General features: G+C 41.5%; 1 protein-coding gene, 1 long non-coding RNA gene and 2 other non-coding genes across 5 annotated transcripts; 3 read left to right on the top strand and 1 right to left on the bottom strand.

Annotated features, from left to right (window-relative positions):
• Positions 1 to 35,325: 35,325 nt before the first annotated feature.
• Positions 35,326 to 106,892, top strand: TENT4B (terminal nucleotidyltransferase 4B). 2 transcript variants are annotated; one of them, XM_086350589.1, is made up of 13 exons: positions 35,326 to 35,440; positions 36,213 to 36,725; positions 90,544 to 90,667; positions 93,028 to 93,074; positions 94,503 to 94,623; positions 95,706 to 95,813; positions 97,889 to 98,017; positions 98,816 to 99,029; positions 100,631 to 100,757; positions 100,865 to 100,968; positions 101,068 to 101,255; positions 102,980 to 103,144; positions 104,254 to 106,892. In XM_086350589.1, exons 2-13 carry the CDS (start codon positions 36,328 to 36,330, stop codon positions 104,428 to 104,430), a joined length of 1,902 nt encoding a protein of 633 aa, XP_086206715.1. In that variant the 5' UTR covers positions 35,326 to 35,440; positions 36,213 to 36,327; the 3' UTR covers positions 104,431 to 106,892. The 2 variants fall into 2 exon arrangements, with proteins under 2 accessions (XP_086206715.1, XP_086206714.1); XM_086350588.1 differs by having other exon boundaries at positions 35,333 to 35,440; positions 36,216 to 36,725.
• Positions 72,694 to 74,855, bottom strand: LOC147353189 (uncharacterized). The gene is made up of 3 exons (XR_015145449.1): positions 74,513 to 74,855; positions 73,837 to 73,901; positions 72,694 to 72,995 (listed from the first exon to the last, which is right to left on the bottom strand). It is a non-coding gene; the product is annotated as an uncharacterized LOC147353189 (long non-coding RNA).
• LOC147353190 (small nucleolar RNA U2-19) lies at positions 87,724 to 87,805 on the top strand. Its single transcript, XR_015146732.1, has one exon. It is a non-coding gene; the product is annotated as a small nucleolar RNA U2-19 (small nucleolar RNA).
• LOC147353191 (small nucleolar RNA U2-30) lies at positions 87,949 to 88,018 on the top strand. The gene has a single exon (XR_015146739.1). It is a non-coding gene; the product is annotated as a small nucleolar RNA U2-30 (small nucleolar RNA).
• Positions 106,893 to 117,151: the final 10,259 nt, after the last annotated feature.

Genomic DNA, 117,151 nt, shown 5'->3' on the forward strand with positions numbered 1-117,151 from the left:
AGCATACTCAAAAGCAGAGACATTACTTTGCCAAGAAAGGTCCGTCTAGTCAAGGCTATGGTTTTTCCAGTAGTCATGTATGGATATGAGAGTTGGACTGTGAATAAGGCTGAGCGCCGAAGAATTGATGCTTTTGAACTGTGATGTTGGAGAAGACTCTTGAGAGTCCTTGGACTGCAAGGAGATCCAACCAGTCCATTCTGAAGGAGATCAGCCCTGAGATTTCTTTGGAAAGAATGATGCTAAAGCTGAAACTCTAGTACTTTGGCCACCTCATGTGAAGAGTTGACTGATTGGAAAAGACTCTGATGCTGGGAGGGATTGGGGGCAGGAGGAGAAGGGGACGACAGAGGATGAGATGGCTTGATGGCATCACCGACTCGATGGACGTGAGTCTGAGTGAACTCCGGGAGTTGGTGATGGACAGGGAGGCCTGGTGTGCTGCAATTCATGGGGTCGCAAAGAGTTGGACACGACTGAGCGACTGAACTGAACTGTGTCCCAGGCACTCTGCTCCGAGGACACCAAGGTCAGGAAAATGTCTTTACAGGGCTTATGGATTCATAGGAGGCAGACATAGTCAGTGTAAAATTACAAAAGTGAAAAGTGCTGTAGAGAGTACACGCTGCTCTGAGGCTGTAAGAGAGACTTGCTGTAGATAGTGAGGTCAAGGGTAGTCTTACCAGGATGCACAGGAGTAACCTGAGAGCGAGGAGAAAAACCAGATGAACGTGAAAACGGGGGCACTAGGAAATGCTTTCGGGAGGAAGGGGCTAAGATTGTGGAATGTGATTAAGGTCCAGAAAGAGGAGAGATGAAAAGCAGCCACTGGTTTAGTGACTCAGATATCATCAGTGTCAGTAGCAAGAGCTATTTCTGTGGAGTGGTCAGGTCAGAGGTCAGCCTGGGCAGAGTTAGGGGAATGTGAGGAAATGAGTCTGGGGCAGAGACCAGTGTTTAGAGAGATTCGTGAAGGGAGGAAGAAAATAAGGCAGCAATTGAAGGAAGGAGCCATTCTTGTTCACTTATGATAAATCAATGAATGAATGAATTGCTGATGCACTGGTGTGTGAGCGTGCTCAGTTGCCAGGTCTGGTCTGACTCTTTTGTGACCCCATGGATTGTAGCCATCAGGCTCCTCTGACCATGATTTCCCAGGCAAGAATACGGGAATGGGTTGCCATTTCCTTCTCCACGGTATCTTCCTGACCCAGGGATCGAACTCGCGTCTCCTGCCTTGGCAGGTGGATTCTTTTCCACTGAGCCACCTGGGAAGTCCATTGGATATGGACGATAGAGCAAAAGAAAATCCAAGAATGACCCTGGTTTCCAGCTTATAGAACTAATTGAATAGTGGTCTGTTTTTCAAGATTAGAAGCAGACCTAAGTTAGGTAGAACATACCTGTAGCTTAGATCAAGGAAGCTTTTATCTAGAAAACTTTTCAGAGAAGTTTTTTCTCTCCAAACCTCAAAACCTGCTTACTGCTTCTGTTGGTAACAAACATGGAGAATTTCAAAGTCTTAGTAAAAGCTTTTTTAATCTTATCCCTTCTTAGTTTTAGCATCTACCCAGGATAATGTCATATCTTCATATAATGGAAGATTCTCAAATTTTGCCCTATTAAAGACATTTATCTCTTTCATTGAAACTATTTTGGTCCCCTCAATTGAGCAGTTTCTTATTTTAATAAACAGAACTAACTTGAGTCATTTTTTTCTAGGCAGAGTGAGAAATTACAAGCAAGTGGTTTCCAGTATTTGCTTAAATATATTTTTATCCTCCCTAATCTCCTATAGGAATCCTAATTATGAGAACACAGTTGCCCTAAAATTTTAACATTTTCAGCAATGTATGCCTGTCCATGAAAAGAACAAATTCTTTTTGAATAAAGGAGATACAGTCTTCGATTACTTTCATTTACTGTTAATGAAACCAGGAAAAAATGCTTTCTTACTCTCATTTGTAGGAACCAATTTCCTGATTTTATTTAACATAAAGATAATTAAAGTTATTCAAGTAAAATAGAAAGAAATGAAGATTTTTTGGGAAACTGAGTGCTATTGAATTAAAAGAATAGTGGATTCATTTTTAGGGCCATGAGATTTTAAATTACAGATAATGGAATAGGTGCCGAACATGGAGCCAAAATTATTTCACAAAGGTGTTGGAAATAGTTGCCTTTCTTTTTCTTTTTTATTTCAAAGGTTAGTGTACAAAGTCAGAAAAGAAGCTTGAGATCATGGCCACTTTAAAAACATTATACACTCTAAGGAAGTAACTCCATATTGTGCAATTATTTTCATTAAAATTTACTCGTGAATTTAATGCGTTTCACAATTTGATAAAAGTAAGCTGATAAGTCACCCAAAATTTTTTAAGCCATATGAAAGTTAACGAAGTTTTCACCTTGGGTCTTTTACTTTGACCTTGAAGTATAAAGTAAGTTCTGAAAAATTTCAGAAGATGAGGGCTTCCCTGGTGGTCCAGTGGTTAAGAATCCACCTGCCAGTGTAGGGGACATGGATTTGATTCCTGTTCCCTCGGAGAAGGCAATGGCACCCCACTCCAGTACTCTTGCCTGGAAAATCCCATGAACGGAGGAGCCTGGTGGGCTGCAGTCCATGGGGTCGCTAAGAGTCGGACACGACTGAAGCAACTTAGCAGCAGCAGCAGTAGCTAGGAAGATCCCATATGCCTCAAGGCAACTAAGCCGACACAGCACAATTGTGGGCCCCTGCATTGCAGCTGCTGAAACTCAGGTGCTTAGAGCCCATGCTCCACGACAAGCAGCTGCAATGAGAAGCCTGCACAGTGCAGCAAAGAGTTGCCCCCACTCCCTGCAACCTGAGAAAGCCCGTGAGAGGTAGCAAAGATCCAGCACAGCCAAAAGTAAAATAAACAAATACATAAATCTTAAAAAAAACTCAGATGACATTTTCCATTGCTCTATTGGCAGAAGTTTTATTTCCTTTCAATTTTTATTACATTTATTTTAAAATATTTTTAATTTAAAAGATTTTAATTTTTGACCATACTGTGCAGCTGGCAGGATCTTAGTTCTCTGACCAGGGATTGAACCTAGGTCCCAGCAGTGAAAACGCTCAGTCTTAACCACTGGACTGCCAGGGAATTTCCTCAATTTTTTAAAGTTATAGTCAATAAAATAGGTATTACATGTGCATGATAAGCAATTAAACAATACCAGAAAAGTCTTAAAAAATTTTTCTATCTCCCAGTTCCTCTGCCCCCCAAAAGTATACCCCTTTATACCTCTTCTGTTTTTACATGCATCCTTATAGAACCACTGTCTAACTGATACAGCACATACACGTGTTCTTCCCCTCTTTTGTAAAAATGTTAGTGTAGTTTTCACACGTTCAGTATCTTCATGCTGTTAGTTAATATCTTCAAGAGATTTCCATATCAACTGTTATAAAACTGCCCTCATTTTTTTTCTTTTTTTTTTTGGGGTCTGCACTTCGCGGCATGTGGGATCTTAGTTCCCTGACCAGGGATTGAACCCATGCTCCCTGCATTGGGTGTCTTAACCACTGGACCACCAGTGAGGTCCCCCCATTTTTTTAAAAAAAGCAATGCCTTAGAATTCCATTGAAGTGTTGGAACCTTGATTTAATTAATCTCCCCTCAGAGGAGAAGACAGCATCCAAGTCAAGTGTTCAAACTCTGAAGCTGTATAGGCTGAGCTTGAATCTCAATTCTGCCACTTCATCACTGTGCTAAGTTGGACAAATGACCTGATTTCTGTGCCTCAGTCTTCTCATCTGAAAAAGGGAATAATGACTTTATGCCCTTAATAGGTTTCTTATTGATCATTAAGTGAGTTTATATCTGTAAAACACAGAACAGTGCCTGACACATATTAAAAGCTATACAAATGTTTCTTACCTAGATAGATGGCTAGACTGTTTCTAGTCTTGGCTGCTACAGACACTGCTGAAGTGAATATTCTAGTACTTACACAAATATCTATGCACAAGATCCTAGAACTTGAATTACTAAAGGGTAAGAACTGTATAAGAAAGCCTTCTTCAGCGATCAATGCAAAGAAATAGAGGAAAACAACAGAATGGGAAAGACTAGAGATTTCTTCAAGAAAATCAGAAATACCAAAGGAACATTTCATGCAAAGATGGGCTCAATAAAGGACAGAAATGGTATGGTCCTAACAGAAGCAGAAGATATTAAGAAGACATGGCAAGAATACACAGAAGAACTATACAAAAAAGATCTTCACGACCAAGATAATCACGATGGTGTGATCACTGACCTAGAGCCAGACATCCTGGAATGTGAAGTCAAGTGGGCCTTGGAAAGCATCACTACGAACAAAGCTAGTGGAGGTGATAGAATTCCAGTTGAGCTATTCCAAATCCTGAAAGATGATGCAGTGAAAGTGCTGCACTCAATATGCCAGCAAATTTGGAAAATTCAGCAGTGGCCACAGGACTGGAAAAGGTCAGTTTTCATTCCAATCCCAAAGAAAGGCAATGCCAAAGAATGCTCAAACTACTACACAACTGCACTCATCTCACACGCTAGTAAAGTAATGCTCAAAATTCTCCAAGCCAGGCTTCAGCAATATGAACTTCCATGAGCCATGAACTTCCTGATGTTCAAGCTGGTTTTAGAAAAGGCAGAGGAACCAGAGATCAAATGGCCAACATCTGCTGGATCATGGAAAAAGCAAGAGAATTCCAGAAAAACATCTATTTCTGCTTTATTGACTATGCCAAAGCCTTTGACTATGTGGATCACAATAAACTGTGGAAAATTCAGAAAGAGATGGGAATACCAGACCATCTGATCTGCCTCTTGAGAAATTTGTATGCAGGTCAGGAAGCAACAGTTAGGACTGGACATGGAACAACAGACTAGTTCCAAATAGGAAAAGGAGTACGTCAAGGCTGTATATTGTCACCCTGCTTATTTAACTTATGTGCCGAATACATTATGAGAAACGCTGAACTGGAAGAAGCACAAGCTGGAATCAAGATTGCCGGGAGAAATATCAATAACCTCAGACATGCAGATGACACCACCCTTATGGCAGAAAGTGAAGAGGAACTCAAAAGCCTCTTGATGAAAGTGAAAGTGGAGAGTGAAAAAGTTGGCTTAAAGCTCAACATTCAGAAAACAAAGATCATGGCATCCGGTCCCATCATTTCATGGGAAATAGATGGGGAAACAGTGGAAACAGTGTCAGACTTTATTTTTCTGGGCTCCAAAATCACTGAAGATGGTGATTGCAGCCATGAAATTAAAAGACGCTTACCCTTGGAAGGAAAGTTATGACCAACCTAGATAGCATATTCAAAAGCAGAGACGTTACTTTGCCCACAAAGATTTGTCTAGTCAAGGCTATGGTTTTTCCTGTGGTCATGTATGGAGAGAGAGTTGGACTGTGAAGAAGGCTGAGCACCAAAGAATTGATGCTTTTGAATTGTGGTGTTGGAGAAGACTCTTGAGAGTCCCTTGGACTGCAAAGAGATCCAAGCAGTCCATTCTGAAGGAGATCAGCCCTGGGATTTCTTTGGAAGGACTGATGCTAAAGCTGAAACTCCAGTACTTTGGCCACCTCATGCGAGGAGTTGACTGATTGGAAAAGACTCTAATGCTGTGAGGGACTGGGGGCAGGAGGAAAAGGGGACGACAGAGGATGAGATGGCTGGATGGCATCACTGACTCGGAGGTGAGTCTGAGTGAACTCCGGGAGTTGGTGATGGACAGGGAGGCCTGGCGTGCTGCGATTCATGGGGTCGCAAAGAGTCAGACACGACTGAGCGACTGATCTGATCTGATCTGTAGAAGTGTATATATATACCCACACATGTGTATATATATACACACACACTTGTACATATATGGTACATTATATATAATTATAATACATAGTAATAATACATCATATGTGTATGTGTATATATATGTATATATATATATTTCTTATCTTTTAGTAGTTGTGACTAATATATAATATATATAGCATATATAATGATGTCCGTTCCCACCCCCCTCATCTAAAATAGCATACCCTTGGGAATTCCCTGGCAATCCAATAGTTTTGTTGTTGCTTGGTCACTCAGTTGTGTCCGACTCTTTGCAACCTCATGGACTTTAGCCCACCAGGCTCCTCTGTCTGTGGCATTTTCCAGGCAAGAATACTGGAGTGGGTTGCCATTTCCTACTCCAGGGGATCTTCCGGATCTAGGGATTCAACCCATGTTTCATGTGTCTCCTGCATTGTAGGCAGATTCTTTACCTTTAGGACTAGGTGTTTTTACTGCTGGGGCTATCTTCAATTCCTGGTTGGGGAATTAAGATCCTGCAAGCCGTTTGGCTCAGCCAAAAGAAATAAATAAAATAGCATACCTGATGCACACTATACCGCCTTCCTCTGCTGTATATTTCTTTTTTGGTACTTATTGCCATATGATGTATACTTTTATTTGGAGCATTGTATTTTTAATTCCATAAATCAGCCCAGATTTCTTCTCTTTATATTTGGAAAGAAGAATAGCAACCAGGAACCAGAGAGACTTCCTGCATTCTAGGGTTTTTCATTGCTTTAAAGAGGGCTTTAGGAAGAACAAGGCATCTGGAAGCCTCATGTTTTGTAGTGCTCACCTGTGCCCTTTCCTGCTTGTGTAGGAAGTCACTGTTCCTGCCTTTGGGGGCTGCAGGGTCCCTGTAGAAAATGAGAGGTGTGTGAGGTTCTGTGATGTGTAATGACATTGGGCAGCTGAATAAATTCTGGAAGAAACAGGAGAAAAGAGGCAACTAATCCTGCTTAGAAGTTTTAGGAAGACAGATATGGTGATGTTGTCAAGCAGATCAGCGCTCATCCTTGCCCCTTTGGTGCACACCCGCCTCATTTCCAGCTGCCAGCCCCCTCCTTTCCTTGCCTGAGGACTTTGCTTGGCCCCCAGGTCTTCCTTTGCCCCAGCATGACAGGCATGGAGGAAACTTCCCCCTCCCCAACGCCTCCATCGGTGACTGACAGGAGGAGGTGTAATAACTGCCCAGCACACTTGCCCTGGATAGGGTGGCACCGAGGTCCTCGCGTGCTGCTGCAGGGTTAAGTCTTAGTTACTCACGCTGGCACCCTGCTTGAAAACAAACGCTTCACTTGCTGCCTGTCTTCCCCATCTGGCTTTCCTGCTCCCCACTGGTGTCTCCTGGGATCACCTCCCACAGAAACCGTCTTCAGTTGAAACCTTGGCCCAGTGCCTGCTTCTGGGAGAACCCAAAGCAACACAAGACATATTTAAGTTGTGTTTCAAGGGGAAAAACTGTGTGTGTAAAATCCATAAGTTTATAAATTTATATCCTGGGTGTGCAAGAGCTTTGTGCATTAGCCGCAGCCATGGAGTGGTGCTGAGCAGTGCGCAGGATGATGATCATAGATTCCCTGCCTTAGGAGGGAAGAGAATTCTCATTGCTATTTATCAAACTAATTTCCTTCTGCAGATATCAAAAATTAAGTCTCTTAGTTGTGTCTGACTCTTTGTGACCCCATGGACTGTAGCCCACCAGGCTCCTCCATCCATGGGATTTTCCAGGCAAGAATACTGGAGTGGGTTGCCATTTCCTACACCAGGGAATCTTCCTGACCCAGGGATCAAACTCTGGTCTCCTGCATAAAAATTGCTTATGCCAGCCCACATCTCTATTTAACAGAAATTAATTTGATGATTGATTAAATTACATTTCCATCGACTTAGGATCAGAATAATATAGCTATCTGAAGAAAAATGGGTTATAAAATACTTAGTGGGAAAGTATGATGGCACATCCCACCACTTGTCATGCCATTGGCAATTACAGGGGAAGCAAATTCAAAAGGGAAATCTTTCATCCTAAAGCTCAAAATGGCTTGTGGATTCTGAGGTTCAAACAACTAACTTCAAAGCTGATTTTTGAGACCTAATCTTTGAGTGTGTGGATGGAAATACTTGCTGAACTACATGTGAAATTGCTCTAGAAAAGCTAATTGATAAGTTCTTGTCTAACAGGAATGAAAGGAAATGACATAGCAGAAAATCAGAGCTACATACCTAGTTTGAAAAGTAATGTTTTAATCCAAGAGAGATAACAGGAATAAAACGTATAAGAACTTGCTTATCTAAATTGTGCCTGGGACTCCCCTGGTGGTCCAGTGGTTGGAGATCTGCCTGCCAATGGAGACGCAGGGGACGCAGGTTGGGTCTCTGGTCTGGGAACATTCCACATGCCTTGGACAACTCCTTGTGCCACTACTACTGAGCCCGGGCACCTTAGAGCCCATGCTTCGCGACAAGAGAAGCCACGAGAATGTGAAGCCTGCCCACCGCAACTAGAGAGTAGCCGCTGCTCACCCAAACTAGAGAAAGCCCTCGAGCAGCAACAGAGACCGAACGCAGCCAAAAATAAGTGAATAAATAATTGTGCCTCCATTTCTGTATCTGTTAAGAGGGATCACCTTGATGATTACTTGCATAGGTCTAGGGATTTAGAAAACTAAAAATAAAGTCGTTATTAAAAGACCTGCTTTGGGGGCTTCACTGGTGGCTCAGTGGAAGAATCTGCCTGCCAATACAGGGGACACGGGTTTGATCCCTGATCCGGGAAGATCCCACATGCCTCGGGGAAACTGGGCCCCTGCACCTGAAGAGCTGAGCCTGTGCTCTGGAGTTGGTGATCTGCAACAAAAGAAGCCACCGCGATGAGAAGCCCGTGCACTGCAACTAGAGAGAAGCCTGAGCAGCAACGAAGACCCAGCACAACCAAAAATAAATAATTAAATAAAATTAAAAAAAATAAAATAAAAGACCTGCTTTTAAGAGGCAGAGTGGCAAAGGCTCCTATGAAGATCTTCTTTACAGCAGTGCTTATGATAGCAAAAGACTAAGATGGGTATGTGTCTGAGGGAACGTGTGTGTATGTTTTATTTTCACATTTTTTATTGTTTTTCTCCCCTACTAGATAGTAAGTCCTATCAAATCAAGGACTATGTTTTATATGTAATGTTCACTGCTCTATGTACCTTCAGTGTGCTTACCAGGAGATCAGTAGTTATTTTTATTTATGTGTGTGTGTGTGTGTGTATGTTCCTCTTCTTTTTTTGTGGTAAAATATACATAAATATATTGTTTAAGTATAATGTGAACTTATAATTTTAACTCTTTTCAAGTGTACAGTTCAGCGACATAAAGACATTCACATGCTGTAGAACCATCACCACCATCCAACTCAGATTTTTTTCACTTTCCTCAACCAGAACTCTGTACCGTTACACATTAACTCCCTTCACCCCACAGCCCCTGACAAGCATTGTTCTACTTTCTGAATCTATGAATTTGACATACTCTAGGTACCTCCATGTAAGTGGAATCATAATATTTGTTGTTTTGTGACCGATTTATTTCACTTAACATTATGTATTGAAGGTTTATCTATGTCTGAGGATGTATCATTTTTTTTTAACATTTGTCTGTTCACAGACACTTGGGTTGCTTCCAATTCTTGGCTATTGTGAATAATGCTGCTATAAACATGCGTGTATATGTATACCTGCTCAAGTGTCTGATTTCAACTCTTTTGAGTATATATCCAGAAGTGGAATTGCTGTACAGTGCGGTAGTTCTATTTTTAGTTTTTTGATGAACCACCATAATGTTTTCCACAACAGTTTCCACAACATCCCTACCAAGAGTGAAAGGTTGCAATTTCTCCACATCCTTGATAACACTTGCTATTTTTGATGCTTTGATAATAGCCATCCTAATGGGAGTGAAGTAGTCACTAGTTATTTTTTAAATAAACAATATTTCTAAAATTCAAGTATTATTTTTGGATGGCATCTTGTCTAAGGATATTAATGTTACAAAAGAATAACTATTAGTCACTCAGTCATGTCTGACTCTTTGTGATCCCATGGACTGTAGCCCACCAGGCTCCTCTGTCCATGGGATTCTCCGGGTAATAATACTGGAATGGGTTGCCATTTCCTTCTCCAGTTACAAAAGAATACTTGTATCCTTTTGAGATGCACTCTTTCAGTCAACTGTATCCAGATGTTCAAGCTGGTTTTAGAAAAGGCAGAGGAACCAGAGATCAAATTGCAAACATCTGCTGGATCATGGAAAAAGCAAGAGAGTTCCAGAAAAACATCTATTTCTGCTTTGTTGACTATGCTAAAGCCTTTGACAATGGGGATCCCAATAAACTGTGGAAAATTCTGAAAGAGATGGGAATACCAGACCACCTGACCTGCCTCTTGAGAAACCTATATGCAGGTCAGGAAGCAACAGTTAAAACTGGACATGGAACAACAGACTGGTTCCAAATAGGAAAAGGAGTATGTCAAGGCTGTATATTGTCACCCTGCTTGTTTAACTTATATGCAGAGTACATCATGAGAAACGCTGGGCTGGAAGAAGCGCAAGCTGGAATCAAGATTGCCAGAGAAATATCAATAACCTCAGATATGCAGATGACACCACCCTAATGGCAGAAAGTGAAGAGGAACTAAAAAGCCTCTTGATGAAAGTGAAAGAGGAGAGTGAAAAAGTTGGCTTAAAGCTCAACATTCAGAAAACGAAGATCATGGCATCCAGTCCCATCACTTCATGGGAAATAGACAGGTAAATAGTGGAAACAGTGTCAGACTTTATTTTCTGGGGCTCCAAAATCACTGCAGATGGTGATTGCAGCCATGAAATTAAAAGACGCTTACTCCTTGGAAGGAAAGTTATGACCAACCTAGCATGTTAAAAAGCAGAGACATTACTTTGCCAACAAAGGTCCGTCTAGTCAAGGCTATGGTTTTTCCAGTAGTCACGTATGGATGTGAGAGTTGGACTGTGAAGAAAGCTGAGCGCTGAAGAATTGATGCTTTTGAACTGTGGTGTTGGAGAAAACTCTTGAGAGTCCCTTGGACTGCAAGGAGATCCAACCAGTCCATTCTAAAGGAGATCAGTCCTGGGTGTTCTTTGGAAGGACTGATGCTAAAGCTGAAACTCCAATACTTTGGCCACCTCATGCGAAGAGTTGACTCATTGGAAAAGACTCTGATGCTGGGAGGGATTGGGGGCAGGAGGAGAAGGGGACGACAGAGGATGAGATGGGTGGATGGCATCACCGACTCGATGGACGTGAGTCTGAGTGAACTCCGGGAGTCGGTGTTGGACAGGGAGGCCTGGTGTGCTGCGATTCATGGGGTCACAAAGAGTTGGACATGACTGAGTGAACTGAACTGAACTGAACTGAACTGATGAGCACTGGGCTTTCCATTTTATACATTATATCTAATAGACCCTAAGACAAAATATAATGCTAAACCCAAATTACTGCTTTAACTATGATAAATATTGTCCATTGTCAGAGAGACCAGACTAAAAGATCTTTCAAGATCCTGTCATATACTGGTCTCATTTATGGCAGGTAGCTGAATATTTAAATACAATAAAAAGTAACATTGCACCTCAAAAAGTTGAAACATAGAATTACCATATGATCCCACAATTCCACTCCAGGTAGGTACCCAAAAGAACTAAAAAGAGTAATTCAAATAAAAACATGTAAACAAACGTCCTTAGCAGCACTGTTTGTGATAACCAAAAATTGGAAACAAACCAAATGCCCATTGTGGATGAACAGATAAGCTAAATATAGGATATTCATACAATAAAATATTGTTCAGCCATAAAAAGGAATGATACATGCTACAGTATGGACGCACCTTGAAAATCTTATCCTAAGTGAAAGAAGCCAGGCAGAAAGGCCACACTTTTATGATTCCATTTATAAGAAATATCCAAAGAAGATGACTCTATAGAGATGCAAAGCAGGTTAATGATTTCTAGGCTCTGGGTGGGGTGGGAGACTTATTACTCGTTTTGGGGGTGATGAAGATGTTTCAAACTAGAAAGAAGTGATGGGCATAACACTGTGAATGCCCCTTAGGCATTTATCCCCTTGAATAGTACACTTTTAGATGGTTAAAATGGTGAATGTTTTTCTACGTGAATTTTTACCTTAAAATAAGAAGTAATACACCTTCACCTAGCAGTGAGGGTAGTCAAAGTACTAACCATATGAAAAGGTATAAGGAACAAATTCTTCTTCCTCATGCCCCCAGTCTACTCCTTAGAGATAATGATGCCAATGGTTGCTTGTAAATCTTCCAGAAAATATTGGTGCTTAAACATATTTTTTCTTTACAGAAATTGGATCATGTTCTACAAACTGCTCTGCACTGTGCCTTTTCTACTTAATGGTATAGTTTAGTGAGTTCTCCATGTCAGTGTGTTTAGTGCTGGCTCATTCATTTTAATAGTTGGATAGCAGTATTTTACTGACTGAGTGTACCTTAGTTTGACTAGCCCCCTCCTGATGGATGCTTGGGTTATTTATAATTCTTGGCTACTGTAGATAATAGAACTTTAATCATTCTTATTTTTTAAGGTTTTTTTTTTTTAATGTGGGCCATTTTTAAAGTCTTTATTGAATTTGTTACAATACTGTTTCTGTTTTGCGTTGTTTTTTTTTTGGCCATGAGGCATGTGGGATCTTAGTTCCCCAACTAGGAATTGAACCTATATCCCCCTTCATTGAGGTCTTAACTACTGAACCACCAGGGAAGTCTCTAAACATTCTTATTTAAAGATCCCTGGACACAATGCAAACACAAATGCAGGATAAATCTCCAAAACTGGATTTGCTGGGTGTTATGAACTATACTCGGAGAAGGCGATGGCACCCCACTCCAGTACTCTTGCCTGGAAAATCCCATGGACGGAGGAGCCTGGTAGGCTGCAGTCCATGGAGTCGCTCAGAGTTGGACAGGACTGAGTGACTTCACTTTCACTTTTCACCTTCATGCAGTGGAGAAGGAAATGGCAACCCACTCCAGTATTCTTGCCTGGAGAATCCCAGGGACAGGGGAGCCTGGTTGGCTGCCATCTATGGGGTCACACAGAGTCGGACACGACTGAAGTGACAGCAGCAGCAGCATGAACTATACTATGCCCCTAACTCCTTCCCCCTGCCAAATTTACATCTTAAAATCCTAACCCTCATTGTGTATTTGGAGATAGGATCTTTAGCGAGGTTAAGGATCCTAATTAAGGTTAAAAGAAGTCATAAGAGTGGGGCCCTAATCCAACAGAACTGGTGTCCTTTTAAGGAGAGGAAGGGACTCCAGAGATGTCTCTCTTCCTGTGTGTGCACTTTTAGGACACAGGGGGAAAAATGTTATCTATGAGTTAAAAAGAGAGTTCTCACCAGAATCCAACCCCATTGGCACCTTGATCTCAGACTTCCAGCCTGCAGAACTTTCAGCCCCCTGGTTTGTGATATTCTGTTCAGTTCAGTTCAGTTCAGTCGCTCAGTCGTCTCCGACTTTTTGCAACCCCATGAATCGCAGCATGCCGGGCCTCCCTGTCCATCACCAACTCCCGGAGTTCACTCAGACTCACGTCCATTGAGTCAGTGATGCCATCCAGCCATCTCATCCTCTGTCGCCCCCTTCTCCTCCTGCCCCCAATCCCTTCCAGCATCAGAGTCTTTTCCAATGAGTCAACTCTTCTCATGAGATGCCCAAAGTACTGGAGTTTCAGCTTCAGCATCATTCCCTCCAAAGAAATCCCAGGGTTCATCTCCTTCAGAATGGACTGGTTGGATCTCCTTGCAGTCCAAGGGACTCTCAAGAGTCTTTTCCAACACCACAGTTCAAAAGCATCAATTCTTCGGCACTCAGCCTTCTTCACAGTCCAACTCTCACATCCATACATGACCACAGGAAAAACCATAGCCTTGACTAGACGGACTTTTGTTGGCAAAGTGATGTCTCTGCTTTTGAATATGCTATCTAGGTTGGTCATAACTTTCCTTCCAAGGAGTAAGCGTCTTTTAATTTCATGGCTGCAGTCACCATCTGCAGTGATTTTGGAGCCCAAAAAAATAAAGTCTGACACTGTTTCCCCTGTTTCCCCATCTATTTCCCATGACGTGATGGGACCGGATGCCATGATCTTTGTTTTCTGAATGTTGAGCTTTAAGCCAACTTTTTCACTCTCCTCTTTCATTTTCATCAAGAGGCTTTTGAGTTCCTCCTCACTTTCTGCCATAAGGGTGGCATCATCTGCATATCTGAGGTTATTGATATTTCTCCCAGCAATCTTGATTCCAGCTTGTGTTTCTTCCAGTCCAGAGTTTCTCATGATGTACTCTGCGTATAAGTTAAATAAACAGGGTGATAATATGCAGCCTTGACATACTCCTTTTCCTATTTGGAACCAGTCTGTTGTTCCATGTCCAGTTCTAACTGTTGCTTCCTGACCTGCATACAGATTTCTCAAGAGGCAGGTCAGGTGGTCTGGTATTCCCATCTCTTTCACAATTTTCCACAGTTTATTGTGATCCACACAGTCAAAGGCTTTGGCATAGTCAATAAAGCAGAAATAGATGTTTTTCTGGAACTCTCTTGCTTTTTCCATGATCCAGTGGATGTTGGCAATTTGATCTCTGGTTCCTCTGCCTTCTCTAAAACCAGCTTGAACATCAGGAAGTTCACGGCTCACATATTGCTGAAGCCTGGCTTGGAAAATTTTGAGCATTACTTTACTAGCATGTGAGATGAGTGCAGTTGTGTGCTGGTTTGATATTCTGTTATGGAAGCCCAAATAGACTGAAACACTGGGACAAAGAACGTACTCACTTTTAATTTGATAGATATGACCAAAATAATCCTCAGAAGTTCTACCCTACTTCACCCTTCTAAAGGGCTTCCCGGTGGCTCAGTTTGTAAAGAATTTGCCTGCAATGCAGTACATCTGAATTCGATCCCTGGGTCAGGAAGATCCCTTGGAGAAGAAAATGGCAACCCATTCCAGTATGCTTGTCTGGGAAATCCTATGGACAGAGGAGCCTGGTGGGGTCCATGCAGTCCTAAAGAACCAGACACAACTTAGCAACTATACCACCACCACCACACTTCCACACACACTGCACACATGCGTAGTTACTTTAGTCGTGTCCAACCCCATGGACCATAGCCTGCCAGGCTCTTCGTCCATGGGATTTCCCAGGCACGAATACTGGAGTGGTTTGCCATGCCCTCCTCCAGGGGATCTTCCAGACTCATTGCAGGTGGATTCTTTACTGCTGAGCCACAGGGGAAGCCCTCTACACACAGTAAACAAGGACTTTTTGTCCGGTATCCTCACCAGCACTTGGTATAACCATGCTCTTTCATCTTTGTCAATCTGAGAGACACAAAAATTGTACCTAATTTTAATTTATGCATGAAATTGAGATTTTTTTTTTCCTCCCAAAAGTGTGTGTGATTTTTAGAGTGAATCCTTTATCTTTCCTCTCAATGCCTGGAAGCCCATTATGTGGTATTACATGAAAGTTCATCCAACTCCCCAGGGACATTTCAAATAACTTTCTTATTCACTTTCCATTTCCTCTTGCTTCTTTAATAATTTATGAGTTTAAGTGGCTATAAAAAATAAAGGTAAGAGAACATTAAGGAGGGGGTCTCTCATATTTGGTAGTAAGATATTTAATTCACTATGATTTGGAAAAATGAGCTATAGATCATATAATGTAATTGATGAACAGAGTTTCCATAGAGTCCAATTTTGTCAATTGCCTGATTGCCTTGTGAAATGTATTTGAACAGTTTTAGAACAGAAGTTGTAGTAACAACTGACAGAAGTAGGAATGAGGGAGATGTGCAGTTTTGTTCTTTGAGATATGTTGAGCTAGGTTAGGGCATGTGCCACCAGGACACTCTGCTCCAGGGGCTCCCAGCTGTTCCATTTAAGTTATACATACCTTATGCCTGTCCTCCAGGTTCTTGCATTCCAGCCAAATGAAAAACTTTGGGCTGAAAAGACATATGGGTTTCCCTCATGGCTCAGACAGTAAAGAGTAAAGAATCTGCAGTGCAGGAGACCTGGGTTCAATCCCTGGGTTGGGACGATCCCTTGGAGAAGGGAACGGCAATCCACTCAATTTTTCTTGCCTGGAGAATTCCACAGACAGAGGAGCCCGGCGGGCTGCAGTCTTTGGGATCCCAAAGAGTTGGACACGACTGAGCAACTAACACATACACACACTAAATGATGTATATTGATGAGAAAACATGCCAACACACCCATGGACCGCTGGACTATGAGCAATGCCCCTGATGTATGCCTCTTTGTACATGAGTGTTAAATGTTGGCAGAATGAGTAAATATATATATGTATGAATGAATGGCAAAGATACCAATTAGGTAAGTTAAATGTTTCTTGGGAAGGATGTTACTTTGGCCAAGAGGCTGCACACAGCTTTTGACCTTCATAGGACTTAGTCATGAACTTGTAGCCATATTGGTGAATTTCTTGGCTTGAACTGATTGCACAATCAAACTGATCTATGAAAAACTGAAATGTTTACATACACATATACACATTCACATGAAGTGAACTATGCTTTGAGAAGCTGGACAGCAATGATATAACTGTTCTTAGCCATTAATTCACAGATGTTGATTAATCATTGAACACTCATTATGATTGTGTGTTTCAGATTTAGAACTTTGAACAAGGTCAGTAATCTTATGTTGCTGTGGTCATAGTCCCTCACTAATTGCTGAGAGTGAATAATTATGTCAAAACATTTTCTAGAGCACTAGGAGAAAGGCTTTCAGCAACTCTTAAATTTGTTACATAAGCTAGTTTCAAAACAGATCGGGGCTACACACTTGAAACTATCTCACTAACCTGATGTCTGTAGTTTGTTTTTTTTTAATTTATTCATTTATTTATTTTTGGCTATGCTGGGTCTTTGTTGCTGCTTTGGCTATGCTGGGCTTTTCTCTAATTGGGGTGAACAGAGTCTACTCTTTGTTGTGCTGTGTGGGCTTCTCATTGCAGTGGCTTCTCTTATTGTGGAGCATGGGCTCTAGGGTGCAAGGGCTTCAGTATTTGCTGCAAATGGGCTCAATAGTTGTAGCTCCCAGGCTCTAGAGCACAGGCTCAGTAGTTGTGGCACATAGGCTTAGTTGCTCTGCAGCAAGTGGGATCTTCCCAGACCAGGGATCAAACCTGTGTCTCCTGCACTGGCAGGCAGATTCTTTACCACTGAGCCATCAGGCAAGCCCTATAGGGTTTTTTTATTTTCTTTTTGTAAATGGTAAACTTGGCAGTTTCTATCTGAGACACACAGTGTATGGCCTCCTAGAGCTCCATGCTGTACTCTCTGACTCAGTTTTCCTTGTTGTGTAATGGGTCCATTTGTCCTCGGCCTGCAAATTTTAGTTGGTTTTTGTTTACCTCTTCCAAGCCAGTATGGAAATTGACCTGCTACCCCATTATTTTGGTCACACTTTTTAAAGCTTATCAGGCCATCCACCTGCCAAGCAGGAGACATGGGTTCAATCCCTGCATCACGAAGATCCCCTGGGAAGGAAATGGCAACCCACTCCAGTATTCTTGCCTGGGAGATCCCATGGATAGAAGAGACTGGTGGGCTGCAGTCCATGGGGTCACAAAGAGTCGGACACGACTGAGCGACTAAACTACAACAACAAAAACTCCAGGGTAACTTCATAAGTTAAATTATTCACATTTTTCTTGAATGAGATGCTTTTTAGACTGGATACATGATAACAATAAAGGAAAAACTTGGCACCTCTTGTCTTGAATGGTACTGTAGAAAAGGCCCTTGTGGCTTGGCTTACACATGTCTGGAAACAGAATTTGCCTTTCTGCTCCTTTGTGAGGCAGTCAAAGCATGATGTGCAAGTGCAAAATATATTTAGTCCTGTCTGTATCAATTCTTTTGTTGAAGACGGTTGCCACGAAACATCTTGGAGGGAGATTGGGTGGAAATGAATAATAGACCAGGGCGTTGCTTGGATGGGTCAGGCAGAGCACTGCCTAAAGGAGTAAATGCTGGAGAAATGCTTTTACTTTAGAAATCATTAAAATTTGAAGTCACGGGAGCGATTTTGTTCAGTTGTGTATGTGTTTAAGTAATACCTTTATAGCATAAAAATATTTTTCAAATAGTTCAAAAGGGTTTAAAATAAAAGTCTCCTCCCTTCATGGATTTCTAGTATTTTCATTTTCCTCCCTAGACTTTTGTCAGTTTCTCGTAGACCCTTCTAGAGAAATTCTACGTTTATGCGGTTAGCTACACACATATTCACACATGAGTGGTAGCATATTATAGCCATATTGTCCACTTTGTTTTCTTTCTCTGTTTTGCTTTTTCATAACAATATACTCATTCAACAGACATTTATTGAGCACCTACCTAATACTGTATCCTGTTCTAAGGACTCAGGAGAGAACAATGAACAAAACAAATTATATTGGTTTTCTATTGCTGAGTAACAAAGTGCTACAAATTTAGTAGCCAAGAACAACAGACATTTACTATCTCTCAGTTTCAGTGGACCAAGAGTCTGGGCACTACTTAACTGAGTGTTCTGCTTCAGGATCTGGCCAGGCTGCAGTCAACATGTTGGCAGGGCCGCATTCTCATCCGAAGGCTCAGGTGGATTCTTCATCTGCTCCCAAGCACACTCCAGTTGTTGGTAGAATACATTTCCTTGCGGTGACTGGACTGAGTGCTTTAGGTTTTCAATTGGCTGTCAGCCGGAGGTCCTCAGTTCCCAGACGCCACCCTCAGACAATTCACAGACATCAGCTTGCTTCTTCAAGACCAGCAGGAGAGTGAGAGTGGATCTGTGAGCACAGAGGCCCCCAACCCCTGGGACACAGACGACTACCAGTCTCTAGCCTGTTAGGATCTGGGCTGTACAGCAAGGGGTGAGCAAAGGGTGAGGGAGCAAGTGAAGCTTCCTCTGTATTTACAGCTCATTCACATTCCCCCCTGAGCTCTGCCTCCTGCCGGATCAGTGGTGGCATTAGAGTCTCATAGGAGCACAAACCCTACTGCACTTGAATCATCCCCAAAACATCCCTGCCCTCCCACCCCTGACCCCTGGAAAAACTGTCTTCCGTGAAACCACTTCCTGGTACTAAAAAGGTGGGGGAACCACTGAGCTAGAAAGACAAAGTCTTATATTATGTAACATAGTCATGGGAATGACAGCCCATCACTTTGCACATTCTGGTGGTTGGAAACAAGTCACAGGTCCCACCCACATGGAAGAGGAAGGAATGAAACAAAGACGTGAACACCAGGAGGAAGTGCGGATCATGGGTGGGGGTGCATCTTAGAGTCCATCTGCCTCACAAACCAATCCCCCTCGGGAACTCTACTCATTGCTCTGTGGCAACCTAGATGAGAAGGAAATCCAAAAAGAGGGGACACGTGTACATATAGCCAATTCACTGTGTTGTACAGTAGAAACTAGTACAACTTTGCAAAGCAACTATACTCCAATAAAAATTAATCTAAGAAAAGAAGTAAAACTAGCAGACATTCTAATTAAACACACACACACACACACACACAAAAGCAAGCCCTTGCAGTCATGAAGCTGACACTGTAGGAGGGGAAGACAGACAACAAAGGAATAGACAGATAAATGTTGGGTGCTACAAATAAGTGCTAAATGCATGTGTGCATGCTAAGTCCCTCAGTCATGTCTGACTCTTTGCAACCCCATGGTCTGTAGGCTGCCAGGCTCCTCTGTCCGTGGGAATTCTTCATGGAGTGGGTTACCATGACCTCCTCCAAGGATCTTCTTGACCCGGGGATTGAACCTGCATCTCGTACATCTCCTGCATTGGCAGGTGGGTTCTTTTCCACTAGGGCCACCTGGAACGATAAAGCTGGCTAAATGGAGCAGACGTGCAGGGTACAGTCAGGGCAGGCCTCTCGAGGGGCAGCAATGTGGGAGCAGAGCCCTGATGGAAGTGAGAGGGCCACACAGAGAGCTGAGGGAAGTGGGCTCCAGCCTAAGACAGCAAGTGCATGGGCCCTACCTTGTGAGCTTGCTGAGGCTCCTGCAGCCAGGACTCAGGTGGTAGGACACGAGGCCAGAAAGGAGACGGGGAGAGATGAGGTAGGGCCTTGTGGGTGGAAGGATCTCTGAACGAAATACAAAACTGTTAGAAAACTGGGGGCAGAGGAGAAGCACTGTTTGGCTTACCTTTGCAAAAGATTACGTGGTTCCTGGGGTGAGAACAGCCTGAAAGGAGGCATCTGTGGAAGCAGGGAGACCAGTTTGTAGGCTGTTTTAATCATCTTGGCAGAAAACAATGGTGGTTTGGATCGAAGTAGCGCTGGTGTGTTTCCTGGAAAGTAGGTGGCTCTAGTTGGAGGTGGAGCCTGTCGCCCTAAGGGTGGAGTGGATGTGCTTGCAGTGGGAAGAAAAGAGAGTGGTTACAGGTGATGGCAAGGATTTGGGCCTGAGCCCCTTGAAGAATGGCATCACCATTTACTGAGATGCAGAAGACAGTGGGAGGAAGAGGTTTTGGAAGAAAAAAAATCTAGAACTGATTTTATTATGTACTTGAAGGAGAAGAATATAGTCAACCTCTGTGCCATGCTGGATTGTGAAGTTAAAGTGTGGATGCTTTGAGATGACAATTGGAAAGGTATTGTGGTGGCCTAGGCAAGGAGTGTTGGTGGCCCAGGGTCAGCAGAATAGGACGGGAGGAGGGACTTCCTGGTGGCCCAGTGGCTAAGACTCTGTGCTTCCAACGCAGGGGTCCCAGCTTCGATCCCTGGTCAGGGGACTAGATCCCACATACCACACCTGAAGATCCAACAAGCCTCAACTAAGGCCCAGTGCAGCCAAATGAATCAATGAATATATAAATAAATGAATGAAAAAAATAAAGAATAGAGTGGAAGGACAGGGAAGTGAATGGTCTTGCAATGTGTTCATTGTGCTTGCAATATGACCTCCAATGTGTGGAAGTAAAATAGGGCAGATCAGGAGGTTATCTGAAGGTAGTAGGAACATTTTTGTTGCAGGTAAGACCATACTTGTCTGACAGGCATAAAGCAGAAGGTGAGTCTCAAAGTCAGAACAAGAGCAATTGTAAAACTGGATTCTCGCCAGGGGCTTTGGGAACTTTTTTCATGAAGAAGTGTCTTAGTCAGTCCAGGCTGCTATAGCAGAATACCACAGAAAATCTTAAGGTGGGTTATAAACAACAGGAATGTATCTTCTGCAGTTCGGGAGCCCGGGAGCCTGGGGTTAGGGTTCCAGCATGGTCAGGTTCTGGTGAGGATCCTATTCCAGGTTGCAGACTGCCAGTTTCTTGATGTGTTCTCCTCTGCTGGAGAGCAGAGAGGAAGCTAGTTCTCTCCTGATGCTTATAAGGGCATCAGTTCCATTCGTGAGGACTCCATCCTTATGATGTCATCTAATCTTATATCATCTAATCTTATAATCTTAGAGATACCAAGGGAACATTTCATGCAATGATGGGCTCGATAAAGGACAGAAATGGTATGGACCTAACAGAAGCAGAAGATATTAAGAAGAGGTGGCAAGAATACACAGAAGAACTGTACAAAAAAGATCTTCATGACCCAGATAATCACGATGGTGTGATCACTCACCTAGAGCCAGTCATCCTGGAATGTGAAGTCAAGTGGGCCTTAGAAAGCATCACTACGAACAAAGCTAGTGGAGGTGATGGAATTCCAGTTGAGCTATTTCAAATCCTGAAAGATGATGCAGTGAAAGTGCTGCACTCAATATGCCAGCAAATTTGGAAAACTCAGCAGTGGCCACAGGACTGGAAAAGGTCAGTTTTCATTCCAATCCCAAAGAAAGGCAATGCCAAAGAATGCTCAAACTATCACACAACTGCACTCATCTCACATGCTAGCAAAGTAATGCTCAAAATTTTCTAAGCCAGGCTTCAGCAATATGTGAACTTCCTGATGTTCAAGCTGGTTTTAGAAAAGGCAGAGGAACCAGAGATCAAATTGCCAATATCTGCTGGATTATCAAAAAAGCAAGAGAGTTCCAGAAAAACATCTATTTCTGATTTCTTGACTATGCCAAAGCCTTTGACTGTGTGCATCACAATAAACTGTGGAAAATTCTGCAAAAGATGGGAATACCAGACCACCTGACCTGCCTCTTGAGAAATCTGTATGCAGGTCAGGAAGCAACAGTTAGAACTGGACATGGAACAACAGACTGGTTCCAAACTGGGAAAGGAGTACGTCAAATCTGTATATTGTCACCCTGTTTATTTAACTTATATGCAAAGTACATCATGAGAAACGCTGGACTGGAAGAAGCACAAGCTGGAATCAAGATTGCTGGGAGAAATATCAATAACCTCAGATATGCAGATGACACCTCCCTTATGTCAGAAAGTGAAGAGGAACTCAAAAGCCTCTTGATGAAAGTGAAAGTGGAGAGTTAAAAAGTTGGCTTAAAGCTCAACATTCAGAAAACAAAGATCATGGCATCCGGTCCCATCACTTCATGGGAAATAGATGGGGAAACAGTGGAAACAGTGTCAGACTTTATTTTTTTGGGCTCCAAAATCACTGCAGATGGTGACTGCAGCCATGAAATTAAAAGACGCTTACTCCTTGGAAGGAAAGTTATGATCAACCTAGATAGCATATTCAAAAGCAGAGACATTACTTTGCCAACAAAGGTCCGTCTAGTCAAGGCTATGGTTTTTCCTGTGGTCATGTATGGATGTGAGATTTGGACTGTGAAGAAGGCTGAGTGCTGAAGAATTAATGCTTTTGAGCTGTGGTGTTGGAGAAGACTCTTGAGAGTCCCTTGGACTGCAAGGAGATCCAAGCAGTCCATTCTGAAGGAGATCAGCCCTGGGATTTCTTTGGAGGGAATGATGCTAAAGCTAAAACTCCAGTACTTTGGCCACCTCATGAGAAGAGTTGACTCATTGGAAAAGACTCTGATGCTGGAAGGGATTGGGGGCAGGAGGAGACGGGGGCAACAGAGGATGAGATGGCTGGATGGCATCACTGACTCGATGGACATGAGTCTGAGTGAACTCCGGGAGTTTGTCACGGACAGGGAGGCCTGGCATGCTGCGATTCATGGGGTTGCAAAGAGTCGGACATGACTGAGCGACTGAATTGAACTGAACTGAATCTTATATCCAACACCTTGGCCATCTGATGTGAAGAGCCAACTCGTTAGAATAGACCCTGATGCTGGGAAAGATTGAAGGCAGGAGGAGAAGGGAACGACAGAGGACTAGATGGTTGAATGACATCACTGACTCAATGGACATGGGTTTGAGCAAGCTCCGGGAGATGCTGAAGGACAGGGAAGCCTGGCATGCTGAAGGACAGGGAAGCTTTGGCATGCATGGGGTCACAAAGAATTGGACATGACTGAGCAACTGAACAACAACAGTCTTATACCCATCCCATCCCCCTACTCCTATACCATTACATCAAGTAGTTGGGTTTCAACATGTACATTTGGGGAGGACATAAACTTTCACCCCATAATATTCTGCTTCTGGGTCCCCCACATTCATGTCCTTCTAACAAATAAAATACATTTGTTCCATCCCCCAAGTCTCAAAAGGTATTAAACTCATTCAACATCAACTCTAAAGTCTGAAGTCCAAAGTCTCTTCTGAATAGCATCCAAATCAGGTATGGGTGGAACTTGAGATATGATTCGTCCTGAGGTTAATTCCTTTCCAGCAGTGAAATCTATGAAACCAAACAAATTATGTACTTCTAACACATAAAGATGTCACAAGCATAGGAACAGACATTCCCATTCTAAAAGGGAGAAATCAGGAAGAAGGCAGCAAGTCCAGAGTCCAGCAAGGAAAACTTCATAAGATCTCAAGGCTCCGGAATAACACTCTTCAGTTGCGTGCTCTCCCCTTCAGGCCCACTGGGGCAGAAATCCCACGTTTCTGACCCACTGGGGCAGTGGTTCCACCTCCACCGCCTCCAGAGCCCTAGGAAACCCCATCCCTACAGCTCTGGGGGGCCCTTCCCCTCTGGCTGTGGGCAGAGGCTGTCTGACCTGTTGGAAGCAAGGCAATGGTTATCTTTCCGGAAACCAAGGAGGCAGCCCTGATGATCTCTGAATTGCCTTTGGGGTCACTTGTCTTTAAAAAATTTTTTTTTTAATTAATTAATTTATGTATTTGGCTGTGCTGGGTCTTAGTTGCAGCATTCAGGATCTTCCACCTTCATTGTAGGATGGAGGATCTTGAGATGCAGCATGTGAACTCTTAGTTGTGACATGTGGGATCTGGTTCCCTGATCAGAGGTTGAACCTGGGACCCCTGCATTGGGATCACGGAGTCTTAACCCCTGGACCACCAGGGAGGTCCCACTCTTCCCTTGCCTTAAAGAATAGCACACGATCTCACCAACTAGGCCTATGGTCTCGTCCTGTAAAATTCATGAAGTCTGACAGCCTTCCTTCATTCCTTCCTATTTCCTTCTTCTTCAGTTCAAACTGGTAGTTTTCCTCCTGGGATGGCTGACTCCTCCTGTGGTTCACACCCCTACTCATTTCCCAGTGCCCCATATGGTCACTTGGCCATATCCTTAGTGTTCTCATTTGTTTTTTTTTGCAATATGGATAGGCTGAGAATTTTCCACATCATTAAGTTCGACTTCCTTTTTGCTTAACAAGCTGTCTTTAAGTCATTTCTCTCTGCTTGAATTTTACTACAAGCCGCCAGGAGGAGCCAAGCCATACCTTCGACACTTTTTTTAAAAATCACTTCAGTTAAATATAAAATTTCATTGGTTGCAAGTTCTATCTTCCACAAAACACTGGAACACAAATCACAGCTCAGCCAAGTTCTTTGCCACTTCTTACAAGGATTGCCTTTCCTCTGGTTTCCAGTAACATGCTCTTCATTTCTATCTGAGACATCACCAGAATGGTCATTACCACCCATATTTCTACCAACATTCTGCTTCAGTTCAGTTCAGTTCAGTCGCTCAGTCGTGTCCGACTCTTTGTGACCCCATGAATCACAGCATGCCAGGCCTCCCTGTCCATCACCAACTCCTGGAGTTCACTCAGACTCACGTCTATTGAGTCAGTGATGCCATCTAGCCATCTCATCCTCTGTCGTCCCCTTCTCCTCCTGCCCCTAATCCCTCCCAGCATCAGAGTCTTTTCCAATGAGTCAACTCTTCACATGAGGTGGCCCAAGTACTGGAGTTTTAGCTTCAGCATCATTCCTTCCAAAGAAATCCCAGGGCTGATCTCCTTCAGAATGGACTGGTTGGATCTCCTTGCAGTCCAAGGGACTCTTCAAGAGTCTTCTCCAACACCACAGTTCAAAAGCATCAATTCTTCAGCACTCAGCCTTCTTCACAGCCCAACTCTCACATCCATACATGACCACAGGAAAAACCATAGCCTTGACTAGATGGACCTTTGTTGGCAAAGTAATGTCTCTGCTTTTGAATATGCTATCTAGGTTGGTCATAACTTTCCTTCTAAGGAGTAAACGTCTTTTAATTTCATGGCTGCAGTCACCATCTGCAGTGATTTTGGAGCCCAAAAAAATAAAGTCTGACACTGTTTCCCCTTCTATTTCCCATGAAGTGATGGGACCGGATGCCATGATATTTGTTTTCTGAATGTTGAGCTTTAAGCCAACTTTTTCACTTTCCACTTTCACTTTCATCAAGAGGCTTTTGAGTTCCTCTTCACTTCTGCCATAAGGGTGGTGTCATCTGCATATCTGAGATTATGGATGCTTCTCCCGGCAATCTTGATTCCAACTTGTGTTTCTTCCAGTCCAGCGTTTCTCATGATGTGCTCTTTATATAAGTTAAATAAGCAGGGTGACAATATACAGCCTTGACGTACTCCTTTTCCTATTTGGAACCAGTCTGTTGTTCCATGTCCAGTTTTTTTTTTTTTTTTAATTCTATTTTATTTTTAAACTTTACAATATTGTATTGGTTCTGCCATATATCGAAATGAATCCGTCCATGTCCAGTTCTAACTGTTGCTTCCTGACCTGCATACAGATTTCTCAAGAGGCAGGTCAGGTGGTCTGGTATTCCCATCTCTTTCAGAATTTTCCACAGTTTATTGTGATGCACACAGTCAAAGGCTTTGGCATAGTCAATAAAGCAGAAATGGATGTTTTTCTGGAACTCTCCTGCTTTTTCCATGATCCAGTGGATGTTGGCAATTTGATCTCTGGTTCCTCTGCCTTTTCTAAAACCAGCTTGAACATCAGAAAGTTCATGGTTCACGTACTCCTGAAGCTTGGCTTAGGAATCCCCAAAGAAGACTGAGACTTTCTCTACAGACTTCTTTTCTTTGACCTGTCTTCAGAACTACCTTTAAAAAAGGGAATTCCCAGACCTCCCTTGAGGTCCAGTGGTTAAGAATGCACCTGCCAATGCAGGGTAAATAGGTTCCATCCCTGGTCTGGGAAGATTCCAGAGCCTGTGCTCTGCAACAAGAGAAGCCACAGCTCAAGAGTACCCCAACCGGCTGCAACTAGAGAAAGCCTGTTTCGAAGACCCAGTGCAGCCAAACATAGATACACAAACTAGTAATTTAAAGAGATCAAATTGCCAACATCCATTGGATCATAGAAAAAGCAAGAGAATTTCAGAAAAACATCTACTTCTGCTTGATTGATTACGCCAAAGCCTTTGACTGTGTGGATCACAACAAACTGTAGAAAACTCTTAAAGAGGTGGGACTATCAGACCACCTTACCTGCCTCCTGAGAAATCTGTATGCAGGTCAAGAAGCAACAGTTAGAACCAGACATGGAACAATGGACTAGTTCCACATTGGGAAAGGAGTATGTCAAGGCTGTATATTGTCGCCTTGCTTATTTAACTTTCATGCAGAGTACATCATGCAAAATGCCAGACTGGATGAAGCACAAGCTGGAATTAAGATTGCAGGGAGAAATATTAATGACCTCAGATATGCAGATGACACCACCTTTATGGCAGAAAGTGAAGAGGAACTAAAGAGCCTCTTGATGGAAGTGAAAGAGGAGAGTGAAAAAGCTGGCTTAAAACTCAGCATTCAAAAAACTAAGATCATGCCATCCAGTCCCATCACTTCATGGCAAATAGATGGGGAAACAATGGAAACAGTGGCAGACTTCTTGGGCTCCAAAATCACTGCAGATGGTGACTGCATCCGTGAAACTAAAGATGCTTGCTCCTTGGAAGAAAAGCTGTGACCAACCTAGACAGCATATTAAAAAGCAGAGACATTACTTTGCTGACAAAGGTCTGTCTAGTCAAAGCTATCGTTTTTTTCAGTAGTCATGTATAGATGTGAGAGTTAGACCATAAGGAAACCTGAGCACTGAAGAATTGATGCTTTTGAACTGTGATGTTGGAGAAGACTCTTGAGAGTCCCTTGGACAGCAAGGATATCAGACCAGTCAGTCCGAAAGGAAATCAGTCCTGAATATTCATTGGAAGGACTGACACTGAAGCTGAAACTCCAAAACTTTGGCCATCTGATGTGAAGAACTGACTCATTGGAAAAGACCCTGTTGCTTGGAAAGATTGAAATCACGTGGAGAAGGGGACAACAGAGGATGAGATGGTTGGATGATATTACCAACTCAATGTACATGAGTTTGAGCAAGCTCCGGCAGTTGGTGATGGACAGGGAAGCCTGGCGTGCTGCAGTCTATGGGATCACAAAGAGTCGGACATGACTGAGCGACTAAACTGAACTGAATAATTTAAAAATTGAAAAATAATTTTTTTAAGTGAGGGGGTATTCCTTGGGGGTCCAGTAGGATCCCATGCTTTCATTGCCAAGGGCTCAGGTTCAATCTCTGGCCTGAGAAATAAGATCCCAAAAGTCACATAGTAGGAAAAAAAAAGTTACCTTTAAAGGGCCGTTCATGGCAGGGTAAGCTTTTCTAGCAATTGCCTCCAAATACCCCAGTCTCTACCCTTTTCCCAGTTTGAAAGCTGCTTCCATATCTTTAGGTATTTGTTAGAGCAGTACCCCAACTTCTTAGCACCAGTAACCTGTAATAGTCAGGGTTGTCCAGGGAAACAGACCAGGAGGATATATATATTGTCTATTTGGATTTATTATATATTTATGTAATATATACCCAGATATAGAGATTTATATGGAGATTTATTATGAGGAATTGACTCATACAACTGTGAAGGCTGAGAAGTCTCTTGATCTCCTGTCCGCAAGCTGCAGACCCAGGAAAATCAGTGGTCTCATTCAGTTCAAGTCTGAATAGCTGAGAACCAGGGACGCTAATGATATAAGTCCTAGTCCAGGCTGGAAATCATGAGCCAGATGAGATATCTCAGCTGAATCGCAAGGCATGCAAAAAGGGGTCAATTCGTCCTTCCTCTGCCTTTTGTCCTATTAAGACACTGAACCCAAAAGGCCCACCCACATTGTTATTTTACTTTTATTATTTATTTATTTGGCTGCACAGGTGTTCGTTGTGGCATGTGGGTCTTCGATCTTCACTGAGACCTGCGGGATGTTTAGTTGAGGCCTGTGGGATCCAGTTCCCTGGCCAGCGCCCCCTGCACTGGGAGTTCCAAGTCTTAACCACTGGACCTCCAGGGAAGTCCCCAAGGCACACCCACATTGGGAAGTGTAATCTACTTTTCTGAGACCACTGATTCAAATCAAATGATTGCTTAATCTTGGGCATTGCATAGTCAGTCAAGTTGATACCTAAAATTAGCCACCATACTAAATAACTATTTTTTAAGGAGAAATTCTGGACTATCTTTCAACTTATGTAGGTCCTAGCAAGACAATGTTCTAGAGCAGCAGTCCCCAATCTTTTTGACCCCAGGGACTGGTTTCTCGGAAGATAATTTTCGACGAATGGCATTGGGGGATGGTTTCAAGCACATCGCTTTTCTTCACAGTGCATTTCTTGTGCACTTAATTTCTATTATTATTACATCAGTTCCACCTCAGACCATCAGGCATTAGATCCCGGAGGTTGGGGACCCCTGTTCTAGGGTGAGGCTCCAGTTTTTAGTAAGAGTCTTTGTCTTTAGAAATGGAATTTCTCTGCTTGAGTTGTTCGATGATGGATGACAAAAGTAAATGTGGGTGAATACTTTCTTCGGCAAGACTGCCTTTCCTGGGGTCTTCTCTCTCATCCACACACTGCCCTGCGGTGACGAGTTATAAAAAGAGATGGTAAAATGCAGTTATGTGAATGTTGCATTCTGACCAAGTTTCTGGGCTTTCTCTCCAGAGAGTGGTTGCCCAGGGACTGTCAGCATCTGCTTTGCCCACTCGAGACCAAGGATGCTACTTCCCTTACAAACAGAAAGACAGTAGAAGGAGTTGCCTCAATAGCTTTGTGGAAACTTAAATTTGAAAAATGTATGGACTTCTTACAGACAGGTCAAGAAGTATAGGAAAATGCACTCATTCTGGCAGTATTTTCTATTTTTTTTTCTCCCATGGTCCATTAGGCTAGGCAAGCAACTCTTTGTTGGGGCTTTAGCAGCTACCGTGGTCATATTATATGAAAACACTGCTCAGAACAGAGATTATCAAGGCAAATCAATAGGGATAGAAAGTAGATTAGTAGTTGCCTGGGGCTGGGAAAAGGGACTGGTTGCAAATAGGCCCTAGAGATCTTTTTAGGGTTGGAAATAATCCAAAACTGGATTGTGGTGATGACTGCACAACTTTGTAAGTTTAGTGAAGTAAAGTGAAGTCGCTCAGTCATGTCCGACTCTTTGCGACCCCATGGACTGTAGCCTACCAGGCTCCTCCGTCCATGGGATTTTCCAGGTAAGAGTACTGGAGTGGGTTGCCATTTCCTTCTCCAGGGGAAATTCCCAACCCAGGGATCGAACCCAGGTCTCCCGCATTGTAGGCAGACACTTTATTGTCTGAGCCACCAGGGAAGCTGGTGTAAACTTAAATTTAGTAAAAGTCATTAAATTGTACACTTAAAATGAGTCAGGACATCCCCTGGTGGTCCAGTGGTTAGGAATCTGCCTTGCAATGCAGGGGACATGAGTTTGATCCCTGGTACAGGAATTAAGTTTCACCATGTCTCAAGGCAACTAAGCCCGTGTGCCACAAATACTGAGCCTGTGCTCTACAGCCTGTGAGCCCAAACTACACCTGTGCACCCTAGAGTCTGTGCTCAGTAACAAGAGAAGCCACTGCAAGGAGAAGCCTGCTCACGGCAGCTAGACAGTAGCCCCTGCCTGGCGCAACTAGAGAAAGCCTGAACACAGCAATGAAGACCCAGTGCAGCCAAAGGAAAGAGAGTGAATTTTATGGTATAGGAATTACAGTATAAAGATTTTAAACACACACGTGTGTACCGTACACACACACACACACAGATACTTTCACTTCAAAAATCCCAGAATGCACACAATTTGAGCCATTTTTTTCCCTGAAAGTTAGGAGTGAAGAAATTTTCACTGTGCAGAACGAGATACAGCCTTTCACATTGCCTGTTCTGTTGAAGTCTCATTGAAATTTAATTCCTTACTTGGAATCCTCTTTGTATTCACAAGAGAGGAAACAAACATGGTACAATGGTGTATACTCCATGCAAAAAAGGGAAAGTTGTAAATGGTGCCTAAGCCCCAGGTTATTAATACCTGGAGCAAATGCTTCATTTCCTAAACACAGAAGATACTAATCACTATAAGTATATGACTATTATTCATGGTTTTGGGAACTCTGGAGTGGAGTAATCACACTAAGATTTAATTATAATGACAATTATTTATAATATGTATGTGCAATTCCCCTTCTGTTTTATTCAAGCTGATAAATCAACAAAATCATATTTAAATTTGCTTGATTCTTGGGTAACTTGCTTCTCATTTCTCTATTCAATTTTCACTCTGCGCAATCTTGGTGTTTCTGTAAATCTTACAAGTTGAGATCATCAGCTCAATATTTTCCCCTCTAAGAATGACTAACAACAACAAAGAGCATGAATACTGAGAATGATAGGACATTACATTATGCAGGAAAATGTCTGGGGTTTTGATAGCTGTATTTTTTGGCTCATCAATTTAATGAAGGTGGTTTTAAAGAATATAATGTTCTAAATAGCAAAATGAAAAGGTTGAGTAATCAAAATTTATTATTGATATTGGTATAGTCTTTCTCTTTGCTTGCAGTAGTAGATTACTTTGTGACAAAACATCGCAGATTTGTTAGGGAAAGTGAATATATTTTTAGGTATTTTAAAGTTCCCTGGGTACAGTGGAAAGGAATCCACCTGCCAATGCGGAAGGCACTGGTTCAATCCCTGGTCTGGGAAGTTTCACACAACTCTGAGCAACTAAGCCCCTGCACTGCAACCACTGAGCCCATATGCTGCAACTACCAAAGCCCATGTGCCTAGAGCTTGTACTCCGCAATGAGAGGAGCCACTGCAGTGAGAATCCCATGCAGAAGAGTAGCTCCCGCTAGCCACAACTAGAGAAAGTTTGTGCACAGCAACAAAGACCCAGTGCAGCCAAAAAGAAATTCTCTACTGGTTTACTTTAGACCAGAGAGTTTTGAGGAAACTTCCAGAAGAGACACTCCACACATATTCAACACAACTGCATTGCCTTATCATCCTGTACACAAAGTATATTCCTGCCTCAGGGCCTTTGCACTTGCTATTCCCTCTACTTGATGGATCATTCCCTAGATGGTGATGGTCTACTCCCTAACTTAAGTCCCTGCTCAAATATCACTTCCTCAGAGCAGTCTTCCCTGATTAGCCCATCTAAAAATAGCACAGTCACTAGCCTTTTAGCTTGATTTCTTTCTCTGCACAGCATTTAGTTGTCTGTCTGAGCTTATATGCTTGCCTTACTAGAATGCAAGGTTCATGAAGGCAGGGACTGCATCATGTTCATTGCTATATCCCCAGATTCTTATATATTCCCCACATAATAATTGCTCAAGACATATTTCTTGAATTAATTAAATGAATTTTAATTTGACTTTGAATATTTACTTTTTGCCTCCCTAACCAGACAATCGGAGAAGGCAATGGCACCCCACTCCAGGACTGTTGCCTGGAAAATCCCATGGGCAGAGGAACCTGGTAGGCTGCAGTCCATGGGGTCGCACAGAGTCGGACACGACTGAGGTGACTTAGCAGCAGCAGCAGCAACCAGACAATACCTTCATGGAAAACAGGCAAAAGTCCTGGTCACTTATTTATCATCTCTAAAATGATTAGCTCAGTTTTACAAGGATACTAGACATTCAACCAAAGTTTACTGAATGAATGCCTTGGAACATGGGTGTGTGACATGGCTGACTGGTCAGTATTGCCGGCAGGTGAACAAGAAGAGTAATATCTCACCTTTCAGCCCATATTTTACAAAGTATACTTTTATGTATACCAATTCATCTGATCATTTTGTTAATACTTTACTAGGTCTTAAGGTTTGCCTGAAGAAACAAGCACTCAAAGATAACAAGTGTTGGTTTCTGACATTTCAGTCAGTTCATTCTCTCACTCAGTCACATATGATTCTTTGGGATCCCATGGACTGCAGCATGCCAGTCTTTCCTCAGTTCAGTTCAGTTCAGTCACTCAGTCGTGTCCAACTCTTTGCGATCCCATGAATCACAGCACGCCAGGCCTCCCTGTCCATCACTAACTCCCGGAGTTTACTGAGACTCACGTCCATCGAGTCAGTGATGCCATCCAGCCATCTCATCCTCTGTCATCCCCTTCTCCTCCTGCCCCCAATCCCTCCCAGCATCAGGGTCTTTTCCAATGAGTCAACTCTTCACATGAGGTGGCCAAAGTACTGGAGTTTCAGCTTTAGCATCAGTCCTTCCAAAGAAATCCCAGGGCTGATCTCCTTCAGAATGGACTGGTTGGATCTCCTTGCAGTCCAAGGGACTCTCAAGAGTCTTCTCCAACACCACAGTTCAAAAGCATCAATTCTTCGGCACTCAGCCTTCTTCACAGTCCCACTCTCACATCCATACATGACCACAGGAAAAACCATAGCCTTGACTAGACGGACCTTTGTTGGCAAAGTAATGTCTCTGCTTTTGAATATGCTATCTAGGTTGGTCATAACTTTCCTTCCAAGGAGTAAGTGTCTTTTAATTTCATGGCTGCAGTCACCATCTGCAGTGATTTTGGAGCCCAAAAAAATAAAGTATGACACTGTTTCCCCATCTATTTCCCATGAAGTGATGGGACCAGATGCCATGATCTTTGTTTTCTGAATGTTGAGCTTTAAGCCAACTTTTTCACTCTCCACTTTCACTTTCATCAAGAGGCTTTTGAGTTCCTCTTCACTTTCTGCCATAAGGGTGGCGTCATCTGCATATCTGAGGTTATTGATATTTCTCCCGGCAATCTTGATTCCAGCTTGTGCTTCATCCAGCCCAGCGTTTCTCATGATGTACTCTGCATGTAAGTTAAATAAGCAGGGTGACAATATACAGCCTTGACGTATTCCTTTTCCTATTTGGAACCAGTCTGTTGTTCCATGTCCAGTTCTAACTGTTGCTTCCTGACCTGCAAACAGATTTCTCAAGAGGCAGGTCAGGTGGTCCTGTATTCCCATCTCTTTCAGAATTTTCCACAGTTTATTGTGATCCACACAGTCAAAGGCTTTGGCATAGTCAATAAAGCAGAAATAGATGTTTTTCTGGACTTCTCTTGCTTTTTCCATGATCCAGTGGATGTTGGCAATTTGATCTCTGGTTCCTCTGCCTTTTCTAAAACCAGCTTGAACATCAGGAAGTTCACGGTTCACATATTGCTGAAGCCTGGCGTGGAGAATTTTGAGCATTACTTTACTAGCATGTGACTTGCTCAAACTCATGTCCATCGAGTCGGTGATGCCATCCAACCATCTCATCCTTTCTCGTCCCCTTCTCCTGCCTTCACTCTTTCCTAGCATCAGGGTCTTTTCAAATGAGTCAGTTCTTTGCATCAGGTGGCCAAAGTTTTGGAGCTTCAGCTTCAGCATCAGTCCTCCCAATGAATATTCAGGATTGATTTCCTTTAGGATGGACTGGTTGGATCTCCTTGCAACAAGAGATGCCACCGCAGTGAGAAGCCCGAGCACTCCAACTAGAATAGGAGTAGCCCCCACTTACCACAACTAGAAAAAGCCCAAATGTGGCAACAAAGACCCAGCACAGCCAAAAATACAATAAAAAATTAAAATAAAAAAAGCTAATAAAGACTGTCTTGAAACATACATATGCATGGAGAGATTTTTTGAAAAGCGTTTATTAGTCTTCACAGTAGTTATTTCTAGACAGTGGGAACTTGCTATTACATATTTTGGCTTTGCATTTCTCTCACTTGTATTTTTAAAGCCAACTTGAAGTTATGAAAATAAAGTTTTTTTCTATACATGCTTTATTTTTTAATTTGTCAATGTGAATAGCATAAAAATATCACTACTCATTTTCCTGGCTATGTAATTCTCAGAACACAGCAAACTTCATTGAGACAACTTTTAATACTGATTTATAGTAAAGCAATAACAAACAAACAGAATGAACCAAAATTCTTTAGCTTTTGTGTGTGTGTGTTTTCCACATTTATGCCCGTGTTATTCTCTGAGCAAGAAAAAAGGTAAAGTGATGCTTTATATTTTCATCTTTGCCAAAAAAACCTTTCCAGGATATTGAGCTCCCCAAATCGGGCGTTAGGGACTCACTCTGGACTTTGGACCAACCTTAGAGGGCACACATGAAACATGCTCATTTCTTTTCCTTTTTTCTTTTGATGATTTGAAATACTTAAAACACCCTTTTGCTTGTCTTTCACCGCAGGGATTTGTGGAAAATCTCTACTGGTGCCAACAATATGGTCCCCAAATTAGGCTTAAAAGGTTTGGGGTTTTCTTTAATTTTGAACTAAGAAGGGTTTTTCATGGTTGCTGATGCATCTTCGGGCACGTGGTTTCTTCACACGCTGAGTGGCTTGTGTGTCTGTCTCCCTGCCTGTGGGTCTGCGTGTGTTTATGTGTGCAAGTCTTTGTAGAGTGGTTTGGGGTGTGTGACGGTGGTTTTGAGCCCATGGCTTACGCACTCTACGAAGAAGCGTGTCCAGCCCTGTAGGTGGGAGCAGGTTTCTTGTTTCGGGGTCGCGTGGGGAAACGCTCCACCAAGTCCTGCGGCTCCCAGTTCTGGCCAGGGCGCGGCAGGGAGGGCGCTGGGGGCAACCGGGTGGCCAAGCAACAGAGGAACCAGCGCAGCTTGCATCCGGGCAGGGTCCCGGACACGTGCTCTGCTGGAAAGAGGGACGCACTTTCCGCCCTCTGGAACGGTGCTTAGAGCGGAGATCTATCCTGGGAGGGGTTAGAGAAGCCCGAGGATCCTGGCGCTGCAGCCTGGGGGAGGGGAGAGTGGGCGGGGCGGCACCGCCCACAATCTATTCCCTCCGGAGCTGGCGGCGACCGGCCTACGTCCGGCCTCACCCAGCCTCGGGGGCCAGGAAACTGAGACTGGAGGCGGCACGCGCGTCAGGGGTGCCCTGACGCCCAGGTACGTGCGACCCCTGCCCCCCTCCCTAGCCGGGGTCGGGACGGTTAGACCGGGCGGTTGCGGCTCCCAGACGCGCCACACCGCAGCCTCTGTGACGCACAGCGCGGCCTCTGGGGCTGGACTGGCGGCTCGGCCCGGCGGGGGCGGGGCAAGCACGGGAGGGAGGGGCGGGGCGGGGGCGGAGCGAGCGGGGCGGAGCCGACGGAGGCCCCGCCCCGGGCCCGGAGGAGCAAGGGCGCTACGGAGCAGGCGCGTCCCCCCCCACCCCGCCGCCGCCGCCGCCGCCGCCGCCGCCGCCGCTGCCGCTGCCGCGCAGCCGCCGCCGCCGCTAGCCCTTCTCAGGAGCTGCCGCTGCCGCCGCCATTTGCACGGGGACCCCGGTGACAGGGGCTCGGCAGAGGGGCGGAGGGAGGGGGGGAGGGCCCGCAGAGCCCCCGAGGGCGGGAGCGACGCCGCCTGCGCCGGCCGGGCTCCTTGCGCGACCGCGCCGCCCGCGGCGGGCCCGGAGCAGCAGTAGCAGCGGCAGCGGCAGCGGCAGCAGCAGCAGCAGCAGCAGCAGCCGAGGCCGGGCGTGCGCCTGAGGCGCGGCGGCGGCGGCGGCGGCCCTGCGGGCAGCCGGGAGGGGCGGGGGCAGCGGCCGCCGCCGTTTGATGGATCCGAGGATCGCCTGGTTCCAGCCAGAGCAGCTCGGACCGTCCAACAGTCTGTGGATGCAGATCTGGGAGACCACCCAGGGACTGAGGAACCTCTACTTCAACCACCACTGTCACAGCAGCGGCGGCGCGAGCGGCGGCGGCGGCGGCGGCGGCAGCAGCACGGCCACCGGCGGGAGCGGCAGCAGCACCGGCAGCCCCAGCGGCGCGGCCCCGGCCCCGGCCCCGGCCGGCATGTACCGCTCCGGGGAGCGCCTGCTGGGCGGCCACGCGCAGCCGGCGGAGCAGCGGGACTTCCTGCCCCTGGAGACGACCAACAACAACAACAACCACCACCAGCCCGCGGCCTGGGCCCGTCGAGCCGCCGCGGGCCCCTCTGCGTCCCCATCCCCCTCGGCGTCCCCGTCCCCGCACTCCTCGACCGCCGTCCCCGCCGCGGAACCCGCGGACCCAGCCTCGGGCAGCAGCAACAAGAGGAAGCGGGACAACAAGGCTAGCACCTACGGACTCAACTACAGCCTGCTGCAGCCCAGCGGAGGGCGGGCCCCGGGGGGCGGCCGGGCAGACGGCGGCGGGGGCGTGTACAGCGGGACCCCGTGGAAGCGGAGGAACTACAACCAGGGAGTCGTGGGGTGAGTGGTGGCCTTGCGGCCTGGTGGCCTGGCCCTTGCACACGCGCAGCCGGGCACACGCCCACAGAGGGGGGACTGGGGGGGGAGCCTGGGTGAGGCCCCCCCCAACCTCGGCCTGCCTTAGTTACTGGTCCTCAGGGGTCTGATGGCGTTCCTCCTCCGTCCACACCTTCTCTCAACCTTCGTTAGCAGTCCACACCTTTGCCCCCTCCCTCTCAGCTCCACGCCTTTTCTGGACATCCTCTCAACCCTCCACAACCTCCCCTCACCTCCCTTAGTCATTCACATCCTCCTTCCTAACCGTTCACATCTTCCCTGGACCACCCCCACCCCCACCCCCCATCCATCCATCCACTCTTTCTTCCCATCCCCCCCTAGTCAAACACACCTTCTCTCTCTTCTCTCCCCATGTCTCTAGCCCTCTCCACCCTGCCCCCACATCATCACACCCCAAAATGAAGTCGCCTAGCACAGGAAAATCATTCATTCCCTGAGAACATTCCTGTGTTAGTGCCTTTTCATGGTACCGGACCTGGAGGTGCTTTCCTTGCCAAGAATAGAAACATCCAGAAAGCTCCTCCCCCTCCCCCAATCCCAAACAGGAATCGTGGCAGCCCTGAAAGGCTTTGCTGGCTATTGACCCTTTGGCCCATCTCTCTATTTTTTATTTCTTAGAATTTCCTATGTTAGTGATGCCTTGCTGTGTCGGGAGTGAGGAATGAGGTGACAGTTAAGCTTAGGCTGGTGGAGATGGTGAGCTCTTCTTTTCAGGCGCATGGAACTTTCTAGGAGTTCATCGTCCTTGGCCCCAGTTTCTCACTGTAAAGTTGTCATCCTGGCAGAGACAGCCAATGCTTTTCATTCTGGGGGGTAACTTTATGCTAATGAGTGAATGTTGCACCACTAATGACTTTCTGTTTAAAGTTCAGCTGTTACAAAATGGAATTTTACCTGACCCCTAGTGAATTATGTACATAAGCAGTGACTGTTTCCAGGTTGATTTCCCCTGTGCTGGGATAGACTACAAAGTCTTACAAAAATTTTGTAAAATGAAGGTTTTGGGTTATGTGTGTGTGTGTGCGTGTGTAGCTTGAGTATGGAGAATGAGCTGTAAAATTGCTTTTCACTTTTCAGATCCTGTTTTACATCATGGGTTACAAGTAGGCAGGTGAAATCACCATTAATAGTCCCTTGTGGAACCTTTTCTTAGATTCACCCATTCAGATCTGCCCTGCTTTGGCAAGCAGAGAGAGTTCTGTGTACCTTTTTGAAGGTCTGGGTAAAATGAGTTGGTGGGTTCCATCTGCTTCTAGTGGGCTGGTGTCTGCTCTATGCTACTATTACAACTCCCACCCTTTATGGAAAATGCAGTTAAGCATTTTAAGACTGGCAATGGGGTATATGTCAAACCTGTCCTCACTTTCCAGGGGGGATCATTTTGGATTGAGTCCTCTACTGCTAAGCTTCAAGGGCGCTCTCCATGGTCATCTTCTTTCAATAAAAGGCTCATGGTTCCATCCTGATAGCATTTCCAAGATGAAGTATAAACCTGTAGTTTGATGACAGGCAAATTGATATTGAGGGATTCTGATAGTTTCATTTCACAGGAATAAGCTCCAGTTAAGTAATCACTGTCAGTTAAAACCTCCAAGTTCCCTAGTTTCGTTTTACTGAGGCGTCTGCTTACGTATGTAGCAAAGGTATATTATAAATCCAAAATGCTGGCTGCCTTTCTTTGATAGCTTAGAAATTCCTTTTTACTTGCTATTTTAATGTTGAGGATACTGTAAAAGGCTCACATTTGAACTTAGGTAGAAGCAAGATACTTTTAGTCCTAGATTCAAATACTACATTGTCCTCAAAGGGATTAAGGAGAGGAATTTCCATTTCCAGAGGAATTGCTGTTTAAAAATGGATTGTAAACCTGTCTTAAAACTGCTTATTGATTCATCATTCTTTTGCCTTCTCCTTTAGAGGATGTCAGCAGTTAAATTTTTAAAATTTTATTAAGTGGGACCTAAGTGTTTTTGTAAGAGTGTCTGAGTGCTTAAAAATTCTTGTTGTGATTTATGGGCCCTTATTTCTTAACTTTTAGGAAAGTCTTGCTGTTTTTAATACAGGTATTTTAAAAAATCTGAATTCAGAGTGCACCTCAATGTTGCGCTATTCTGACATTAGGTATAGTAAAACTATTGAGAGTTCTTGGGATGTGACTGACAGTTAGCTAATAGGTTAAAAAATTGTTGTGGTCCTTGGCCTCTGAACTGGCACGACCATCTAGGTAGGGAGAGGAAGAAAAAGCGCGTGAACAGTGGCCTGGAACCTGGGGCAGCTGGATACCCACTCTGTCCCACATCTGTGATCTATCTGTGTTCTGTTTTGCCACAGCAGGTTGACACTCCCTGAACACTCCAAGATGCAGTTCAAAATCCTGAGTTCATTGCTCATGTTCTTGATTTTTTTGTACTTTCTCTAAAATCTTGCAGTGCTTGTTTTGTGCTCTTGGCATAGTTGCTTATGTTTAATTTTCCTTTTATATATATGTTTTATCCACTAGGTTGCTAGTTAAGATGAAACTTCTTTCTTCCTTTCTTTTTTTAGTTGAGGTAAGATGGAAATTTCTTAAATGTAGAGTAAGATGTTTGCATGGCATCCTGAAATCCTCATAGTCCTCTTTCAAAAGGACTCCTCTCATCTGAGCGTACCATCTCAGCCTTCTCCAGGTATCCCTGATCCAGGGAGTTTGTTTGCTTTCCATTTTTTCTTTATCGAGTTGCTTTCACTTACTCTACTTTTGGGGGTTCATTCCCTTCCAATGCTGGCCATGGTGTAGGAAGAAGTCCACCTGCTCCTGGTTGTTCATGAAAGTGAGCTTTAAGCCCTTTTCTTTTCAAAGATTTAATTGTTGATCATCATGGAGAAAGAAGAGATGACAAAAAGTAGCAAACATAGGAAACTTTTGGAGATTCAGAGGCTTTGGTCCTGAGCCCAGGTGTCCAGAAGCTTCCTTTGGAAGGTGCTTGGTGCTCAAGCTCATGAGGATAGGCTTATGTTGGCCACGTGGCCAGATCTGTAAATATTTTTCCAAGGCTTGGATGACTTGTTCAAAACAATGTTTTGGAGTATGAATTTGACAGTGGGACATCAAGAAGTCCCTGCTGGGAAACTTGGGTTTAAGGAATAATTTCTTGAACTGGAATGATGGGGTTGGAAATGGGAAAGAATGAATGTGAGAGGTACTACAAAGTAAGAATGGAAAAGATTCTAACTCTCTTCATGGCTTTAAATCCATGGTATTAATAACAGCTTTGAATTTGAGTGACTGGAGAAATGTTAATGTTATTGTTGAACGTAAGGATTAGGACCATTGGTTTGGAGCAAAAGGTACGGTGATGTTTAGATGGAACTGTCTAGCAGGTCGAGGAAATTTGGGGGCTGAGATATAGTCGTTTGCACTGCAGTGGGGCAGTGTCCTTCCTTGCGTATGTTGTACAGCGTAGCACAGTTAAGTCCAAGATGCTGACACTGTTCTTCAGCACTGACCTTATGGCCTCTTTCTGTTTCTACACAATATGATCAGTGGGATTGATGTTAGTGCTGGCTCCAGAGTGATTGGGCAGATTAATATGAAAGAATTTAGAGGCCTTAGTCCAAGGGCTTGTTCTAAGTATAATTTGGTGGCGCTAGTGGTAAAGAACTTGCCTGCCAATGCAGGAGACATAAGAGATGCTTGAGCCCTGGGTGGGGAAGATCCGATGGAGAAGGAAATGGCAACCCACTCCAGTATTCTTGGCTGGAGAATCCTGTGGACAGAGGAGCCTGATGGGCTGCGGTCCATAGGGTCGCAAAGTGTCGGACACAGCTGAAGTGACCTAGCACATAATTTCTATGTATTTGCGTATGTAGCCCACAGGAATTCTTCAGTGCACTAGGACCTTCAGATTATGGAATTTTTCTGTATTTGGGTGCTGAAGTGTGCTTTCAAGAAGACATTAGGTTTTCTGCACTGTAGATTCTACACTAACAATGTAATTCGTGTTTGAGAATCTCACATCTGGTATACCGTGTATAACCAAGCTGCTTCCATGCCACAACTCATCTGTCTGAAATCTGTGACAATGAACAGTGTCACCCTGTCAGAATCATTGGCATTTTAGCCTGTTTTAGGTGTTGAAAGGCAAAAGGGAACAGTGACTGGAGCTTTCAGGAATCTACCCTGGGTTCACACAGAAGGTTTAGCTTCTTTTGGAAATGAAGCGTGAGAAAGTGAAAAAGGGATACCAGGAAAGTCTAAGGTAGGGAGGAGGAGGGCGTGTGTGTTCCAGCAATCCGGTCCTGGTGTGATAGATGGCCTTATGTCACAACTTCTTCCATGAAACCCCATCAGTAAATCCTAGTGTTCGGAATCTGCAAGGGCCATGGGAAGAAAGTATATGGGCTCCCTTGCTGATACTGAACTGATCAAATAGTTGTGGTTAGGTATTCTTATACCTGATGAAGCTGAGAAAAATTTAAGGTACTTTTTTCTAAGGAAAGTAGAAAAGCAAGGTGTTGTGTGATTTTACTCAGCTTTCTCTTTTTCCTTTAGAATAAAATTTAGTGGAGAAAACTGTTTCAGGGTCACACCCACTGCACTGGAGATTGTTAATCATTTAAACACACATGGGTATGGAGTAGTCTTGAAGGGGCTAGAGGCCAGAGAGGATGCTCATTGGAGAATTAGGGTCCAGCTCCCAGCAGCTGACTGAGACTCCTGTTTTGACTCTTTCCTGCAGAGCTGGCTGAACAGCTCAGCCTGCTTCAGGAATTCAGAGGACGGCCAGTAGAATGTTCTTTGTAACCCTCAGAATATTTGTTAGGGACTCAGTTGCTACAGAACACCAAAAAGACTTTCAATTCATTTTTTTTACCATTTTTGACATGACACAAAATTATTTTTTTCTAAGAGTATTTATTGATGTTGAGGATGCCCTCAAGCTAGACTTTTCATTAATTTGAACCCAAACAGCAGCTGTTAATTTACTCCATCCTGTGAGTTACTTGCTGATATTAGAGACTTCTGTATACTTAAGGGCTTTGGGTCATGTTGAAGTTAGAGTTAAAAGATTTTGGGAAAAAACTGAATGTGGAGATGTTTTTGTTGTGTACTGGCTCCTTAATCATGTGAACAGTGTCAGAATGTGAAAAAAAATCTTGCCATGTGCATAAGAGATTTCATATAGTATCTGACAGCTGAACTCTGGAATTGTAGCTCAAGTCATGCTTTCTGCTGAAATAGTTTGAATAGTATGCAGAAACCTATGTTTTCAAATTAGTTGCTTTATTAAAAATGCTCTATTCTGTAAAAATGCTCGTGGAGCCTTTTTACCATGTTCCATATACTAACATATACTATGTTAAGCCTTTTGTATTTGTTATATTTTTCTCATGTGTTAGCCCCATCTAATTTGTTTTAAACTTTTTATTTTGAAATATGGATTCCCAGAAAGTGGCAGAAAATAATACAGAAAGATCCCATGTTCCCTTCACCTAGTTTCACTCAGAGATAACATCTTACATAACTATTGTTTAATCTCAAAACCAGGAAATTGACATTGTTATAATCCATAGCATTATTCAGATTTTGCCAGTCCTATATATACTCATTTGTGTAGTGTGTGTGTTTAGTTCTGTGAAAATATTACATGTGTAGATTTGTGTGACCACCACCACAATCAAGATACAGAACTTATACCATCACCTCAAAGATCCCTCATGCTATCCCCTTATTTTCATGCACACGTCCCCTCATTTCTGACCTTTGGCTACTAATCTGTTCTCCATATTTACATTTTTTTTCATTTTGAAAATGTTATATAAATGGAATCATATAGTACTTTGACTTTTTTCCAGTTACCATAATTCCTTGCTGCTGCTGCTGCTAAGTCGCTTCAGTCGTGTCCGACTCTGTGCGACCCCATAGATAGCAGCCCACCAGGCTCCCCCATCCCTGGGATTCTCCAGGCAAGAACACTGGAGTGGGTTGCCATTTCCTTCTCCAGTGCAGGAAAGTGAAAAGTGAAAGTGAAGTCGCTCAGTCGTGTCCGACTCTTAGCGACCCCATGGACTGCAGCCCACCAGGCTCCTCCATCCATGGGATTTTCCAGGCAACAGTACTGGAGTGGGGTTAATAGTTCCTTCCAGGTCTTAGTTGCACATGCCTGATCTTTAGTTGTGGCATGTGGGATCTAGTTCCCCAACCAGGAATCAAACGCAGGCCTCCTGCACTGGGAGTGATTAGACCACCAGGAAGGTCCAGTCGTTCCTTCCTTTTTAATGCTGAGACACGACTGAAGCAACTTAGCAACAGCAGCAGCAACAGTGTTCCAAAGGGCTTCCTTGGTGGCTCAGCGGTAGAAAATCCACCTGCAGGAGCAGCAGGAGACATGGGTTCGATCCCTGGGTCCGGGAGATCCTTAGGAGGAGGGCATGGCAATCCACTCCAGTATTCTTGTCTGGAGAATCCCATGGACAGAGAAGCCTGGAGGGCTACAGACCATGGGGTCGCAAAGAGTTGGACACGACTGAAGGGACTTGGCATGCATGCACAGTGTTCCAAAATTTGGAGGTACCACAGTTTAACGATGGAAGGACATTCTAGAAGAGTTTATATATCATTTTTGGCTTTTGCAAATAAAATGTTTCATGAAGTACACATTTTTATGTAAATATATGTTTTCATTTTAGAGGGATAAATGCCCAAAAGTGCTGGGTCATTTGGTAAACACATATTTTGAAAGAAATGGGTAAACTGTTTTCTAGAGTCACTGTATCAGATTACATTCCTGCCAGCAGTGTATGTGTGATCTGGTTTCTCTGCATCCTTGCCAGCATTTGGTATTATCACTTTTTTATTTTAGCTGTTCTCATATGAGTAGCAATAGTTTATTATGCTTTTATCATAATAACCTTCTCATGAATAACTCCACCTAATTTTAACTTTTTAATTTTTATTTTAAAAACTTCTTGGCAGTACTGAGAACGTCTGCAGTTAAAAATCTAAGTAAAATTAACTTAAAAGGGCCTTATTTTTCAGTTTGCTTTGATTTTAGCAATATCGCTTGAACTCTCTTATCTTTGAATTACTTTGCAGTGTTTCCTTTACATGTTTCTTTTTCTTGGAAACTGGCATGAAGTAGAGTTTTATTTTCATTTAACTAAAAACATATAAAAGAGTAACTGCAGAGTTGATTTCAAAATTTAGAGTCCTTCTTTTCATATGTTTTGAGTACACTTTATTTTCTCTTGGCGTGGCTGTATTTTGTGGGAGTAAGCCCTGTGCTTAGTGGTGATTTTTTTTGTTGATGGTGATAGTAAGGTTTTGTTTTTAACAATATTTTTATATCTGAACAATGCCTTCAGACTGTGTAGAATAAATATTTTATCTTCATACCTTTGCTAAAATAAACTTTCATTGGAACCATTTTCTGGACTGAGAATTGGGACCTGGCCTTTTATTTTTTCATTACCAGTCCCTTGGAGTCACTGTTTGGATTTTGTCAAAATAACATAACTTTTAGCACTGTCACGTTTGTATTATAAATTAAATTTATTATATTGTAGATTTCTGCCAAAGCAAGAGTAAGGATGCATTAGGATTGTGGTTGTGGAGTTATCGTCTAGTAATTTGGATTTACTAAAATAGGCCTGTGATGAGGTTTTAAATTTGATGTCTTTATTCTTTTATTCACCTTTTATTTTCTGCTTTGTTTGAGGTGTTAATACCACTGTTTGTTAGGATATTTGTTTTTAAAACCAATATATATTTATTTGTTACTTAATAAGTGCTAATTGTCAAAAAAATAGAAAAATACAGCTAAACCAAATGAAGAAAAAATAGCCCCTCTAATACTACTACCTGTGAACTTCCTGATGTTCAAGGTGGTTTTAGAAAAGGCAGAGGAACCAGAGATCAAATTACCAATATCTGCTGGATCATGGAAAAAGCAAGAGAGTTCCAGAAAAACATCTATTTCTGCTTTATTGACTATGCCAAAGCCTTTGAGTGTGTGGATCACAATAAACTGTGGAAAATTCTGAAAGAGATGGGAATACCAGACCATCTGATCTGCCTCTTGAGAAATCTGTATGCAGGTCAGGAAGCAACAGTTAGAACTGGACATGGAACAACAGGCTGGTTCCAAATAGGAAAAGGAGTACGTCAAATCTATATATTGTCACCCTGCTTATTTAACTTATGTGCAGAGTGCATCATGAGAAACGCTGGACTGGAAGAAGCACAAGCTGGAATCAAGATTGCCAGGAGAAATATCAGTAACCTCAGATACGCAGATGACACCACCCTTACAGCAGAAAGTGAAGAGGAACTCAAAAGCCTCTTGATGAAAGTGAAAGTGGAGAGTTAAAAAGTTGGCTTAAAGTTCAACATTCAGAAAACAAAGATCATGGCATCCGGTCCCATCACGTCATGGGAAATAGATGGGGAAACAGTGGAAACAGTGTCAGACTTTATTTTGGGGGGCTCCAAAATCACTGCAGATGGTGACTGCAGCCATGAAATTAAAAGACGGTTACCACTTGGAAGGAAAGTTATGACCAACCTAGATAGCATATTCAAAAGCAGAGACGTTACTTTGCCAACAAAGGTCCGTCTAGTCAAGGCTATGGTTTTTCCTGTGGTCATGTATGGATGTGAGAATTGGACTGTGAAGAAGGCTGAGCGCTGAAGAATTGATGCTTTTGAACTGTGGTGTTGGAGAAGACTCTTGAGAGTCCCTTGGACTGCAAGGAGATCCAAGCAGTCCATTCTGAAGGAGATCAGCCCTGGGATTTCTTTGGAAGGAATGATGCTAAAGCTGAAACTCCAGTACTTTGGCCACCTCATTCGAAGAGTTGACTCATTGGAAAAGACTCTGATGCTGGGAGGGATTGGGGGCAAGAGGAGAAGGGGATGACAGAGGATGAGATGGCTGGATGGCATCACTGACTCGATGGAGGTGAGTCTGAGTGAACTCTGGGAGATGGTGATGGACAGGGAGGCCTGGCATGCTGCAATTCATAGGGTCGCAGAGAGTCGGACACGACTGAGTGACTGAACTGAACTGAATACTAGTACCAGCACATAACTACTGTTAGCACATTTTTAGACTTTTTAATGTATGTATACATATATTTTGTTTTTTCTATCCTCATGGATTCCACTATGGGTATGCTTAATTATTTTTTTTTTTTCCTATTTAAGGAAAAAAAATTTTTAAACAACAGAAATGTATTCTCTTGCAGTCTGGAGGCCAGAAGTTAGAACTGGTTTCTAAGATTGTTTTCTACTTTGGGAGAAGGGCATCAGACTATTGTGGGCATACTTTTGTTTTTAAGACTTAAAATTTTTAAAAATGTATTTATGTTTGGTTGCCCAGGGTCTTCGTTGCTGCGCACAGGCTTTGCGGCGAGCAGGGACTGCTCTTCATTGAGTGCGCGGGCTTCTGATTACCGTGGATTCTCTCGTCGCGGAGCCCAGGCTCTGGCCACACGGGCTTCCGTAGTTGCCGTACTTGCGCTCAGTACTTGTGGCTTGCGGTCCCTAGAGTGTGGGCTTCAGTAGTTGTGGTGAACGAGGTTTGTTGCTCCAGGGCACGTGGAATCTTCCTGAACCAGGGATCGAGCCTGTGTCCCCCTACATTGGCAAGCAGATTTCTATCCACTGTACCACTAGGGAAGTCCTGTAGGCATCCTTTTTTGAGTTAAAAAAATGTATTAATATAACAAATATCTTGCATATGAAATACATTTCTACAGAATTTTTAAATACCTCATTACCTTTAGTATGACTCCGTGTACCTACTGTGTGTGGACGTGATATTCCCTTGGTTGAATGCACCTTAATTTATTTCACCAGCTCCCAGGTGAACATTTAGTATGTTTTTCCAATCTTTTGTTTTTTATAAAAGATGTGTTTTTAGCTAACCCTTTGCCCCAGAGAGGATTATTTTTTTTTTTTTTACTTATTTTTACTTAGATAAAATTCATAATGCTGTCATATTTGCCCTTTTAAAATGTACGGTCCAGTGGTTTTTAGAATATTACAAGATTGTGTAATCATCACAGCTCTCTTAAACCCTGTACCCACCATTGCTCTCCACTCTTCCCTTCTCCTTCAGATCCTGGGAGCCTCAGACAGACTTTCTGTCCCTGTGGATATATGATTTCTGGACATTTCATAAGAATGGGATCATGTAATATGTGGCCCTTTGTGTTTGGCTTTTGTTTCATGAAAACATGTTTTCAGTGTTTATTCGTGTTGTAACATGTATCAGTCTTTCATTTCTTTTATGCCTAAATATCCCCATGTACGAATATACCACATTTTCTTTATCTGTTTATTAGCTGGTGGACATTTGGTTTGTTTCCATCTTTTTGGCTATTATAAATAATGAACATGCATATACAGAATCTTTTGTAGATATGTGCTTTCATTTTTCTTGGGTTAAGTGCCCAGTAGTAGAATTGCCGGATTATATACAGTGGCGATAGTATTTTTCATTCTCACCACCGGCAGTGACTGAGGGTTTCTAGTTTCTCCATGTTCTTGTCAACACTTGTCATTATCTGTCTTTTTGATTATAGCCATCCTAGTGAGTGTGAAATGGCAATCCTCTCCAGTGTGCTTGCCTGGAGAATCCCAGGGACGGGGGCGCCTGGTGGGCTGCCATCTATGGGGTCGCGCAGAGTCAGACACGACTGAAGTGACTTAGCAGCAGCAGCAGCAGCAGTGAGTGTGAAGTGATGTGGTATCTCTTTGTGTTTTTGATTGCATTTCCCTAATGACTAAGGAAGTTCTTGAGCATCTTTGCATGTGCTGGTAGGCTGCATGTATGTCTTCTTTGAAGAAATGTCTATTCAGGTTGCTTGCCCGTGTTTTCTTTTTTTTAGTGGATTGTCTTTTTACTGTTTATTATAAGAGTTCCTTATGTATTCTGGATTATAGACCCTTATCAGATGGGTGATTTGTAGATACTTTCCCCTATTCTGTGGACTGTCTTTATACTTTCTTGATATTATCCTTTGAAGCAAAAGTTTTGTTATTTCTATCTTATAAATTCCAGTTTATCCATTTTTTCCCCCTGTTATTTGTGCTTTATGTGTCATATCTAAGAAACCATTGTGTAATCCAAGATCAGAAAAATAGACCCTTATTTTTTCTTTAAAGAGTTTTATATTTTTAGCTCTTATATTTAGGTCTCTGATCCATTTGAATTCACTTTTATATATGGTGTGAGGTAGACATCCAACTTCATTCTTTTGCCTGTGGATATCAGGTTGTCTCAGCACCATTTGTTAAAGACTATTCTTTCCCCTTAAATTGTCTTGCCGTGTGGTTATTTCTTGAGGATGAAGTTTTAGATTGGAGAGTATTTATATCTTTTAAGGCTTTTGCCAAATTTTCCTGGGGAAGATCAAGTCAATTTACCCTAATGTCATTAGTGTGCATGAGTCCAAATTTTCACCAATGCTGCTGCTGCTGCTGCTGCTAAGTCGCTTCAGTTGTGTCCGACTCTGTGCGACCCCATAGACGGCAGCCCACCAGGCTCCCCCGTCCCTGGGATTCTCCAGGCAAGAACACTGGAGTGGGTTGCCATTTCCTTCTCCAATGCATGAAAGTGAAAAGTGAAAGTGAAGTCACTCAGTCAGAATACAAAAGAAAACAATTTCTTGCCAATTTTATAGGTAAAAAATAGTAACTTACTGATTTCATTTGTGCATGCCTTTACTTGTCTTGTGTATTTTTCTTTTCAATTTCTTATTTTCCTTGCCTATCTTTCTCTTGGAAATGTTTGTCTTATTAATTTTTAAGAGTCCTTGATCTGTCCTATTACAAATATGTAATTTAAAATTCTGATCTTATGATTTATAGGTTTTATTAGAATATAACTTACATACAGTAAAATTCACCCATTTAAATTGTACAAGTAGGTGACTTTTGAAAATATATACAGTTGTGTAACCATAGCAGTCAGTAAGTAGGAAGAAGATATAGACTATTTCCATCACTCAAAAGGTACAGAAGGTACCCTCATGCCAATTCAGCCATTCCCTTTCCCTCCATCCTTTGCCCTAAGCACCCACTTTTGCCTTTTCTGGGATTTCAATTAAACGGAGTTAAATTCGTATATAGTAGATAGTCTTCTGCACCTGACTTCTGTCTCTCACCATGGTGTTTTGGAGATCCATCCATATTGTGTGTGGCATTGTTGTTTGTTAGTTCTGAATGCCGAGTAGCATTCTATTGTATGGATCTATCACAGTATGTTCATCTGTTCCTTATGACCTGTAGATTTTGCAAACATACCCACTCTTTTTGGTTCTATATTACTTACTATTTTGTGACTCATCTCTGAACAGACCAGAATGAGCCACACATTTTTTGGTTGGAAAATCAACTGCTCTATGCAAGCCACTGTGCTAGGCTTTTTGTGGGAAGTAAAGACAGAGAACATTCTCTGCCTTCTAGGAAATTACGGGCTGGTTGGATAAACTATTAATAGATAAGGTGGAGAGGTTGCTTATGACTAGTGAGATAAGGCAAACTTTGAGAAGAGTGGAGATTTTTGCTGTTTTGAAAGATTGGTTAGATTGTGGAGGATTGGAAAGGACAAATTGATTGTATGGGTTTCATATGATAAACCCTACTGGAATAGGTTGGATATACAGTTGTCCCTGGGTTCCATGAGCCCCTGTCAATACCAAAATATGGAATGCGCAATCCCTTATGAAAAATAGTGTAGTGCAGTGAATACAGTTGGCCCTGTCTATCCGTGGGGTTTGCATCTGCCAGAATCAACCGACTTCAACTGAAATTTTGATCCATGGATACGGAGGACCAACTGTGTGGTATTTAGCATAATTGAGATAGATGAGGAGCAGGATCTACTATGATGGTTGACCTTTCTCAGGAGTTGTGAGATCTGAAATTACTTCATTTCTTTAAACCTTTTTATTATGGAAAATTACTAACAGTATGGAGTTAGATGGAAGAGATAATGAATGTCCATGTATTCATCACGAAACTTTGACAGTCATCAACCCGTGACCAAACTCATTTTACCTGCATGTCAATCCATTTCCACCCCACTTTATTTTGAAACAAATTCCAAGTGTCACATCATTTACATAAATATATTTATATGTGTCTCTAGATAAGGATTTTTAAAGAAACCGTTATCATAATACCATTATTACACCTGAATGAACAGATTACAATAGCTCCTTAGAAAGTGAAAGTGAAAGTCGCTCAGTCCTGTATATACATTCCCTTCTCCAGGGGATCTTCCCAACCCAGGGATGGAACCCAGGTCTCCCACAATGCAGGCAGATTCTTTACCAGCTGAGCCACAGGGGAAGCCCAGGTAACTCCTTAGTTGCATCAGATATCCAATGTTTATATTTCCTCTCCCATAATTATTTTTTTTAAGTTTGTTCTAATCAGAATCCAGATGAGTTTCTTGCATTGCTATTGGTTGAAATGCCTTTTAAGTCTTCTTATCAACAGCTTCTCTGTCATCTGTTTTCCCTCCTATTAATTTATTTGTCGAAGAAACTGGGTTGTTTTTCCTAAAGACTCTTCTACTTTCTGAGTTTTGCTATTAATAATTGCATTCCTGTGGTATCAGTTTAATATGTTCCGTTGTCCCCCTGTTTTTTCTCTAAGTTTGTAATTAGATCTAGAGGCTTGTTCAGATTTTTTTGTTGTTTGCAAGAATGCTTCATAGACAGTGGTGTGTACTTTCCCCAGGAGAGACAGAGTGTCTGAATGTCTTTCTTTTTGTAATATTGGTAGTCATTAATGATCATTGTTTATATGTATTAGTTCATTATTAGGGTTGTAAACATTGTGATATCTTATTCTCTTGATCTTTTCTCAGCTATTAGCTGGAACACTCGTAAAAGCAGAAACATTTCGTTCTCAGCCATTTGGCTGTCCTGAAATGCAGTTCTCATAGTGAAAACAGGGTAAGAGTGAAAAAGGGGATATAACTTTTTAACTAGCTCTCTTAATGAGCTGTCATCCTTCAGGAAAGAGAAGCAGGGTGGGCTGCAGGAAGCTGAAGCGGGCTTTGGGCCGACTAGTGCGTGGTGTGTGGGAAAGGCAGTCGTGAGCTGCCCTTGGCCTTTGGGCGGCGGCTGGGATTGTCAGGGGACCCCTTGGCCCATAGCCACACCTGACCTTTGCTTTCAGCTTGTGGTAGCTGAAGAAAACCACGATGGATGTAGTGGCCTGTGAGCCTCTGCTCAGGAGGCAGAATTCTCATAGCCTTACCTCAACAACCAGGAGTAATACATTTGTTTTTTCCTTTAAATTAAACTTGGATTATGTTTCTTCATCTTGTGCTAATACTCTTTAGCCTTAGGCTAATGTAACCCATAAGCATATAACAGGAAGGATTCCTGCTGGGAGTAAATCTTTAACACTTTCAGTTTATTCAGTTCAGTCGCTCAGTCGTGTCCGACTCTTTGCGACCCCACGAATTGCAGCATGCCAGGCCTCCCTGTCCATCACCAACTCCAGGAGTTCACTCAAACTCACGTCCATAGAGTCGGTGATGCCATCCAGCCATCTCATCCTCTGTCGTCCCCTTCTCCTCCTGCCCCTAATCCCTCCCAGCATCAGTCTCTTCCAATGAGTCAACTCTTTGCATGAGGTGGCCAAAGTACTGGAGTTTCAGCTTTAGCATCATTCCTTCCAAAGAACACCCAGGGCTGATCTCCTTCAGAATGGACTGGTTGGATCTCCTTGCAGTCCAAGGGACTCTCAAGAGTCTCTCCAACACCACAATTCAAAAGCATCAATTCTTCGACACTCAGCCTTCTTCACAGTCCAACTCTCACATCCATACATGACCACAGGAAAAACCATAGCCTTGACTAGACGGACCTTTGTTGGCAAAGTGATGTCTCTGCTTTTGAATATGCTATCTAGGTTGGTCATAACTTTCCTTCCAAGGAGTAAGAGTCTTTTAATTTCATGGCTGCAGTCACCATCTGCAGTGATTTTGGAGCCCCCCAAAATAAAGTCTGACACTGTTTCCACTGTTTCCCCATCTATTTCCCAGGAAGCGATGGGACCGGATGCCATGATCTTCGTTTTCTGAATGTTGAGCTTTGAGCCAACTTTTTCACTCTCCACTTTCACTTTCATCAAGAGGCTTTTGAGTTCCTCTTCACTTTCTGCCATAAGGGTAGTGTCATCTGCATAACTGAGGTTATTGATATTTCTCCTGGCAGTCTTGATTCCAGCTTGTGCTTCTTCCAGTCCAGCGTTTCTCATGATGTACTCTGCATATAAGTTAAATAAGCAGGGTGACAATATACAGCCTTGACATACTCCTTTTCCTATTTGGAACCAGTCTGTTGTTCCATGCCCAGTTCTAACTGTTGCTTCCTGACCTGCATACAGGTTTCTCAAGAGGCAGGTCAGGTGGTCTGGTATTCCCATCTCTTGCAGAATTTTCCACAGTTTATTGTGATCCACACAGTCAAAGGCTTTGGCATAGTCAGTAAAGCAGAAATAGATGTTTTTCTGGAACTCTCTTGCTTTTTTCATGATCCAGCGGATGTTGGCAATTTGGTGTCTGGTTCCTCTGCCTTTTGTAAAACCAGCTTGATCTTAATTAGGTTGGTACAAAAGTAATCACTGTTTCGGACCGTGAATTTTAAATCACTGTATTATAACTAGGCTTAAACACATTTTATTAATCAAAATAGGAACCATTACAATCAGCACATTTTTGCCACTGAGAAAGAAGTTTGTTTCTATAGTGTAAGAATCCGTGCTTCAGGCTTCAGTGAACTCTTGGAAAGCATTTTCTGCCTCCTGCTGGTTGTGGAACGTTTTGCCTGCAAAAAGTTGTCGAGAGGATTGAAGAAGTAGTTATCCATTGGCGAGAAGTCAGGTGAATATGGTGGGTGAGGCAAAACTTCATAGCCCAATTCATTCAACTTTTGAAGCGTTGGTTGTGCAACATGCAGACAGGCGTGGAGAAGAACTGGGCCCTTTCTGTTGACTAATGCCTGCTGTAGTCCCTGGAGTTCTCAGTGCATCCCGTCGATTTGCTGAGCATACTTGTCAGATGTAATGTTTTTGCCAGGATTCAGAACGCTGTAGTGAATCAAACTGGCAGCAGACCACCAAACAGTGACCATGGCCCTTTTTCTGGTGCAAGTTTGACTTTGGCAAGTGCTTGGTGCTCCTTCTCGGTCCAGCCACTGAGCTGGTTGTCACCGGTTATCATATAAAACTTTTTGTGACATGTCACAGTCCAGTTGAGAAATGATTCATTGTTGTTGTGTAGAGTAAGATGACACTTCAAAACAACAATTTTTTTGATTTTCAGTCAGCTTACAAGGCGCCCACTGAGCTTTTTCACCTTTCACCAGTTTACTTCAAATGCCCAGTAGAATGGTCACTGTTGCGATCTTCGGCAACTTCTTGTGTAGTTGTAAGAGGATCAGCTTCAGTGATGGTTCTCAGTTGTCAACTTCCAGTGGTCAGACATTACCCTCCTCATCTTCAAGGCTCTTGTCTTCTTTGCAAAACTCCTTGAACAACCACTACTCTGTGCGTTTGCTAGCAATTCATGAGCCAAACACGTTGTTGATGTTTCGAGTTGTCTCTGCCGCTTTATGACCCATTTTGAACTTGAATAAAAAGATCTCTTGAGTTTGCTTTGTCTAATATCATTTTTTTGTATAACTTTTTTTTCAATTTTTTTAAAAATTTTATTTTATTTTTAAACTTTACAATATTGTATTGGTTTTGCCAAATATCGAAATGAATCCGCCACAGGTATACATGTGTTCCCCACCCTGAACCCTCCTCCCTCCTCCCTCCCCATACCATCCCTCTGGGTCGTCCCAGTGCACCAGCCCCAAGCATCCAGCATCGTGCATTGAACCTGGACTGGCGACTCATTTCATACATGATATTATACATGCTTCAATGCCGTTCTCCCAAATCTTCCCACCCTCTCCCTCTCCCACAAAGTCCATAAGACTGTTCTATACATCAGTGTCTCTTATGCTGTCTCGTACACAGGATTATTGTTACCATCTTTCTAAATTCCATATATATGCGTTAGTATACTGTATTGGTGTTTTTCTTTCTGGCTTACTTCACTCTGTATAATAGGCTCCAGTTTCATCCACCTCATTAGAACTGACTCAAATGTATTCTTTTTAATGGCTGAGTAATACTCCGTTGTGTATATGTACCACAGCTTTCTTATCCATTCATCTGCTGGTGGACATCTAGGTTGCTTCCATGTCCTGGCTATTATGAACAGTGCTGCGATGAACATTGGGGTACACGTGTCTCTTTCCCTCTGGTTTCCTCAGTGTGTATGCCCAGCAGTGGGATTGCTGGATCATAAGGCAGTTCTATTTCCAGTTTTTTAAAGAATCTCCACACTGTTCTTGATAATGGCTGTACTAGTTTGCATTCCCACCAACAGTGTAAGAGGGTTCCCTTTTCTCCACACCCTCTCCATACACAAAAATAAACTCAAAATGGATTAAAGATTTAAACATAAGACCAGAAACTATAAAACTCCTAGAGGAGAACATAGGCAAAACACTCTCCGACATACATCACAGCAGGATCCTCTATGACCCACCTCCCAGAATATTGGAAATAAAAGCAAAAATAAACAAATGGGACCTAATTAAACTTAAAAGCTTCTGCACAACAAAGGAAACTATTAGCAAGGTGAAAAGGCAGCCTTCAGAATGGGAGAAAATAATAGCAAATGAAGTAACTGACAAACAACTAATCTCAAAAATATACAAGCAACTCCTATAGCTCAACTCCAGAAAAATAAATGACCCAATCAAAAAATGGGCCAAAGAACTAAATAGACAAAAGTCTACAAGCAATAAATGCTGGAGAGGGTGTGGAGAAAAGGGAACCCTCTTACACTGCTGGTGGGAATGCAAACTAGTACAGCCACTCTGGAGAACAGTGTGGAGATTCCTTAAAAAACTGGAAATAGAACTGCCTTATGATCCAGCAATCCCACTGCTGGGCATACACATTGAGGAAACCAGAAGGGAAAGAGACACGTGTACCCTAATATCATTTTTAAAGTCTAAAATAAATAAAAAATAAAACAGCAAGTGTCATTAGCAAAAAACATAAAGTGAGAAATGTGCATTAAAATGATGTATAATGTAACCACATTTATTTAATAATGTATTTCAATATCAAAGAACAAAATTCAGCAGTGCAAAACCCACTATTACTTTTGCACCAACCTAATAGTTCCCTAACAAGGGATTGGATCCATGCCCCTTGAAGTGGAAGCATGGAGTCCTAACCACTGGACTGCCAGGGAATTCCCTTGCTGAGTAGTTTTGATTGGGTGTTAGATTTTTTTCCAAATGCTTTTTCTGTCAATTTAATATGACTATCTGATTTTTCTTCTTTAGTCTGTTGATGTGATGTAAATTTATTTTTGAATGTTGACTCAGTCTTGGATACCTGGAATAAATCCCAGTTGGTCATGGTGTATAATTCTTTTTGTACATTGTTGGATTTGATTTACTCATATTTTGCTCATATTTTTACTTCTGTGTTCAGGAGAGATACTGGTCTGTAGTTTTTTTGTTCTTAGTCCTTGGTTTGAGGATTAGGCTGATGGTCTCAGAGAATGAGGTAGAAATGTTCCTCTGCTTCTATGTTCTGGAAGAGATTGTGGAGAATTGAGATAATTTCTTCCTTCAGTCTTTGGTAGATTTCCCTAGTGAACCCATCTGGGGTTGGTGCTTTTTATTTTAAGAGGGTCGTTAATTATTTAATAGATATAGGCCTATTCCGATTGTTGCTCTTGCATAAATTCTGGTAGATTGCCTCTTTCAAGGAATTGGTCTGTTTTACCTAGACCAAAATTTACCAAATTTGTGGACTCATAATGTTCCTTTATTACCCTGTTAATACTCATAGGATCAGCAGTGATGACCCTTCTTTCATTTCTGATATCAGTAGTTAGTGTTGTCTGTCTTTTTTCTCAGTTTGGCCAGAGGCTTATCCATTTCATTGATGTTTTGAAAGAGTCAACTTTTGTCTCATTGATTTTTCTCTATAGATTTCTGTTTTTCTCTGATTTCTACTCAAATTTCATTTTTTTATCCTTACTTTGAACATAATTTGTTCATCTCTTTGAGTTTCCTAATGTAGAAATGTAGATAATTGATTTTTGGATCTCTCTTCTTTTCTAATATTTGCATTTAGTGCAAATAAATGCTATAAATTTATGAATTTTCCTCTGTGTTCTGCTTTCCCTGCACAACACAAGTTTTGATAAGTTGTATTTCCATTTTCTTTTAGTTAGGACAATCTCTTGAGACTTCTTCTTTGACCCAAATTTTATTTAATTTTCCAAGTATTTAGTCTCCAAGTTTTGTATATTTAATGTCCAGATACTGTATTTTGGGATTTTCCCACTGTTTTTTAATTACCGATTTCTACTTTAATTCTGTAGTGGTCTGAGAGCATACTTAGTGTGATTCCATTCTTTGGAATTTGTTAAGATGTGTTTTATGGCCCAGAATGTGGTTTGCTTATAGGACTTTTTTTTTCCCCTCCAAAAAAATGTACTGATGTAAGGTTTTTCCCTTTTATTGTATGAGACTTCAAAGTAACAAACAGTTAAAAAAATCAGAATGAAACAACCCAAGGGTTCATTGATGGATGATGTGATAATAGACATACAGTGGAACACCATTCAGCTTCATGAAGGAAGGAGAGCCCGACACATGCTGTGACGGGGATGAAACTTAAGGATGTGCTAAGTGGAAAAAAGCCAGTCACAGCGGACAGATACTGAATGATTCTACTTCTGTGAGATGTGTAGGGAGTAGTTAAAATTCATAGAGACAAAAAGCAGAACAGTGATTGCTAGGGGCTTAAAGATGAGGGAGAAGAGAATGGGCAGTTAGTGTTTAGTGAGTGCAGAGTTTCATTTGGGGAGATTAAAAAGTTCTGGAATGAAGTTTCAGGTATGCAATGTAAACAAGTTCTGAAGCTCTATACAGCATAATGGCTGTAACTAATCATCTATTGTGTGTTATGATGTGCTAAGAGAGTATATCATTGTTTTACATATTCTTACAGCACATTAAAACATTAAAAGGGGCAGGAAGAAACTTTTGGAAGGTGTTGGATATGTTTCTGCCCTTGTTAGTTGGTGATAGTGTTACAAGTGTAGTATACATTAAATATCTTATGTGTCAATCATACTTCAGTAGTTTTTTTAAAAAGTTCTGTAGATAACTAGTGGTGATAGTTACACAAGGTGTGTATATCTTAATATAGAAATGCACACTTAAAATGATTAAAATGGCAAATTTTAATGTATGTTTTACCACAGCTTTTGAAACTGGAAAAAAAATTAAATCAGAACATTGACAAAAGATGAAAGAGTTATTTTTAAAATTTCTTTATTGCAAATGTTTGTATTTGAGACTTACATGACTAGTTTAATTTTCATTTGTGATTGATTTGATAGAATCTAATTATGTTCACTTAGGAATTCTTACGGTGTCATGAAGAATAGAACTTTTATGTAGATGAGTACAGGACTGTATATATGATGAACTGATACTCTCCAAAGAAATTCATGCATTTATTTAAGGACACTGCGTATGGACTGGACTGATTTGTAGCTGCATGGTAGAATCATCATGGGGTTTGAGATCAGAGGCTCTTCAGAGGTAATTTATTCCAATCCAGTCCTTTAAAAAATCAATAATTTGAACCTCAGAGAGGTTAAAGGACTTCACCAGATTTCAGAATAAAATTGGGGGTTGATGTTTCACCTCCTCCTCTGGCTGCTGTTGTGTTTCCTACAGCCTGTGCAGATAATGATATTCTGCTTAATGAGCTTGGTAAGAGCAGTTCCTAAACCAGTTACTTCAACACAAGAGTTCTCAATTGGAGGAAGTTTTTAAAAAAAATTCTAATGACCGGAACCCACTCCTCAGAGATTCTGACATAATAGGTCTACAGAGGGCAATGGGGGCGTCCTTGGTAAACGATCCACCTGCCAGTGCAGGAGATGGACTAGATGCAGCAGGCTCAGTCCCTGGGTAGGGAAGATACACTGGAGTAGGGAATGGCAACCCACTCCAGTATTCTTGCCTGCAAAGTTCCATGGACAGGGGAGTCTGGCGGGCTACAGTCCATGGAGTTGGCAATGATTTGGACATGAATGAGCACACACAGTGGGTAATAATGAGTGTCATGTCATATTTAAAAAATAATAATCATATTCATGATGAGGCATGCTCATCCATGCAGCACGGATTGAAAAGAACTGCTTAAAAGGATCTTTTTAAAGCATGGTTCTCAAACCTGTCCAGTGGTCAGCATCCCCTGGGGAGCTCGGAACTCTGAGACCCCACTACTGTTAGAAGCATTCCTAGTTGGGGGTGGGAGATGAGATGCTTGAAGTCCTTCATGGTTACACTCTAAATGGAATGTCTTTTGCCTCCCCACTAACTTTTCTGTATTGTTTAAAACCAGACCAAGTGAATGAAAGGACTTCAAGATAGTTCATGTGGGCAACAAGCACCATCTTAATGAGGTGAAATTTGGCTAAGGCTTTGTAACACTTGTTTTTTGGCTGAAAAGTAAAAATGCTTACTAAGGAATTTGAGATTATTAAGAGTTTTAAAAAATTTGATCTTGTACTTAAAGTGCTTTACCCCTTTTTCTGTGAGAATGGTGTCTGGGTTGTTTTTAAGGAAGAGTATTTATTGTTGGAGAGTCAAGTGCTTTTTGTATTTAAATGTGAAGATGGAGCACCTTCAATGCATTTTATTAGTTTAGAGTCAAACCATCTGTGTTCATATAGATTTGAATTCCCTTATTGAAATATATGATGAATCATGTACAATTTATGACCCAGGGATTTTTGTTAAATTTTAAACAATTGCACTCATCTCACATGCTAGTAAAGTAATGCTCAAAATTCTGCAAGCCAGGCTTCAGCAATAAGTGAACCATAAACTTCCAGATGTTCAAGCTGGTTTTAGAGAAGGCAGAGGAACCAGAGATCAAATTGCCAACATCCGCTGGATCATGGAAAAAGCAAGAGAGTTCCAGAAAAACATCTATTTCTGCTTTATTGACTATGCCAAAGCCTTTGACTGTGTGGCTCACAATAAACTGTGGAAAATTGTGAAACACATGGGAATACCAGACCACCTGACCTGCCTCTTGAGAAATCTGTATGCAGGTCAGGAAGCAACAGTTAGAACTGGACATGGAACAACAGACTGGTTCCAAATAGGAAAAGGAGTCCGTCAAGGCTGTATATTGTCACCCTGCTTATTTAACTTATATGCAGAGTACATCATGAGAAACACTGGACTGGAAGAAGCACAAGCTGGAATCAAGATTGCCGTGAGAAGTATCAATAACCTCAGATATGCAGATGACACTACCCTTATGGCAGAAAGTGAAGAGGAACTCAAAAGCCTCTTGATGAAAGTGAAAGTGGAAAGTGAAAAAGTTGGCTTAAAGCTCAACATTCAGAAAACGAAGATCATGGCATCCGGTCCCATCACTTCATGGGAAATAGACAGGTAAACAGTGGAAACAGTGTCAGACTTTATTTTGGGGGGCTCCAAAATCACTGCAGATGGTGACTGCAGCCATGAAATTAAAAGACTCTTACTCCTTGGAAGGAAAGTTATGACCAACCTAGATAGCATATACAAAAGCAGAGACGTTACTTTGCCAACAAAGGTCCGTCTAGTCAAGGCTATGGTTTTTCCAGTAGTCATGTATGGATATGAGAATTGGACTGTGAAGAAGGCTGAGTGCCGAAGAATTGATGCTTTTGAAGTGTGGTGTTGGAGAGACTCTTGAGAGTCCCTTGGACTGCAAGGAGATCCAACCAGTCCATTCTGAAGGAGATCAGCCCTGGGATTTCTTTGGAAGGAATGATGCTAAAGCTGAAACTCCAGTATTTTGGGCACCTCATGCGAAGAGTTGACTCATTGGAAAAGACTCTGATGCTGGGAGGAATTGGGGGCAAGAGGAGAAGGGGACGACAGAGGATGAGATGGCTGGATGGCATCCCTGACTCGATGGAGGTGAGTCTGAGTGAACTCCGGGAGTTGGTGATGGACAGGGAGGCCTGGCCTGCTGCAATTCACGGGGTTGCAAAGAGTCGGACACGACTGAGCGACGGAACTGAACTGAATAAGTAAAGCACAATTTTTTTTTCCTTGTAAAAACTCAAAACGTTACAGAAAAGTCTGGAGTGTGGCCACCATTCTTTTTCTGTTCTTAGCCCCAGCTTCTCCTTTGGAGGTAGTGATCGTCTCCAGTGTCCTGTGGATCCTCCCAGAACTTTTCCTACCAGGTAGACTGGCCAAAGGAAAAAAAAATATTATTTTGTAAATTTTGCTTTTTACCACATATCTTGAAAATTTTTTATGTCAGTTCATGTGCTGTGTAGAATTCAACTGTATAGTTCAGTTCAGTCGCTCAGTCGTGTCCAACTCTTTGTGACCCCATGGAGTGCAGCATGCCAGGCTTCCCTGTCCATCACGAACTCCCAGAGCTTGCTCAGACTCATGTCCATCGAGTCGATGATGCCATCCAGCCATCTCATCCTTTGTCATCCCCTTCTCCTCCTGCCTTCAATCTTTCCCAGCCTTGGGGTCTTTTCCAATGAGTCAGTTCTTCACATCAGGTGGCCGAAGTATTGGAGCTTCAGCATCAGTCTTTCCAATGAATGCTCAGGACTGATTTCCTTTAGGATTGACTGGTTTGATCTCCTTGCAGTCCAAGGGACTCTCAAGAGTCTTCTCCAACATCACAGTTCAAAAGTATCACTTCTTCAGTGCTCAGCTTTCTTTATTTTTCAACTGTACAGTTATACCACAATTTTTAAAGCCATTTTCCCTGTTGGTGATCACGTTGTTTGCACTGTTTCCTGTTCCAGTACTGCAATGGACATTCTTGTGGATGCCTCTGTGTGCAAATGTGGTGTGATTGCTGGGGCAGAATGCTAAACTGTCCTCCTGCCAGGCCGTGCTGCAGAGGTGTTGGATTGAGAAAGAGACTCAGGAGAATTTTGAATTCCTTGAATCTGCAGATATTTGAGTTGAAGACACAAGTGTAGCAGAACATATTCTTTTTTTTGTTGTTTATAATTGTCAAAAATTTGAGGAGTGTATGAGGTTTTCTATGCAGACCCTGAATGTCTGCATGCCCAGTGTCAGTGTGCTGACTGCTGACTTGGAAATAGTTGATAAAAAATGCTGAATTAGGTGATGTGAAGATGATTAACAGATAATGGTAGCCAGAATAATTGTGTTAAAACAGCAAGAAATATCAAGAGAATTTGATGAGTTCTGTATTTTCTTTGCTGCTTGCCTTTCACAGTAGTGTTAGAAACTTTCAGTTGTTTAATAATTTTTCTTGTGTATTTGATTCACTTGACTATGAAATAACTATGCCATTTCAAAGAAGCTCTTCATTAAAAAGTATCAACTATGCATTAGTCCCCATTAAACTCTTTATTTATGTCACTGTAAACGATCCATTTAAAATCTATTTTTTCCTACTTGAAAGATCTTATTGCTTCTGCTAGTTTACATTTTGCCTGGTCTTTTCCATGTATTTACATAGTCTACAATGTAGGTTTGGGGGGTGTTTTTTTGGAAAAGGTGATTTTTTTTGTAGGTGATTCTACTAAGGTTTACTTAAGCGCTCCCATATTGTTAGACATCTAAGTTGCTTTTTGTTTTCTGTTGTGAATAAAACGTGAGAAATATAAGTGTTGTTTACTTTTTCAGCCAGCTTCTCCATCTGTGTTCCTCAAAATAAAATTGCTGGATTTTTCATTATGTGTTACCAGAAAGACTGTGAGGGTTAACAGGGAATGAGGGAAACTGTCACCACCTCTCTAAAGGCTCCCAGGCTTCTTTCCCCGTCCCCTCTCCCCCCACCAGTAAATTAGGCTTTATCAGTTTCCTTATTTTTGTCTTAAAATAGTGGGTTTGAGATTTTTTGCCCCGTGGATTTCTTGGTATATGTGTTCGTGTTTTGAAGTATGTGTAAATGTGTTAGCTGTATTTTTCTTCTACTTTGAAGTTTGACTAGTGTGTTAATGTTCTAATTTTTCTTCCTCATTTCACCTTCTTGTCTGCACGTAAGATAATAGTGAACCGGCGCCACTGAATCAGAACACTGGCAGTCTGTCCTTAGCCGTAAGGTCATATGCCCCAGGACCAGAGGTGAGACGGAGGGTTCAGCAGCTCCAGAAATGGGTGGTTGTGTCTTCCTGTGGAAAAGAATGCTGAAGAGCTATTCAGGTTTCTGTAACTTTCCATAAAGTGAGGCAGGGCTTCCTAAGAAAGGGAAATTTAAGGACATAAACTATGTGCTCATTGGTAGGGAAGTTAATGGTAAAAGCCGGGGGGGGGGGGGGCGGCTCGGGGGGGATTTGTATTTGCCTTTCTGTGGATGCTTGAAGATTATCCTGTGAAACCAGCTGTGCCCAGGAGGGAACAGAGCTGGGCAGGCACAGATTCAAAGGGCAGGTGGGAAAGCTGTTGAGACTCTCAGATTAGACTGATTCTGCATTAAAAGTTCTGAATGCCTTAGATACGTGTTGACTCTGGGATTTCTAGGCCTCTTTGGTGGTCTTAATATTTTCAGTATTTCAAAAAAGGTGACAATTTGCCTGTTACCTTGGTCCACGTGCTAAGTAAAATGGCAAGTTGTTTTGTTTTGGGTTTATGTTACGTCGTTTATTACCTGGATATACATGTCTTCTTTTCATTGACGCACAGATTCTCCTATTCCTCTTAATTTTGCTTTGTGGTAACATACACGTTAAGGCAGAATCTTTTTAGGGCTGTAATAGCAGCTCGTCCTTCCTTTCTGTTTTTTCCCTAAACCGTCTCATTGAGATATGTACAATTCAGATACTTTCTCGTATATTCACAGAGTTGTACGGTTATCATCAGAATAAGTTTTCGAACATTTTCATCATCCCCAGAACAAACCTCTTATCCACCTGCAGTCACTTTCCATCTCTACAGACTTGCTTACTTTGGACATTTCGTGTAAATGGAATTGTATAATACAGGTGTCCGTTTGCGTGTGCCTTTTTCACTTAGCATGTTTCTATGGTTCATCCACGTTGCAGCGTGTTACCATTTCTTTATGTGGCCAGTGATATTTCAGTGTGTCCACGTTTTGTTTATCCATTCATTAGTTGGTGGACACTTGGATTGTTTCCACTTTCTGGCTACTGTGACTAATACTGCTAAGAACAGTTTTTGCGTGGGCACACAATTTTAGTTCTCCTGGATAGATACCTCAGAGTGTTCCCACTTTTGGTTCTTAGTGTCATTTTGAGCCTGCTGTACTTTTACATCTCCCATACTTACATGGAAATGGTGTTTTAGCTAAAAGAAAAAAAGATCTAATCGTGTGTGTGTGAGAGAGAGAGAGGGAGAAAGGAAGAGAAATACAAATGACTACGGATGGTGCTAGGATGATTTCCACCCTGATCTTATTTGTATGGTTTTGCTGTAACTGGCAAAGTAGCAAAGCTCCAAGTTGCAGTTGCTGCCAAGCTCTGGCTTATTTGGGAATTTTTGTCTTTTATTGAGAGTTTTTAGTTACCTGCAGTAAGTAATTATGAACCAGTCTTAACTGTAATACTTAGCCTGGCATGAATTCAATTGTACTTTGGTAGAAATGCTGCAGTTTTTACATAAATTCTAATGGGAATTAGTGTTTCTTTAACTTGTGATTTTGGAGGCAAGCAAAAATTATAGGAACAATTATGGTCTCCGAGTGAGTGACGGGTAAGTTTGGCTAGTGAATGCTGGTTGACATTCACTGCTTGTTGACTGCTTCCTGATGGCAGCTTAGAGCTGTGGCGTGAGTGGTGAAGCAGGAAGTGGAAGGTGTTCTTGATGGTAAGCTGGGCAGCATGGCCTGGGTCTGGGCTGTCTGCTCATTTATTGTGTAGAATGGCTAAAAGAAGTTTCAATTCCTTACTATATAAACTTTTATTTCTTAGTCATTTAAAGTTTTTACTATTATTTAACGTGTGGAAAGGATATAGAATATCAACAAATCCCTTAGTATCCATCACCTGAATAGAATAAATTTGACTTTTTCTTCCCTCCCCTCTTCCTTCCCTTTTTTATTCTTTCTCTTTCTCTTAAGGAGTTCAACTTTTCAGATGTACTTGAACAGCTGTTTGGCCTACTCTCCTATTTACCTCCCTCCTTTCCCAGAGGCAACCATCCTTGCAAGGCAGATGTTTTTATGCTTCTATGTTTACATCCATTGCAATATATACCATTGGTGTCTGCATTTTTAAACATTACATAAACAGTGTAAATTTTAATTCTACCTCTCTAGCAATATTTCTCAGGATGGTCATAAAATACTTTTGATGGATATCCAGTGTTAGCTTAAGTTTTTCTTATTGTGATAAAATATGCATAACATAAAAATTTACTATTTTTTTTTTTTTTTCCAAAAATTTTATTTAAAAAAAAATCACATGCTCCCCATCCTGAACCCTCCTCCCTCCCAACCTCCCCATACCATCCCCCTGTGCCTTCCCAGCGCACCAGCCCCAAGCATCCAGCATCGTGCACTGAACCTGGACTGGCATCTCGTTTCATACATGACATTTCACATGTTTCAATGACTTTCTCCCAAATCTTCCCACCCTCTCCCACAGAGTCCATAAGACTGTTCTATACATCAGTGTCTCTTTTGCTGTCTCGTACACAGGGTTATCGTTACCATCTTTCTAAATTCCATATACATGCGTTAGTATACTGTATTTATGTTTTTCCTTCTGGCTTACTTCACTCTGTATAATAGTCTCCAGTTTCATCCACCTCATTAGAACTGATTCAAATGTATTCTTTTTAATGGCTGAGTAATACTCCATTGTGTATATGTACCACAGCTTTCTTATCCATTCATCTGCTGATGGACATCTAGGTTGCTTCCATGTCCTGGCTATTATAAACAGTGCTGCGATGAACATTGGGGTACACGTGTCTCTTTCCCTTCTGGTTTCCTCAGTGTGTATGCCCAGCAGTGGGATTGCTGGATCATAAGGCAGTTCTATTTCCAGTTTTTTAAGGAATCTCCACACTGTTCTCCATAGTGGCTGTACTAATTTGCATTCCCACCAACAGTGTAAGAGGGTTCCCTTTTCTCCACACCCTCTCCAGCATTTATTATTTGTAGACTTTTGGATCGCAGCCATTCTGACTGGTGTGAAATGGTACCTCATAGTGGTTTTGATTTGCATTTCTCTGATAAAGAGTGATGTTGAACAAGTATACATTCCAGTGGCATTAAGTACATTTACATCGTTGAGCAACCATTACCACTGTTGGTTGCCACAATTTTTCATCATTCCAAACAGAAACTACCCATTCCCTGGTGGCTCAGATGATAAAGAATCTGCCTGCAATGCAGGAGACCTGGGTTCGATCCCTGGGTCGGGAAGATCTCCTGGAGAAGGGAATGGCAACCCACTCCAGTATTCTTACCTGGAGAATTCCGTGGACAGAGGGGCCTGGTGAGCTACACTCCATGGGGTCGCGAAGAGTCAGACACAACTGAGCGACTTGACGCTTTATGCATGCCCCATCCCCCCTCCCCTCCAGTCCCTGGTAATTAACCTCTATTCTGCTTTCCCTCTGAATTTGCCTGTTCTAGGTACCTTATACAAATGGAAACATACAGTATTTATCCTTTTGTGTCTGGCATATTTATTTTACTTAGCATAACATTTTTAGCATGCATGTTACAGCATGTATCAGAATATCCTTCATTTTTAACGCTGACTTAATATTCCACTGTATGATTGATTACACTTCATTTTATTTATCCATTCATCTGATGGACGTTTGGATTGTTTCCACCTTGTGGCTATTGTGAATAATGCTATGAACATTGGTGTATGAGTTTCTGTTTTCATTTCTTTGGGTTTATACCTAGGAATGGAATTGCTGAATCATTTGGCAGTTCTGCTTTTTGAGGAACTGCCAAACTTTTCCATTTCAGCTAACCATTTTATATACTTGCCAGCAATGCAGGAAGGTTCTGATTTCACTAACAGTTTTTAATTTCTTTTTCTTTGATAATAGCCATCCTACTGGGTTGAAATAATCTGGTGGTATTGATTTGCATTTCTCTAATGACGGATGATTTTGAGTATCTTTTTGTGTGCTTATTGGTCATCTGTATATCTTCTCTGGAGAAATGTTCATTCAGGTCCTTTGTCTGTTTTAAATTGGAATGTTTGGTTTTGTTGTTGAATTGCAGGAGTTTTTTGTGTATTTTGGGTATTAACATTTTGAATATTAAGCCCCTAGATATATGTTTTGAAATAATATTATCTCCCCTTCTGTTGGTTGTCTTTTCACTCTCTTGTTAGTATCCTTTGATGCACATAAGTTTTCAATTTTGATGAAGTCTGATTTATATGTGTTTTTCTTTTGTTGCCTGGGCATTTTGGTTTTATAGCCAAGAAATCATTGCCAAATTCTGTCATGACGCACCAGTGTTTCTTCTAAGAATTTTATAGTTCTCTAGCTCTGAAGTTTAGGTCTTTGATCCACTCTGAGTTAATTTTTGTACGTGGTGTAAGGTAAGAGTCCAGCTTCGTTCTTTTGCACGTGGATATCCAATTTCCCTAGCACCATTTGTTGAAAAGACTGTTGCCCTAGCTTAAGTTGTTTTTATTATAATGTAAGAACGCACACAAGTGTAAGTTTCTTATGTTTAAAAGCTTACAAAAACAAAACAGTTAATCAGTTAAATACAGATAAAATGACAGAGTCAATGAAATTAAAATTAACTGTATGGGACAGATGATGTTTTATTCAAGTTGTTACTCTCACTGTTGATATAGTATTGCCTGCTGTGGTGCTGGCAGTGCTTGGGAAATGCCTTTATTGCCTTGCCATGCAACAACTCATTTCTTTCAACACTTTATTCTGAAAACTGTAAAATTTTCAGGGATGCCATTTGACCTTTACTTGGCATATATGTGTGAAACGTGTATCAGCTCTTACCCTGTTCTTGATTGTTAGTACAGACCAATTGAAATTCTATTGTTTGGCCTTGGCCTGATGGTGAATACAAGTCAGCTGGGCAACTCTCTGTGTCTGGAAGGATCTGGATGATTTAGAACAAGCTCATGCTAATATTATTAGAGTAATATTGAAGTGGAAATTTAAAAAATTCTCATAGAGAATGTATGGACTTGAAAGAAGTGTCTACAGGCCCAGTTTGAGACACATTTCTTAATATTTGGCATCATTGCCATATTTCCTGTGCTGCTTATAATTTTTCCCCCTCACATTTACTCGAGATAGAGATGCTGATACTCAAGTTTGGCAGGAAGATCTTGTTTTGCCTTTTTCTTCCTTTCCTTTTTCTATAGTTAGCATTTATAGGGCATCTCACTGTTGTCTGCTTTACCCTTACCTAAAAAAAAGGATTCCTTAATCTTTTTTTTTAAAAAGGTGGTCCATTTCTTTTTCTTCATTGCATTAAGTTCAGTTATTTTTATTATAACTTTAGGGGTTTTTGTTGTTGCTGCTTATCTTTACTGCTTTTATATCTTAGTGCTTTTTCTCTTGAATACAACCAAAATAAAAGCTGGTATTCTTCATCTCAGACCATGATGTATGTGTTTAAATATAATTTTACTGCCAAAAATGTGTCAAGTTGGCTTTTATTTCCTAAGTTTTCTTTTATGTGGTTAACATGGCCCTTGAATACCATTGTCTTCTCACTGTTAAATTCTCAACTGAGTTGGCCCTATTTAAAGTGTAAGTCTGCCAGTTTGATTTTAAAATATTGGAAGTGAATTGTGGTGAGTGAGATAGAGCTATGAAGAAAGAATCTTCATATTCCTCTGGTTATAGATGCCTTTGGCATTTGTTTCTACTTGAAGACAACTTTTATCTAATGCTAATGCTATTTTGAGGGAAGAATTTCTCAACTTTTCAAACTAGTCTGACGTGAACCAAAACCCTGGGCTCTCGTGTCAGGAAATCCCCTTCACACGCTCAAGTGTTTCAGCATGTGAGCACGTTTCCTGCTGGTGTCAACTCCTACATGTCGTACCTAAAGTCAGACTTTATCTTCTGTGCATGACATGGAGTTACACCCTAATCTAATTCTTAGATGTAATTAAACATTTCTATTAAAATATAATGGTTTTCTAAATTTGAATCAAGAAGCAACGAGAGAATCGTATTTATTAAGATAATGACTTTTTGGTGTTTCTTTTCCCCAGACTAGTAGCATTTATGTGAAGTAACATATTTCTGTGATTGATAGTAGAATAGAAGCTAGTTCTTCAGAGGTGTGTCTAGCTACATGGAATCTCAGTGAGCTGTTGGCTTTTTTTTTTTTTTTGAGAATAGTGCACTTTTTTGTTGTTATTTTAAATGCTGTTAAAATTGTAAAATATGTAAAAATACAATTTATTTTTATAATGTATACACTTTTAAAGGTATAATTTAGACGTATTAAATGCAGTTGACCCTTGAACGACATTAGGGGAGGAGTTGAAAATGTGTGTATTGAACATCCCTGGTGGCGCAGTGAGTGAAGAATCCGCCTACCGTTGCAGGGGACAGGGGTTCGATTCCTGGTCTGGGAAGATCCCACATGCCACAGGCAACTAACCCTGTGCCCCACAACTGCTGAGCCCATGTGCAGCGGCTGCCGAGGCCAGCGTGCTGTAGAGCCTGTGCTCTGCCACAGGAGAAGCCGGCGCACCACAACGAAGGCTAGCTCCCACTCGCCGCAACTGGAGAAAGCCCGTGCCAAGCAGCCAGAAATTAATAGTTTTTAAAAGTAAATAAATGTTAAGAAAATCTTTTTTTTTTTTTTAATCTCTGTATAATTTAAGAGTCAGGCCCCTGACCCCATTCCTCCCTATCCACAGTTCTGCATCAAAGGATTCAGTCAACCTCAGGTCCTGTATTTATTGTTGAAAAAAATCCTCGTGTAAGTGGACCCGTGCCGTTTAGATCTGTGTTGTTCGAGGGTCAGCTGGACCATCACGATGTGGTGCAGCCATTGCCACTGTAGTTTCAGAACATTTTATCCCCGAACAGAACGTTTTACCCCCTACCTGTTAAGAAGTCACCCCTCATTTCCCTTCTCAGCTTCTGGCAACAAATAATCTGCCTTCTGTCTCTGGATTTACCTGTTCTGGACATTTCATATAAATGGATTCATACAATGTGTGGTCTTTTGTGTCTGGCTTTCACTTAAAATTTTTATAGAGTTTTTCCATGTTGTGGCATGTATCAGTGCTTCATTACTTTTCATATCTTTTGTATGGATATATCACATTTTATCAATGTTTGGATTAGCTAAACTTAAAAATTGTGGTAAAAATTACACATAATATAAACTTTACCATAAAGTTCAGCAGCATTAAGTACATGTACTTTGTTGGCAAGTCATCCCTATTACTGTCCATCTTCAGAAATTTTTCATCTTCTCTAACTGATACTTTGGAGAAGGCAATGGCACCCCTCTCCAGTGCTCTTGCTTGGAAAATCCCGTGGACGGAGGAGCCTGGTAGGCTGCAGTCCATGGGGTCACTGAGTCAGACACGACTGAGCGACTTCACTTTCACTTTTCACTTTCATGCATTGGAGAAGGAAATGGCAGCCCACTCCAGTGTTCTTGCCTGGAGAATCCCAGGGACGGGGGAGCCTGGTGGGCTGCCGTCTATGGGGTCGCACACAGTTGGACACGACTGAATCGACTTAGCAGCAGCAGCAGCAGGGACAACTGATACTTTGTACCTATTAAGCTCTAATTCCCCACTCTCTGCTTCCCCTAACTCCTGGCAACCACCATTCTATTTTCTTTCTCTATGGCAGAGACTTGACTATTCTAGGTACCTCATTGGACTTCCCAGGTGGCTCAGACGGTAAAGCGTCTGTCTACAATGTGAGAGACCTGGGTTCGATCCCTGGGTTGGGAAGATTCCCTGGAGAGGGAAATGGCAACCCACTCCAGTCCTCTTGCCTTGAAAATCCCATGGACGGAGGAGCTTGATGCAGGCTACTGTCCATGGGGTCCCAAAGAGTTGGGCACGACTGAGCGACTTCACTTTCTTTTCACTTTTTCTTTCATATAATCGTATGGTGTTTGTCCTTTTTTAAAGTTAATTTTTATTGAAATATAGTTGAATTAAAGTGTTGTGTTAGTTTCAAATGTACAGTAAAGTGATTCAGTTATACATCTATACAAATATATTCTTTTTTTACATTTTCTTTCACTATAGCTTATTATAAGATATTGAATATAGTTGGTAGGTCTTTGTTGGTTGTTTTATTCTTAGTACTGTGTATATTTTAATCCCAAACGCCTACAAATTTATCCCTCTTCTCCCCCTCCCTTTTGTTTTCTGTGTCTGTCTGAGTCTGTGTGAGTTGCTGCCGTTTTGTGAGCCTGTTTCTGCTTTGTAAATAAGTTCGTTTGTATCTGGTATTTGTCCTTATTTCATTTAGGGTAAATTCCTCGATCCGTTTTGTGGCACATGTCAGAATTTTCTCCCTGTTTTAGGCTGGATAATATTTTATTGTGAGATGTGTAGATCATGTTTTGTTTACCCATTCTCCTGCTGATGGACACTTGGGTTGCTTCCACCTTTTGGTTATTGTGAATAATGCTGCTGTGAACATGAGCATACAAGTATCTTTCGAGTCTCTGCTTTCATTTCTTTTGGCTGTATACCCAGGAGTGAAATTGCTGATCATGTGGTAAATCTGTATCTGATCTTTTGAGGAACAGCCATACTGTTTTCCGTAGCACTGAACCATTTTACATTCTGTCAGCACAAGTAATATTGAATTCTAGTTTCTCCACATTCTCTGTTGAAAACCTGCTGTTTTCTTGTTTTTTGGTAAGGACCAATCGCAATGGCTACTTAAAAAATGTGTTTTTAAAGTATAGCTAAGCACTGTCTTTTTTTCTTCTTTTTATATCAGTGACAAATATACCCTTAGTTGACGCTTTGATATGAATTGGGATGGGTGCTTAGAAGATGTTACAATGGTGCTTCTAAAAATTATGTGTGGTTCTGTAAGTTTGTTTACCCCTAAATAATGTACAAGGTGGTGCATAGAAATAACTTGGTAGAGTTGGTCTATCAAGTTAATCTTGGCTATCTTAAGGAGGCCACCTGTAAAGCAGGGGTAAGAAAACTTTTTTCTGTAAGGGTAGTAAATATTTTAAATAGCTGTGTTTGGTTCTAAGGTTTCTCTCAGCTACTCATCTCTGCTATTGTGACGTACAAAAGCAACCGCTGACAGTTTGCAAATGAGCAAGCATGGTCGTATTCCAATAAAACTTTATGTATACTGTAATTTGAGCTGCATATATTTTACACCTATCCCAAAATGTTATTCTTCTTTTGATTTCAACGATTTAAAAATGTAAAAGCATTCTTATCTTGTGGGCTGTACACAAACAGGAAGTGGACTGGGTTTGAACTGTGGGTGTGGTTTGTTGACCTCTGTGTAGAGCAGTAAGTGGATATTAGAGGTAGTGTGGAACTTGTGTGATACTTGAATTATTTGTGGAAATATTTTGGAGATAGCTTTTTGGTCCAGGGCAAGGGCCTAGAGCTAAGGGAGTCAGACTGCTGGAGAGGAGTAGTAAGCTCAGAGTAACAGATCTGAAAATCTCAAATGCAATTTATTAATATGTGTCTGTTATAACAAAGGTTAAGTGATTGAACCAACATCTGGCACAGTGGTTGGCACATTATCACCTTTCATAAGTCTTTGTGGAAAAGCAGATAATGAGGAAGAAGAGTGAAGGGTAGTCTGAAAAGATAAAGTGGGGCGGTGGGGGGGTGGTGGTGGGCGGATGGCTGCTATGTTAAATGACTGTTCTGTTTTGGTGGAACTGTCTTACAAAGAGACTAGTCATACCCTCTTACTGTCTTTGTATATGTATGAGCTCATGAAGACCCAAAGCCTGAGTCAATAGGAAATATAAAGTATATACTAAGTGCCAGATTGGGGTACCACTGCAGACTGGAGCCTGACCGAGCTGCTGAGTGGGCATTCACGTCCCTGTTTTATAGATGTGGGAACTGAGACTGAGGGAAGTTGGTAGCTTCCAATAAAAGATTATTCAGTTAGAAATGTCTTAGCTGGGATTTGAGAGTAATTTTAGCTCTGTGATCCTGATGGTGTGTTAAAATGAGGAGATCCCGTCCCATCAATATCAGTTTGAAAGCCTAGTGCAAGAACTGGGTACTTGATTCTTTGGAGAAACCCTAAAGCTCTCTGTGAGTTTACTTTCCTTTAATATCTGTATTAATTATAATGGAAGCTAAAAGAGAAAAGGGATGGTAGTCAGAATGTCATGGTAAGAATGAACTGGTAGCAAAGCAGCAGGGCCCACATTTAGACCCCAAGCTACTCTGATTGATGCTGAATAGCTACCGGTGCGCACTGATGGCCCAGAGTTAGGAAAACATAGGAAAGGGTTTCAGTCATAGTGATGCAGCGTATTTTTCATCATTATTAAAGTTTTAGTATGTAGAGAGGAAAGTTCGGCAGTGCTTATATGTTTCACTTCTGTTAGTGAAGAAGTATTGTTTTATTATTGTTAGTGTCTCTTTAAAATTACCAAAGTGTTCACAGTCTTCCAAAAATTTATGTATAAATATATATAGATTGGTAGGTTATCAAGATCTTTTTATATTGCTCATAGGTCTTAAATTTTTTAAATTATTTTCAGGAATTAAGGATGAATTTAGTGACAGTCTTTACAAGTTGACTTACAAGTCGATGAAGAAGCGTTGTTATGATCAATGCTATATCGCCAAGAACAGACGTATTAGAAATAGTCTTGAAATAGTAATCATCAGGCTTTACTTTGGAGTAGAAGAAATAGTGTAGAAGAACTTAATAGTACTTCGTAGGTAGATGTGACTGCTAGTAACTTCTTCATCTTTTAAGAGAAGGTAGATGGTAAATGAGACCTATGTAAGTTGACCTTTGAATAGCATGAAGCTTAGAGATACTGACTCTCTGCAGTCCAGAATCCATGTATGACATAGTCGGCCTCTGAGTCTACAGTTCATCAGTGTCTGCAGTTCCTCCATATCCACAGTCTCAACCAACACGGATCCTTTAGTGCTGCAGTCTTTACTGTCGAAAAAGAAATCTGTGTATAAGTGGACCTGCACAGTTCAAACACATGTTATTTAGTTGCCAAGTTGTGTCCGACTCTTTTGCAACTCTGTGGACTGTAGTCCGCCAAGCTCCTCTACCCATAGGATTTCCCAGGCAACAATACTGGGGTGGGTTGCCATTTCCTCCTCCAGGGGATCTTCCTGACCCAGGGATTGAACCCACATCTCCTGCACTGGCAGGCAGATCCTGAGCCAGTAAGTAAGCCCCTCAAACATGTGTGTTTAAAATTTATTTGGTTTAAGAGATTTAGCATGATGAACCAGGCTCAGATAATTTTTACAATCAACATTTAAAATTTTATGTATACCCTGAAAATATGACTTCTTGTGATCTGCTGATTGACTGCTCAATGAAAGTATCAGGTTTATTGTTTCTATTTTGTTTGATGTTTATTGGATTAAGAAAGTTACCAGGTTAGGAATATGGAGGGGTTGATTTATCAGGATAGTGGCTTTCTGTTTGACTTTAAATATTGTTGTTGTTACTGTAATATTAGTGGCTTGTTTGTGAAATTTGTTTGGCAGGAAGCTAGAGTTGCAGTAGCTTTTCCTTTAATCACTATCCATCATTATTATTGTTATCTTGAAAGGAAGACGCTACCATGTTGGTTTATTCTGGCAAAAACTATAACATACTTTGAGGGAGGACTTTGATAAAATTTGTTAAAAAGAGTACAACTTGAGTAAACTAGGAGTATGCAGACACTTCCATAACCTGAGGAAGACTGGCACTTTCAAACCAGTGTACAACATAGAAACATTTCCTGTTGAATCAGGAGCAAGACACTGATACTTGCCTTTACCCGTGTTATTTGGTCTTATCTTGGTAGTTTTCCCCCATGCAGTTGGGCTAGAAAATTGGCTGGTTAGAAAATAAACATATAAAAATCATTAGCTTTTCTATAGAACTGTCAGAAAATATAATTTTAAAAAGGAAAAAAGATTTCACTCATTACAGCATCAAAACCTCTAAAATTATTTAAAACACATCTAGAAATGTGAAAAAAATTTAAAAACATTATGGTGGGTGGCATAACAGACTTGAAGATGTTAATTCAACTCATTAATTTGTTAATTAATGTAATTCAAATATAAATCCCAAAGAATTTTTTCAGAGGGGAAAGAGTAACTTGTGAAAGTGATTCTGAAGAGTTGCTGAAAGAATAAACAGATAAGAATAGCCGAGAAAACTGTGGTATTGAAAACTGTGCATGAGTTTGGGGAGGAGTAGTTTGGTACTATTGTTTGTTGATTTATACACAAATTTTAAAGTGTAACCTGGGCCCTAGAAAAGGCAGAAATAGCAGTAGATCTGAAAAGAAAGCCTAAGACCTGACCCAACTGTGCATGAATTTAATACATTATCAAAGGCTTAATGTGTGTAAATCAGGATTTTTTTCAAGTGCAAGGGAAAGAAAATGAACCATCTTGGTTTAAGCAGAAACCAAGCAAGACACTTGCTTTGTCAAGTACCTGGGATACCCGTGGGGTGGCATTTGCTTCAGTTGTTCCAGAGGCTAAAACGCCCTGTCTCTCCCTGACTTTGCTTCTTTCTCAGAGTTGGCGCCATTCTCTTCTTTTGCTGCTGGGCTTCCTTTTTGCAGCTAGAGGAAAAGGAGGTGTGGCTGTTGTTGATTCCGGGCTTCTATTTTCAGAGCTCAAGGTCAAAGAAGAAAGTGACCTTCCTTAGAGTCAGCATGTAAAGTCCTAAGGAAGGACATCACGTAGCGCGCTGGGGTCACGTGCCCACCCCGGGCCATGTCTGTCGGAGGCTGCACTCGTAGGGTCACCCATGCCTGCTCCTCCCCAGAACTCCACTGGCCCTGCTGTGCGGTCTCATCAGAATCGTAGGAACACTGGGAGAGGAGTTGCTCCACAAGGGAACTGGGTAGGTTAGAAGAATTACTGAGAGGGAAGCAGGGGACAGGCCATTGGGCAGACTGGGGCAGCAAGTGTTGTTAACAAACAGGATGGCATATTTAATAAAGGGCACTGGATACTTGATTAACTGTTTGGGGAAAAAGTTATATCCTTGTCTTTCACTGTGTTCAGTTAAATTCTAAATGAATAAATGGTAGTTAATTTGGAAAAAGGAAAAAATTAAATAACTAGAAATATAGTCAGAATTTTTAAAGTAAACTTTATTTTTTTGAGGAGTTTTAGGTTCACATTACAATTTGGTGGAGAATACATAAATTAATTCCCATTTTCCACCAGGGCCGTACATTTATTGAAATCAGTGAATTAATCATCCGAAGTCCATAGTTTACATTAACGTTTACTTTTGGTGTTGTCCACTTAATGAATTTGGTTAAATGTATAAAGACTTGTGTCCGCTATTACATCATTCAGAACAGTTTGTCCTAAAAATCTTCTGTGCTCTGCCTGTCATCCCTCCCTCCCCTCAGCCTCTGGCAGCCAATTATCCAACTCTCTCCCTAGTTTTGCCTTTTCCAGAATGTCAGATAGCTAGAGTCCTACAGTATGTAGCCTTTTCAGGGCTTCTCTGGTGGCTCAGTGGTAAATAATCAGCCTGCCAATGCAGGAGACACGGGTTTGATCCCTGATGCAGAAAGATCCCACAGGGGGCGAAACAGCTAAGCCCGTGGGCCATGACTGCCGAGCCTGTGCTCTAGAGCCTGAGAGCCGCAGCCACTGGGCCCACACGCCCTAGCGCCCCCACTCTGCAAGAGAAGACATTGCAATGAGAAGCCGGAGCCCAGCAACTGGAGGGGAGCACCCCGCCCTGTCCCCCCCCACCCCAACCACGTCTCTGCAACTAGAGAAAAGCCCGTGCAGCAATGAAGACCCAGCCGGAAATACGTTTAAAAAGTAAATAGAATTGAAAAGTGTGTAGCCCTTTCAGATTGACTTCTTTCACTGGGAAATATGCAGTTACCTCTGTGCCTTTTCATGGCTTTGATCGCTCATTTCTTTTTAGTATTGAATTATATTCGTTGTCTAGATGTACCGGTCTATCTCGTTACTTACTGAAAGGCATCTTGGTTGCTTCCAAGTTTTGACAGTTATGAATGAAGCTGCTATAAACATCTATATGCAAGTTTTAGTGTGGACCTAAGTTTTTAGCTCATTCAGATTAATACCAAGGAGTGTGCTTGCTGGATCATATGTTAAAACTGCCAAACTGTCTTCCAGAGGGGCTGTGCCATTTTGCATCCCACAGCAGTGATGAGAGTTTTGCTGCTGCGTGTCCTTGGAGCATTTGGTATTGTCAGGGTTTTGGATTTAGGCCATTCTAGTAGATGAGCAGTGGTGTCTCACTGTTGTTTTAATTTGCAGTTCCCTAATGGCACATTATGTCAAGTATCTTTTCATGTGCTTATTCATCATCTCTGGAAGTTTGATTTTGTTTTTGGTGAGGTATCTGCTCAAGTCTTTGCCCATTTTTAAGTTGGGTTTTTTGTTTTCTTACTATTGAGTTTTAAGAGTTCTTTGTATATTTTGGATATCAACCTTTTATCACAGGGGTCCCCAACCCCCAGGCGGTGGTTAAGTTGTGGTCCAGGGCCTGTTAGGAACCAGGCTGCACTGCCGAAGGTGAGCGACGGGTCTGGAAGTAGAAGCCTCATCTGCCTTCCCATTGTTGTCATTACAGCCTGAACCATCCTATCCCACCACCCGACCACACACACCTCCATGGAAAAATCGTCTTCCATGGAACCAGTCCCTGGTGCCAAAAAGTTTGGGGACCGCTGCTTTCTCAGATTATGTGTTTTGCAAATCTTTGTTCCAAGTCTGTGGCTCGTTTGCTCATTCTCTTGATAGTTGAGTAGTTTTCTAATCTCAAAGTAAAAAAGCCTTTTGAATACACAGAAAAGGGAGACTTAAAAGCAGAGATTGCAGACTGATGACCTAACGGCTAGATCAGACCTGCACACATGTTATGTTTTCCCTACACTCTTTGGTTTATCTTGTAAAAATTGTGTCCAAATTTTAAAATTAAAATTTTGCCTAGTAGTCCGGATTTCTGGCTTATCTTAAAAAATGGGAAGTATTTTTGAAATATTTCCAGTATTTTCACTTCCAGGCAGTGCTGGACTCACATTGCCGAGTGGCAGCCGCTGGCCAGCCCCGAGTAGCTGCTGCTTCCTGTCTGTGGGACATGGGCTTTCCTGTTGGCACCTTCACCACTAGTGAGCCCTGCCTTTTCTTGTTATATTTATTTGCCTTAGCTGTTCTCTTCAGGCAGAGACTCATAGGTGTAAATCTGTTTTTTAAAAAGTTTTTATACACATTAAAAAAGCTTTGCAAAATGGAAGACTAATCAGAAAGAGTTATTTGCTATCTATTTCAGAAGGTTAATAGCCATAATGTATAAAGAATGCTAATGAACCAATAAGAAGATAAGACAGATCCAACATAAAGATCCAATTAAAAGTTTATTTTTAAAATTAATTCCCAGTAGACTGTAAGCTTCATGATGGCAAGGACCATGTCGGTCTTGTTCAGTGGAGTATCTTATCACCTTATTCAGTGCCTCATACTTCAGGTGTTTATTAAATTGTTTTTGTCGTTTAATCACTAAGTTGACTCCGACTCTTTGTGACCTCATGGACTATATAGCCCACCAGGCTCCTCTGTCCATGGGATTCTCTAGGCAAGAATATTGGAGTGGGTTGCCATTTCCAGGGAATCTTCCCAACCCAGGGATCAAACTGGTGTCTCCTTCAGGCAGATTCTTTACAACTGAGCCACCAGGAAAGTCCGTTTAATAAGTAGCCAGTGTTTATTGAGGTTTACTGTGTGCAAAGTAAGCAGTAAACCCTATGCCAAGCCCTTTCCATATTCTTGTTTAATCTCTGTAGAAACTCTTAAGATGATAGTATTAGTATTACTGTCCACAGTTTGCAGGTGAAAAAGGGGCGACCGGGAGAGGTAGAGCACCTACCCGGGCATACCTGTCAGTGGGAACGCAGAGGTTTGACCCCAGCCTGTGTTCTTTAAGTGGACTTGCCAGGTGGCTCAGTGGTGAAGAACCTGCCTGCTTGTGCAGTGGACGTGGGTTCAATCCCTGGGTTGCAAAAAGTCAGACACGCTTAGCGACTGAACAACAACATGGTGTTTAAACTGCTTTGTTAGTTTCACCTAATAGTTTGTTGAAATGAGTTGAAAAAGAATACAAATATCCAATAAGCATTGAGAAAATTCCTAACCTTAATAGGAATAGTCTGGCGTGCTGAAGTCCCTGGGGTCGCAGAGTCGGACACTGAGTGACTGAACAACAACAATAGGAATCAAAGAATAAAAACACAACAGTCTCCATTGGTGTGGAGGTTGGGGAGGGACTGTCGTGCATTTCTGTGGGAGACCTTATCATCTCCCATTCTGGTGGAGAGTGTTTGGGGAGAAACCTTCACAAGTGTTAACTGTTCATGCCTTTCACAAAAGGCTTCCACTTGTTAAGAATTTATTCTAAGAGAGAAATTAGTTGATTACAGGTTTATGTACAAAGACAGCGTTATAATGTGAGTTATAGTAGCGAAAAACTGGAAGCAGCTTAAACGTTTAGTGATAAGGGATTGGCAGAATAAGTTAGGTACACAGGGATACCTTGGGCATAATGCAGGTTTGGTTCCAGACCACCACGATAAAGAGCAGATTGCAATAAAGCAAGTCACACAGATTTTTTGGTTTTCCAATGCACATAAAAGCTATCTTTTTACTATTCTGTAGTCTGTTAAGTGTGCAATAGCATTAGGTCTAAACAAATAATGTACATAACCTTAATTAAGAAATACTTTATTGCTAAAAACCGCTAACCATCATTTGACTACATGGTTGCTACAGACCTTCAATATGTAAAAAAATACAATATCTACAAAGCGTAATAAAATGAGGCTTGTCTGTATTTATATGTTGTATTTATATACAGTCATTACAAATAGATTTTTATAGTATCAGATGACATGTGCAGTGGCCATGGTATAGTCACTTTGTTTTTCCACTGACTTTAAAGTGGTGTGTGGAGTAAAATAGTTTGCAGCAGGTATTTGGTGAGTGTTTGTGTCTGGCACATAGTCACCACCAGCTGTGTTTGCTGCTTTTTTGGGGTAGAGCTATAGGTGGTTTTTAAGTGTACCCCCTGGCGTGTGCTTTACAAACCACTGTAAACTTCCTTATTTATTTCAGAGTTTATTTTGTTGTTCTTAAATTTGAAAGAATATGGGAACTTGAAAGTCAACCTAGGTTTATAAACATTATGTTTTTGGTGTAAATGAACTCTTTGTGAATCAGTTTGTCTTTATTTTTTCACTTAAGCTCAAAAAAATTTTGTAAGCAGTGCCAGGACTTACCCCAAAAGATCTCAACAGTACAGAGGAAAAAAAAGGGTAAATTATAAAAGCCGTTGTTGGTTCTGTGCCTGTTTTACCAGTAGTTTAACACAGCAGGAGACACTGCAAGCGCTCATGTATTTATACAGCAGTGTTGAAGAAGGAAACGGCAACCCACTCCAGTATTCATGTCTGGAAAATCCCATGGACCGAGGAGCCTGGTGGGCTACAATCCATGGGGTCGCAAAGAGTTGGACATGACTGAGCGGCTTCTGTGTATGTGTATGTGTCTGTTCTTAAATATCAACTAGAAATAAATAAATAAATGAAAAATAAAAAATAAATATTTTTGTATTAGAATTGTATGGATTAAACACATCTACATGTCATTGTTATATTTAAAAATATAACAAACTTCTGTAGAATGAACTATTCTTGTTGACATTTTAACCTGTGGAAAAAGAAAGATTCAGCCTCTTTTTTTTTTTTTTTTAAACTCTTCAGATATTTGAGTACCTTTCATTTGAGGGATAAATCTGATAACTGAGCTTTTATTTCAAGGTAATTTATCCTTAATTGGGAAATACTATCAACTATTCTTTGAGCTACCCAACTTTATCCAGATTTGGTTAGATCCTACTCAGAGTGGCGGAGGGAGTTGAGAATTTTTACTGATAGAGGGAAGAATGAATGCCTAGGATTAAATAAAGCAACTCTCAGGTAGTCGTTTCTTTCTTCTTGCCTCCCTTTTCTTTGTCTTTATACTTGCTCGAAAGTAGTAGCAGGGTTGTGTGGCAAAAGTTAAGAGGCTTAGAGGAAGCAGATGGTTTTCATTCTCTCTTCATAGCAGTAAAAAGGGAAGGAACAGGAAATCAGAGGAAAACCATCCTTCTGAAACACTGGCCTAATAAAACTGTGATCCCAAAATTGAGAGCAGCAACAGATGATGACATTTAAAAGGAATGCTCTAATTTCTAGGAAAGCAGGTCTGAACACCTCTTAAAAGAAGAAAGAAAGGAAAACTTTATAATTTAGTTCCATTCTCTGCAGTTTTACTCCCATGTCCTAACCAAGGAGGAGCTGACATAGCAAATAGCACAGTCTTCAACTATGAATAACAGTTTTAAATGCCTATGAAGTTTGCAAACCTGAAGTGTGTATTTTAAATGATTTTATGTTGTCATCCATATTTTCTTTCTCCCCCCCCTTTTTTTAATCTTAGTTTATAGTGAGAATTATTTGGGGTGTGAATACTTTTCTACATAAAGAAGAGTTCAAGGGCTTTTTCTTTTTCACTCTGATACTGGTGATCTTCCTTGAAATATTTCAAAACTTCAGCTTTTTAAAAAAAAAAACTCCATGCTCATTGTGGATATTTTCTGATAGCCATATCGCTCTGTACATGCAGACTTATTTCCTTAGGCTACGTTCTGAGAAGTGGAGTTACCCTCTCTGACTCTACGTCCGTATTTTGGGGGCCAAATTGCCCTTCTTTCTGGTTCTGTCATTTTCCACTGTGTGAATGTCTATTTCCTTGGATCCTGGTCCTGAGCTTATTTTAAGGTGTATAATATCCCTTCTGTGACATGTGGGCATGATCATGGTTGGATGTACATACGTCATCTGAGGTCCCTTTTTCCAGAAGCGATTCTCTGTGCTGCAGCTCTGGCGACACAGAGTTGAATCGGAGAGTTGAGTCAGCAGGGAGGCCTGTGAGCCAGGGATTCACTGTGAACTCATTGGGGCTGACAGCTGGACAGGAGGTAGGACCAGGACTAGAGTGGTCAGGAGCACTGAGGAGGAGCTAAAGTAATGCTTTTGGCAACTTGACCAAGGAGGTGCCAGCTGAGCTTCTCAGAGGCTGAGTAAGAAGGTACTCCAGGCGCAGGGCCTGCCTGTGCAAGGGTGGGGCTCTTGCAGAGATCTGGCATGTTCCAGCACAGTGCCTTGTGGCTGTACTGGGGAGAAGAGGCATCAGGAAGTGATACAGATAGCTTGAGGAAGAGTGATCACGTGGAAGATGGCCCAGAGAAGGGAGAAGCTCGGGGCAGCGAGATCAGCTTAGTTTCCATTTCAGGGAAACAGTAACTAACGCAGGGAGGAAAGTCCAAGAAGGAAGATTAGGTTTTGCAAAAAGACAAGGAGTTTCATTTTGAACTTACTGAGTTTGAGGTGACATCTATGTAGACGAGTCTAGCTGGCAGCTGGAAATACAGAATGGGTATGTGTGTGTGTGTGTGTGTGTGACAATTTCTTTGTGTGTGTACTTAGTCACTCAGTTGTGTTCGACTATTGTGACCCCAAAGACTGTAGCCTGGCAGGCTCCTCTGTCCATGGGATTCTTCAGGCAAGAATCATGGAGTGGGTTGCCGTTTCCTTCTCCAGGAGATCTTCCCAACCCAGAAATCGAACCCAGGTCTCCTGCATTGCAGGCAGACTCTTTACTGACTGAGCTACGAGGACAATTTCTTTGTAAAAATCAAATTTTAGAGCCTCCTGAAGATGTCACTGAGACTGCTGTAGGCATCACCCTAGGGCTTGCTGTTACTCACCTCTTTTGGTTCCTACTTGCATTTGGAAAACATCACATAGTGCACCTCATAAATCCCTGCACCTCAGACCTCAGTTCCATGCCCCAGAGGGAACTACTGCGAGCATGCATTCTTCCTGAAATTGCTCTTGCATGTACACACACATTTAAGTCCCTAGAATAGATGAGAAACCAAGAGAAACTTAGTGCTACACTCACTGCGTCGCATCACGCGAGCAGTAGCTTCCCAGATGTGTCCTGTGTCTGTTGCTGCGTGCCTGCTCTGGGGCCCCTTTCTGTTCATACCTTCCAGGCGCCTGGTTTGTGACCTTTTGGTCTGCAAAGCTAGATTATTAGAATAACGAGTCTTTTGCCTTCAGGTGTTAGTTTTCTTTAATGATATTTTTCCTTGTTATAAAAATGCATACTTAATATATATGCGTTTTAAAAGATAGACTGTATACATCAGTGTATGTGAACTGTGTGAAAGTCACTCAGCTGTGTCCAACTCTTTGCGACCCCATGGAGTATAAGTCCGTGGAGTTCTCCAGGCCAGAATACTGGAGTGGGTTACTGTTCCCTTCTCCACGGGATCTTCCCAACCCAGGAATTGAACCCAGGTCTGCTGCATTGCAGGCAGATTCTTTACCAGCCGGGTCACCAGGAAAACCAAGAATACTGGAGTGGGTAGCTTATCCCTTCTCCAGAGGATCTTCCCAACCCTGGAATCAAACCGGGGTCACTTTAAACAAAGTGAGTCTCTACCCCAAAGTTCGCTTATCAGGTTTGATAATCATAAACAGTATGGTATGTGGACCCTGTTCTATGAGGTGGAGGTTGGGGGAAATACACATGCATGCACACGTGTGTATTTTCACATGCAAAAATTTAAAGAAGACGCAAATGACTATAATCTCTCCAAAAAGATAATAATGATTCCTGTTAGAAAAGCAGACAACAAACAAATACTCGCTGGTGGTTTAAAAAAATTATAAAATTATACACAGTGATATGAAATAAAAACTAAAGGTCTCCCTAACTCGCCCACCATGCCCTGTCCCTAAGGTGATCACTGATAACAGTTCTCCTTCCAGAAAACTTGTAATGCAAATAGAAACGTGTTGTGACTTTCTCTTGTGTGTTTGCGTATGTGTGTGTCTTTTTTAATGTACATGAAAGGGATCCTTTCTTTTAAACATAACAAATCTTAGGTCTTTCTCTGTCGAATCAAACAGCTCTTCTCCATTCTTTTTAATGGATTATTGGCTATAATTCAAGAGAAGGTCAATGAGTGTTCCTATGATTATGTAATTGGACCCCACTGATGGACATTGAGGCTGTTTCTAAATTAGTTAGTATTCCAGATCATGCTGTGGTGAATATCCTTGTTCCCTTATGGAAATATTCTTGGAGGATTAAAAAAGGGGGATTTGTTTTTAAACAGCTTTGCAAAAAGCTGCACATACTTAATGCAGATATTCAAATTGATGAGTTTGGATGTATGTTTACTCCCATGAAACCAGGGTGGTGATATGTCCAAGGCAGTAGATATTTGGGCTTCCCAGGTGGTACAGTGGTGAAGAATCCATCTGCAATGCAGGAGACATGGGTCTGATACCTGGGTTGGGAAGATTCCCTGGGAGGAGGAAATGGCAACTCACTCCAGTGTTCTTGCCTGGAAAATCCCAGGGACAGAGGAGACTGGCAGGCTACAGTCCATGGGGTTGCAAAGAGTCAGACATGACTGAACATGCATGCATCCATCCATGCAGTAGATATATCCATCAGCTCCAAAAGTTCCTTGTGTCCCCTCACTTGCTTGTGGTAAGAATACCCTGAAATCTACCCTCCTAACAGATTTATGACCAACTTAGATAGCATAGTCAAAAGCAGAGACATTACTTTGCCAACAGAGGTTTGTCTAGTCAAGGCTATGGTTTTTCCTGTGGTCATGTATGAATGTGAGAGTTGGACTGTGAAGAAGGCTGAGCGCCGAAGAATTGATGCTTTTGAACTGTGGTGTTGGAGAAGACTCTTGAGAATCCTTTGGACTGCAAGGAGATCCAACCAGTCCATTCTGAAGGAGATCAGCCCTGGGATTTCTTTGGAAGGAATGATGCTAAAGCTGAAACTCCAGTACTTTGGCCACCTCATGTGAAGAGTTGACTCATTGCAAAAGACTCTGATGCTGGGAGGGATTGAGGGCAGGAGGAGAAGGGGACGACAGAGGATGAGATGGCTGGATGGCATCACTGACTCGATGGAGGTGAGTCTGAGTGAACTCCGGGAGTTGCTGATGGACAGGGAGGCCTGGAGTGCTGTGATTCATGGGGTCGCAAAGAGTCGGACACGACTGAGCGACTGATCTGATCTGAACAGATTTTTAAGTGCACAACCCAGTATTGTTAACTGTAGACACTGTGTTATACAGTATATCTCTAGGACCTGATTCATCCTGTTCGACTGAAACTATATCCATTGAACAACTCCCCATGCCCCACCCCACTCCAGCCCCTGGCATCCATCATTCTATTCTCTGCTTCTGTGAGTTTGGCCGTTTTTAGAGTGTGTAAGTGGAATCACACAGTATTTGTCTTTCTCTGATTGGCTTATTTCACTTAGCATAATGTCCTCTCAGGTTTGTTGGTGTTTCACACGGCAAGATTTCCTTTTTAAGGCTGAATAATATGTCATCATATTGTTTCCTTTGACTGTTCATCTGTCAGTGTATTTTTGGGTTGTTTCCGTATCTTGGCTACTGGGAATAATGCTGCAGTAAACGTGGAAGTGCAAATACTCTTCCAGATCCTGATTTTAATGAAAGATGGGGGATTTTAAAGATTATTTATATAAATATCATTTATCACTTATACAACAACCTCTTAGATTGTAGTGATTTACATTTTTACATGCAGCATGTGAATGCCTTTTCCATATGTCCTTGTCAGAATTGTTTATTATTAATCTTAAAATTTTGCAGGGGAGGAGTATCTTGTTATTGACAGTAACTGAATAGACTTGGTCAGTTCCCTGGGGACTCAGATGGTAAAGAATCTGCCTGCAAGGCAGGAGACCTGGATTCAATCCTGGGTTGGGAACATCCCTGGAGAAGGAGACAGCAACTCACTCCAGTACTCTTGCTTGGAGAATCCCATGGACAGAGGAGCCCAGTGGGCTACAGTCTGTGGGATCACAAAGAGTCAGACACGACTGAGTGACTAACACATGACATGTGCCTTCATATAGGTCTGAGGTTACAGTTAAAGAGGACTTCAGTTATGGAACTGAATGGCTTGACCTTGATGTGACACTGTCCTCAGGCACATTGCAAGCTGGGCAGGTGTCCCCCAGGAAGCAGTGTTAGCCCCATACAGATTTTGGGTGAACTGCCGGGGCAGTGTTGAGCAGAGGGGCCAGCAGTGGGTCATCTGCCCGCCTTGGCCTGGCGGTATCAGGGAGACTGCCATGTTGATTTTGGTTCTGAGGTTGCAGGCACTGCTAAGAGACTCACACCCCACCCTGGGTTGCCCAGCTGAAAAGGTGTGAAGCAGTTCTTCCCTTTTATAGCCAGAGAAGTTGAGCCTTTGAAGACTGTTTTGAAAGGCTAGCATATCTCCTCTGGGGGAACTCTTCTCAGAGCAAAAGTGATTTTTTCATGTCTTTATGACCTAAATTGTCTGTGGGTACAGAAGCTATTTTTTTATTGACATTTCTTCTTTGTTCCATTAAATTTTTGTGTTATCATTAATTTTTGAGTTTAAGTTTTACCCCAGCAAATTAATTTTGAGTCTCATTTTCTAAAAATTTTGGGTTGGGGCATCCTCTCCAGTTATATAGAGGCACTTTTTTTATCATATTGCTTTTATATACTTTTCCACTTTGCTGCTCACTTTATCTTTTAAGAAGACATTGCTATCCTAATAGAGGGCACTGTGTTTCTGTCACTCAGGAATTCTGATCACAGGAGAGCTGTGTTTTGTAATTCTAAGATGAGAAACTGTACGGTTGGGTGCGTACCACACAGCAGTGTTTGCTAACTTAACTAATACCGAGTTTTAACCCAGAAGTGGAAGAAACTGAAGTTTTCTCTGTGTAGTTGATACCAGAGGCATAATTAATGTGTGAAAGCAAACTTGCACACTTTCTCCAGTTTCCAGCCTTTATTAGGTCATCATGTCACTCAAAAGTGTGCCAGGCATGTAGTAGGCACTCCAGAAATGGGACTCAGTTCCTTTAGGATTTTTAAAGCACCTGGATATACGTTGTACCATGCCATTCAAATTATGCGGTCCATGGGGAAAGAGCCCCTCAAAATTATCTTAAAATTTTCATTGGAAGTTTATCTCCTGATTGTACTAAGATTTCTCACTTAGTTCTTTAATAAGCATCTTACATAAAGCCGGTTAAATATAGATGAGATAGGTAAGAATGTTTGTGTTTGGCTTGGGTAAGGAGATGACCCTGGCAGGCCTGAGATGGTTTCTCTGGTTCTTACTGTTCAAATAGTTTTTTGTTTTAACAGCCCTTCTTTTTCCGCTTACTCCTCTTTCCCTCCTTCCAGTATGGAAAAGGCAAATAAGAGAGGTAAGATAAGCTGTAGAATCATATTTTCCTAAATAGGAAGATAGTTCCATGGATTATTAAAATTTAGGATATTTTTTTCCTTCCATAACAGCTTTATTTTTAATAGCTGTTAACTGCTAGCATACCAGCTGTCTCTCAGTAGGAGAATGCGTCAGCAAACAGTGTTAGGGTAGTCTTTCCCTCCCTCCCCCGGTAATTATTTTTTTAATTATGAAAGTATGATAACACATTTACAGGAGACTTGGAAAATACAGGGAAAAATTACATATAGTTCCACTATATATTATAATTATTTTTAAAAGTAGATAAATAGATATTTTAGTTGGCATTTCAATATCAAACTCCCCCAATTTATTAGAATGAATAGACAGAAAAGTAGAAGGATATAGTACACCTGAAAAGCACTATGAACCAATTCAACATAATTAAGATTTATACAATTTTCACACAACAGCAGGACACAAATTCTGTTCAAATTCCCGTGGACTATAAATCTGGAGACACTGGAACATATCCAGGGTCATAAGAAATGTGCAAAAATTTCATGGTCTGTCTGAGGTATTGAAATCATAGAGTCTGTTCTCATATCACTGTGAAATTATGTTAGAAATCAACACCAGAAGTTATCTGAAGATAACCCACGTTTTCAAATGCAGTGTGACAGTTACCAAGAGAGCTCTTTAATTTAGCCATTGAAAGTGTGGTAGGGTAATCTTGTTTTAATGATTTGTCTCATAAAACTATCATACCTTTCCTCCAAATTAATGTGTGCTAATTAGAAACTTGACAGCCTAGTGATAAACAGGAGTTCTGGAATCTTCTCCACCTTGTAATAATGCCGAGTTCAGAAATCCCTTACAAGACCTCTGTTGGCTTTGTGGTCATCTGAAAGTGACTTGAGGTGACGAGGACCTCACCACCCTGCAGGGCGACCTCTTTGCACTTCCGGAAGCTGTCATAGGAAGGCACTCCTGCTCGTCTGCACCCTGCCTGTGGGGAAGCAGCGTTGGGTATATGTATCACACACACAAACTGCTTCACATCATGAGTATTTGTTTCCATCACTAGATGGACACCACCCAGGGCAAGGATCATGTGTGACTAGCTTTTTTCCTTGTAATACCTTGAACACAGATACTCAGTAGTGTTTGGAGGATGACTTCTTACTTAGTTTCATATGACTTAAAGATTAACTAGAGGTTGGGCTAAACACTTTTTGCCTGTTATTTGAATTATAAAATGTGTAAGTTTCTCTGAGATCTGCTCTTCCTGAAGTGGATCCATGATGAAAATAGCCTAATCTGAGCATCAGAAAAGACCCCTTAGTCTACCTGATGCATGATCTCTATAGTTCTGAGAAGCAAAGGGTAATTTAAAGTAAGGGTATGTGTGTGTGTGTGTGTGCGCACGCGTGTGTGTGTGAAAGTGATAACTGAGGACTTAAGTGATGGGTGGGTGAGAGCTGGCTGGGAGGGTGTGTGTAGGAAAAGCTGATCAGTTCTGAGCAATGATTAAAAGGTTTTACTACAGACCTTTATAACTATGAAGGTTTCTACACTTGATCTGAGCTCAGAATTTTTTTAAAAAAATGTGTAAGTGGGCCTTTGTAGGGTAGCTAACAGTCAAATTTAGGAGGTTTTTCCCATTGGTTACAATGGAAGTATTCTACAGTGATATGCTTTCAAACCACAAATAAACTGATAATTCATAGCAAATGATCTAGTTAGATAAGAAGTCCATTGTTTGGTTGTTTATTTGTGGTTCTCATCCCCACCAAAAGTGCAGAAGAGTAAAGCAAGCCATAAACTCTCTAATGACTAATGATTTTAGCTGTTGTCTCTCAGAAACCGAAGGGGATGACCTTAGAGAATATATTAAAAGCTGAGAAGCTTAAAAAAAAAGTCTGAAGATACTAGGGTACCTGGAAGGCACCTAGTTAAGTCAAGGAAGACTTGACTCCACTGGGAGTCTCTGGGTTTAGTGGCAGAACTCCCTGGAGTTTTAAAATCCAGTTTTCCTGTTCCACAGTGAACAGGCACAACGCTGCTGTCGGTCATTCCTTACCAAATGGCCCAGCCGTTGGACACCAACGGCCTGAAAATGCTCCTGGCTGCTGCTCCCTAGGTTGTGCCTGAGAACTCTGAGGCCAGAAAAGGAACACAGCTGCCCTCAGGCAGTGCCTGAGTATGGAACTCGAGTGTTTTGACTCTAAAAAGAAAATATCAGAAGAAGCAGAAACTACTGATTAAAGTTTACTCTGCCACATTCTGTTAACAGCCAGTGGATGTTGAGATTTGGTCTTCTTTCCTTTCCTTGCAACCATTTTGGGTCTCCTGGTGTTTCTAGCTTCCTGTGGATCCCAAACCTGCTCTGGACCTGAATGGGCTTGCAGCTGCGGGCACACCCCTCCACTTGGAGGCTGCCCTGCCTCCCACTGCCGCTCCCCCTGCCGCCGCCGGCATGCTCCCCTCTGGTGCTTGGCACCCATTGCTGTTTAACTGGTGTCCTTCTCCTGGCTTCCTGGTTCATCGCAGCTGTGCTAGACCGAGATGACCACCAGAGCATCCTCAGTCTGGTATATTACCTCCAGCGACCTGGAGCTGGGCCTCACGTCTTGTCTGCATCCAACCCAAGTTTTGCAGATTTCCTCCCATTTCATACTGAGGGAAACTGCTGGTGACTCGGACAGTAAAGAATCTGCCTGCAATTCAGGAGACCCTGGGTGGGGAAGATCCCCTGGAGAAGGGCATGGCAACCCACTCTAGTATTCTTGCCTGGAGAATCCCATGGACAGAGGAGCCTGGCGGGCTACAGTCCTTGGGGTCACAAAGAGTTGGACAGGACTGAGTGGCCAATCTTACTTTCCCTCCTAAAGGTAGCTCTTCACAGCTGCACCGCCTTGTTAAGGAATGCGGTTTTCATTTTCTTCTGTTCTGATTCTTCGTTTTCTTCTGTAGTAACTGACTGCACGCAGCTCCCCAGCCAGCCTTCTTAGTGTTTCCTTTCACCTTGTTCATCCGTTCCCGCAGCGCCTCAGACCTCAGACCTCAGCCCTTGCAGGCACCCTCACTCTTCTCTTCCCGTTTCTGGTCCTGCCCTGTGGCCCCGCCATTGTGTCTGTGTGTGTGTGGCATTTCTGAGCCCATTTCTTTCCTGCCGCCATGCTCCAGACCTTGAGCCAGCCCTGCACTCGCAGTGATCTGTGAGCCATCCTTTCTGCATCCAGCCTTGTCTCTTTGCCAGCCCGTTGTTGGCACCATTGCCAGGTCTTAAAATCTTAAAATGCTCCATTTTTGAAGTCAGTCTTTCCCTGGTCCCTTTTAGAATCGTTTAAATAGTTCCCTGTTACCATCCGGGAAGGTCTGAACTTGTCGTGTGTCGCTCAGAGCCTGCTGTTGTCCGGTACTGCCTTCCTCTCGGGACCTGCTCCTCCCTCTCCTCCTCCCCCTGCCACAGGCTGTGCCCTCTGCTCGGTGCTCCCTGAGGGGGCCTCGTACCTCTCGGTCTCCGCAAGTCCTTTTAGCTCCTTTATGGAGCCTTGTCTGCCAGCCATTCCTTTTAGGTCTTTGTTGATACTCCCTGGCTGACCTATTCATTTGACACTTAATTCACTAAGCAGACATCATGAAAGACATGCTTTTTTGCTCCTGTGAGGAATGGATTTCAGAGGGGGAAGAGGGTCACCCCCACTGCCCAGAAGCTTGCCTGTGTCTTCTTGTGTTTATATCTACTGGATCAGAAGTGTAAAGGCAGAGTATAAAGGCCTTCACTTGAAATTTAAGAAGTTTTGAAATCACCAGCACTCAGCAAGTATTCTGCACAGGCAGATAATAAATGTGTGAGAGCTACTAGTACACTCCAGTAAGACTTCTTGGAATTTGGAATTTCTCGTTTTTAATTACTTTTGCATTTTGATTAAATTTTGTGCATTCCTATTTTAGCTTAGTGTGAACTATAACATTAAAATTAAGGTGAGAAATCTATGAATGTAAAACCTGCAGATGACTTTAAGACTTAATTGGGTAAGATTATTTAAAATAGTGATTTCTCATTAGATTGGCCTTGTCCGTATTAACTTCTCTGCTTTTTTTCTTCAGTCTGCATGAAGAAATCAGTGATTTTTATGAATATATGTCTCCAAGACCAGAGGAGGAGAAGATGCGGATGGAGGTGGTGAACAGGATCGAGAGTGTGATTAAGGAGCTCTGGCCCAGTGCTGATGTGAGTACCTGTCTGGGTGCTTAGGTAGTATCCCTGTGTATGTGCATCTGTAGAATTGTGGTCTAATGCAGTTTCAAAAACTAACCATTTTCTCCAGCCTTTAGATAAAATTTTGGGCTTCCTAATTGTTTGCGTTGAATTGAATGACTGACTTAAGACTACTTCTTTGTGGTACTGCTAAAGGCAAACTATATTTAGGAATCATTAGTATAAAGAGAAGAAAGACAAATCAAGCCTCTTTGTGTTGATAGCAGTGGGTTATTTGGATGTGATGTATCAAAACTCTGTTACTATTTTGTTCCAGCCTGTCAGTATGAACATTGCATAATTGTTTATAGCTGAATGAAGATGTCAGGTAGAAATTTGTTGTGTCATTTGAAGTTCATTTTCATAGTCTAATGTAGGCGTGTACTCTACTCTCCTGAAACTGCCGTTTCCTTCTCTTTTTCTTATCACTCCTTGTCTCTCAGTATAACCCCCACCCAGTGAACAAACTTTTGCCCAAGATTTCCTCTGCTTGTTTGTGGTTCTTATTATTGATGGTCACCTTGGGGGGCTCCTTTGAGGGTTTATTCTACATTTTGTTCATTCAAAGAAGTGATTTATTGGAATGCCTTCCTTTGTATTATGTAACTTTTCTTTAGACTGTGTCATGGGATGGCAAGAGCAAATCCAGGGAAGCTTTTTTGATCCAATTGGCAAAACAGAGAAGCTTCAAATAAGATATTATAGGTACAGGGAAGAACGCATGCAAGCATGCTTAGTCATGTCAGACTCTGTGACGCCATGGACTGTAGCCCGAGAGGCTCCTCGGTACGTGGGAGTCTCTAGGCAAGAATACTAGAGTGGGCTGCCGTTTATTTCCTCCTCCAGGGGACCTTCCTGACCCAGGGGTCGAGCATGGGTCTCCTGCATTGGCAGCTGGGTTCTTTACCACTGAGCCGCCGGGGCTTCCCACAGGGAAGAGCGAGCGACACTAGTCTTTTATCGAGCAGCTGCTGTGTGCCACGTTGCTGCTCCTGCGTGATCTAGATTGGTGACTCCCTGGGAGGCATTTGGCAGTGTCAGAGCCATTTTTGATTATCGTGACTGTGCCCCTGACACAGTGAGCAGAGGCCAAGGAGGTGGCTAGACATCACACGATGCACAGGACAGCTCTTCACAGCAAGGACTTACCTGCCCCAGATGTAAGGTTGAAGTTGAGAAACCCTGATCTGAATCAGTCCTCCTCCGGATGAGGGCGATTTTAGAACATGAGGCTGTGATTGAGTCCCTTGGTGCACCTCACCTCACAGGCTGAACTTTTTTCGTGGTTCATCCCTCATGGCAGCTACTTGTGTGCACGTCTGCCTGTGTCTCCCACCGTTCTCTGTGGGTAGAGATGGGCTGTGTGCTGGTGTTGTGCCGCAGTATGCTGCTATAGCGACAGTGCCTGGTGTTCTCTGTGGAGACTGCCTGCAGGCTGCCGCTCATCCTGTGACGGAGGCAGTCTGCCCGTAATCCAGGAATCTATGAGGAGATTCCTGCCTAGAGGAACAGAAGTTAAGGATTTGGGATTGTGTCTTTAGATTTTTTTAGGGCAGCAGCAGCAGTGAACATTCCTTTTGAAAGGTTTCTGTTTAAGTCCACATGTTTGATATTTGAACCTATATTTAAACTAACTTTCAGAAGTAGTGCTACTTAATACTACTTTCTGTGAGACATGGAATCTTGCTTCCCCGAAAGCGTGGTGGTAGGAAAAAAAATGCTCTTGTAGTACTAAAAGTGACCAGTAGAGGGTAGCAAAGTCCTACAGTTCTCCATGGTTTGGCCTTTCATCTGATATTTTTTGTTGTTGTTCAGTCCCTAAGTCATGTCCGACTCTCTGCAACCCCCATGGACTGCAGCACGCCAGGCCTCCCTGTCCTTCACTATCTCCTGGAGTTTTCTCAAACTCATATCCATTGAGTTGGTGATGCCATCCAACCATCTCATCCTCTATCACCCCCTTCTCCTCTTGCCCTCACTCTTTCCCAGCATCAGAGTCTTTTCTAATGAGTTGGCTCTCACGTCAGGTGGCCAAAGTATTGTAGCTTCAGCTTCAGTATTAGTCCTTCCAGTGAATATTCAGGGTTGATTTCCTTTAGGATTAACTGATTTGATTTCCTTGCTGTCCAGGGGTCTTTCAAGAGTCTTCTCCAGCACCACAATTGGAAAGCATCAATTCTTCGGTGCTCAGCCACGTTTATGGTCCAGCTCTCACATCTGTACATGATTACTGGAAAAACCGTAGCTTTGACTGCAAAGTGATGTCTCTGCTTTTTAACACACTGTCTAGGTTTGTCATAGCTCATATTTTAATATAACTTTTTCTATTTCAGGTTCAGATATTTGGAAGTTTTAAAACTGGCTTGTATTTACCTACGAGGTTAGTACATTTATGAAGCTTTCAAGGAATTGTGTATTTTTCTAGAGTTTATTTGACTGTTAAATATGTAAGAATAGAAACAAAACAGATTTATGAAAACTTACTTGTATTTTATTTGAGTTACCTTGTAATAGAGTATCACTACAGAGAACTGTTCAAGCCCATAACGTAACCCACTAACACAGATGTTAATGTAATATTATGGTCATGACCTGGTCATGCTCTAGAGCTCTGTACACTCAGGGAAGCCAAGTCTCTCAGTTTTTATTAAGAACTCATATTAGCTCCTGTCACCATATTCTGACTCAAAAATTTAGGGTATAGACTCTTCTCTGAGGAACGTCTTGGTCTTTTCAGGCCCCTTGTTATTTTAGTCTTCTCAAATGAGGGCTGTCTTGGCCCACAGCTGGGGATGAGAGTAGGATATGTGTGTTGGGGCTGCTTCGAGGGGATGGTAAGACTTATTGAGGATCAAGTACCTGTTCTTCAAGAATTAAACTGCCGTGGTTTTCATGAAGCAAAAACATTTCATCGTGCGTTTGTTTTTATTGTGGTAAGAGCACCCACCATGAGATTTACCCTGTAACACACGTTCAAGTACCCAGTATGGTATGATTAGCCGCAGGCATCCGCCATGGTTTCAATTTGAGTTTGCTTCAGCCTACTTTACCCAAACTTAAAATATGTTCAAGTGGATGCATCCTAGCAATTTTCATTCTTCCCATTGTTGTCCTAGGCCTACAAAACTCTGAAATATTCAACTTTGAGTTCTTTAATATTTTTTCCTTATTTAGGTTCTGAGCATCTGCAAAGCCTGAGTCATTCTTTCTAAAAATTTAATTTTTGTGATAACCTAGTTCAGATTTGAAAAGGGCACAAAAATAATGACAATGAAAAGTCTGAATCCCACCTCTGTCCCCCAGTTTCTCTGCTTGGAGGAGCTGCTGTTACCAGCTCCTTGCATATCCTTCCAGAGAGATTCTTTATATGTAAAAGGAAATGTGTGTTTCTTCCTTTCTTACACACATGGTGGCATACTGGATATACTGGTATGCCTGCATCTTGCTTTTATACTTGATAATGTAAGTCACGATTAACCAGTTAATTTCTTTCACTTGGAAGGTCTTAAGGTTTTTAGTACCAGAAGCCTTTATGAACAGGAAACATTAACTGATGTTTTTGAGGGTTTACTTCATTCAGAATCACCCTGAGACATGACTAGGAGAAGTAGGAGGTTGTTAAAATCGCCAGCCTCCACTTCCTGAAAAACAGTCCTCACCGACACATTTAGTCTTCATTGGGCAGTGTGAGAGTGAGAAATAAGTTTTCATCATGCTGGCAGTAACTTGCTGGCTGTAGCTTGAAGGAGTGACAGTGAGTACAGTTTCTTGCTTCTTTCAACAACTCCTGTCTGTGCTCTGTGTTCAGTGACATTGATCTTGTGGTATTCGGGAAGTGGGAAAACCTACCCCTCTGGACCCTGGAGGAAGCTCTTCGGAAGCATAAGGTTGCAGATGAAGATTCGGTGAAAGTTCTGGACAAAGCAACTGTAAGTTCTTTAACATTTCATCTTAAACTCTCCAGTTACTTATGCATGGAACGTGTAAAATTAAATTTTAATTTTGCACACAGTTGGATTGTGACTGATTCCTTCTGTTCATGATCCCAGTGCTTGCACATAAACAGTTGCATTTGTGAGACAAATGAATTGTTCTGGTTATCTATTTCTTTAAAAATTTTTACTCTATTTTATCATATAATACTGTATAGATTTTTTAATATAAAAAGTGTAAGTAAAAATATGGATATCTAATAAAGTTTTAGTTACACAGATAGTCTTCTATCATATTTTGTATCTTTGAAGAATTGTATTAATTGAAATTTTGTAGATCAAGTCATTTTAACTAATGGAGCGAACATTAAGAATTTTCATGGAAGCTCATTTTAGAAATAAATATGTCTATTTTAGAAGTTTGGATATTTGCATGTCAGGTTTTATTAGAGCGAAATGGGTGGTTTCTTTATTAAAAACTATTAATTTGGAAATCTAGTTCTGTATATCAAGTTTACTGGTCTCAGTTTTCTAATGCATGGTAGAAGAAGAGCTTTTTTTTTCTTTTTTTAAAAGAATTTCTGATACTTTGTATAAACCATTCCATCATTTTTCATTTGAGAATAATTATTACATTTTAAGTTCTCTTGTCTGGTTGTTTTTTGGGCTATTTGCAAAACTGACCAAAAATGCCAGTGACTTATTGTGTGTGTAGCTTAAGAATCTAGCAGTTTTCTTACTGGAAACAGTTTGGTGCTGTGGGCCGACATTCATAATTCTTGATCTTCTTGTGTTGGAAACAGTTCTCCAAAGTAGATTAATGTCGAGAAAAGTTTCTGTTACTTTGTTTCAAAACTCTCAATCAGTAGAAATTCCAAAATACACTGCATGAGTTTAAAAGCTAAATATGCAACATAAGATATCTAGACAGCCAAGTCTACTCTGGTATGTGTTCAGAATACTCAGTGTTTAAAGTCTTCCTGAGAAGGTCAGGATCTCAGCTCTGGTAACCTTCCGTCCTCCGACTTGTCATTTAACTTGTCTGACGTATTTAAGTTTTACCTTTCTTTTCTTTCTAGGTACCTATTATTAAATTAACAGATTCTTTTACCGAAGTGAAAGTTGATATCAGCTTTAATGTACAGAATGGCGTCAGAGCAGCTGACCTCATCAAAGATTTTACCAAGGTCAGAGAATTCATAGTGTTTATTCAATGAGACTATTAGAAAATGGAGTTATGTTTTGAAACTCTGTTGTGGTGGTGTTTTGGTATACTTGGCTAAACTATTTTTATATGTGTATTGCTGACAAATGCTTCTTTTCTGTGCGGTGGTTTTTACTTTCCTTGAATCTGCTTGTCATAATCAGTAATTTATAGTGTGGCCTCAGGTAAGAATTAAGGGTTGAGGAAGCCTTTGAAGAGCTTCTCTGCCCTAGATCCTTCCTCTTAGGGAGATTCGGGCTGAGTCATGCCACGCAGTTCACTCCTGTCTGCTTTCAGTCTCGCAGGAGTTCCAATTAAGACCCTCTCTAGGAGCCTTTTCTAGGTCTTAATCCCCGAGTCACCTGCGCGGTAGGTCCTGCAGATGTCCTTCCCTTATCTTGGAGTGATTTAAGTCTGTTTCTGCTTGTTCTGTTTTCTTCCTAGAGAGTTCACAATTTATCAACACCATCTTCAGCTGGACGCATTGGCTTTTTTCTCCCTAAACTAAAACTCTGCACTGCTTTGGCTTAAATTATCTTTTCTCTCCATTTGATTTTTTTCTTTAGCAGTTCTTCGAGTTCACCTTTTTATTTTTATGTAAGAAAAAATTATAACTCTCATGTGATAAACATTATATTCTCATGTGAAATGTGCAGAGAAAGAAAATATCCTTAATCCCATTCTTTTGGAGATACTGGGTGTGTGTAAATTTTCTTTTTACCAGAAAAGAAACTTTTTAAAAAATTGAGAATAATACACATAATTAAAAAAAAAAACCTATTATAAAAGGGTAGCAAAAAGTGAGTTTACTTTGTCTGCTTAGATCAGCTACATAGGATTTGCCTTCATCAACTTCTTTTCTTTGTTTATCATCTTCTTGAGATTTTTCATTAAAGAAATAGCATACCATATATATGATGTCATACTTTTTTTTTAAAACTTGCTATTTTGGAGGATTTTTGTGTCAGCAGTCAGGAGTTTCTTGAGTCTTCTCATTGGCCACCCTCCTCAGGATGGGCCATGCCTTGTGCAGGCAGCTCTCCCCGTGTTGCTCCCAGTGTCTTCTGCTTTTACAAAAAGCGCTTGGTGAGCATCTTCCACGTCTGCATCTTTCTTTACACTAATACATTGTAAGAAGATTCCTGGAAATGGAATTTCTGGGTCAGAGGATATATGCAGAGAAAATTCTCTTGGCAGTTTGCTTAATTGTTCTTTAAAGAGACTACATCTATTTCCGAGTTCAACCATAGTGTTTAAAAATGTTTATTTCTCCATATTTTTGTTGTTTCTCACGCTCGCTTACTTTGACATGATTTGCCAAAGTATAAACGCTTTTTTTCCTTAAGGAAGCGGTGCGTGTGCGCTATAAGCGTCAAGGAAAGAATGGCGATTAGTGGCTTCGTTAAGGCTCCTTTCTCCACGTGTGTTGCCGGCTTTGTTCTCGGAGTCCCTACTCCGGGGCCCTACTTGCGGAGAGGACTTACTGAGAACGAGCTTAAGTGAAAGATGGACTCAGGCTGTCCTCCTCTGCCCCCGCGGGTGTGCGCGCCCTTCCTTGTAAGGCACGGAAGGTGGGCTGCGTGTTCACCTGCCCTCGCCGAGGACCGCAGGCAGGGTGACCTGCTCTGGGCTCCGCAGGATCACCTGGAGGGCCTGGTCTGCCTGTGCCGTTCTACTTACAGAAGTGGTTCTTTAAAATCCCACGGATTGACTGCTTTGAGAGTTGAGACGTCGTCCCCTACCGTTTCTTTTATCTATTTACAATCGAGACTTGTTCAGTAAATCATAAAATGAGTGTCACGCGATAGGTATTGCTAGTGTTCTGTCCCATAGTGAATGCTGGGGTGCTCTCTGTGTTTGGGGTTTTAGATGTGAGGACACAATCCTCAGTTACTTAGAGCTTACTTTTTTATAGTTTGTTTTTAAAGTGCGCAAGTATATATCTTCACCAAAGTTCGTCATGTAAGGACCAGTTTATACTGAGAGACCATTTATGCTATTAATGTTCCAGCTATTACTGATGTAGGAATTCATTGAAAATGTAATTTTCTTTTCCAGAAATATCCTGTATTGCCATATTTGGTTTTAGTATTGAAACAGTTCTTATTACAGAGGGACCTTAATGAAGTATTTACGGGTGGAATTGGTTCTTATAGTCTCTTTTTAATGGCAGTAAGTTTCCTTCAGGTAAGTAAGTTATACCCTGCTAGTGTACACTAAATGTTTTTTGTTAAATAAATCAGCTGGGAATCATTTTGGAAAAAAATTTTACTCAAGCTCTAATTAGAATACTTCCCTTGGTTACTGACAACTTTTCCCTTTAAACCCTTTAAACCAGGTACCTTTTTTATAATTTAGCAATTAAATATTTTAAAATCCCAAGGAAAGAATTTTTTTTTTTTTAATCTCATGTGTTCTAATATTTTTGAGACTTTTCACTACAAATTTTAACACAAAAAGTATGGTGCAGTTTCCATAGGTGTGCATAGTAACATAAATGCCAAAAATAAGAATGTCTTTCTAAGCAGTTACTATTCTAAGTGGAGACTTACAGTTGAGTCTCACTCGCTGTCTGGGTAAGATGTGTTGGAAGTCTTAATATCCTCAGTGAGCGTGCTCATGTGGTACAGCAGTGTTGCCAGCTGCCTGACTCTGCTGGTGAGTCAGAATGACTTCCTTGATGTTGGGCCAAGCCGACTCTCTCAACATCCTGGGCAGCTGTGAAATCCAGCCTCGTAAATTATCCCCCACACCCGTGGGCTCCACCTACACCCTTGGGTTCCACCCGCGCCCATGGCACTTTCGGTTGTCTATAACACAAGTACTGTTACAATTAGTCTTCTCTAACTCTATTATCTGTTGGCTGCTCTGTGAAACTAAAATTGTAATAATATTGTTTATAGAAGTTAGAATGTCATTTACTGTCCTCACCTTGAATTCAGAGAAAATCCAATGTAATTTTTTTTTTTTTTCTTCTCGTTTTAGTTACATCCCAGGGAAGATGCTTGCATCCCCAATACAAACTATGGTGTTCTCTTAATAGAATTTTTTGAATTATATGGACGACACTTCAATTATTTAAAGACTGGCATCCGAATAAAGGATGGTGGTTCCTATGTGGCCAAAGATGAAGTACAGAAAAATATGCTAGACGGCTACAGGCCATCCATGCTTTATATAGAAGATCCTTTACAACCAGGTATTGAATTTAGGTAAATTTATGGACATTCACGAAGAGGGCATTGGGAATTCCCTGGAGGTCCAGTGGTTAGGACTTTGAGCTTTCACTGCTGAACAGGTTCAGTCGCTGGTTGAGAAACAAAGATCCTGCAAGCCACTCAGCTCAGTCCAAAAAAGGCTTAGTCATTATATTGTACTTTAAACTCTCTTCAGGTGAAAAATTAAGGATTAACTTGTAATTGTAGTCATTCATTTTTCCTCAAGATATTTTATAAGCAAACACATGAACATAAACACACACACCAGAAAAACACATTGTATGCTTGCAAATGAGTGGGGATAGGAGTAAAATTTATTTGACTCTTAAAAGCAAAGAAGAACAGATATTAGCTCTGTGGGTGGGTTTGTGCGTCTCCAGTTTGATAGCCATTTTAAGTTCTTCTCTCTTTAGTCCTTACTGCTCCTGATTCTAACCAGTTGTCAGCCAGGGATGTAAGTGAGGATTCTGAGACACACTATATGTTTCAGAGTTCTTGAGAGAGAGGGTACCAAGAGACAGTTTATTTTCCTTTTGGACCCTTCTTCCTTCTTTAATTTTGCATAGTGTGCTTTTTCCAGCTTTACGTTGGCTTGAAAGTGAGTGGAAAATTAATTCCTCCTCTTTTCATGAAGCTCTATGTTGCTTGCTTGTATTCTAATTTTTCTGGACAATATTTTTTCCTGGTATAATTGTAAAATATTTAGATTCTGCATTATTGGACGTCAGTAGAAATGCTTTTAGTCATTTGCTTTAATGTGTTGACTTTGAATATACATACATATATATAATATATATATATAGAGAGAGAGGCTTCCAGGGTGGCGCTAGTGGTAAAGAACCCACCTGCCAATGAAGGAGACTTAAGAGACCCCGGTTCGATCCCTGGGTCAGGAAGATCCCCTGGAAGAGGGCATGACAACCCACTCCAGTATTCTTGCCTGGAAAAATCCTGTGGACAGGGGAGCCTAAAGGGTTACAGTCCCCAGGGTCGCAAAGAGTCAGACACGACTGAAGTGACTTAGCACGCATGCACGTATTGACTTTGAAAATAAGTAAGGAAAAAAAGTTAAAAGAATAGTTTCCTAGGAGCCCTTTTCTGGCTGAATGAACCATCTTATAAACAGTAATAGATTATTCATTGAGTAAATGTTCTTTGAAAGCCAGCTCTACGTAAAGGACACAAAGGATTTTTTCAGTAAGATGGTCCTTGCTTTTTAGGAGCTCATTATGTAGTGCAGGAGAGGTTTATAAAGCTAACAAGCAAAAAAATAGGTATTTCTAATTTAGTTTTGTTTTTGTTTCACTCTTAGGAGAAAATAGGCAGTTGCTTCTTTTATTTTCATAACTGTGTAAGGGCTAGTCCCTGTTGGGCCAGAAGACATTCAGGCAATTTATATGCCATAATGACATATTTATGCATGATCTACACGTTTAGAGCCTGGGGAGCTGTGGGGCCAACTAGCGGCTCATATTCTGAGGACAGTGATTGCCCTTGCTCTCCCAGAAGAGGGCTCGTGAACTTTCAGTTCATATTAAGCCACAGTAAATTTTAATATGTTATGTATATATTTCTTTTGAAGGTAATGATGTTGGAAGGAGTTCATATGGGGCCATGCAGGTGAAACAGGCCTTTGATTATGCCTACGTTGTCCTGAGTCATGCTGTATCACCAATAGCAAAGTACTATCCCAACAATGAGACAGAGAGGTAAAAGTTTCACTAAAATCAGCCCATTGCGTCAAAATTGTTTGCGACTTCTTATCTTCGAATTAATGTACCTTCGTTCTTTTTTTTTTTTTTTTTAACACTTGCAGCATATTAGGTAGAATAATTAGAGTAACAGATGAAGTTGCCACATATAGAGATTGGATATCAAAGCAGTGGGGCTTGCAGAATAGGCCCGAGCCTTCATGCAACGGTAAGAGTTTTTCATTGATCGATTGAGTATTAGAGGCTTTTCTGTGTTATGTGTGCTTAATGGGAAGAAACGTTTTCCAATCTTTTGCCACTCTTTCAGGAAATGGTGTTACCTTGATAGTAGATACTCAGCAGTTAGATAAATGTAATAATAATCTATCTGAAGAAAATGAAGCCCTTGGAAAATGTAGAAGTAAAACTTCGGAATCTATTAGTAAACACTCTTCAAACTCTTCATCAGGTCCAGTGTCTTCCTCTTCAGCCACACAGTCCAGCTCTAGTGATGTTGTAAGTATGAAGACATGGTTTTCTACACCTAGCCCCTAGGGGTTCTATTGCTGGGATAATTCTATCTAGAGAGCCATGGCTAACTCATTTTCTTATTTGTTCCTCAGAAATTTTAATAACTTTAATGATTGTACTTTTTCTCAACATTGTGTTAAAATTTTCAAGCATACAACAGAAAGGGAAAGAATTTTAGTGAACATCCGTATACACTACCACTAGACTCTGTCATTAACATTATACTGGCTTACACAGAGCTATCCATTCATTTACTAATTCATCTTATTCTTTACCACATTTCAAAGTTGCACAGATGTTAGGATACTTCCTACAAAGTACTCTCCTGTGCTTGTCATTACCCACAGTTCAATGTTTGTCGTTTTTTCTTTGTATATAAAATTAACATGTAAGGAAATCTTAATTATACATTTAACAAATGCATACACATGTGTAACCCAAAATCCTAACAAGATGTTGACTATTAACATCTCCCCAGATGTTTTCTAGTCAATCCCCAATCTTACCGTCAGAGGTAACCACTGTTACGATTTTTCTAATACCATCAATTAGTTTTGTCCTTCAAAATTTTATAAAAGTGGGATATAAATATATATACCCCCTCAATCACCATTTATAAATGTACAATTTAAGTGGCTTTTTTTTGGGGGGGATATTTATAGTATTGTATAGCCCTCACCACTATCTAATTCCAGGACATTTCCATCACCCCAAAAGAAACCTTTTAGTAGCCCCTAATTTCTTCTCTCCACCATGCCCTGGAAACCCCTAATCTACTTTCTCTCTTATCCTCATAGAATTTTCTAGTATCAGTTATACCTACCTACATTACTTATCCTCATCAGAGTTACTTTTGAGTTTGTTTAAAATTGAAATCTAAAATGGCCTTTATTGACTTTTATAAGTATACATGACAAAAAATAAGCTCAATGTGAAAAAGACAGTTTTTTGTTGTTGACGACCATTTATCATCATGGAATCATAAATCCTCACATGCGGAATCTGCTTGTGTGCTGTTCTGGTTCCTAGAGCAGAGCCCTGGAGGACAGAGTGCTGAGCTGGCTGTCACAGACACAGGGGCGGAAGCAGAGACGCCATGAGAGGGAGCTCTAGGGACTGAGAGTGTGTGTCTCTGAGCTGCTGGGCAGAGTGCGAGGGCCAGGGCAGACTTGGGGAGAGGAGCAGTCACGGCCCAGGCAGCCCACAGACGGGTGGGGCTCGGCCCGGCGTCTCTGGGAAGTCCGGTCTACTCGGCATGTTTTTTTGGAGGGAGCACTGAGTTGTCATCGCTCTCAGAGAGTGAATCTTGTGAAGTGATTGTTGTGTATTTGGTTGAAGACATTGACTCAGGCACTGCACGTAGGCGCTCACTCTTCACCATGCTCGCTCCACTATACCGTGGTTCCTTTTCTGTAAATAAGAATGCGGATAAGCTTGGACCTCTGGGAGCTCCTTCAAGGCCGATTAACAGGGTCAGGCGTGGTCAGTGGATTTAACAATGAACAGAAACTCTCTGATAAAATAAGCCACTTTAAACCTTCGGAGGAGAACTTAAGCAGTTAATTTTATAAATTCCTCAGTGTGCTTCCTTTAACTCACAGATGTTCAGACTTAGTCCAGAGAGTGCTTAGCTGAAGTTGTTTTCCTTTCTTAATGTTGAACGTCTAAATCATTACTTGTCACGTTATAACTCACGTGACTTGTGTTAGGATTCCGACGCGACACCATGCAAAACCCCGAAACAGCTGCTCTGCCGTCCGTCCACTGGGAACCGGGTAGGGTCGCAGGACGTGTCCTTGGAGTCCTCTCAGACAGGCGGGAAGATGCAGAGCACCCAGACCACTAACACACCCAACAGCACCAACAAGTCCCAGGTGTGTGCAGCTTGTGTTTTTAATTGTCAGTGTTGAGTGTGGAATACCTAGAGTTTTGTACGTGCATATACATGTACACATGTGTATACACACACATTATGGCTTTGAAGAAAGCCCTAGGTTAAAGAACAAATGTATTTTATTCTAAGAGGTTCCAGAGCATGACAGTGCTTCTAGTAACAGGGTGTCCCGATTATCCCATGTAACATAAACCTTTGTGGAAATCTAGCAACTGGTGCTTCTTTATAAGATGTCTGGTCTAGCCAACACCTTACTACAGATACACAACATACAAATATTTGCTTCAAGTTATAAAAAGTTTCAGTTGTACCTGAAGTAAACTCACATGAAATTTTGGCATGACCTCCCTGCTATGTTGCACAATCTGAGAAGAACATATCCTTTTTTATTTTAAAATTCAATACCCAGATGCAGTCAGCCATGGTCAGCTGATTAGCTTTAGCTTTGACTTAAAAAGGCCACAGAGACACTCTTGTAAGCTTTTTAGGTGCCTAAAATTTTATTCATCTTGAGTAATGAATCAACATGAGGGGAAGAAGCCATTTCATACTGGACTCTGGCCTAAGGCCATCACGCCCTCTCCAGTACATCAGGGACCCTGGGGAAGAGATTGACCATTAAGTCAGTCACCACATGTCTGACTTAACTCACAGAATCCACTTTATCTGTACAGCTTTACACATGTGTGCATGTGCACCAAGCACAGACTCATTTAGAAATGGCCATTGAAGTGACGTGTGATAGCCGGAAAAGAGTGGCTAGCCGTGGTGACCCCTGACCTGGCAACACATCTGCATATCTAATTAACAGCTTCTTCCAGTAATGCCATCTATTATGTGATGTATTGATCGATAGGTTCCTTAAGAAAAACTTAAATTCCATGTACTCTGTTAAGAAGTGGTCTTACGTTTTTTCATATTTCCATTAAAAAATTATGTAAGCCTCAGAGAGTTAACCCCTTAGCATGGTTTTCTGCCTATTAGATAAGTCAGTGTGTTCCTAATTATGAAAACTCCCAAGGGAGGTCTTACAAGCGCTGTGTTGAATCGCAATACTGATGTCTTTCTGACCGCTTTCCTTCTCTGCAGCACGGATCAACAAGGCTCTTTCGTTCTTCCAGCAAAGGCTTCCAAGGTACAACCCAAACAAGCCATGGTTCCTTGATGACAAACAAACAACATCAAGGGAAATCAAATAATCAGTATTACCATGGCAAAAAGAGGAAACACAAGAGGGACGCCCCCCTCTCAGACCTTTGTAGATAGTCGGCGTCGTGCGACGGACTGTCTTCTGTGTGCAATGATCTCACGCGAAGGACAGTTGGATAGGGACTCCTGGGAGACATTCGGGAGCCTTACCCTGTTCAGACGTTGATTTAGCAACTGCGTTTTTTCCCAGCTCGCCACGGAATGGATCATGAAGACTGACAACTGCAAAAACAAAAAGCAAGCAAAAAAGGGGAAAAAAAAAGGCTGCTCATTTGATAAGTCATATGCTATAACAGGGTCATTTTAAGATTTAAAGCTTGAATGTAAAATAAATCTATTTCTCATTGGCTTTATGCAGAGTTATAGCGGATAGTATTCAGTGTGGGTAGGGTGATAGACACAAGAAAATTTCAGAGGATGGGGTGGGGAAGGAAAACACAGGTATCATATAGGAAGTCCAAATTTCAAAGGGGAAAGTGATCTGTGCATGTTTTTTTTTTTTTAATATTTTTGCATATATTTACCATTTTATTGTGTGTATATATAGATGACCATATAGGAAATTGATATTTGTAATAGTGGATTTGTTAATACTTTTTACATAACATTACTGTTTAAATTGTAAACAGATTTTTCTCAGGATTAGTTCGAAAAATAATCTGAATTGTCATCTTAACATCCATCTATAGGGAAGTGATTAGTTCTATTACTCAAATTTGTTTCCTCAGCATTGAAATGACTTAATAGAACCCTTGTGACCTGCTGCAAAAATTTTCCTCTAAAGAAAAGGTTATGGTGGCAAATGACGTTTATTTTATTTTGTAAAAAAAGAAAAAAATATGTACTATGTACTTTTGTGTAAACACTGAAAAATCTCTAGTCATCTCTAAGAATTAACTTGCAACTGTTTTCTATAGTGCTGTCGTCTTGGGCAGTGGGCAGTTACATGACTTCGTGTTTGTTTCCTTTGCAGTCTTTTTTTTTTTTTTTCTTCCTAATAGGGAAAAAAAAAAAAGGCCACCCGCATCTGGTCCCATTCCTGTTGCAGTGAAACCTCGAGTTCCACAGACTTTGCATGCTGGCTCCTCTAACCCTGTGTGCTGCGTGTGCTTGTTTTTCTCATCTCTTATTCTTTTTTAAATTCATGCTTAACAACTGTGGGAGAGAATAACTGTAAACAGCTTTAATTAAATCATACTTATAAAAAACTATTTTCTTAAACTCCACTTTATGCTTTTGGTATTGTTGATCTTTAAAAATTAAATGGTCTTTGATAATGGATCTATTTTGTATTGCCTTATTAAGACCAAATACTTCTTGTCATCCCATTCTTTATCCTCTCCTTTCATGGAATTGTTATCTTTAATTAAAACTTTTTTAAACATTGGCTTGTTTCAATCATACTGTAAATTTTGGTTGTGGTCAGTTTTGAGTGCAAATGAGATGTATCATTCTGTTATTCATCACGTGTTGAGTTTGAAACTCAGTTGGAAATACTTAATAGAATGTAAGTGGTATTTCTGAAAATGCTTTCTTTCAAGGTGAACGCTTTTATGTTTAGCATCAGTGTCTGTGGCTCTATTAATTACAGCCATTTCTGAGATGAGATTCTTTTATATATATATATATATACACATATAAAGTACTATTATTGGCTTTTAGGAATTTCTTTTATATACGTTTATGAAATACTGAAGACCAACCAGACCGTTAATGGACACTTAGTGCAACTTTTTATAAAGAAAATAATGCTAAAATAAGACCAAAACTGATGTCATCACTGAAATTAACAGTTTTCAATATGTTCGTATTTTAATTCACAATGGAAAAATGTGTTCCAAAACTGGAAATTCATAATACTTGTGTAAAGCGTGGAAGATTTTAAATGTGATGTTATTTTGACAATGTTTGAAATTTTAGAGTCACATTTTATTCTGATCAGAATTTTTATCAAGATGTTGAGCTTTTGTTTTTTTGAAACTAGTTTGTCATAACATTGTGCATAATCACAGTATTTATTTTCTAGGATTATTGTGAATGTGTAGACTTATGTTTACTGCTAAGGGAACAATTATTTATAAAACAATATTAAATCCAGTATTAGCTGCCTATTTCAGACACTTAATACTTGCAGAGACCCATGTTACATTTACCACACTGAAGTTTTGTTTTGTTTTCAAGAATCACCTTCATTGTTGAAAGTAAATGTACTCTTAGGGTGCAGATATTAGTGTTCCAATAAGCATGTGATTATATTAAGGTGGTGGTAGCGGGAAGATAATCTTGATTCCATTGGGAATCTTAGGTTTTCGTAAATTTATTGGGAAAATAGTTTTTCCTGTACTGCTGACGTTTCTTTTTGGTAAACAGTATCTTTCTAAAAGAAAAGCATGAAGGAGAAATTGAGGTGTGTACATTTCCTCAAATGACCAGCATTGTATTCGTGAATACTGTGTATCTTGCAATGAACAGTGTGGAAGCTGTTCATTTTTCAACCTGAAGTAAAATACTTTCAAGAACTTTTAGTTTGCCTGCTCATTTGTTTTGTACATTTCATCTCTGTATTTGACTCCTGTCTTTTTTTATTTTTTGAGTTTAAATACTTTGTCTAAAGATTTTGTGACTATGTCGGAAACGTGCCATTTAGATACTACAGTCCATCCATATCCATGGGTCATAACCTTCCTGTGCTAGTACTTGTAGAGAGGGACCTTTCAAATTCTGCCTTACTGTGGTGACATTTCTCTGGCGGTCACGTATGTGTACGTGGCTGGTGTGGAAACTCCTTAAAAAGTCATAATAAGCTTATCAGTACTGGTTTTTAGAGGCGCTGATGTGTCAAAGAGGGGTCCGTCAGCGCAAAGTCTGAGCGGTTATGCTTTGATGATAAGGGTGAATGCATTTTTTTTCTTCTGAAGGTGCCCAGTTTTTAGTGTCTTTGATTTGTTTGGAGATGCTGCACATGGCTTGCAAATCTAGCTTTGACCTGTGGGGTCTACTGTTGCCTTCCAGTCTTTTAACAGTTGACCATATTATTATATGTTCGTTCTGATTTGAGTGTTTTACTTGGATTTTGAGCCTCTCATTAATATTTAGGTTATCTGCTTTGGCTCCACATATTCCTGGATAAAGTCTTCACAGAGCAACGTGTGGTAGGGAGAGCATGTTAATAGTCTTTTTTTTTTCTGCTGGAGTCTCATATCTCCATGTGTTTTCTTCCCCATGTTACGGTGTGTGTACATATCTCCATGTGTTTGTTCCCTTCCCCATGTTACGGTGTGTGTACACTGTATTTCCCTTAACCTATGGACTAGTGTTTGGGGACTCTGAGCTGTAGTTGAGTCACAAGAGAGTATGACGGCTCTGAGCTACAGGACTGTATTACTGGACATGTATTCATTGCAAAGACCTCTCTAGTGACAAGGCTGTAATTTCTTAGGTTGCTCTGTAGAAATCCCTGGGAATCACCATCATAGGGTATTGTTAATAAGTTTTGCTGATGTTTTTATTGTTCATGGCATACCTTCCCAATTTTAACATTGATCTGAAGCTTGAAACCAGTCAGTTCCTTGAGTTAAACCACATGCTGTTGAGTTCTTAAGAGTTTCAGTCACTAACTCTAGATTGTTGATAGGAAATTAGTTGCTTGTCAGTTAACTTTTCAAACATTAAATGGTAAAGTATAAAAAGAGATAGCCCCAGTTTTGCTGTGATAAGTATTTAAATGTCAAATAAATAATCAGAAGAGTGCATGCTTATCTATCAGTTCTTACTCTCATTAACTGTTTGAGTTAGTGGAAAGCCACATTCTCATATGGTATTTTGTGAGCAGCGTATTCAATAAATGACTGTTAAACCTGAGTGGGCAAGTTATATTTCATAGTTACGGTTTATCCTGATGGTCATCAGTGATGTAGTTCATGTGGTGAAATGTGTAGAGAATGATGTAGTACTGAAGTGAGAGCAGAGATACATGTGAGCAGTTCCTTGGAAAGGCTGCTGATCTGTTGGCTATCCAGAGTGAAATATTTAAGGAGAATTTTTGGCTAATAAACTGCTACCCTGCTAATGTTTGTTGTACTTGTGTCAGGTTGGGTTTTTTTTTCCCCTGAGTATTTGGCTTTACATTTTCTACTTGAGTGTGTGCCTTACTAAGTTTAAATTTAGCCCAGTCCACATTCTGCTCGCCTGAAGGAGGTAACACTTCAGAAAGCAGCTGAACCAGAGCGACAGAGATAGCGCATCCTCTTTGACGACTGAAAACGTGAGGTGCTTCCTGGATTTTCTGAGAGAAACGTTAGCCATGTCAGTAGGAACAGATGCTAACAGGGAAATCAGGTGTTCTCTTATTCCGTGTATTTCAGCGAACATGTTGATTGGTACTCGCACATCATCTTATGTTTTGCGTTTTAATTTAAGTCCTTTTGGTTCCACACAGTCGTGGCTTCATTGCAGCAGCTTCTCCGTGTCCTGATTACAGGGAAGGTCTGCACCACGGAAGCAGTCTGGGAGAATTTCTTAGGAGTGTTGTTTTTTCTTAAAGATGCTTTTGGTAACAAGAGATTATGAAGCAAGCTGGTCCTTACGCACTGCTGGGGTGTGTGGGAGGGGAGATGAAAGAGGCCCAGGAGAAGCACGCTCTAAAACCAGTAACTAGGTGAAATTCAGTCCTTGTCTCATGGATTAGTCCACCATCCCTTCTAAAGAGAATGAGATTTGTGGGTATCAGCCACGTTGTTGGAGTTTCAGTTTATCTTCACCTTTCCGCTTGGGTTCTGTGCAATTCATAGCTGTTTCTAAATCATTTCATACTACTTTTATATTTGGTTGCAGTTTATGTTGTGTGTTTCTTTGTCCCTAAACATAATCTCTATTAAAATTTAAGATCACCTCTCTCTGGTTTTTACATGCTGAAATTTCCAAAGTCAAGTCTTTTGAAAGTCCTGTAATTATGAAACATTTCAAAGACTTGTTATAAATATCAGAGTCTTCACACTATACTCAGGACTAAAAAGCACCATCTCGTCAACGTGGTGTTAAAGATGAGAAGTTAGGTGGCAGCTAGTGTAGTTTCTAGATATGAAATGTGAAAGACTGTTGAGATAAACCTTTTTTAGTGGAACATACATAGAAACATGTATTTAGCAGTTTGATGAACCTATGTTTGTTTTTAATAACCTTTTATTTATTTCCTTCTTTGATTAGCATTGCCTTCTGTGTTAAGAAATGCGGATTCCTGTGAGGTGCTGGAGGTTTGAATCATCTTGTCTAGTTACCGCTGCAGAGGCACTAAGGAATTTACCAGAAAATGAGATTTGATACAAATGATTTATGAAATCTCGACATTTCCTGAGGTCTTATCACTGGGCACCAGTTAACAATGCTATGAGTGAATTGCACATCTGGAAGCTTTTTTCTTTTTTAAGCTAACGACGACTTCTTCAAAGATGTGAATTGTTTGCCTTAAAAATTTTATAAATTGCATTTCTACACACATCTGCCCCCAGTGCTTACCATTGGGTTTATTATTCACAATCTGCAATTCAATAAAGGCTTTGTGCTTTGATTTATCTTCAAAACCTCTGGTATGAGCCTTTATGTAAGACTTGAATAGTTACTGTAAAAAATTACTTTGTAATTCTAAGGACAGCCCAGTTTGCACTGCTAAGAGGTTGTCTTGTATATGTACAGATAGTATTTCTGTGGGTTTTCATTTTTTTTAATGCCAGCAGAGGAGTGGTAGAAGCTTGAAGATGCTTTTCTTTTTCCCTCTTGCCCATGTCCTAGCTTCCCCGATGGCTCAGCAGGTAAAGAATCCACCTGCAATACAGGAGATGTAGTTTCAACCCCTGGGTCGGGAAGATCCCCCGGAGGAGGAAATGGCAGCCCACTCCAATATTCTTGCCTGAAAAATCCCATGGACAGCGGAGCCTGACGGACTATAGCATAAAGGGTTGCAGAGTCAGATGTGACTGAGCACACATATCATAGCCAAAGATACCCTTTTGGCCTCCCCATAGCCATTGTAAGACTATGGGAACTGACTCCTTTGAATTTGGATGTTGGCAAGTACCGGCACAGTTTTATCCTTTGCTTTAATATAAAAGGTTGTGCTTGCTGTACTAAGAAATTGAGTCACCATGTTCAGTGGAGCAGATTACACAGACAATAGAGTAATGAAAATGTTAGGTTCTCCGAAGAACAGAGAGAAGCAGGGTTAATAATCAAGTGCAACCAAAGCGTGTGTTCAGAATCCCTGCTCACCCAGGGGGCAGAACTGGCAGTCCAATGGCAAGGACTTGGGAACCTGACTGGTGGTGGGGAAAATCCTGGATTGTTTGCTTCGGGATAATTACAAGCTTCGTTTCGGGTGAAGAGTTGCTCAGCAGTCTGTAGGCAACTGGCTGGTAAAACCAGACTGCCCACTCCAGCCTCGTTTCTTCTGTTCACCTCTTACATTTTTACTGGAAATGTTCTTTTTTAAAAAACAATAAAGTATAATCCTGTTAAATAGCATCCCAGAAATTTCTCAAAGTAAATTGGAAAATAAACAATGTACAGAACAATTTTGTCCATATACCCAGTGAATTTACTTCCATTCCTCAACTAATATATGAGTGTATGTTATATTGTGAAGAAATGTAATATGTAAATATCTACATAAAAGGAATTATTTACCCTTCACCCTCTTAATCCCTCAATATTAGAGCCAGCTACTTTAATATTTGGGGATGTGTACTCCCAGTTTTTAAAAAGTACATTTTTATACATAAATACATCTGCACAAATATAATTTCAGAGGGGTCTTTTTCCCATCTTACATAAGTGGTATCATTCTGTAGTAGTCTGCAAATCCCCTATCACAGAGAGAGATCTTTAGCGGTCTTTCCATGTCTGCACATCCAGATCTACTACTTTTTTATATGCTAACATTTGCTTGTAAGTAGCTTTGGTAAATTCACATGTCAGATGCCCCAAGGCTCTTAAGCTAATAAGCGCTTATGAAATGTCCAGCACTTTTCAGCTCAACTTGGATTGGGGTTTTATAAAATAACTGCTGTTTGATGGCACTTTCCTTCTGAACTTTTACTGAGAGAAAAAAAAAAAGTCCCCCAGTTTATCTTTTAGGTGAATTTTCATGAGTTGCTTTTTGATACTTTTGTTAGGATTTAAATGTTATAAATGGCTTCCCTTGTAGCTCAGTTGGTAAAGAATCTGCCTGCAGTGCAGGAGTCCTGGGTTTGATTCCTGGGTTGGGAAGATTCCTGGAGAAGGAAATGGCAACCCACTCCAGTATTCTTGCCTGGAGAATCCCATGGATAGAGAAGCCTGGCAGGCTACAGTCCATGGAGTTGCAAGAGTTGGTCGTGACTTAGTGACTAAACCACCAAACCACCACCAAGTGTTATAAATGCAACATGGTTGTTTGAAACTACACCCTGCTACTTTTTTCTGTATTTCCATGTTTAAAAAAAAAATGCCTCTGGTACAACTGATAAAGTTGTATTGTTCATTTTCCACCCACTTGCCCCTTAACTTAATCTTTTAAGACCCCCCTCAATAACTGTAGCAGCAACATCCATAAAATTCTCTGTAAAAATAAGTTGTCTTAAAGCAGAATGAATCATACAGTGAGCCAAGAAAGGGAACTCTGGAGAGGAAAAGAATCCAGCTATTTGGGTCAGGAGAAAGCAGAGAACTGCCTTGGGTTTTATTGGAAAAATCTACTGGAAAAATTTGTTGGAAAAAGGATGAACAGTAGCTGTGGGAAACTTCGGATGGTGATCTCTGTAATCTTTAGGAACTATCATTTTCTAAAGCGCTACTTTCTTATGTGATGGTAGGATTTCTGCTATAGTCTCTGTTCATTAGCAGTAAAGTCTGATGAGATGGTCTATATTTAGCAGGTTAGCTTAGGAATACAACAACTTCGACTTTTAAGTTGGGACCATTTTTTATGAAAAACATGCTTTATACTTCTTGTCTAAGAAAACCACTTAAAAATACCAATGAGATAAAAAATTCACATGGCAAGACAAAAATTGAAAGATAAAAGTTTACTCTGCCTGTTTGGGCTGCCTCCCTCCCCTCTATGTACATCTCCATTATGCAGTAGCCAGACACCCCCAAGAGCAGAAATACCTGCTGAACCATGAATATAAATTTTTTCTCTTTCTGATGCCAGCCATGTAACTCCTTAAAAGATAATATTCCTTTCTCAGTCCTGTAAGGAGTCATGATAATTTGTACATGCAGACATCTTTGGTAGACTTTATGTACGATGCCACTATATTATTCTCCTTAAAGATGCCAGTTGGTGCAAAATGCACTGGTCAGATGACCTGGAGTCATACTGGGCTGTACCTGATGGAAGTTCTTAAAAACTTAGGACCTTATTAATGTTACTAGCTATATTACTTGTATTTTGCCTATTTTACAGGATTACTGTTTCTTCCATTACCAAACGTGTAACTGAACCGCAGGTAAAATTAATGATTGTTGTTGTTCAGTTGCTAAGTCGTGTCTGACTCCTTGTGACCCCGTGTACTGCAGCACGCCAGGCTTCCCTGTCCTTCACTATAGCCGATGATTTAGGCAACTTGAAACAACTGATCAAATAGATAATTATAATAGTGTAACTCCATATGTGGGAAGAAGCGACAAGAGGGAACCACTTCCTGGGCCATAACAGACGTAAGACAGGCGGCCCAGAGGTTTCTGGCTACTGTTAACAGGGCCTCGTCCACTAATAGCAAGTTGAGTGGCCTATCAACGAAATCCTTGCCTGACCTGGGACCAAGCATTCTTGGTCACAAAATGCCTCCCAAAACTTGGGTCAAAATTAAGACCAAAAGGTAAGGGGTTGTAAAATGAACAGTGTGGCTCAGCATCCAGTCATCAGCCACTGCAGCTGCTGACCCCCAGTACATCCTGAAAGGGATTCAGGGTAAAGATCACCATGAGGCACCCTGTGCTCTGAGACTGGCTCTCAGATATTTTCAGGTGAAAATGTTACAGCCCTTGCATCTTGTTATGCATATCACAACACATCTATGTTATGATCTTGCATCTTCCTATACTTCGAAAACCATTAACGAAGATGTTTGTTCCTCATGGCCAGCAGCAACCTTCTACTGAGACGGGTGCTTGGTTGCAGGTACCTGGCCTCCCTGCCTAACTTCCTCAGCAGTTCTCAGATCTCTCTGGAGAACTATAATCTTCAGTTTGACCTGAATAGAGTTTACCATTTCTTAGACTGACTTTTTTCATCAACAACCCAAGCTAATATGTGAAATCATCTGTTTGGGAAATAGCATAAATTTGTGTTATATGCATGTTTAGAAAGCAAGTAACTAATTCAGACTTGAAAACAGGATTAAAATGTTGAAGAGAAACCCATCAGAAATAGAAATGTCAAATTTTTTTTAAATTATGAAAGTATGGTAACACATTTAAGGAGACTTTGAAACTACAGAGCAAAGTTATATATGCTGCTAAGTCGCTTCAGTCGTGTCCGACTCTGTGTGACCCCAGAGATGGCAGCCCACCAGGCTCAGCAGTCCCTGGGATTCTCCAGGCAAGAACACTGGAGTGGGTTGCCATTCCCTTCTCCAGTGCATGAAAGTGAAAAGTGAAAGTGAAGTCACTCAGTCGTTTCCGACTCTTAGCAACCCCATGGACTGCAGCCTACCCGGCTCTTCTGTCCCTGGGATTTTCCAGGCAAGAGTACTGGAGTGGGGTGCCATTGCCTTCTCCAAAGTTATATATAGTTCCACTGTCTATTACGGTTATTTAGGTAAATTAAGACTTAGATGGAGTTTCAATATCAACTACTCAAAATTTAATAGAATGAATAGAAAAGTAGGATATAGTAGGCCTGAAAAGCACTATGAACCAATTCAACATAATTAAAATTTATACAGTTTTCACAACAGCAGGATACATTCTATTCAAGTTCCCATAGATTATAAACCAGGAGACACTGGAACATATCCAGGGACATAAAGAAAAGGTGCAAAAATTTCATGGTCTAAAGATACTGAAGTCATATAGTCTGTTCTCTTATCATTGTGGAATTTTGTTAGAAATCAATATCAAAAGATATTTGAAAATAACCCACATATTTCAAGTGCAATGTGACCAAAAATGTCAATGTTTAATGCCAACATTAATGTGAAAGGTAAGGAGAGGGTTAAAAGTATCAAGTGACCTAATCAAGTGGTGTATCAATCAATACTCAAAAGAGTTATTGCTCAAGTTGGATTGCAAATCACTTTTGTACTTAAATCACTTAGGTATCTTGAGGAATGTGGTTTCATGCAAGCACTCAAAATAGTTGAAAGGTGGTTACATCATGCATCTTGTTTTTAAAATCCAATTCAAGAAAACAGTGCTTTCACGTAAGTAGGCAAGGCATCTGTACAGGAAGATCCAAGTGATGGGGGAAAGGTAACGCAGAACAGCCTGTGGAGAAAGTGTGTAAGGCAGCCAGGCTGGCACAAGGGGGTCCTGACAGGTTGGGCTGGGCCCTGCCAAGGTGAGAAGCAGGTGGATCAGGCCAGAGCAGCAGTTTTGTTCATAGTTTGAAACCAATAGTTTTAAAAGTTTGTCTCCATTCCTTCTGCTTTCTACCTCCCCACATTTTGGGAGAGTAGAGTGTTTGCTTCCATGTCTCTAAATAATATATCTCTAATACTCTCCTTGATTTTTTCGTACTTGAAATTATGTATTGACTTCCCACCAACCCTGAATTTCTGTGCCCCAGCCTCCCAACAGTTACACTCAATTGTGCTTAGCAAGTGTACAGTGGTTACACTATCACTACTATATGGATGCTCTTCTCATCCACTGAGATGTATAACTTTTTCTTTGTACAATTTTTGTTTGTTTTTCCTGGTGTTTTGTGTGTGTGTGTTTGTTTTTCCATGTTAATTCACCATCAGTTCAGTCGCTCAGTCGTGTCCTACTCTTTGCAACCCCATGAACTGCAGCATGCCAGGCCTCCCTGTCTAACACCAACTCCCGGAGCCCACCTAAACTCATGTCCATTGAGTCGGTGATGTCATCCAACCATCTCATCCTCTGTCGTCCCCTTCTCCTGCCCTCAATCTTTCCCAGCATCAGGGTCTTTTCAAATGAGTCAGCTCTTCACATCAGGTGGCCAAAGTATTGGAGTTTCATAATTCACCATAAACTCTGCCAATTTCCCAAGTCTCTCCACATGCTAAGGTACATCAGAGGCATCTCCCCTGGAGCTTCTGTCCAGCTGTGCCTGTGCACATCACCCTGGTCTGTCCCACTTCCCACCTGGACATTCCCTTCAAGTTCCCTGTGTTGCACCTCCTGTTCTCTGTATCCTATGCTTCCCTCTTTTTGATAAACTCTCTCCTTTCATTAGCACACCCCCTCCCCCCGCCGAGTAGTTTGGGCTTCCCTCATAGCTCAGTCGGGAAATTATCTGCCTGCAATGCAGGAGACCTGGGTTCGATTCCTGGGTTGGGAAGATCCCCTGGAGAAGGAGGTGGCAACCCACTCCAATATTCTTGCCTGAGAATCCCATTCACAGAGGAGCCTGGTGGGCTACAGTCCATGGGGGTCGCAAGAGTCAGACACGACTTAGCAACTAAACCACCACCAGCCGGTAGCTTCCTGGAAAAGGGTACACAGACAGTAAACACCTGAAAATGTCTTTGTTCTTCATTTATGCTCAACTGATTGGCTGGCTGGGTATAGAATTCTGAGTTGGAAAACATTTTTCCCTCAGAATTTGAAAGCATTCCTTCATCACTGTCACTGTTGTGAGAAAAGCTGGTTGTGACCTTTTTTTTTTTTTCCCTTTCTTTCAAAATGTTTAAGATCTTCTCTTTGGTTCTCAATGGCCTGAAATTTCACTACTATGGAACTGTGGTGGTTCTGTTTCAAACAGCTGTACTGGGCATTAGATAGCATCACATGAACTTCAGTGCTGAGAAACCCTGAATTCTTATCCAGTCTGGCATTGCATGATCTTTATTACTGGAAAATCTTGCATTTTTTATCTTCCTCTCTTCTGTTTTCTCAAGAATGCCAGTTATTCTGATAACTGTGTCTATTGGACTGATCTCTCATTTTCTTATCTCTTCTTCTCTATTTTCCATCTCTGACTTTTTTTCAACTTAACTTTATCTTCCAACCCTTTTAATGGCTTTTCATTTTAGCTATCATGTTTCATTTGAGGTTTTTTTTTCCCCTCAGATGTTCCTTGTCAAAAAGTAGTATCCTATATGATTTTGTGGTTATGACAAATTTTTGACTCTCTGAAAGTATTAGTGATACAGTTTTTGCCTGTATAGTCTCTGTGAACTTTTTCCTCCCTCCTATTGTCTTGGACTCTGTTTTTCAGGGTTAGAGGCTTTCTTCGGATTCCTGGTGTTTTCTCGTTGCCTACATGTGTGTAAAGAATGGGGCCTAACAAGTTCGTGGGACACTCTGGACCCAGTGTGGCAGCCAGCTGTGTGCTTCTCTCAGGGTGATCAGGCTTGATGGGGGTCAGGGGAGGGTCTTCAGGGGCTCCCCACAGAATCCCTTCAGCCTGGGAGGAAGAGTCTGGCTGCCAACATCCTGGGAGCTCGCTGAGTGAGTGGGGAAGAGGGCTGGCTTGGGCAAGGGGGGCAAGGCTGGCTATGTCTCAGTTTTCCATATAAATTTGCCTTTTAAATTTCTCTTTTCTGACAGCTGGACTTGGCGTAGTCCATTCCAGAGACTTGTTTTAGCTTTTGCAGAGAATACCCTTGCAGAC

Source organism: Bos grunniens, chromosome 18 (assembly GCF_055505025.1).
Source record: "Bos grunniens cultivar Pamir isolate PY7600 chromosome 18, Bosgru_T2T1.0, whole genome shotgun sequence".
NCBI lineage: Eukaryota > Metazoa > Chordata > Mammalia > Artiodactyla > Bovidae > Bos > Bos grunniens.

Excerpts from the sequence above, each read along its gene's own strand:
- TENT4B (XM_086350589.1), top strand. The coding sequence starts at position 36,328 with ATGTACCGCTCCGGGGAGCGCCTGCTGGGCGGCCACGCGCAGCCGGCG. Across the intron at positions 93,075-94,502 it reads GGCTTGTATTTACCTACGAG|TGACATTGATCTTGTGGTAT; the intron begins GTTAGTACATTT and ends CTCTGTGTTCAG. Across the intron at positions 98,018-98,815 it reads TGGCAGTAAGTTTCCTTCAG|TTACATCCCAGGGAAGATGC; the intron begins GTAAGTAAGTTA and ends TTCTCGTTTTAG.